Below are 144,179 nucleotides of genomic sequence, written 5' to 3'. Positions count from 1 at the left end.
TCTCTCTCTCACCGCCCCCCCCCCCCCCCTCCCACACCCCTCGTTGCCGCCGCCCACAGAGCAGCAGCACGAAAACCCAGCCGCCGCTGCTTCGGGGTTCTGAAAGATTCTCCATCGCGTCTACCAGATCTACGCCTATTCTACAAAAAGCAAAGTTCCTAAAGCAAATTACCCTTAAGCACCTTGACTGAAAGCGAATCTCGTAAATCACGTCTTTCGAATGGATGCCAATTGCAACGTATATTGTGTGGTCGTTTGCAATTTTTTTAGCATAAGCTTTTGCCATCAATCAATGAACATTTGAGAGCTTCCCATCGACAGCATACTGATAACCTGAGGAAATTTGTGCTTACGTCTCTAGTGCGGTTGGGTCATCCACTCTTTGTATCTGATGGCTACATTACGAGTCCTGTCTTTCTTTTACCATTCTAACGCAGCCCTGACGCTGTGTGTGCTCCCGGACTGAAGCATGCCGCCCCAGAATGAGCGCTTTGACCCTGCACTCGCCAAGACCGGGAGCAATAGCACCGTCGTTGACCTCACAAAAAACAAGAAAATTCCTACGGACACCGAGGACGGTAGCAGCCGCGCTTAGCCTGACCCCCGCTGAGGTGGCCGCTGGGTTCGTGACCCTGCAAAGGTATTCCTTGCTAGACACATATTTGCTTAATTTGTATTGCCGATACGGTCACTTGCGAATGGGTGTTTTTGAATTGTGCGTTGGAGCAGTCAACAGGCTGCCAGTGATACTGCACTGGCTAAATTTCCCACCTACATCTAGCTCATTCCACGCCAAAAAGAGACGCGGCAATTTTTTTTATGTCTGGTGTAGGATGTAGCCTAGTTAAGGGTGTTGTTGTAACACCCTTAAAGCGTTAGCCCTGGGACAGGTTGGCTTACAACACCCTCGAAGACACATTGAACTTAAGGAAAACATTTTTTTTATCTGGTTAGAACAGGCGAAATAAAAAAATGAATATTCGCTAAAAAAAAATCCCTTAATATTTTTGTTGCAAGACGAAGTTTTAGATTTGCAGGCAAAATCAAAATAAACCTTTCGCTAAATTACATACGCATCCAAGTGAATGCTGCGAGCGTAGGTACGCGCGCTGCACGCGCTTGCCTTCATTGTACAAAACGATTCCAAGTGAATAATCAAAATAAAGCGTGTCTGGAACGCGCATGCGAAGAGACATTTGTTGTAGATTTTTGCTTTCGAACAGTTACAGCTGCAGACGCAAGCACGCGCAGCGCGGATACCTACGTTCCCGGCATTCTCTTTGATGCTTGGGTAATTCGGCCAAAAGGTATATTTTACTCCTGTCGGATTATGATGATAGCGTTTCTACCCACCTGCTTACAGTTTGCAGCAGCTGTGCATGGGCGCCGCCATAACCGACCTTTAGTTTTTGTTTCCTCTTATTGCATATACTTCATCATCGCCACAGCAGGGCAGGTTATTGCTATTTTAGGTCGTACTGTGTACTTCTCCATAGCATTGGCCTTTAGGGAGGCTCGTAAACACCGGCTTTAGTGCCTTGCCATCTGGGAGAGACAAGAGAAGGTCAGCAATGGTGGCTGTAATTTGGCGCCTGTGTAAAGCGTCTGTACTTCGTTTCCGTTCAAGTCTACACGCAGCCTGTGCTACAAGCACGAGCATGTGGCACCGAACAGTGCTTCCACTGCATGAAAGCGCGTGCTTTGAAGGGACACTAAAAGTTAGGAGATTCGCGCTTGTAGCATCGGCTGCGTCTGGACCTAAGCTGAAACGATAAAGAGTGTGCGCTCCGATTTCGCTGCACCTCAGACCGCACACTAGTTGGATACAAACGCTATTATAATTATCCCACAGGGGCACACTTTTGGTTTTGCCCACAAATCAAAAAATCAATATTGTAACATAAATTTTTGAAAAACTTTTTTTACAAACATTTCTTTTGAGAAATTGCTGTTCTAACCAAGCAAAACAAAAAAAAAAATTTTTTTCAGGTTCAGTGTGTCTTTAAAGGGATGCTGAACCGAAATCTAGATTCACCAGAAAACGCGGCAAAAGCGTGCAACGGAATGCTACAAACACCAAAACATCACTCATACAACGATATCCCTAACGAATGACCGTATTTTTCAAAAAAGGAGGCGCATTTGACAGAAATGTTGACGTCATGTTTCTCCGAGAAGGAGAGGGAACGGCCTCGCGTCTTCTAAACCTCGCCGCCTTGAGAGAGCGAAGCGAAGAGAGGAGAAACAAGGTATCTTGACGTCACGCGCCTCGTCGGCTTGGTTCAATCTTGACATCTTTTTCCAAAACTTCGGCCGTCCATTTGAGATATCGCCTGATGAGTAGTGTTGTAGGGATTGTAGCGTCCCGCCTACATCTCCTGCATTGCTTTTTCGAAATCCAAAATTCGGTTCACCATCCTTTTAAGGGTGTTATTATATTAACGTGTCCGCAGGGAGGTGCGTGCGTGCCCCAACCTCAAGGTCGGTTTACCTGCTCCTTCTCGCCTTCATATTTTAGGCAGCCAAACTCTGCTCATAAAGCTGGTAATTCAAAGAGAGCACACTCTTATTATACGGGCCATACCGACGCGAGATACACTGGAAGCTGTAGAAGATTGTTTTTGCCATTACGACATCAACGTCGCAAAGCTCACCCATCTTAGAATAATCAAATCCTGCGAAAATCCTTTTCTTCCTCCATGGAACGCAGAGGTGGCAGTAATGGCATTGCTGTGAGGAATTTACTGTAAATTAAATTTTTTTTGTAATTAATAATGTAATCGGTTATTTTTCTAGGCTGGTAATTTAGTAATATAATGAATTATATCGGGCAGTATTTTGAGAAATTTATTTATAACTTTAAAATTACTTCTGTTCAAAATGACACAGTTGGTTTGCAAGTTATAAGAAAAAAGAGAAAAAAACTAAAATGCTTTTACAAACATCTGTAATCCGAAATTAGAGCGCAGCTTATGATTTTGCGATATACTAGTGCTAAATGATTTAAGAAAGAGATATATATGAGTTTAAATACAGAAAACTCTCCTCAGATACTGGCTCTTTGAGTACCAGTCCTCTCCCATCCTTGATTGTTATGAAGAAAGCCTTGTGATCTGAAAAGTGGCAAGATATGTGTTCAAGGTGCTGGACCAAGGTCTGATATTGAAAGACGAAGTCTGTGCGTGTGTTTCGAGTGGTCGTCACAGCAGTGGGAGGAGTTGCGAGGAAGAGCATTGGGGGAGGGTACGGAGAGGAGGAGGGAAGGGTACGAGTAGGAGGGGAGGGTATGGAGGAAGAAGAGGAGGGGGTGAGGCGGAGGAGGAGCGGAGGGTATGGAGGAAGAGGAAGGTTAGGGTGCGGTGGAGGAGGAAGGGAGGTACGGAAGAGGACGAGGGGAGGGTACGGAAGAGGAGGAGGAGAGAGCATGGAGGGGGAGCAGGGAAGGGTGCGGAGGAGGAGGAGGGGAGGGTACGGAGAGCTGGGGGGGAGGGTGTAGAAGAGTAGGAGGGGAAGATACGGAGGAGCAGGGGAACGAAGGAGGAGGAGGACACGAAACAGGAGGAGGGTGCGGAACAGGAGGAGGGTGCGGAAAGTACTCTCTTCCCCTTCCTCCCCTCCGCCTCCGGCGTACCCTCCACTCCTCCTGCAACCCTCCATTCCTCTTCCGGTTACGTCGACGGCGACGCCGACGCCGTCGCCGCAAAACACGCGAAAAATCGCCTCAGAGCTGGGCTCTAAAAAACTTTTTGTATTACGAAATGTCATGAGAGAGCTATCAGAGTAAATAAACGACGTTCCTCTGAGCGCATAGCCTCCTACGAGAAACACAACAGACGCACAAAAGCAGGTGTCGAAGACGAAAGAGATGGAGAAAAGCTTCCGCGTGGAGTCCTCCCTGCAAGACAATGGCTTGCGAACTCCAGGCAGGAGAGATTCACGGCGCGACACCAACACGACGGTACTATACCTCGTTCTTCCCTAGGCTGACACTGCGGGGGGAACTACCAGCTTAAAGGAACCAATCAACCACCTTCCTTTCTTCACCTGACCGTTTCTCTGCTCATGAGTATGAACGAGAGCGTGGTTACGTGGCAAAAGAGGGACGTATTTTTTTTCCAGCATCCACCGCACTGTCAACTCAGGAATGAATGACTTATAGGCAACAACTCAAAGTGCACATCACGAGTGAGATCAGCACGTTTTGAAACCTGAGAAGACGGGATACGCCGATCCTCAGTCTTCTTGCTGTTTCGCCAAGTAAGGTTGAACCTTATTATTCGACCATCATTAACGAGAAACGACCGGAATAAATAGTTAATACCAAATGCCTTATCGAGGCCCCGCGCGTTTCGTGCATGGTTTTGACCTTGGTAAGTAAAGATGCTTTTTGTAATCGGACAGACGGGAAGCGAGTAGGTGCGCCTCTTTGCCTTTCCTTGAGGGGTTTGTTCGGGAATAAGCGAACGAGGAGATTGTGGAAAAGCACACAATTCAGGAAGCTCGCGCCATCCCTTTCCTTAACAGGCGATGCTTCTGCCCAGCAATCATCCAGGTTCCTTGTGCGACAACGCGCAATAGCTTCAACTCTTCGGGTGTTTTGGAACAATACTCCTCGAGAGGAATGCCCGGGAACGCGTCAACTATACTCGGTTATGACTTTTTACTGGCATTTCCAACGACGTCAAGACCGCGCGAACACAGCAGGGATTGGCGCTTACCATGCACGAGCGCACAGGTACCCATAGTTTTGGCTTTGTAGCCAAGAAAAGTCCCTAAATATAGCGCTCCTGGGAGCAAGGGACTAGACTGCGTCTGAGTTGGAATTAAAACGTTTCCCACATGAATTCTTGACTTAAATTATTCACACGGACTATAACTTCTTAAAAACCAGGAGGAGAGAATCATTTCGACCTTTAACTAAGGACCTTCATCGTTGAATGAATACCGAAACTGGTGAGTCACATCTAAAGAAGCTATTTGTCATGTTTAGCACTTCTGTCGTGTGCTTCAGCGGAACGACTGTTCCATAGGTTTAACTTCGAGACGCGGGAGGCTGTTGCGGTGTAAACCGTAACAGCACAGCCTCATGTCGTAATATCTGACTTGTGGTTCATATACTGTAAATAAAATGAGGCATTGAAAAGTAATGTCAAAGTAATTGTGATGTCATGTCATTACTTTTAGTCCATGGTACTTTATAACGTAATTTAATCACATTTTCGCTGGTTTATAAAAGTAATTACTAATGTAATTTAATTACTTTTTGGAGTAATTTTGCCATCTCTGATAGAACGTCATGACAAATGGATGGCGCCAACTCAGCGATTCGACCCAAGCCCGATGGTGACCGTCCTTAGATGCGTTGATTGGTCACAAGGTTCAGCCGAATAATGACGTAGCCCTCACGTCCAGCCTGTGTTGGCGCTCCGGAGCTCGCTGTCATGGCGTCAAAATTCTAGTAAACACAGGCTTGATTATTCCATATAATGTTTGTTCACCCTATCTCCGTGAAGCATTGCACGCTGTCAAGTCTTGTAGCAGCTGCAAAACGATCCGCGTTCAAACGCAACCCACATAGCAATTTTCAGAACGAAATTGGGCTTTAATTTATTTCAGGAAGGTTTATTTCAAAAACTTTCCACAGATGCTATGCACCTTGACTTGCTGGATGGTAATTGTAGCGGCGTTGGTTCTACCAGTACGTAGTTTGATTCTGTGGGGATATCCGCACTTCAGAGTGTACAGCAACGATAAAGAAAATTGTGCGCGTTTGATTTTTAAAAGAAAGAAGACGATTAGTAGTTTGTTTTGTTTGGTAGTTTGTGAGCATCATACTACGACTGACTCTCATACATTGATTGAAGAACAATATGGCATCAGCGTCATGAGCCGGGACATCTCACAAATTACGTAAATATACTGCTCTTTTTTTCCGCGCAATAGTCGTCAGAATTTTTAGGCATCCACAGTAACGTAATATTTGCAATGAATTGCGGCTTGCTGACCCTTCTGCGGAAAGAAAAGCTCTTCCACTAAAAAAAGAAAAGAGTGGATTGGGTGTTTTTTTATTATCGGACTCCAATATTAAACATTTATAAGTGTGTCCAGTAAACGTGAAAGTGCACATTAGTTGATATAAGACCTTGTACATATACCATTACACACTACACAGCATTTTTAAAAGTACGAGGGGAGTTCATAAAGTTCGTATTAAGGGCACCAAAAATTTGAAACAAAAAAACAGGCATCAACATGAGCGCACATGACTTTAGTTTCGGTACAGTATAACCATCGCGTGAGCTTCTCACAAAGTTGTGAGAACCTGTAAGGGCAAAGCGCGGAGCGAAGCTCACGAAAGACGTCCGTCTGCTTCACGACAGTACCCCGGCCCACTGGGCGCAGGCGACGTTGTCCTAGGCGTCCTCCTTACGTTACGAAACTTCGCGTCATCCCCCCAATTCACTTGACCTCCCAGCTTTCCTCCTCTTCCGTCGCATAAAGACTCCTTTGCGTGGTAAGCATTTCAAGTCTGACGAGCGAGTGATTGCTGAAGTGGAGCGATTTCTAAACACTCAAAACGAAGAGTTGTATAAAAATGGGCTCGTGCAGATTGTGCATCGCTGGCAAAAGTGTGTTAATTTGGGTGGTGGATTTGTCGAGAAACGTTAAATCCTACAGTTTCATTGCTTAATTTCTATTTTTTCGTAACCATAATGGGAACTTTATGAGCACCTCTTGTACTGTTCTGGTTTTTGGACAGATAAAAAATATCCTCCTCTTTTCGGTAAAGTTGTAGAACTAATGGCCCTAATGGACATATATTGCTTGTGGAAGCAGAAAATGGTTTTATATTGTATATTAAAGCCTGCATCTTGTTGCCTTTCTTAACGTACGTGTCATTGGAAGCGGTGCTCAAGAATGGCTGCCGCTTCTCACGGTAATTGGGATTTCGGGCAATGGCGGTAACCTCCAGATGAATAACAATTTCAACCTTAAGCCAACAATAGTAGTATATCTGTCATGGGTACTTCAAATGCCTTAAAACGATATGCATCGAAGACCTTCAAAGGCACTAAAGGCGATAAAAATCGGCTTGCCTGCGCATGACGATGGGCAATCGCAGGGAGACTGACCTCCCCCCCCCCCCCCCACACACACACACACACAGTTGCTTTTTACCTGTTTGATTGCCATGTGATTTAGTATGGTGTTAAAAAAACTACCCAATGAATATTTCGATGCAGAGTAACGTATATTTTTAATAAAGTATAAGAACGCAAAAAAACTGTTAAAGTGCAGGCCAGCTGGCGTATGTTGTACTATCGGGGAAAAATGAAATGCGAACAGAGGAGCGCGTGGCTCGCGGTACAGGCTGCGCCGCCTGGAAGTGAGCATAGGAGCGAGGGTGCGTGGCCTACTCCGACGTGTTCATGCCCTTCTCTCTGCTCTCTCCAAGCTTCAGCAGTGCGCCTCTTAGTGCGCTGAAAGCTTTCACCGCTATCTTTGCTGGCTCAGCGCGTGCGGTGCAAAGAAGCTCGCCGCACTCGCCGAGCAGGCAAAGATAGCAGCGACAGCTTTCAGCGCACTGAGAGGCGCACTGCCGAAGCTGGGGGAGGGCCAATCCAGGGCGTGAACACATCGAAGTAGGCCACGCGCCCTCACCCCTAGGTTCACTTCCAGGCGGCGCAGCCTGTACCGCGAGCCACGGGCTCCTCTGTTCGCATTTCATTTTTCCCCGATAGTATATCATGATTGAAACCTGAGACTGTCGTTGGGAAAAACGGAATTATGTGAAGGAGGAAGAAAAAGGGACAGACAACGTTTGCCCCCTTTTAGCGGTTTTCGGGGCCCAAAGGCGCTATGCAATGATGCAACGAGCAACGAAGCATCAGAGTGTACGTGTACGAGTCGCGTTTATACATCGTCACAACGATGATCGCAAAGCTTGATGACGAAATCCTCGAGATCGCATTGCTGACGACGACAACAGTGCGAGTCCCGCAACTTCGCCGTTCACTTTTGCGGAGGAAAAGTTGAAAGCAAAAGACCGATCTCACCAAGCGTTCGGCGCATGCGTGACGCCGCCATAACTTTAGTTCGCAGGAGGTAGGCAGCAGTGCACAAGACAGCTCGTGCCGCCTCATGCTCCACACGCAGAGCTCCAGCGAGGGTGTCGCACGTGCAGAAAGACTAAAGCTCCCTCGATGCATTGCGGCAGCGGTGGCGTAGTCAAACTGGCTGGTGAGATCGGTCTAATGTCCGCTTTTATTCTTGAAACTACACGACCACAAAAAAAGAAAGAAGAAGAAAAATCTTATTAGTATTTTTGTTATACTCCGGTACTGGGTGACGCGAATGCAGCGTAGCGCTTAACGTGCGCCTTTAATTGGCCGGCGAGCAGGAACGCCATATCTCCGACCAATCGGTAGAGAGTTTTGGTGGATCGTAGGGTGCGGAAAGCGGGCTCAGCGGGCGGGTGCGCAGTCTATGCTTCGAAGTCACGGCACGGGCTCCCCCTAGCAAAGCGTAGCTCTAGAATACGATCTACTAAAAGTCCGCAGTATCTTTGTGCGCCGCGCTACGCCGCGTTTAATACGCTGAACGTCGGAGTGTAACGGAGCTTTTGGTGCGGTACTGTTATCTGGGAGTACACTTCAGCCCCACTAGTACCATTTAGCTTGAGTATTTCTACCCAGGGTTGCACGGTCCCTTTAAGAAAGTTTTTTTTTTTGAACGCACATTAAGTGCTTGTCAAAAAGTGTGTAAAGCAGCACGTTTCACGCGCAATTCCAAAAAAGAAAAGAAAGAAAGAACGACACTGTTTCTAAAGAATACGATTTAATCCGAGAGCAGAAATATACAGTCCGTCTGGCTTTAGGTTGAGTGATAAAAAAAAAAGTATTGTGATAATGAATCAACGAGCGCGTCCGCGTAAGCTTTAATGCTTGGTACCACTAGGCAAACAATTAAAAAAAACTCTGCTCGTTAAATGGATTGCAGAGGTCCACCTTAAGAAAGAGAGACACAACGCCCAAGATACCTTATTTACAATAGCTCCAGGGCCGCGCAGGATAGAATATCCGAGACTCAAAGAATAATACTACGCAAGCAGAGATATGAAATAATCATCCCTAAACAAGGGGAACAAAGGGGACAAAGGAAAAACACAAATCTCTAACACAGCTATAGATGACTGGTGCGCGACCGAAAAATTCTGCTCTACCAACTGAGCTCAGTTGCTAGAGCACTCCACTAGAAATGGAGAGGTCCCGGATTCGATACCCGGACAGGGCAGTTTTTTTCGGTCGCGCACCAGTCACCTGTAGCTGTGCTTGGAGATTCGTGTTTGTCCTTTGTCCCCATTGTTCGACTTCTCCAGGGATTATTATGGCCTTTCTTGTCCAGCTCGCTTGCACCTTTGCATTAACTGCATCTTTATCATAGCAGAGATATGTTTTCTCGTCTACCAGCATTATCTTTCCATGTTTTTTTCAAATTAGAAGCCGATTACTGCAGTATTTTTTTCATACATATTGTCATAAATGTGTTGGGTAGTGTAATATATTCCAGAAAACCAAGCAACTTTAGTCGATCGTTTTGATAACAGTGACTACGACACCTGACATGAATGCAATGCAGGCGCAACAGAACCGGCGCCGTATCGGGTGTCGTTATCGAAGTTGTCGGAACGGTCTTTTATAACTCCCTAATAATGTTAAGGCAAAGCGAAGAGGGTGTTGAGCTCTACAGCACCCACAACACATTTCACTCTAAAAAATATTGCGTGGCTGGACACTTGATACCGAAAAACGCTGCGTGAAAATACGCCGCTAGTGAGTCAATGTGCAGAGACGTGATTCTTATAGGATGGTTTCACGTGACGTACTTTCGGTTCGAACCTTCAGTGGACGCCATGTTGATGACCTTTCATCCTGTCTTTCACTGCGCCGGAATTGGTGTTTCCAGATCGTTCTAGTCATTTCGTGTCTTGACCGACGGCGCGAGCCGAGTATAGTCGGGGACGGGGACATTAAAGGGGTTGTGACACGAAAATTAAACGAATACATTATTTTTAAAATGTAATTCTCATAGGCTACTTACTATATACACCAAGTTACGCGATTTTTAGAGCTCTAGAAATTGCAATACTCAATTTACGAATTTTTATCATTTTCATCTGGCGACCAGGCAACACTGCCCAAGTTTGTCACACCATGGTGTCCATAAACCCCGGGACCATAAACGCTCTCTCATTCTAGGTGCCCCCATGATCGCCCAAGCTCTCTTCGCAGCGGTACGATTAAGACCGCTCACGCAACTCGGTATACCCCGAACGCTATTCTCGCTCTCGCCCCCGGCCCGTTGACCTTCCACCCAGCATGCGCGTGCGAGATATTCCCGGACGACGGTGACCACGGCGAGTTCGTCCGTAACTCGCCATCGCTGGAGCTGGTCGCCAGCGGGTTGCAGTCAAAATGAACAGTTTCTAGAATTGCTTGATAAAACTCGCTCTTATCCCTGCTTCGATCAATGTCGAATACTTTGACAAGGCTAGCGATACCGTAGACGTAATCGTCATGGACCGCATGCTGGAAACGGGGAAGGTAAACGAGGAAGCTGAGGCAGCTGAGGCTCGAGACGCCAAAAGAGCCATGTCTGTGACTGCGTGCAAGAAGGCACCGCGCGGGAGGCTGGCTACGTAACCAGCCTCCAGCTCCAACCGGATCCGCCCCTCCGAGGGACCCGCATATAAATCGAATTGCCCACTCAACTATCGCGCCATTTTCAAAACAAGTTTAGCAGGATTATAGGAAGATACAATGGGTTTCAGCAGCATTGTTATCTCAATATTTATTTTTGTTTTGTCATAACACATTTAAAAAAAACATTAACTAATACTGTTTTTTTTGTTTTTTTTTTTTAATTTGTATACCGGTCTTTAATCGGGCCTAGGACGAGGCGGCTATCGAGAAGTCAACCTGCAGTGGCCAAAAAAATTCCGCAGACACTTAAAACCACTTATTTGTAGGAATGCAAAAGCATCCCTACGCGCAGCGCATTCTTGCACGCAGCGCATTCATACAAGCAGCGTGCCATGTCTTCCTTTTTCACACGGCGCTCCGTTCGTGACATCACGCTTCCCCACAGCGCAGGCGCGGCGAACCATGCCGGCTTCACGACGGCTTCCGTCATGAAGCCGTCGTGAAGGTTTTCTGCGCGTTTCTTTGTGTTTTACTTCTGAGGCGCGTCCGCTTTGATCTTCAGCGGCACGTACTTGATGAAGTATTTTTATCACCATCTTTCAGGCACAGCGCCGACGCCTTTGCGAATAATGGGACAAGTAAAGCTTTCGCCTTAATAACCCCGGTAGATGCCGCCAGGACGACTCCGAAAGGAAAAGTTGAAGCTATATTATTTACACAAAAGGAGTAAGTTTCCTCTATTGGGCGAAAAAAGGTGGCGATTTTCTCCTTTCTTAGGGGAGGAACGTTTTCTTCGCGAGCACTAATAGGTGGAAAATTTCCTCCCTTCTTACGGGAAGAAATTTCCTCCCCGTTTTCTAGGAGGAAATTTCGTTCCTTTATATAGCATTATATGATACACGCGAGCTCCTCCTTTAAGGGAAGAAGTATTACTCCCTTTTTTTAGAGTGTAGATTCTTTATGGTCATCTACCTCGACTAAACGCGGGGCGCAGATTGGGCCTCAGAGCTGAGTCAGTGTTCGGTAACGGGAGCCGAGCGCTGCGTCACAAACACAAACAAATAATTGAGTGTTGTTGCCCCGTTGTTTTAGTTTTCAACTTAGCCGCTAGGGGCGCAACAATTGCATCCTTTCCCCAGAAGTCCCTATACGGAGATGAACTGAAGAAAAGTAAGAGCTTAGAGTGTGCGGAGGACGTCAGAGCGGGAGTTCCACTAGGAAGGATAGTAGGTAGACGGAACGGCTATGGCTGCCATTATCACTAGTCGCGATTTCCCCTCCAATCAGCGCTAACAGGAGCGTCGTCTGCTTCTCGTGCAGGGTCTTGCGTTTGAACGCCTGACCCGGCGTTCGGTACCCCCCCCCCCCCCCCCGCCCCTCTAAGCATTTCATTTCATTTATTTCATTTATTAATCCTTAAGGGTCCTCTGTCGAGGACATTACATAAGGAGGGGGCAACACAAGAAATTATACGAGAAATGAAAAAAAACAACAACATAAAAATTACATAACAACGCATACTCATGCAACGTAGCTAAAATTGCACAACAACGCACTCTCATGTAACGTACAAAAAAAAACTTAACTTGGTGTGGAAAAATACGACATGATGGAGCTTTTGAAAACCACAGGGTCAGTTATTGTAATGAGCGATTCTGGAAGACTGTTCCAGTCCACAATTGTTAGTGGGAGAAATGATTTGTTAAAGGCATTACTGGAACCCGATATACGTTGAAAATTGTAAGAGTTATTGAGCCGACGAGATGACCCTGCGGCAGTGCGCAGGAATGAGCTTCGAACAGTGGGATGGTAGTGGTAAAGTTTATGGAGTAAGCAAAGACGTGCAACCTTGCGGCGTACCTCCAGAGTTAGTAAATTTAGGCTCGTTTTCATGGCAGAGACACTGTTTTTATAGTCATAGTTTGATAAAATGTAGCGGGTTGCTCGGTTTTGAATTGCTTCCAGTCGGGTGATTAAGTAATTTTGGTGCGCATTCCATATTGTAGATGCATATTCCAATTTTGGTCGAATGAAGGTTTCGTATGAAAGTTTCCTAAGCTTTGGAGGAGCAGCATTCAAGCAACGCCGGATGTAACCAAGGGTCCTTGCTGTGTCCGAAGAAATTGTGTTAATGTGATTAATCCATGTCATATCGGAAGTTAGTACGACACCGAGATATTTATACCTATCGACTTCTTCAATGATCTCGTCGCCCAGCACATACTGGAAGGAGGAAGGAACTCTTTTACGAGAAAAGTGGATTAATTTGCGTTTAGATTTATTTAGTGGCATCAACCAGGTGTTACACCACTGAGATATATATTTATATATCTTTTAGCATCTTTATACTTCCTCCACAATCGGAGAATAATATTTGAACGAGGCCATTCTTATTACTCTGCGCAAGATAAACACAATTTTTCGTTTCGTGTAGTGTGTTTGCTATGTCACGGTACACGCGCCGAACTGGTAATCGGGGCGCACACTCTGTTATCGTGGCGCACGCTCTTGAGAACCCTCAGCCTTTCCCTCTTCTTTGCCTTCTTTCCATAAGACCCTCAAATACGATAACTGAATAAACAAACGCGTTCTTCTTCTGCCCGGAACTGGCTCGTTCGTGTCTTCTTAGGCACACAACGAAACATTGTGTCAGGAGTGGTCACGCACGGATCCTGCTACAAATCACCGGCTGGCGCACCAGGAGAACCGGCATGGAATTTTTAAAGCCACCGGAGCGCCTGCGGCTGAGTGGGGCCAGCAGAAAGAACTGGCGCCTCTTCAAACAGAAGTTTGAACTATAAGTAACTGCGTCAGCTCCAGGTGGAAAGCCTTACCAGGACCCACGCAGACCGCACTGCTAATAAGTGTAGCTGGCGACGACGCCTTGGAATTCCACTGACTTCACCTTCATTGAGGGTGAGAGCCAGCAGGATTATGCTACCATTATCAAAAAGTTTTACGAGTTCTGCACAAGCAGTTGAACGAAGTGCACGAACGATACCTGTTTCGCCAATGTGTGCAAGCCCAAGGTGAGCCCTCAGAACAGTTCATCAGAGATTTAAGGAAGCTGGCACAGTCGTGCAACTTCAGCACTATGACGGACTCCATGGTACGTGACCAAGTTGTTTTTCGAACGAACAACGCAAAGTCCGCTAAAAACTGCTGCGCGACAACAAGCTGACGTTGGCGAGAGCGGAACAAATGTGCAAGGCGGCTGAGTTGTCGAACGCTCAAAACGAGCTTTGGGCACGCGAACGACAAGTCAGCGCAGTGAAGGCTACACCGAACATCGAACCGTATGCAGCACAGAAATACGGCGGGGCGCAAGAGCGACACGTCAACTTTGCAAGGAAGCGGTAGAGCAACGACCGCTTCCTTAAGGCCACGGTCCCACTGAATGTGGCAGTTTAGGTACTTTTTGGCAGGCCATTACTAATCTCCTTTTAAATACTGTTTTGTGGGATTGATGTCATTCGAAAGGCAATGCAATCCTCTTTCATTTGATATTATGTATGTGTTGGTTTTTATTGTTCATGCGCATTTGTAGCGTTGCGAATATGATGGCACGGACCCTCACTTGCTCCGCTAGTTCATGTTTTATGAATGATCCATAAAAGATAGCACGGTTCCAATATAGCAGTTTCGTTAAGATGATGTCGGAGTAGAATCTAACGATCCACTTTTTTTTTATATTTGCACTACTTTGTTTTTTTCATCCCTCCAAATATTGCCGTAAAAGTGACATTTTTCAGCACAAATATGTTTTTAATGACAAGCGCTAGGGCATTGCAATTAGCTACAGATGTAGTGCTTATAATTGGTAATATGCAGAAAAAAATTTAATGTTGTGTAAAATTTTTTTGTTTAGATATTTTATATCAAACGTAGCACTTTTTTGTGCTTCGAGTAATGGTAGTTCAAATGCCGCTGAAGAAATAATTAAACTATGATAAACTCTTTTATAACATTTAGAGCTACAATGGTTGCCCAAGAGGTGGACGATGGCTTTTTTTTCATTTTCAAAGTCATAACGCTCCAGGAGCCCTTCAAACTTACCTGTTTTTGACGCATATCTGTTTTGGACATTAAACAGATTTATTGGCATTTAATAACATTTATTGTTTGGAATAGATATAGATTGCGATGTATTAAATTTTCACCATGATCTTGCTTTGGTTTCTTAATAGGTGTAGACCTTAGCTAATCTTAAGAACAATTAAAAAGTGTTTGGGTGTTTTGTTGCGCTACTTGGCGGATGGCAGACAAACTGCTGATTTCTAGTGTTCAAAAAATTTCCGAGGGCGGCGTTGCCATCTTTATTATCATCAATCTCCGTGTCTTTTTACCTTCACATTTAAAAAATATATTGGAAGATTTACTATCGATAAATGAATGGTTTAAGTATTGGGTCAGGCTAATAAATTTAAGACAAATAATTACACAAGCGTAGCGTGATATAATGCGTTCATTATTCGATATGATTGAAATCAATAAACAATAAAGACGAAGAGGAAAATAATACACCCGAGTTCACTTTATGCCTGGAGTCACTACATGAGCTTTAAAGTATCGGCACTCAGTTCCCCAAAATTGTTTTGGGCGCCGCCATTTTGGGTCTTGCTCAGAGCGAACGAAATTGCCAATCATCATGATCCAAAAGTACAACTTCCTCAGCATTAGATGCGGTGCTAGGAAGCTGATGCAATATTGAAATGCTCTGTCGCGGGTTTTTAAACATTTGTGAGGGACGGAAAAGCGTTTCCTGTGATTTTAGATAAAGCTCCCTATAACTGGCAACCATGATTTTAAGCCACAATTTTAAGCCAAGTGTCGTTACTCGGAACCGCAAGCTAATTTACTGGCACAAGCGGGAACAATGAAGAAGAGGCAGGTGTCAAAAGGTAGTGGCTTGTGGAATCCACGGGGCTTACGTCATGGCCCCTCCAGGTATTACCAGCCTCTTGAACAAGAGCATGAATAGTGTCATTTAATAAGCTACGCTTCAGAGTAGCGACACTTGGCCTTATTGTGGCTTAAAATCATGGCTGCCAGTTATTTGAAGCTTTATCTGAAATCACAAGAAACGCTTTTCTGTCCTCCACTTTAAACAGTTTTCGACAAAGCAAAGCAACATTACATGAGCTTCCTAACATCGAATCTAATGCTGAGGACGTCGCACTTTAGAATCATGACGATCGGCAGTTGCGCCTGCTCTGCACAAGCAACAAAATGGCGGCGTTTACAACACTGTCGGGGACGAGAGTGCCGATACTCTAAGCGCAGCTCATGTATTGGCTCTAGTTCCCGCGAAACTCCTTTTCCCTGACTGAAACTGAAAGTAAATATGAATAATACACCCTCATTATGGCTTATTTAGTTATAACAAAATACACATAATGAGAGGAGGAAGCGGGCGGGTAGGAGAAACGCGGGTTTTATGTGCGACCGTTCTAACCGTCTCAAAAGAAAGAACGCACGAGCTTGCGCTGCTTTAAAAAAAAAAAAAAAAAAAAAAGGCACCAAAAGAAAAGATGCGGCACGCTGTGTTCTTTGTTATTATGCGTCTAATATTGTTGTGTGTATGTTTATACAGCCGGATGTTAGTCTGCCTTAGTGGGCGTCTGGTGTCTCAGCTGTAGATGAACAATTTAGCCAGTGCGGTAAAGCCGCAAACCTGGGGTCTTTAACGTGCACCACGCAGTAGTGATACACGACCGCACGCCGGTACGATGCTCTTCCAGATCGAAACGGGCAGAAGCAGGGTGGGTTCTGCAGCGCGAGCTTTCGCTCCAAGTGCTCCGAGCTGGTGTGCGCTAGACCATGCACTCGGCCACCGACCCCCCCCCCCCCCCCTTCTTGTGCGTCTAATTTATATACAGGTATAAGTATTTGAAGATGAACGATGGACGTCGATCGTCTCGAGGTAATGTAACGTAATAACAATTTATAAATAATAAACTTGTTGAAGGACTGAACGACTCAATTTTTCAATTCTTGGATTCTAATATGGCGGTAGCCTATTGTACTTACTGTTGATGAAGAGCAATATGAGGTGACGAGGTAATTATTAATTGATGAGGCTCCATAAGGACGACAATATTAGTGGGTGTCGAACCACAACGTACAGTGCCAGACTTGTTTCAAGTATCGTGTACCCAAAGACTTTCTTCACCCGCAACAGTATAAGGTAGAATCAATGAGGATGCTGCTTTACAACTGTACGTTGAACAGGAAAACTGCACTGTGCAGAAGTGCGGCTTGTTCATTAATATGAGGGACGGATTTCTAGCAGCATTCCCTGATTGACTACTTGGAACAAATGGCCTCGTTGACGTAAAGTGTCCCCGTTCCAAAAGATTCTTGAAGCATACTTAGACCGCAAAGGAGTATGAGGCGAAAAATAAGAAAAAGGAGCCTGGTGTGAAATGTCCATATCACCACTATAGCTTCTACTATCAAATACAAGGGCAGTTAAACAATACACAAAGAGAGTTTTGTGATTCAGTTATATTTACACTGAAGGTCATTGATATCCAACGTATTCAGAGAGATGACACCTCCTGGTCAACCAACATAGAGCGTTTTATACTCAAGTTTTACATGGAAGGCCCCACTTCCGCTGAAATTCCTCACGTAGACGAGTTGTCCGACCGATTAAACTGCTATTACTCTCTATCTGGGAATCTCTCGATCTTTGTTCGTAGGCTACAGTAATATGAGATCGAGGGGTGCGGCTCTTCGTCTGCCGAATATTGTTTCGGTGGGTTTTTCTTCGTGTAAGATGAGACCGTCGCGTGCTGCCGGAACAAGAATCTGGCGATTCTTCACTGAACTGCTTCTTCCGTAAGCTTCAAAAGGGCTTTTTTTTGTTTGGCACATCATCTGCTCTGCTTGCCCGTTAGTTGCAGGATGGTATGGTGCACTAATGTTATGCCTCATGCCGGTTTTTTTTTCTTCAAAAACTTGGTTATTTTATTTGAAGCAAAAGTTTGCGCGTTATTAGAGAAAAGTATTTTCGGTAGGGAAAAAGTAGGTAAAAGAGACCGTAGAACGTCAACGAAGTGTTTGGACGTCGTGGCAGGCATCGTGTAAACTTCCAGCCACTTAGAGCACTCATCGCCTATGACTCCGTAGATGGATACGTTTCGCCACCCACCGACTGAATAGTGGATCGTTTTCAGTTACTGTTCATGATGGCGTTGGATTCAAGGAAGACTTCGAGTCTTTCCACAAAGTTAGCCCAGGTGCCAGGACTTTTGTCGAAAGCGGCAAGTGTTCGAAATCTCGACAACGTTGGTAGCCACGTGTTGTGCTTGACACTGGACACTTACCATTCGCTAAAAAGGAACTTGTTCCTTTTTCGTCTGCTTGTTCGTCTGCCATGAGTCGTCCGATATCAAGTCATCGCCGCAACACCATCTCCCGACAAAACTGGTCTTCATTGTTCGCATGTCCATAGTTAGCAATCACATCAACTCATAAATTCCCGAACGCTCATAACTTGCCGTCGCTAAACGCCGTTCATTCATAGAGTCTTCATTGCAAATAAACGTCTTCCTATTTCTTCTGATGGTTTTCCTAAGCTGTACTTGCAACATTATGTGTGTCGGTACTTCCGAAAATATTGCAACGGCGTTTTTTGTTTCCGGGAACTATAATGTAACAACCTTTACAACATCTTCCGGACCCCGTGAAACACAATATTTCGTGACGTTATTTTAGTCGTCATTAAAATGGTGAGGTAAGTACCGTAAATCGCAAAGCAGTTTACTTGACGTCCGCTTCCACTGGTTGAGTCTACTGAGCGTGCATTCCTGCAGAGGAAATTTTCATTGATAGAATATTGACACGTCAATCAACATTTGATTCCTTCTTGGTAAGATTTATTGCGAAAGCCCGTCACAACCGCCGAACCGTATGTCCCTATATCAGAGAACAATTTATACCGAGCCTGACAGTCTCGCATACATCCGTTTGCTGGGCCACGCTACTTGAGCTAGCTAAGCACAGCTGGCAGCGGCGCGAGCAGGGCCACGAGGGGAACGTGATGGTGCTCGAGCCATCCCACTGTGAACCAATGTTTCGGCCACCCCACGGGTGCGTGTCGCCATCTATTGTTTGAACTAACGCCTTGTTCAAGATGGCTGCCGTGGGACCGCAGCCTTAAGTGCCAAAAGTTAAGTGCCAAAAGGGTGGGCGAAGACACGGCCCACGGAACTGCCCAGCGCTCGGACGCACCTGTCGGCGATGCGGGGAAAAAAACATTTCGCGGTAGCTGCAACAATAACAAGCAAGTCTCCGAAATCAAAAGCAGAGAAGATGATTTTGACTGTGTCTTGCGCCAACGCGATATGGTAGTCCAAGCACAAGTGGCATACAAGGTGCTCGAACTTAAGGTAGACACAGGCGCTCAAGTCAATATTGCCGCGCGCGCAGCTGGCCAAGTAGGCAGCGCGCGCGTGGCCTAACGATTATCGCGCTTGCCTCCCACGCGAAAAGCAAGGGTTCGAATCCTGGGAGCAGAGGTCGGCATTTCAGGTCGCCCTCACTCACCCTCACCCTCACAGCCACACTCACCTAAGCCCTTCACTCACCCTCACCCTCACAGCTACACTCACCTTCAGCCCCTCACTCACCCTCACCCTCACAGTCACACTCACCTTCAGCCCTTCCCTCACACACTCACCGCGCTCACGGCCCTCACGCCCCTCACGGCCCTCACGGCCCTCACGGCCCTCAATCACTCATGGCCCTCACGCCACTCACCGCCCTCACGGCCCTCACCGCCCTCACGGCCCTCACGAACTCATAGCCCTCACGCCACTCACCGCCCTCACCGCCCTCACGGCCCTCACCGCCCTCACGGCCCTCACGCCACTCACCACCTTCACGCCACTCACCGCCCTCACGCCACTCACCGCCCTCACGTGCCGCCCTCACACCCCTCACGCCCCTCACGCACTGATGGCCCTCACGCCACTCAAGCCAGCTTCAGATGGGGAAATTTCGCCCAGAAACTTTACGTCGCAACACCAGCAACACGGGTCGCCCGCGATCACACGCGGCAACCAATTGCTGCAATTTGCCATCGTCATCATAAAATTTTATTTTTCTTGCACTATTTAGACACAATTACGCGTTATAAACGTGTTTTTATGCATTTAAATCTCGTTAAGAATACTAATGCACCTTTCTGAAACAGTTTATTTCCAAAAAAACGATCGATTTCAAACCAGAACCAAGTCTTTCGGTGTCATCATCGCCGACACGAGGTATCACGTGAAAATTTTGCGTCCCTGATTGGATGCAGCCGTTTCAAACGCATTCGAATTGCTCCGAGTTGCTTGCTTATTTCGAGCCGGACCCGATCTCAGCAATTCGTGTCGATCTAGGGAAAGCTAGAGAACAACCCGCCATTACCACCAAAATTGCTGAGAAAGATGCTCGATCTGAAGGGGGCCTCACGCACTCACCGCCCACACGCACTCATGGCCCTCACACCACCTCATGTACTCACCGCCCTCACGGCCCTCACGCCTCTCATGCCACTCACTGCCCTCACGCACTCATGGCCCTCACACCCCTCACGCACTCACCGCCCTCACACCACTCACGCACTCATGGCCCTCACGCCACTCACCGCCCTCACGCCCCTCACGCACTCATACCCCTCACCGCCCTCACCGCCCTCACCGCCCTCATGGCCCTCACGGCCCTCACGGCCCTCCCCACCCTCACGGCCCTCACGACCCTCACCGCCCTCACGGCCCTCACGGCCCTCACCGCCCTCACAGCCCTCACGGCCCTCACCGCCCTCACAGCCCTCACGGCCCTCACTCACCCTCACACTCATGAATTTTCCTGGTTCAGAAACTCACTCACCCTCACCTCACCTGTGAAGGTGAGGGTGAGTGAGGGTGAGTGAGGGCCCTCATGAGTGAGGTTTGCCGAGGTATGCCTGGGAGTGACTTGTCTTTTGTTTATTCCTGCAATTTAGTGTTCTGGAGAATTCGAGAATCATGTTGCTTGTTCCAGGCCCGAATGTTCTACGAGTCGAAGTTTCTACGCCGATTATTCCAGAAGACCACTCATGTAGTACATAAGGGGCTCCGCGTGGCGAGCCACAGTCAGTTTCGCCCCAGCGTTCGACTCTGCTGTTACGCCGACTCCGACGCCCGCGACGCTCTCTTATTATCTTATGTACCCTTTTATTTTTGGCACAAGTTCGCCACATTAAACGTTTATTTATTCCTGTTTATTTCTTGTTTATTGGTCACCACCCGTGACAATATTCTGTCGCACTGCATGTACCAAAGATTGCAACCAATTGGATGCCATTGAAGGCCAGCAACTCCGTGCTATGTTTCTACGACAGAGGGGTCATCAAGCACCTTGGAGTGGTGACAACGAAATTCACCATATGGAACAGGTCAGCTGACATTGACTTTTTTGTGGTAAAAAAAAAAAGAACGCGAAGCCATACTTGGGCTTCACGCTGGTGAACTGCTGGGGCTGTTTATACGGTCGGTCAACGCCGTGACGGCAAGCAGCAGCGATCAAGTGGTGAAAGAGTTCCATCAAATCCTCACCGGCACTGGGTGCCTTCAACGGCCATACAAGATGGTGCTGCGGGAGGACGCTGTGCCCGTCGTTCAGATGACCCGACGTTAGTCTCTCGCCTTGCAAGAGCCACTCCGACAAGAACTCGACCGGATGCCGAAGGCAGGCATCATGTCAAAGTAGAGGAACCGACATACCGGGTAAGTCCATTCGTGATTGTAACGAAAATAAAAACTGCGAATTAAGAGTGTGCATGGACACGAGAAATATCAATGAATGCTTGAAGCGCGAACAGAACGATATGCCGCGACGAGAAGGCATCGACGCGGAAATCGCGGGAGCAGTAAATTTCTCCCGTTTTAGACGTTAATTCGGGTTTCCACCAAATACCACTGGACTACGAGACGCCCAGAATTTGCATATTCACGACCCTTTTCGGCCGTTATCGTTTTCTGAGACTGCCAGTCGGAGTCGCGTCGGCCTCGGAAGGTTTCCAGAAGACAATCAGTCGGATATTTGACGTGATAGCGGGTGTACGCGTTCATGTCGATGACCTTTTCAGATGGGCTGCCACAAGACAGGAACACGATGAAAGGCTAAGGGCTGTCCTGAAAGCAGCACGCAATGCCGGTCTCACATTGAACGCTTCGAAGTGCGATATAGCCCTACCAAAAAAAACGGTTTAAAAATAAACCGGAATGAATCCGGAATTTTAATCTGTCATATAGGCCCCTAAGCAAACCGGATTTCTAGAAACCGTAAATGAACCGGAAATACGCAGTCCGGAAACCCAACCGTAATTGGTCGAAGCAGAAGCTGAACCGTATCTGGCCAATCCGTAGAGCTTCACCAGAGTGGGTCTAACCGTATATTAAACCGTATCAGGCAACACCTGAATATAATAGAAATAGTTTAATAGAGTGACACACCCACTGTTTCGCCTTCCGATGTACTGCAGCTGATGCTACAAGCAATCCCTTACAAAAATGTCATACGTATCTAGACTTATAATGAAAATACAGATATTGATATATAAGGAATTGGGCAGACATGACCACATGTGCATAATCAGGCCGTATATGGATATATATAGCCATATCTGCCCAATTCCTTATATACCATATATAGACTGCTTTATATGATCCCGTGTTTCGGCCTGGCCAATAGGGTACCCACCTCATATAAAGCAATTTTCATGTAATGCTCCTTCCAGCATCACACTGAAATTATTGCCATGGGGCAGGTACCATACTTTCAGGTCCAGACATGGGATCATATAATGCATTTCTATTAATATCCACAAAATATACATTTTACTGCTATCCCACACTGCCAAACGTGTGTTTACGTAGATACATCGGCAGAATAGGCCACTGACCAATTTTTACTGGCCTGGTTCGAAATTTGTAATTCCGACAATTATGTATGCTACAAAAATAAAATGCAGGCGATCGCTAGTTAGCAAAACATTGTAACATATCATTCGACGTCTGAAAGTCACAGCCCTTTGGCGGGATTGGTTGTCGAGGGAGCAGATAGATAATATGGTTTGCAGAAAAAAGTTTTATACATAAAAGCGCCGAAATTCCAAACAAGCACTTCCGCCGTTCAAGAAAAAATAATAGTAATATCACACGAACAACCATTAAAATAAACTAAAAATGTAATAGCACACAGACCCCTATTAAAATAAAACAAAAGGAAGGCGACAATTAAGCTGTAAACTATACAAAAGTTCCAAAGTCGTTGATTCTTACTCACAGGGTAAAGTTCTGATTCAACTCTCCGGTCGAGCACAGCAGTTTTGACATGGGCTTGCTTGCTAGCCTCGTCGTTGAAGTCCGTCCTTGCACCGTGCGATGTTCAAAGTCCCCCAGTCGCTCCTCGCTGGCCTTGTTTTTCCGTTCAGTCCCGAAATCATCCCTTGTGACCAACACACACGCACACACACCATTGTTCGCCGGAAGCAAAAGTTCATTACTGCTCCTTGAACACGACGAGGTCACCACCGTTTCCCAGACTGGAAAATGACGAGGGCATCATATTTTTAACTAAAACTTAATAAAAGAAAAATATAAATAAATAATGAACACATAAGTAACAGAAACCCGGACTAAATCATAAGAAAAAAAATGAAACGACGAACACACAAATAAAAGAGAGTAGAAACACAAAGGACGTACACAGAAAGCCACATTTGTTCAATTAACAATGACGTGTAAGTCTGATAAAAAATATTCCTGCTGCGCTAACCATAACCAATATGGTGTGTAAACTATGCGACTTTGAGCAAAGCAGGAATATTTGTGATCATAATCAAATGTCATTGCGAACTCAAAACGTGTGACTGCCTGCCTAGGTGCTTCATATTACTATTTTTCTGAATTCTGTGTTCATTATTGTGGCTGGTCAGGACCAGGCGGAACTTGGTGGTGCTTTTTCCATTCCGACTTTATTTCGGACAGCTTTGTAACCATAGAGAGAAGCACTAGCTTCTCTACATAATCCCACCCCTTCTCCTTGGAGATACCCGCCGTGTATGCTGTAATTGGAAGAAAAAAAACAATAATTAGCATATATACACATTATTAGCTACATTGTTTTGTCATAATTTTTCTAAATAGGCCCCTGGCCTAGGACAACACAAGACCTTTTTTTGGGCGATGTAAAGTTTTGACACAAACAATTTGGCCCGCATTTTGCAGAACATACCCTGTAAAACCTTAAAGTGCACCATTACGATTTCGGCATACTTTACATCACCATTGTGCTTCCTATGTGCATGACATTTAAAAGCCAAATCCGCAAACACTTCACAATAATTGATGCGTATTAAGCAGTGTGCTTTATGTGGGGCCTTTAAGTACAAAGCATCCAAAGTGTGCGTCCGTCTGCATTTGCACAGTATACAGAAGAGGGGAGAATGCGGGCGGACTGCTGTTTTCACTCCTTGCAGCATATAGCTCAAGGATTTTCTAATTTTGCTTATACAGGGCATTTCACCGCACAGAAGGTACAAACACAAGCTTGGAGGTCGCACACGCAGTCTCAAAAAACGATTACATCGCGTGTTTTTTTTTGCACCATAAAACGTTGTGTAATCATAATCATCACATCAATGGGAGTACAAAAAATTGCATTAAAGTTCCCAATAGGGACTGTTTTATACCGCACAGCCACTGTCTATACACAAGTCAACTAGCTCTCCACATACCGCTCAGCACACCACTGCTAGGCTGAATCAGATAAGTGTCACACTTGCCGAGCTTGAAGTACAGTCGTGATCTATACAAAGGTGAACAAGCAATCGTCGACTGCTCAGTACTGGGAGCATCATCCAGCAGCTGACTTGCTCTCCTTTTCAAATGCCTTGCGAACCAAGTGCGGTAAGTCGTCTGATAAGGAGAGAACGTCCCCACACACAGAACTGAGCCGTTGATACTCGCCTGTTTACCTTCATATGGATCAAGTCTCTGTCTGGCCGAAATAGCCAGTGTGTGCGCAGCACAAACGGCTGTATTGAAATCTCAAGAGGATGAAAGTTCAGAACAGGCTTGGTAAGGTTTCACATTGCAAGTATGCCCATGCAAATCTCACTTTCTAGAACATAAAAATGCATTTCAAATTGTCACCCAAGACAAGCTGCTCTTACACAGCTGTATATATAAAGCAGCTTACCCATCAACAACTTTTGCACACTGCCATGGACTGAACCTCGGCCTGGTCGATGCTAGCTTCTGTTCGGCGAGGGCTGCACCTAGTAGAAAGGTGAAAATGTGCCGTAGATTATGTGAAACAAACAAACAAAAGCAATCCTAGCATGCACAATTCGCTAAAGGCACTGACAAATAGAAGTCAGAGGTTGGGTCAATTGTGTTAACGCAATATACTTCAAACGCCTACCATGAGTGCTGGCAAAATATTTGCTGCCTTCAATCTAGATAAGCTTGTAAATTTACATGCCAAATAACAAATATCTTAAAAGCTGAAATATATTTCGATGGAACTACAAAAACCAAAGACTAGCTCTGCAAATATGGTGCTGTCTAGTACACCATAGATGTGTAGAATCGGACTACAAAGTCTGAAGCAAAACAAGTATAGAGTCTGCAGTGTCACTACAACAGAAATGATGGTACTGTGATCTCGTGGAGATCAAAGTTCGGAACAAGTGTGACAGGCTTTGGCATGACAAATATGCCAATGGCATTATTCATTTTTGTATATTCTACGGTGACAGGTGCAGGGGAACAATCACACAACAGATACTCAGAAAGACAAGCACACGCGCTAAACTTATAGCTCTTGTGTATTCGACTACTTCATTCTTCTCTTCAACGTCTGGATTGACTTTCCAGAACGTGATAAGCAGAAGAATTAGCACAAAATACAAGGAAAAAAGCGAAAGACAAGACAAAAGAAGAAAACCCTTACAAATCATCATTCTCTCTCACCGCTATTGTTTAGATAGAAATTGAAGCTCTTTGGTCGACAGCGCTATAGAAGCACTACTTACACACTTGTCCTTCAGATGCTCTATTCTTTGCGCTTTCATTATTTCTCTTGTCAATTGGTCTCAAATCATATCTATTGTGGAACAATTTTCAAAATGTGCTATGCAACCACAATCTTGACAGCAGACTCCCAAATGCTCAGCGATGACTCGGTGGTTATTATAAAAATGTTCCCTTAAACGATCATTCAAACACCTGCCAGTCTGGCCTACATATGTCTTACCACACTACTTATGTAGACCAGACTGGCAGGTGTTTAAATGATCGTTTAAAGGAGCATTTTTATAACACCCACCGAGTCGCCGCTGGACATTTGGGAACCCACTGTCCGGAGTGTGGTTGTGTAGCACATCTTGAAAACTGTTCCGTAATAGTTAAGAGTCGAGACCCATTGCCAAGAGAAATAACGGAAGCACAAAGAATAGAGCATCTGAAGAACAAGTGTGTAAGTAGTCCTTCTATTGCGTTGTCGACCAAAAAGCTCCAATTTCTATCTTGACGATAGTAGTGAGGGAGAGGGATGACTTGTAAGGGCTTCCTATTTTTGTTTTTCCTCCGTTTCTTTTTTTTCTGTTCTTTGCTTCTTTCCTTGTATTTTGTGCTATTCTCCTTATCACACTCTGAAAAGTCAATCTAGACGTTGAAGAGAAGAACGAAGTAGTCGAATACACGAGAGTTGTAAGTTCAGCGCGTGTGCTTGTCTTCCTGAGTATCTGGTGTGCGAATGTTTTTCTGCGCTGTCACCATAGAATATGGTTCATCAACTCGCCCAAGCATCCATTCTATCATTTCTGCAACATTAAAATGACTCTGAAAGTGCGAGCACCTACAGGGTGTATTCACGCAAGTCTTGCAAGTGTTGAGTTGTAGGTACAGTGCCCTGCTTGTGTCCATGTGCGATATATGACCAAATACCACAAAGACTAACACTGCAAACTTCTTCGAAAACCAATGGGCGCGGCGGCGAGCGGTAAAAGTGGTGGTGTTCACCACTCTCACCGTTTGTTTGTGTTCGTGTGTTGCTACTAACAAGCGCACCAATGGAAAGGCTTCAGCCATTATTGAGAACACTAAATAAACAAATACAAAATACAGATACAACACACAGCAATACTGGATGCAATTAGTGACGCACTTCTGTTGCGGTTCTGTGGATATTTTACAGCGTGTAGTTGGTGAGCCATTTCAAAGTTGCGATGAGTTGCTCGCTGTAGGTGAGCAATTTAGCCAGTGCAGCATGACTGCTAGCCTGGAATCTACAACCTGCACCACGCAGTAGTGATACGCATGCCAGTACGATGCTTTCTAGATCGAAATGGGCAGGGGTTCGGACTGAACCCAGGATCCCAGGGTTCTGCAGCGCAAGCTTTCGTTCCACGTGCTCCAAATGGTGTGCGCTTGCCCAGTCGGCCACCGACCCCCCAACGCAAGGCAACGCAATGCACTTCTGTTGTAAACTCAGCATTCCGCTTACGAATGAAATGCGCAGTTTCCCTAAAGGCTTTCATTCCACAGGAGTGGCAACAGAATTGCTACAGGCCAGCCCATAAATGCAGTCTGTGTCAAAAACAATCCTAGCAGCAATAAGTTGCTATTATATTGCTAAATATATAGAGCACCTTACCATGAACAGGCTTGGCAGTCTTCCATGAAGCCAGGACTTCAGCAAGGGAGACTCATTTTGTGTCGTCTCAGGCCACTCACATCAGGATGGCGAAAGTGAATGCCAACATCTAATTGGGAAAGGCTGCAGTAAGTACAAAGATGAAAACACAGATTAGAATATATGATAAAACATATCATGGACCAACTTGAAAAAAGTGCACAAAAAGACAAGGACAAAAAGACAGGAACACGGACGCAGACTGGTGTACATTCGCAAGTCGATTGATTGTACACAAAAGAAAATAAAAGGATGAGAGAAATCAGAAAGGCTGTACTCGGAGAATGTGAGCTTCAGGAACCGGGATGTGAGGCAAAGATGTCAGGTAGATTGTTTTACAGACACTCTAGAACTAGCAACAGCCTTTCCATGTAGTAAAGTTGTGAGTTCATTCTGATTGAACATCTTGAAATATAGTACCCAAAAAACAAGGAATAAAGGCTAGGAATACATACACTACATACGAGTGCAGACTCCCAACACATATAGATTAGAAAAGAAAAAAAAATGCGTTAAAAGCTTTAACAGAAGTTCGAACAGGTCCAAGTGGGCCGTGCTAATTCACCCATATGCATAATACTGTAAAAACAATTTCCTCGGCAGCTCAGGACACCATTGGTTGCCCCATACTACGAATAAGAAAGTCCTAAAATAATTATCTTCTATGTTTTTATAGTATCTGCTAATTATTGACGTTTTTACTAAGGATGACATACACGAGTAGTGTGAGCAGTGCATAGGTATGTGACAATCCATCGTAGATTTTAGAGAGAGATTGAGCTCTCTTTATGTACTAGCCATCTATCTGTTACCTTCACTGACATAAAAATTACGTTTTTTTTTGTTGTTTTTTTTTGTTTTTTTAATCGGCTTTTGCTAACAGGTAAATCAGCACGTTCCACTTGGGCCTGTGCTCGAGCCCTTCCCCATTTATATTTCTCCCTTCTCTGATTTATGCGAGTTCAGTTTGCGCTTGCATGAGGTCAATGTGTTACTTTCCCTGTCTCCTTGATTTTTTTGCGAACTATTTTTCAAGATGTTCAATTAGTACCAGCTCACCACCTTACTACAATCATGCGACAACTAAAAACAATTACAACTTGCATCATTCGCTAAAGGCAATACCAAACGAAAAAACAGGGATTTGGTGAGGTATGTATAACACTATATACTTACACTGAAAAAAATATAGATACCAAAAACTAGCGAGACACTACCTTAATTCAGGACATGCTTGTAAATTTCCCTAGAAGCTTGTAATTAATACTTGATAGCCTCTAAAAAACAGCAGTAGGAAAAGAATAAATGCTTCACCATTTAAAGCAGCCTGAGTGTTTCTGGAGCTGTGAAATTCGTTGCACGTGCGTTGGATCATACAAAACACGTGTACAGCAAATGATATTTAGAGCTCGACATTTCGCGAGGAATAAGTGCCGGCGTCAAAAATTATTTCGCGGGCACAAATTTTTGCGATCGGAAGTGGTATGCTATGCATTAATAACCATGGGGTGAATTCATTGCGGCACGAATTTTAGGCAATTCTTTTCTGATTACGAATCGCGAAAATGAAATCGTTTGCAGACGACTGGGCGGTGGAAGTTACGGGCTTGCTCGATCAATCAATCGCTGCTTTTTGTCGGGTCCAGCTCTCCGCATGCAATGGCGTCGGCGATGGAGGGGCACCGCACCGCGCGCTTCCAGACATTCTAGTTTACCTGTAAACAATACGGCAGAGGGAGGCCTTTGGGGAGGCAATCCTCCCACATCCGCTTTGACCCCTACCCCCGCACCCCCCGTCTCCCAAAGAGTTCCGTCGCTAGTGATGAACCTTGAGTGAGTACAGTCTCTGCATCGGGGAAAAAAAAAGAAAAACAGCCTCGCATAACACCATTCGCGCACAATTAATAATACTGGTAAAAGCAAGCGATCTACAGACAATAACAAGCCTTCTGAACGCAGGAAATAAGCAAGCCCTAACGAACAAAGAAACAAACTTACTTCGGTTCCCGTGCCATGATCTTGGCTGTTGAGCCGATTTGACGAAGTTCCACGTCTCACAGTCGCTTCCGTCTTTTTCGGACATGTTTGAAACTAAGGCAAACTCCACGCATCACGATTAATCGGGAAATTTAACCGTTAGCCGGTCGCGAACGTAAGCATTCAAACGCACACGGCCGATACGGCCGGCAAACCGTGCGAAACATAGGCTGTTGATTCGATGAGATTGTTTTCGTATCTTCAAAATGTTTCAAATAAAAGGATAAGCAAACCGCATTATAAAACTCATAAAAGACACAGCGATAATAAATTATTGCAGACGTCATTATTGCCATAATATTATGAATAAGTCCTGAACACGTAGCATAATATTAAATACGAAACTAAGTGTACAACGGTTCCAAACGAATTCAGCACACATGTATCCTTCCAGAAAACACCTTACGATAAGCGGGCGACTTTAGCCCAGTTTCCCGCGCGCTCCCGTCGAAGGAGGTCGCACGGAAATGAGCTCACACGGAGCAGCGAGTACGGCCGCCCCCGGCCGGGTTTCTTCCGTCATGGCTACCACGTCGACTGAGTACAAGGTCATCCTGCCGCAACTGCCAAAAGGTCAGAACGCTCTCAACACTGTTATTCTGCACGGGGACCCTTCGGCGAGACCGTACCGAATCGAGGACTTCGGGGACGCACTCAAAGGCGTGCTGAACATGGAGGAGATCGCCGGCCTGGGCCCTCTCCAGTTCAATCACGTTTGGATGGTGACCCTCCACAGCGCTGAATCAAGAGACGTTCTGGCCGCCAGGTCGGAACTGGTCGTCAAAGGGAAAAGATGCCTTGTCATAGACCCTAGCGTGAGGGAACTCACCGTGAAGGTGCACTGGGTGCCCATCCCGACACCGGACGAAGTTGTCAAAGAACTGCTTACGCCATTCGGCCGAGTCAAGCACGTCGAGCGTGAAATGTGGAGACGAGAGGGCTTCGGGAACCTGGAAACTACCACCAGGAACGTCACCATGATCCTGGGAGACGGCGTCGGCCCGGACAAGCTGCCGCACCAGGGAAACATCGACGGTACGAAGGTGCTGTTCTCGGTGCCGGGGCGGCCGCCCCTCTGCCTGCGCTGCGAGAGGGTCGGCCACATGCGGCGACAGTGTGTGGCTCCATGGTGCAGAGTGTGTCGTGGGTTCGGTCACGAGCCGGAACAGTGCACGCGATCATACGCGGACATGACCCGCGGCGTCAGGAGGCCCGAGCACTTCGGAGAGCAGCTTGACAATGCCGACATGGAAGAGTTGGAGACACACGCCGTGAGCCTCCCAAATATCGTGGAAAACGTCGACGACCAGCCCTGTGGAGCCAGCGAGGGAGACAAGGCGACCAAGGTTGAAGAGGCGGCGGCAGCGGCCGGAGAGGCTACGGCCTCCCCGGCCCCCGTCGCCATTGAGCCGGAGGAGACAGGGGAGGCGACAAACCCGTCTGTTTCCCCGGCCTTTGTTGACGGAGAGCCGGAATGCGTCGCCGAGCACACGTCGGCCAAGGACAGCGAAGGGTGGCAGCCGGCCCCAACGAAAAGGAAAAACAACAAGAAAAAAGCAACCCAGGCATCGGAGGAAGAGCGGGCGAACAAAATGAAGTTGAGGGGGAAGAAAAACGAAGACCCCTCTCCACCGGACGGAGCCCCCTCTCCCACAGAAGACCCTCTCCCTATTTTTCCTTGAGCTTTCATCCACCCCCCTCCCACGAACCGAACATGAGTCAAGGCCCGCGGAAAAGTATTTTAAAAATTGGAACTCTAAATATGGTCAGCTTGATCGCCTGGAAGCGGAAACAGTGGCTCCTCGATCTACTAAATAGGGAAATGGTAGATATCGCTTTCATTCAAGAGACAAAGTTATCGACGCCAGAGATGGCCAAGTCGTTCGTGCGTGCCTTCGGGCACGATTTTTACTGTATCCACACGCTCACAACGAGGTTTTCTGGGGGAACGGCGGTGCTCGTGCGGAAGCGGGGGGACATCGCCGTTGTGGACCGGGACCTGGGCGACGATGGGCGCTGCGCGACGGCGGACTGCCTCATCGGTGACCAACTAATACGGTTTATCTCGGTGTATGCTCCGAACAGCCTAAGCGAGCGACGGGTTTTCTTCGAGACGATGAGGCACATGTTGGACACCCCTGGGGACATTGTGCTCGGGGGAGATTTCAACTGCGTTCTCAGCTCTACAGACAGGGCCGGTGGTGTTACCGGGAAAGACAGCAGTGCTACTACGCTTCGCGACGTACTACGAGACAACGACCTGGTGGACGTCACTTCTGGGTTCCCGGGATTCATGCCGCGTTACACGAGATGGCAGGGAGGGTCCCACGCAAGGCTAGATCGCCTTTACGTTTCCGGCGGACTTCTTGCAGGGGCTTCCTCTTACAGCGTCAAGATGGTGCCCTTCTCGGATCACGGCCTCGTCACCACCGAGCTGAAAAGCGACGTGGCGACTAAGCGTCGTGGGAGAGGGTCCTGGAAAATGAACATGGCCATCCTAGACAGCCAGGAGTTCTCAGCGAGGGTGCAGCAACGCCTGGAGAACTTTGGGAGGGTGGTGGACGCCTGCACGTGGGAGGCCTTCAAAGAAGAGCTGCGAGAGCTTGCCGAGGCCTTCTCACACACCAGGGCAACCGAGGCCAGGCAGGAAGAGCAGGCTCTGACGGGCACACTCCGCATCATACTCGAGGAAGAGGAGAAGAGGCCTGGCACCTTCGCTGAGGACATTCGATACTGCAAGACACGCCTGCAGGAGATGATGGAGGAAAGGTTGCGGGGCGCCCAGGTGAGGAGCCGAGAGCTAAACCTGGAGGGCGAGACCCAGCCCACTAAGATTTTCCGGACCTTCGAAAGGAAGCGCGCGCAGGCAAACCACATCTCCAATGTGCGGTACGAAGGCCACCTGGTGAGCGGGCAGGAAGAGGTGGCGGCAGCGTTTGAATCGCACTACAAAAGACTTTTTAGTAAACAGGAATGCGATGCCAGTACCCACCACAAGTACCTCCAAGAGCTTGCCGCCGTCCCGGACGATATAAAAGACTTAATAAACGCCCCAATCAGGGAGGCTGAGGTACGGCGAGCCATCAAGAAGCTGTCCGGCAACAAAGCGCCCGGACCGGATGGAATCGGCGCAGAGTTCTACAAAAGGTATGCGGTCCTCCTCTGCCCCATTCTGGTAGAGGTATACCAAGATATCTTTCAGCGAAAGCTTCTCCCTCCGTCCATGAGGGAAAGTCTTACGGTGCTCATCCCGAAAAAGGCAGGCAACAGCTCCGACCCAGCAGTGACGGACTACAGGCCCATCAGTCTTCTCTGTGGGGACTACAAAATTCTTGCCAAAATTTTGGCGAGAAGGTTGGATCTTGGACTTCGGTGCGTGGTGGGCGACCATCAAGCTTACGGTCTACGGGGGCGTTCCATTGCGCAAAACCTCCACGCCATGCGTATCGTCAGGGAGGCAAGTGGTGAGGGACACCAGCCTTTGGCGGTCCTTCAACTCGACATGAGCCAAGCCTTTGACCGGGTGTCCCACGAGTTCCTAAGGGCTGTGCTGAAGAAATGTGAGGTCGGGGACGGAATGTTGGACTGGGTAGGCCTCTGCTACCGAGACATATCGACGAGACTTCTCGTCAATGGCGATGAAGGGCGCTCAATACCGATAGGCCGCTCGGTGCGACAGGGCTGCCCGCTCTCTCCCATACTCTTCGCCCTACAACTGGAGCCCCTCTGCCGGGCCATCATCCGAGACACAACCATACAAGGACTGCAGATGGGCGATCAACACGTGAAGCTCCTGGCTTACGCCGATGATGTGGCTTTGATTTGCACCTCCAAGGCTCAGGTCGAGGCTGCTCTGCAGCACGTCGCGGTGTTCTCCCAAGCGTCTGGAGCAGAGGTCAACCGGCGGAAGTCCATCGGTGCTTGGCTGGGGGATTGGGCCACAACGCCCACAATCTTCGCAGACATCGAATGGAGAACAACGGTTGATAGCTACCTGGGAGCGCCGATTGGAGAACGTGGGCCCACGGTGGAAAAGTGGCGTCAGAAGACCAACGCCATTCAGGCGAAGCTGTCCCCGTGGCTCGGCAGGCGGTTATCGCTCTTTAATAGAGTGTACGTCTGCAACTCTACTTCATATCCAGCGGTACTCTACTGGGCACAAGCTGCCGTGTGTCCCGAGTCAACTGCCAATCGTATTCACCGAAGCTGGGCGAGCTTTATCTGGAGGTCGACGATGGAGAGGACGCGGCGCAGCAACCTCTTCCTCAGTTTAGCGGCCGGAGGTCTGGGCCTCGTGAACGTGGTGCTGAAGCTCCACGTGCAGCGCTTCCTTCTCTTCAGAGACAGGCGGGACCCCCTCTTTTTAAGTGCCCTACATTACCTCGGCTACCCATACCTCGGCAGATGGATGGTCAGTACCACAGGTCGCACCACCAGGGGAGCGGGTCTGCGGTTCTACGCAGAAATCGCCGCCTCAGTGGAGTTCTTCCTGGTCCACTTCTCTTGGGAATACCTACTTGCTGCCAGCCGCAAGACGCTGTACTGGGACACACTCGCCATCGTGCTCCCAGTTCCCCTCTACAGAATGGAGACGGTTCCCCTTTGCGCAGCCGGGCTCTTCAAGCGGGTGCGGAGGTTCCCTGTCCCGGCATCCACTAAGGACTTCTTCGTCCGACTCCACCTCGAGGTGCTGCCTGTGAAGGTGTGGTTGGCCGGGAGGGGTGTTTTCGTCCCCTGGTCTACAAACTGCGACCTGTGTGGCGCGAGTGAGACGATACAGCACGTCTTCGTCGAGTGCTCAAATGCGTATCTCTTCTGGGACGAACTCAGGGTGGCATTTGGGCAGCATTTTGAAATTGAGTGGCCAGTCTTTAAGTATTTGAACCTCGGAGGTACCGACAATTCGGACGTAGCCCCGGCAATTGTCCTGCTGGGTCTGCAGTCCATCTGGTTGGCGCGTACTGCCATGGTGGAATGTCACACCGACGCCAGGCCGACGTGGGACTACTTCACGTCAAGGCTGAGGTGGCTCCTCTCCATTGCCGCGGGGGAGAAATATCACGAAGGAAAGGAATGGCAGCACATAAAAAATAGACTGGAGGCAAAACGACTGAAGGACCAGCGCGCCTGGCAACGGAGGGACAGGAGCGGGGCTAACTACGGTGCCCACACTTCGTGGCCCGTTCGGGGGCTGGCTGCGGCCAGGCAACGAGATTCTTAAAAGCGGAAAAAAGGGGAAGGGGAAGGGAAGGGAAAAAACAACTTTTATTTTATTATTAGTCTGTTAACCGGGACTGACTGTTTGACTGACTGTTTTGTGTTATCTTGCGGTCTGTAGACCAGGACTGACTTTTTCCTCCTCTTTTTTTGCCTCTTTATCTTGATAATAGAATGACTAAACATATGAAAGTGTCCACTCATGTTACGTGTAACTGCAATATGTAAATAAACTTGTTTTTGTTGGAAAAAAAAAAAAAAAAAAAAAGGGCGACTTTAGCCTAGTTTGTTAACGCGCTATTTTGCTGAGCGTGCGGACGGTGGTTCGAATCCCGGAAACGCTCACTCTATTCTTCTTGGGATTTTGTATTAGTTTTTATTATTTCTATTTTTTTCTCGCCTTTTTGTATTAGTTTTTATTATTTAAAATATTTTTTCTCACCTTCTTGTATTGGTTTTTATATTTTTAAATATTTTTTCTCACCTTTCTGTATTAGATTTTATTATTTTAAATATTTTCAATGTTTTTGCAGTCGTCGGCACCGTTCTTTAGGGTAATAATCACGGAGAAGGTGAAAACAAAAAGTGCGAGCCCAAGTTCGAATCGTTGCAAAGCACAAACCGTGGCCCTCTTGTTTTGCCGGGATAATTCATAACCGTAGGCAAACAGTACAAGTCCTTTCAAAGAAGAAAGAAATGTAATAATAATGAGCATATTGCGAGCGAAATGGGAAAATGTGTAAGTGGTAAAACTGCCACAGTAATGCAGCCGAAGTTTGTCTGGAAGCGGCCATCTTCACCCACTGTCGAATCAAAAATACCGTCATTTTAAGGCAGTAATTTAGCTGAGCTCATAGCGCGCTACGTATTAAGCACATCTCTTAATATTCTGACTTCCGGAAAGTAGTATTTAATTTGTTCTGGTAGATCAGTGCTATCCCCCGCGTGCCGCCAGGTTTTATTTATACAGGTTGCGCTCCGCAGTTTTACTTTTTTATTAGTCCTAGACACGTTTTTATTCCTGAGATTCAAGTGCAGCACGGATAATTAAACTAGCTTTCAGAAATGGCATCGTTCAACGGTGTAACAATTATTTTTAGTAGCCTTCAAGGGGTCACATTCACAAACCCGGCAGTGTGAACATCCACAACGCAGTGGTGTTTCTCGCTTTTTTGCGTTAAAAAAAGAAGTTTTTATACTCGCGTTCCTCTGGAACGGTATGTCGTATAACATAAGTTATCAGAGCGACAGATATCGTTTGGCTATGGGAACATTCGAAATATTTCTGTTAGATAATCGTAACTACATCAGAAAGCAGTTGATTCCTGCCTGAAATAGCATATTTTCGCACTCAATTTCGTAGCGTCATAAGCAATAAACACATCTCTTACTTTTCTAGTCCCTGGAAAGTAATGTTTATTATTGTTTTTGTAACCCAAAGCGCGTGCTCAATCATGCCACATTTTTTTTTCTTCATTTTTAGGCTCCGTTATACCGTTTTTATTTTTATCAGGGCCAAACACCTGCGTATACCACCGGACCTTAAGTATAGTACATCAAATTAAACTAGCTTCCTGAAAAAAGTAATGTTCGGCGTTGTAAAATTTATTTTTCGTGGCGTAGGCGGTCATATTCTCAAATCCTCTGCAGCTAATTTTCTTCGCCGTATTGTTTTTTCTTGCGTTTTCGCGATAAAACATGTCAGCCTTGCCATGCTGGGATAAAATACCCTAGCGTCGGCAGTCATTTAGGAAGGATTGATCAACGCAAACATTTCCACTCGCTATCCATGAATTGCCACAGTTTGTCAGAATCTCAGTGACTTGACTTCATAGTGAAAAGGCGAAAAAAATAATACGATGCCGGTCAGTAAATGGATCTTCCATGACGGGGCTCGCCAGCTTGAACAGCAAGGCGCCGATGCCGGCCAGTCATTGAACTTCCATGTAAATACTGGCCATCAAAGGGCATATTAGCTTTCACTTCACAAAATAATTTTAATTTTCGTGATTGTTTTCTGTTCAGATAAATTCCTTGATCACGGTTAATATGAAACATACACTTAACGCCAATGTCAAACCTGTCACATTGTTTTTTTCTTTCTGTGTTCTCTCAAAATCGTCACTAGCGACGTTTCAGACTAAATGAATACCAGGTTTTCTTTTCCGCCAGCTCTGCATGACAGTCAATTTACCTCGTTTCTTCATACTGGCTACTGCATGTCAGGAACATTGCTGGTTTTGATAGAACCGAATTGGATGGACATCTGAGAATTCTAACTTATTAGTTATTACACTGAAGGCGACACGTACTGACACATGTAGCGATGTAGGAGTGTGATAGATTTAGAAATAGACTTTTTTTATTATAAGCACGACCACTGATTCCAACCAAGTATCCTTAATCCTAAAGTTAGATTGAACGGAAATTGTATTACCAGATGCACCACTCGCTGAAAGTAACTCTGTCAAATTGCCACAATATTTCAAGATCCGTCCTCCAAGTCATACCTGAGAAAAACATTTTTTTTTTTTATTTTTCGGTTAATATTGGTTTAAACCAGTTACCGGTAAATACTTTACGGTTACGCCCACGGTTACGTTTTAGAGCGCAGCTCTTAGGGGCCCGTTCCCGGCTTGAGCGGCGTCGGCGTAACCAAGGTCATCCCAAGGTCACTTGACCCCAAGGTCACGTGACCCCAAGGTCACGTGACCCCAAGGTCACCCCAAGGTCACATGGCCCCTCCCCCAGGGTCACGTGACCCCCAAGGTCACGTGGCTCCCTAAGTCACGTGACCCCCGGGGTCATGTGACCCCGATGACGTCATCAGTGACGTCACTGATGACGTCACCGGCATCCGCATCGTCAGCGTCATCATCACTGATGACGTCATCAGTGACATCACTGATGACGTCACCGGCATCCGCATCGTCATCATCACTGATGACGTCACCGGCATCCGCATCGTCATTGTCATCATCACTGATGACGTCATCAGTGACGTCACTGATGACGTCACCGGCATCCGCATGGTCATTGTCATCATCACTGATGACGTCACCGGCATTCGCATCGTCATTGTCATCATCACTGATGACGTCATCAGTGACGTCACTGATGACGTCACCGGCATCCGCATCGTCATCATCGCTGATGACGTCATCAGTGACGTCACTGATGACGTCACCGGCATCCGCATCGTCATCATCACTGATGACGTCACCGGCATCGTCATTGCCATCATCACTGATGACGTCATCAGTGACGTCACTGATGACGTCATCGGTATCCGCATTGTCATCGTTACTGATGACGTCATCGGCATCGTCACGTGACCCCCTAGGTCACGTGACCCCCACCCAAGGTCACTTGACCCCCCCCCCCAGTACCTTTCCCTCCTCCTCCTCAAGAGCTGGGCTCTAACTCGGCGTTACAGGGAGTTGTAAACGGCTTTCACTTTTTTTTTAATTTCAAATAAAAATTTCGTTAATGTTACGGTTACTGAAAATTTTCGTTCCTAAATGGTTTTCGGTTACGGTTTAAATCCCTGCTTTGCGTACCTATATTGATAAAAAAAAAACTGAAATTGCCTGCATGTGCTCCATAATAGAATGTTCAGCATGCAGGCATAAACAAGGAGACCGCAGGAAAGCTGTCAAAGATACTGAAATGACACTTTCCGATTGTGTGTACATCTAGGTGTGGCATCGAATTAGTTCTTGTTTTTGTTTGTTTTTATGTGGAGAAAATTATATAAAAAAGGTTATTTGACAGTTATCAGGCAATTACTTAAAAATAATTAAAAAACAACAAAACGTAGTTTAAGCATAATAATGAACAAGTATTGCAGAATGCATAAAAATGCTAGATGGAATCACATGGCGATGACTTGCACAAAAATCGCCGTGATGTCGCCTTTTTGGCGATATCAACTGGCTGTCTTCTGAGGTCTGAGCTTTGATCGACGCAGCAGCCCGTACATACGGTATCGGGATGGATTGTTTGCCACTTGATATTTCAACCGTACGCTTGAAAGTCTTCGGCATCAGGTGGCTGATCCGATTTTCTTTCGAACAAGGTATGGCAATGTATGGTTTGTGCAAAGCGGATATTTTCAGTCTAGACTTTGTCCAATTTGCCTTTTAACCGAATTTGACAAGGAATGGTTTGTTCGAACCGCATATTGTGTGTCTGGAATTCCTTCAATTGTACTTTGAACCGGACTCCAAAAATCACGGTTTGTTCGAACCAATTAGGAAAATCACGGTTTGTGTGAACCGGAATTTGACTGTCTGGAATTCCTCCAATTTGACTTTGAAGCGGATTGGGAAAATCACGGTTTGTGCGAACTGGAATCTGTCTGTCCGGAATTCCTCCAATTTGACTTCGAACCGGATTAGGAAATTCACGGTTAGAGCGAACCGGAATTTGCCTGTCCGGAATTCCTCCACTTTGACTTTGAACCGGATTAGGAAAATCACGGTATGAGCGAACCGGAATTCGCCTCTCCGGAATTCCTCCAATTTGACTTTGAACCGGATTTGAAAATTCACGGTTTGTGCGAACCGGAAGCCGCCTCTCCGGTGTGACTCCGGTTTGATCGTAGTCCGGATTTCACTTTCCGGACTGATTTCAAACCGTTATTTTTGCTAGGGAGAGATGACCAAAATTTCCTTTCTGTGGGACATAATCTCCGAGGAGGGCGTCCGTCCAAATCCCGCCACCGTGAGTTCCGTGCTTGACATACCAGCACCCACCGACAAGCTAGGAGTGCAGAGAATGCTAGGCGTTGTTAATTACTTCGGAAGTTTCTGCCACCGCTTGTTGAAAAAAAAAGTGAAAGCCGTTTACAAATGCCTGTAACGCCGAATTGGAGCGCAGCTCTTGAGGAGGAGGAGTGAAGGGTACTGAGGGGAGGGTAGACCCCTCCTCCTCCTCCCCTCATTCTTTAATATGCTCGGGGGGGGGGGGGTCAGGTGACCTCGGGGGGGGGGGGTGTCACGTGACTTCGGAGAGGGGGGTCACGTGACCTCGGGGAGGCGTGACATGGGGGTCACGTGACCTTGGATGTCACATGGGGGTCACCTCAAGGTCACGTGACCCCCACGTGACCTCAGGGGGTCACGTGACCTTGGGGGTCACGTGACCTGGAGGGGTCACGTGACCTCAGAGGGGTCGCGTGACCTGGGGGGTCACGTGGGGGTCACCTTGGGGTCATGTGACCTTGAGATGACCTTGGGAGGGGTCACGTGACCTCGGGGGTCACGTGACCTTGGGGAGGAGACCACGTGACCTCGGAGGTCACGTGACCTCAGAGGGGTCACGTGACGGGGTCACGTGACATTGGGGTCACGTGACCTTGAGATGACCTTGGGAGGGGTCACGTGACCTTGGGGGTCACGTGATCCCAAGATGACCCCACGTGACCCCCAAGGTCACGTGACCTTGGGGGTCACGTGACCTTGAGATGACCTTCAGGGGGTCACGTGACCTTGAGATGACCTTGGGAGGGGTCACGTGACCTGGAGGGGTCACGTGACCTGGGGGTCACGTGACCTGGGGGGTCACGTGACCTTGAGATGACCTTGGTCACGCCGACGGCGACGGCGACGCCGACGGCGACGCCGACGCCGCTCAAGCCGCGAACCGGCCCCTAAGAGCTGCGCTCTAAAACACAACTGATGCGCCAGCTAATAAAGAAAGACTCGGTGTTCGAGTGGAGCGAAAATCACGGAAAGGAATGGAACAAGCATTGCAAGTGTCTCAGCATGCAGCCTGTGTTGGCCATTTTCGATCCCAGAAGAAACACCAAAATAACATCGGATGGTTCTCAAAACGGCATAGGGTCAGCTCTTATGCAGCGGAACGGGGAAGCATGGAAACCAGTTGCTGATGCCTCACGTGTAGTACCAGAGACACAGGGAAGATACTAGCATAGTGAAAAAGAACCAATGGCGGCTGTATATGGATGCGAAAAATTCTATCACTTCTTGTATGCGCGAAAGGTGATTCTCTAAACTGATCACCGCCCGCTGGTAGCAACGCCACGAGGAGCGGTTTTTCCTTCGTTTGTTCAAATGCGATTTCCGGCTCCAGTTTATTCCAGGAAACAGCTGGTGCTGGCGGACATGCTGTCACGAGCTCCAGTCAGCAGTCCACACACGGACGAAACCAACGAGGACGTGAAAGCACATGCGATCAGGATTGCGCGCTCACTCGTCATTGAAGCGACTCGGGTACGGTTATCGCGAGAAACGAATAACGACAGTTATTTGAAGAGCGTCATGGAATGTCTAAAAGCCAACAGTGTGGTAAAGGGACAGCTTAGGCCCTTCTCACAGGAATCACCAGTGGTGAACAATGTGTTGTTTAAAGGTTGCAAAGCTGTGATACCAACCAGCATGCGTCCTGAAATACTACGGAAAATACATATGGGAACCTAGAGCCTAACAAGTGCAAATGATGAGCACGGGGTGTCGTCATTTTGGCCTGGTCTTAATGCAGATATTGCAGAAAGTACGCTTACAAGCAGCTTAGTGAGCCTTTCATGATACGTTCTGTTCGTGAGTACGCGTGGTACAGAGTCGGTGTCGACCTTTTTGGGTATGCCAGGAGTTCGTACCTGTGCGCATTCGATGCATTATCAACCTTCCCAGAAGCAGAATTGCTGCGCGAGACATCAACCGCTACAGTCATTGATAAACTAAGTGCGATGTTCGCAAGGTACGGCATCCCAATAAAAGTGTACTGATGGGGAGCCACTTTCACGAGCTTTGCGAAGAACTACGATTTTAAACACACCACTTCCAGCCCTAGGTTTCCTCGCTCGAACGGCCTGGCGGAAAAGGGGGTGCAGGTGGTTAAAATAATTCTTAAGAAAACTATTAAAGGAAAAAACGATTTCTGGCTTGGACTGGCTCAGTTACAGGTCCATTCCTTTGGAAGACAGCAAGTCCCCAGGCGAGCTGCTTCGAGGCCTACAACTGCGGACGCCAATATCAGACTTCAAGGAAACACCACGCACAGTGGTAGAAAAGTTTCATCAGGCGCAGCCGACGAAGAGGCATCTTCCACCTTTCCAAGAAGGACAAGTGGTCCGCATCAAGGGCGACATATGGGAAATCAAGGCGAAGGAAGTCAATAGCACGCGGTCTATATCTTATCAGGTCGCCACAAAAAATATCAACGTTCTACGACGTAATCGCCAACATCTGACATGAACGAAAGAACAATCGTTCCGAAGAATACTTGTCGGATGAACAAAACGCAAACGACGAGACACCGGAACAACTTCAACAACCCTCAGGTTGCGTGACCACGACACCACCAGTGCTGCGAAGGTCCACAAAGCCGTTTCGATGGCTCCGAGGCGAAAGCACCGGCCTACGGATCCCCATGCGGCGGGTTCGAATCCCGGCCGAGGTGCCCACAATCTGACGGACACTTATTGCGGACAAGGCGCCGTGTAGCCGAGCTTTCGGTTGCACGTCAAAAGATCTCCAGGCGGTCCAAATTAATCTTCAGTCCTCCGCTGGGGCGTGCCCGATGCGCGTCGTTGGTTTGGCACGTAAAAACTTCCAAATTTGAATTTGACAACGTCTACACGCCACAGAAGACCTCTAGAGCGGCTAGGCTACGGCGTAAACTTTGTTCAAGGCTCATGAAAAGTGTTTCGTCACCGAATGTCGAACTACTACGCTGTCGATATGCTGTACTTTCTTTTTTTTTTTTTGTTTAAAGAAAGGAAGATGTATCCTATTTTCTATGTCACGGTACACGGAGCCGGTTTTCGGGGTGCGCTCTCTTATCGTGGCGCACACTCTGTAGCAACTTCAGTCTTTCGTTCAGCTTCACCTTCTTTCCATACCACCCTACAAATACGATAACTGAATAAAAACGAAAAAAACGTGTTCTTAATCTGCCCAGAACTGGCGCGCTCGTGTCTTCCATAGAAACACAGCGAAAACAGACTTCAGTCTATTTGTACACAGATAACGTACAGAAATAACTACGCCATGCTTGCGTACGTGGTTTCAAATCGTTCGTGCTTAGTTTTGGGCTCATTATTTATAAGTTTGGGTTCAAATTAGGTTTCGTTGGGTTTTAATAGGTTACGTTACGTCATGTTACGTAACGTAGGGCTAGGTTACGTTAAGTTAGGTTAGGTTAGACTTTGTTTGTTAGGATACGCTATGTGAGTTTTGGACAGACTTATTCCGCTCAATCCTAGGCCATAGTCTATGTGCAGGATTTTCATCGTTACAAGCGAAAGAGAGTGCACCACAGCACACGCTACGTACGTTTCCACCCGATCCGATTTGGCCGTAGTGGAACGTTTCTTTGTCGTCGACAAGTTCGAGCCGTTGGCAACTTGGCTGTCGGACTCGGCCCCAGAGGGGGAAGATGGCGAAGTGGAGGTTGCGTAGGTAACCTTATCCGTCGTGGAGGGAGCGGCCGTGGTTGTCACAGGAGCCTTCGATTCCTCCAACTTTGCCGTCGTCGACGGTGCCGCCGTCGATTCTGTCATCTTGACAGTGGTGAATGCTGTCGTTGCCTCCGACGTTGGTACCTGCGACGCGGTCGTACTTTTCGTTGTCCCTGAACTCAAGTCAGCAGCTTCCGTGGACGCCCTACTAGAAGTTGCTTCCTGGAAAGAGACAAATATCTATGTTCTGAAACCTGCGTACTGTACAACGTCACTACTGACCGTTTTAGTTATACCGTTGCCGTAAGGTGAAATGTTATGCAATTTTCACACTCGCTACTTCAGCGGACGGTAATGTTGCTGCAGTGGACGTTCATCCGAAGTTGTTTGGTTTCTCAGCAGACGACAGCCGGTTCCGGCGGCTGGTTCTTGCATTTTGCGCGGTGACACGAACGCACCCGTGACGTGCTGCCACGCGCCTCGCTCCGACATTCTTACTGGGTCGCAGGAGCCGTAACCTCCACAGCTCACCAAGTTATCGTCAAACTGAGTGTAGACTAAGTTGCCTGCTGGTGAAAGTAGCTTTGCCAGCATCATATATTATGCATAAAACCGAGTATACTTTGAGAAAACAAATAAAGCCGTTCAGCCTTTCCACTGAATGTGCTTGTTAATTAGTAAAACCTGGTTTTGTGGGCTTATTACATTTCAGCATGTAGGAACCCTTCGCGCGGCCGCCTCCTTCGGGCCCCGTTTCCCCTGCTTCCCCCTTGCTCCCTCGGCCGTTCTTCCTGGGCCCCCCTCCCCGCTCTCCCGGATTCTCGACGAGTGAGCGTTATCAGCTTGCGTGTCACCCCCTTTCGGGGATCGCGGAGGTGGCACGTGGACAGGTCGTAAAGGTGCACGTGATTGGCCAGGGGTGAAACTACAAGTTCCTTGCACTGACGTCATATCGCATACTTTGAACACCAAGTAAAAGGAGGAGAGGGAAGCTGTATTTGTAAGAATTTAGAGTTACAGGTAAATCTTCTATAATATTCTGGGAGGACAATAGCGACGCCTGTGCCAATCCGGGAAGCACAAAGGAGAATCCTAATAAAAGGGGAGCTCCTCCATCTCCTTTTCTCTGGAGGGCATCGGAAACGGATGCGATGCTTCGCGAACGGTTTTTGAAACATGCTACGTATTGTACTTCGGGAGCATCGGCTTCGCAGCCATTCAAAGGGAAAAGGATTCGGGACGACGAGGTAGCGTCTTGCATCGTCAGTAAGCTAACGGTTCGTGTTTACCCGCTTAATTTAGCGGGGAAACATGAAGAAAATTAGTTTCACTGCTATATTTAGCGGGAAAATTGACGTCACGTGACATACGTACCAACTCAATTTCTCACTAAATTTAGCGGGGCGGTTACACCGATGGCGACGCCGACACCGCTTAACTCGGAAAAGGGTGCCTAAGAGCTGCGATCTAAAATCTATTATTTGATTAACTCGCTTTCCGATCGCACTTCGTCATATTGTCACACGTCATACATATAACCAAATTTCATTTGTCTTTCAGTCTTCAAAATGCGCTATTGATTAATTGGTCCAAATACCTGGAATAACTTCGCTTTAAGGATGTTAAGAATAGTTAACCAATTACATGAGACTCGTGCAATAAAGATAAATTAACTAGTGTCTTGGCGAGTACATATGACTTTGCTTGCACGACCGAAACGGGCCCATATATCATTATCAGGGCCTATATTTGCACGCGTATATGGCATTATATGGCCGTATTTACGTATTTATATGGCCACATCTGGCAGTATTTGCCCACTTATATAGCAAAATATGGCCGTATTTGCTCCCAAATATTGTGGAATATGGCCGTATTTGACTGCTTATATTATCATATATGCCGTATATAAAATATATCAGGGCCATATCTGACATTTTCGTACGGGCATGCACAGCGGCAAGAACAGATCCTCTGACAAAGTGCAAACTCTGCGGCGCAGCACTGGGGACTGCATGGAGACCATGTCACGAAACCTGTTTTAAAACTCATAAGTTCACGTTTGCTTTACGAATCGCGATATTTCTTATCATATTCAATTCAATTTTTGGCTGGTTCGCCTGCCCTTTTCCACCCTTCGCATACTCATTCTCGTGTTTCCTCTTCAGATGGCGAATAAAGTTCGATGATGTTCGCCGACTGCACCGTGTATAGTTTTGTTGCACAACTTTCAGCGTGCAGCTTGTTTATTTTCGTTGCGACTAATGTAGAAAAATGTCTTCTACGATGCCATGACTCGACCTGTATTTATCTTATCTTCTCGTACGAATTGTGATGTTCCTCTTCGCGCTGATTGACTGGCGGTTTCAGGCAGCAGACGGTACCAACCGATTCATTCTTCTACATGGGTGTCGATTTTTCGTGTTTTGGCACCGGCAGTCAGCGTTGACAAAGCTCTTCACATCAAGATACAATAAACGGGGTAATACCGCGCAGTCCGAAGTGACATTCCCCGTGTTTCCTCAACAACGCCGTACAACTGACTTGTCACCGCCTCAGACAGGGTCCAGGCCAAGGAGCACAAATGCAGACCGGACAGCCGAGACGCGCGGAAGCCAGAACCTCAGTGGCAGCTAGCACCCAGCTCTCCTTCTCAGTTGCCCTCACAGCAACGGTCGCGCCTCGTCTGTCGCGGGACGGTCTTTCTGCAGGTCTAGTCAGTTTGGTCACACCAAGAGCGGTGACGATAGTTTAGTCCACCTTACGATGGACCTCGACAGACAGCACGAGAGTCATCGAAACCAATCCAGTGCCTTCTGAGTGTCACGTGACCCTGCAGTCCCGCTCACGGTGCTGGATTGCCTAGGGTGACTCTCAGCGTCCGGAGCAGTCCATCGCAAGGTGAAACGAAGTGTGCAGAGACTAAAGTCAAAGGATATGAGCGGGAATCCGCTAGCTTGCTTGTAACCCCAACCCACTAAAACATGATATTGTCACGGGTGGTGACCAAAAAAAAAAACAAACAGGAAATAAATAGGAAGAAATAAACGTTTAACGTGGCAAACTTGTACCAAAAATAAAGGAGTACAAAAGATAATAACAAAGCGTCGCGGGCGTCGAAGTCGGCGTAGCAGCACAGTCGAACGCTGGTGCGAAACTGACTCCTGCTTGCCAGGCGGAGCCGCTTTTGTACACGCATTGGCTTCTGGAGCATTCGATGTAGAAGGTTCGACGCGTAGAACATTCTAACCTCCAATCAGCTAGACGGTCCTCGAATTCACCAGAACATCACATTACAGTGTAAACAAAAATGCGCAGCCGCGGCCAGGAATCGAACCCTGGCCCTTCGCGTGGGAGGCAAGCGCGATAACCGTTAGGCTACGGCCGCGCTGCCTACTTAGCGCGCGGCATTACTCCCCCCTTAAAAAGTGCATCGTCCCGATGCAACACAAAACAAAACAAAGCACATAAAAAGAACAGCAAACAAAAGAGTCATTTGAAACACACAAGATCCACAGTCCTATCGAGCGTAGTACGGCTTCAGGCGCACGACGTGGACGACTTCAGGTCGTGGTGGGCGGCGTGATGATGTTCTTGTTCCGTCGGGCATCACCTCGTAGTTCAGCTCGCCGAGGCGACGAAGTACCTTGTTGGTCCAAAGTACCGTTTCAGCAGTTCCTCACTGAGGCCGCGGCGACGGATGGGCGTCCACACCCACACCCTGTCTCCGGGCTGGAAGTGAACGCCCCTGCGAAGAAGGTTGTAGCGGCCCGCGTCGACGCGTTGCTGGTCTTGAATCATGAGTCGGGCGAGCTGGCAGGCTCCTTCAGCGCGTTGAGCAACCGCCTGGGCGTCGTCGCTCTCATTGTCAGATGGCTCATGCGGCAGCATTGCGTCCAGCATGGTCGTTACAATCCGACCATGTACTAGCTGGAAAGGGGTGAATCCAGTAGTCTCCTGAACCGCCGTATTGTAGGCGAACATGACGCAGGGCAACACCTCGTCCCACGTCTTCTGCTCTACGTCGACGTACATAGAGATCATATCGGCGATTGTCTTGTTGAGTCGCTCGGTCAGCCCGTTGGTCTGCGGGTGGTATGCAGTGGTTCGACGATGGCCGGTGCCACTGAGACGAAAGATCTCTTGCGTCAGCTGGGCCATGAACGAAGATCCACGGTCTGTGATGAAGACTTCAGGGGCGCCGTGCCGGAGGACAATGGACTCAATGAAAAACTTGGCGACTTCAACAGCCGTGCCTGCTGGAAGGGCTTTCGTCTCGGCGTACCGTGTGAGATAATCGGTGGCGACGATAATCCAGCGGTTTCCTGACGTTGACGATGGGGAAGGGCCAAGTAAATCCATTTCGATCTGCTGGAACGGCATAGACGGGGGAGAAATCGGATGCAGAAGTCCTGACGGCTTCGTTGGCGGTTTCTTGCGTCGCTGACACTCGTGGCATGATCGAATGTATAGGTGAACGGTCTTCGGTAGCCTCGGCCAGTAGTACTTTTCTCGAATCCTGGCGAGCGTCCTGCTGTAGCCAAGGTGTCCAGCCGTTGGGTCGTCATGGCATCCTTGAAATCTTTCGTCTCGAAGGCTGGCAGGAACAACCAACAGCCATGCTGTGTTGCTGTTGACGAAGTTCTCCTTGTACAGCACCCCTCGCCGCATGGACAATGTATGCAGGATTCTTAAGAAAGCACGCGGAACCGAACTCGCTTGTCCCTCTAAGTGCTCGATGAGCGCTCGCAGTTCAGGGTCGTCTCGTTGGAGTGCTGCCATGTCGCTGACGTCCAAAGCGCCGAGGAAACACTCATCGTCGTCGTCTTCGATACAGGCAGAACCGGCCCCGACAGGAGCTCTTGACAGGCAGTCGGCGTCATGGTGCTTCCGGCCGGACTTGTACACAACGGTCATGTCGAACTCCTGCAGTCGTAGGCTCCACCGGGTGAGGCGTCCGGAGGGTCTTTCAGATTCGCGAGCCAGCAGAGCGAGTGATGGTCCGTGACCACGCGAAAAAGACTTCCATACAGATATGGGCGAAACTTTGTTATTGCCCAGACGACGCGTAGAATGTTCTACGCGTCGAACCTTCTACATTGAATCCTCAAGAAGCCAACGCGTGCACAAAAGCGGCTCCGCCTGGCAAGCAGGAGTCAGTTTCGCACCAGCGTTCGACTGTGCTGCTGCGCCGACTTCGACGCCCGCGACGCTCTGTTATTATCTTTTGTACTCCTTTATTTTTGGCACAAGTTCGCCACATTAAACGTTTATTTCTTCCTATTTATTTCCTGTTTCTTTTTTTGGTCACCACCCGTGACATTTTGGTGGAGGTGCGGGGTACCGCATGCCCGTGCAACGTTCCCCTCCAAGGGCCTGCAGTGCAAGTCCGATCCCGAGCCCCCGAGGACCCAACGAAGAGAGGACCGAGACCCGATCAAGTCGCCGCAACCTCGGCCTACCCCCGGAACTTGGACCACTGCCGGACAGGACAAAGAAGGGGTCGAAGCCGACGATGAGCACCACGTCGCAGCCACACGGAACGCCACCGACGTCCATTGTCTACGTGCAGGCGCCACCAAGGACGCCACCGAATTTCAGTGGAAATTTTCATGAAGATGTGGACGACTGGTTGGGCCAGTACGAACGCGTCGCACGGTTCAACGGATGGGCTCCTGAGCAGAGCCTGCAAAATGTATACTTCGCTCTGGAAGGCGCTGCACGCACCTGGTTCGAGAACCACGAAGCGTCAATTTCGTCGTGGCAAGACTTCTAGGCGGAGCTTCGACGTACTTTTGCCAGCCATCAGCGACGTCAACGGGCCGAAGAACTTCTTCAAGCAAGAAGCCAAGGGCCAAACGAGAGCGTCACAAGTTTCGTCGAGGACGTTCTCCGCCTCATGAACCGCGCCGACCCAAACACTCCTGACGAGAAAAAGCTGCGGTTCCTGATGCGAGGGGTGAAAGAGACCATCTTCGGAGGCCTTGTGCGGAACCCGCCTACCACCGTCCAAGACTTCATCACGGAGGCAACAAACATCGAACCCTGGCCCTTCGCGTGGGAGGCAAGCGCGATAACCGTTAGGCTACGGCCGCGCTGCCTACTTGGCGCGCGGCAATATAACACAGAAAACAAGCATCGGAACAAGGACCAAGTAAAAGGCGGGCTTACACTACAAATGCAGTATAAAAAACAATCCTCGGAGCAAAGCGCAAGAGGAGAAGAGGGAAGTGAATCTCGCTTGGTTTTAATGCCGAAGCAAACCCACATTTCGCACTTGAAAGAAGTGCGCCCGAATGAACGTGGAAGGCAGCAGGGTTGGCTGCCTGCTAAGCAACGCTCCTCGATCTATAAGAAAACAATACCTGATCATCTTTCGGCGGCGCCCGAGTCAACGAGTTATCAGAGCTCTGCGAGTTATGAGTCGCTTCCGCTCCCGGATCTCAGTCTGTGCGCGCGCGTGCATTCTACAAACTGTCGCAACAACAACTAAAGAAGCATGACAAGAAGTACGTTGAGGAGTTGTGCATGGCGGTTTCTTTCTTTGCCGCTCCCTTTTCTTTTGCTTGGTGCATTGGTCTCTTGTTTCGCTCTCGTACAACGCCATCGAAGCCCGACGCCTACGCGTCCGTGAAAGGCGCCACGTTACCCCCCTTTCCCCCTTTGGTCTTTAATTTGACGCTTGTTTTTTGTATTTCATTTTTTTTTTTGCGTATATGTTTGTTAGGGCTCCACGCGGGCTAGCAGTGTCCCGCTTATTTTATTTCTGAGCCACTGACTCGCTGACTGGCTCGGTTCAGCTGACCGTAAACACTAAAAAAAAAAAAAGAAGAACCGTGCCCATTCCATTCCCATTCCATTCCGGGCAAAAGGCGCCTAATTCCATTCCCATTCCTTTCCCCTGAACGTTGCCGCCATCCACTCCCATTCCATTCCGGGGTCGTGAAAATGCGGAATGATTCCGGTAATCATTCCAACTCCGGAATGGCAACTCCGCAACACTGGTAGTGACCGGCGCAACCGGCGTTTCAATCGCGAGGCTAGGCAAGCGCCTTCTTTTTGATGCTCTTCGTCGTCTTTATCTTGGAATCTTCGAAATGCATCAATCAGATGGCGGAGGAATCCTAAGGGGCGCAAAGTGTCTCGACCTTGTGAGCTCAGCAAATTTTAACACGGCTAGAATAAACAAAAGGCTCGCGGTCGCCGCTACAGCACGGCCGCCAATACCGACGCCGATGTTTGTTTACCCCCGGCCTCCCCCGACATGTGCGAGGGCAGAGGTTAGTCGGAATCGTCATCAACCTCCTCCCCGCCTTCGCGCCTCCTTTCCCACGCACAGAAGACGAAAATGAGCCCGCTTGCGAGGCGTATCCTATCACATCCTGGGTTGCGGAGTTGCCACTCCGGAATCGGAAGGATTCCGGAATCATTTCGCATTTTCGCGTCCCCGGAACGGAATGGGATGGAATGCCGGCAGAGCTCGGAAAAATGGAAGAGGAATTGAATTGCATACCTCTTGCCCAGAAAGGAGTGGGAATGGAATGGACTCGGACCTTATGGGAGCTGAGTCGATTATCATCTAGGACCTACGGGCTGATGGCGCAATTCACTAGTGCATGGTAAGTGGCTTTTGAAACGGCATCATTGCGCTGGAGGTGGCTGGCGGCTTGATTGTCTCACTGACATATGGTCATTCGAGGATGAAAATGGCGCGACCTCAGTGACGCTACCAAAACTAAATAGTTATAGACACACAAGGTGCTGTTCCTGGCGCCGCGAGACGCGACAAAGCTGCTGATGTGATCCTGCGCTTTCAGCATGTAGCTTTTAACCAGGGTGTCGAACCGAACCCGAACTGAAAGCCGGAGACAAACCGTTATTTTAGCTGAACCGGAACAAAACTGTCACCCAAATCAAACATTTGATATCGAACCCGAACCGGAACAGAACCGTAATTTCATGTGGAAATTACCGGTTCATTGGAAACGGTTGGGCGCAATAAATTATGACCCGCGCCTTCTTGCGGGTGGTGGCGCTAAGTCAATTAAAACTTCGTGACGGCGGCATCAGTGGCTCCGTTTTGATTAAACAAACGTCAGCGACGACACGAAGTGACAAATAATGAAACAAAACGCCATATTTGACGTCTATGTGCAGCACGAATGGACTTTGAGAAAGCGTGCACTTCTCTACTTTGGTTTCACGTTATCATAGATTCCAAAAAACGCTACGAGCCGCCGGAGCCAATCCGTAGATCGGAGGGCGTCACGTGTACTTCCGGTTTGGCGGAGCGACGCGGAGAGCGCGAAGTAAGGAGACAAGCTATTGCCTTTAAACTATGGATTGACTCGCGTAGGGTGGCGTCCATCGCAGTGAAACGGAGCAGGCCTATGCCGAAATACTAAATACTAAAGAGCTATTCTTTGTGTGCGGGCGTGTGTTTTCTTTTCTTGCTGCTGAGTGATATTGCTCGAGGAAAGAGAAAGCGAGCATAAACATCAAAATAAAAACAAAACGTTGACGGCTGTCGGCGCGTTTGTTCCGCTGTGGCGAAATATAGACGCGTCTAGAGTCACTAAATAAGCTACGCTTTCAGAGTACCGCATTTCTTTTCTTTGGCATTTTGCCGACAACACAGTCGCTCTATTCAACAATATTCTCGTTCGCTGCGGCATCATTGGACAGCGGCAGTCACGTGAGTCGCTAACATCATCATCGCGTTTTTTTTTTAACGCCACTATCTTGGGTCCAGCGATCCGCTGTCTGCTGCTGTTTTACTCTTTACTGCGCGCGCACGCTGAAGTCCGTCGCTCAGCATGCACTTTTTCCTTCTTACGTCGAGATACGAACAACACGACCTTGATTCGCTGCCACAGTTGCGGCTACGGCAGATGGCGCAGGCGGCGACTACAGTTCGACTTGGCTCAGCTACAGTCACTCCTCCATCTGTGTGTGGACCCAAGATGGCGGCGCCTGACGCTCTTTAGACGCGTAGTTTGGGAGTTTCGGTACTCTGAAAGCGTAGCTTTATTTAGTGACTCTAGACGCGCCAAGAAACGAAGTCGCAACGAGCGCGACACCGAGACGCCGGTCGCCAGTCACACAATGCCATAAACGCTGCCTTAAAAAAAAAAATAAAAAAAAAAAAAATTTCGCTTTTTCTTTGGAAACAGCAAATTGCCCTTCGTATTTTTTGTCCTTTTTTGTTTTGTTTTAATAGTCTTTTGATAGGCCTTCATTGTTTTTTCCTCTTCAATTCAATCGTTCGACCAAGACGTGCCCCAGGCTATAGCAGCCCGGCTGTACTGGCTAAATTTCTCATCTACCCTGCGTAACAATTGTCTCTGTGCATGCTGGCTGATTTACTTCGCCTGTGAGTACTGTACTTTCGTAGTTTCCAAGCACCTTGTAACGGCCTCTCTCCCCTCCTCCCTACGCTTATGGTCAAGAGGTCCAACGCGTCAAGATATCCAACGTGTCAAGGGATCCAATAGTCACGTGACAGCCGAGTCAAGAGGTCCAGCGCGCCAAGAGATCGAATATGGGTCAAGAGGTCCAACGAGTCAAGAGGTCCAACGCGTCAAGAGATCCAAATTTGGGTCGAGAGGTCCAACGAGTCAGGAGATCCAACGTTGGATCTCTCGACTTTGGACCTTTTGACTCGCTATGCGATCGATTCCGAGGGGGGGGGGGGGGGGGAATAAAATCAAAGCAAAACGCTACCAATCGCGCAATATTGGGGAGCTTATGTAGACCGTCTTATAGCCCCCTTAACGGTACCCGATAAGCAAACAATGCACGCGGAAAGGTGCCGGAAGAATATGAGGTATCGTTATCCGTCTTATCGGGACGGTCTACTAAAACTCCCTACTGGTAGCCTGAATCAAAAACATAAACAAACAAGGAAACGGGATTTTATTTGTTTATATTTCATGTTTGGGGCACTAGTGCTCCCGCTAAAAGATACTTTTAAAAGCCACGCTTTAGCGGCCGTGCCTTAATTTGCTTCTGCTGCACGCAACTTCTGACATTGTGTATAGTTCTCGGTCGCGTTTGATTGTGCTGCCACGCCGATATCGACGCCCGTGACACCAGTTATTATTCCCTTCTGTTCATTTCTTCAGTTATTTGCCACATACTCTCCTGTCATTCGTGCCAATATTTTAGCGGTAAGTGGTTGTCGCATTTAGATTTACAGGATGGAAAATTCTTCAGCTTACTTTCGATGAATTACTGTAACCTATGAAAATAATCTGTCAGTCCCTTTTGTCGATCATAGGATTCCAATGGCTATCAATGGCTGCTAGTGATTATCACTGGCTGCTTCAAATATTTCGGTGCTTTTGGAAAACACGGGTTTTACATCGCTGTTGGTGTCAACTGGATATATACGATCAGTCACAATTTTCAGGTTTTTGAGCGTTAATTATTAAGTTGGGGCAGTGTTTGGCAACATATTCTGGGCATGTGTTAGGTCACTGTCTACATTTACACGGCATTATTAGATACACTTTTGAACCACAAACGACTTCGGGAGGAGAAGTGTCTGCATTCTCGGACACAATTTCCTTTTTTTTTTTTTTTCAGCATTACCTTTTTAATTTTTCTATAAATTGAGGCTTGGCCCAGATACATGACACACCACAGCGATATTGTCACGATTGAAAAAATGATTACGCCGCGACTTAAGTGGAGAAACTAAACCTCTAATTGGGGTGAACTTTTGCTTAAAAGGAAATTGAAAAAGGCTAGCGTCGCAGGCGTCGATGGCGGTGAAGCAGCAGGGTCGAACGTGGGGCGAGACTGACTCCGGCTCGCCACGCGGAGCCCTTATGTATCGCGTGGGCTTCTGGAACAATCGGTGTAGGAAGTTCGTCGCCTTGAACGTTCTAACCTCGAATAAGCAACAGAGTTCTCGAATTTACCAGAACGCGACATTACAGAAACAACGGAAAGGTGTATCGGCGGCCAGACATCGAACCTGAACTTTTTGCGTGGAAGCCAAGCACGATAGCTGTTATGCCACAAGCGCACTGCTTACTTGGCCAGCTGCGCGCGCGGCTTTATATGCTGCTAGCTGGAGTTTAACTCTGACCATGATAGAAATCCCCCAAATATGCTTTTGTAGCGTGAGCTACACTGGCCGAGGTTGAGCAGTTTCGCGTGGCTCGCATAATGAGCCGTGCTCCGTGCAGCGCAAGCGCGAGCAGCAGTGACGTCACACGGCGCATAGCTTGTGCGTCGGAGACGCCGGAGACGCCGCCGCCGAGCGCGCCTCGCCGGTCTGCGCATGCGCGAGGAGCAGTGAAACACGGCGCACAGCTGGCGCGCCGGAGCCGCCGTCGCCGCGCGCTCCGCCGCCACCACGCGCGCCTCGCCGGTCTGCCCATTCCAGAAGAGTAACGTCATAGCCGCGGCAGACGCACTGGCGCCGCCGCGTGCCCAGCTGTCCACCTCCGTTGCGCAGTAGCCAAGTCTGACGCTGCACCGGAGTCGCTTGATAGCGCCTCTCATTTTGTGCCCATAAGCTCACGCTACGTCTATCCTGGCATAGCCGAGCTAAGCCACCGGAATTTTTTTGTCGCCCCTTGTTCTGAAGAGTATACAAAGAGGTTCCTAAGCATATAACTGAATGAAAGAATAGTATTTTTCTGGGGTTGAACCTCAGCAGTGTTCGTGGAAAACGATATCATGGGAATGTTACAAATAAGCCTTCTTTTGGTTTGGACCCGCGCCACAACGACGGTTCCTTTAAAGGGACACTGAAGTCAATTCTGAGAGCGTCCTATTGTGGTGACAACACGATCTAGATGCTCTAAGCATCCTAACAAACCCGAAATCACAATCGTGCGGAGCGTATTTCCTGGTTGAAAGTGTGTTCAAAGATCACGACCCGCCCTTTTTGGGAAGAATTTTCTTCCGAATGAAGTGGTCGACGAAGGGCGCTTGTCGGCGAGCGGCAAGCGATGGCTTCGCCCGCAGAGAAAAAGAGGAGTCTTATCCAAATATGTACCTATCCGACTCTTTTCGAAACAAGTTATAACAAAAGCATCCAGAATCTGCGCGTATTGTAGGGCTTTTATTGGTCCGGACAATGTAGTCTGCGAGTGAAGAGTCCACATGTTTTTCAATTGCCCTGAGATGAATAGCGGTTTTGTAATATAGGACTTGGTATATGCGGAAATTAACACATTTGAAACAATATAAGATAAAAAACAACCTTTTTTCAAAAATGTCTTCAGTGCCCCTTTAAGTTGAAAGTTTGCCCACTTTGTGGGCGCGAGTTGGAGTGTCCCCGAGATTTTTCTATTCTTGCCTTTTCTGTTAGTATCAGTTCGCGTTCAGGAAAGGAGGTGATCGCCTCATCGTCTTTTGTGTTCGTAGTGGTTACGGGGCATAGTGTAAAGGCCGGTTCCGCGGTATAAAGCGCTTGGTCCGCTTGCATTTTTTGTAAAATGATCAGTATAATCCCCTTACACTGGTACTTGCGCCGTCTCAAGTGACTATTTTTTCTCATATAACCTACAGCGCATACAAGAAAACGAATACACGAACAGAAAAGAGACACATGAAATGACAAGGACGGCGCTGACTTTCTTTGTTCCCCCTGCGATAGGGGGAACAAAGAAAGTCACTTTAGACGGCGCAATAAACATTCCGTGAAAAAAAAAAAGAACTTTTGCACCATTTTAGAATTTTCCGAGACCAAACGCAACATGCGCATCAGACCTGCATTGCGAGTTAAAGGGCTACGGAAACAAAAAAATGAAATATTCAAATTTCGTTCGAAAATGAGTCAAGCATGACGGATAATAACCGTAAATGATAATCGACCGTTTGTATTTTGAGCGACTGGCTATATTTTTCGTTCCAAACGGTGCACTCGAGCAAGCGCTCGAAGAGAAGCGAACGGAGAGCGCGATGCGTCATGGGATGTCCGGCGCAAACAAAAACAGAAAAAAAAAAAAAGAGATTCCCCGCATTCGTGACGTAGCAAGGCTGGCGTGGTTATGAGATTTGCCGTTGGTGGCGTTGTCAACGTTACAACCGAGCCGTTCGGAGTACTCGTGGGGTGACGAGCGTGAGGCTGGCCCAAGGAGCACGTAGTTTCTAAAGCACTGTCAGCTTAGGGGTGAACGAAGTGGGGAAAGAAACTTTTGTAAAATTTTTGAGCGAAGGGCTAATCTTCTAGGGGGAGAATGGCTGTGTCTGGGTACACAAACGAAGGTTTGGTACAATGCGCGATTTGTGAGTTGAGGAAAGCTATGAAGGAAAATGTTGAATTTCAAAGAGCGGCGCTGTTTCGATGGAACTTGCTACGTCATGACTACGTAGCAAGTTTCACAAAGTTGCTAGATTACCTCCCAAATAGGCTCCACATGCATCCACCAGGTGCACGTTGGAAGATCGTTTAATTTGCCTTAAATTGGTTTTCTTGTGCCTCTCAACGAAAGACAGGTATCTTTGAGGTTATGGTGCAACATGCAATACATTAAAGCTAAAAAATGAGCGCTGGAATTTCGTTTCCGTACCCCTTTAAAGCATTGCATGAGGCAAGGTCAGGGAGGCCGACGCAAAGCGGACATGAAGACACTTCAGCGCAAAACACATGCGCGTCAAAACTGTCCGATCCGACGTGCGAACTGCTGGAACGACCTTCGGCGGCGAAAGTTTTCGTAGCACCGGAGAGCGTCGAAAACCCTCTCCTCCGAACGTCGTTCCGGCAGTTCGTACGTCGGATCGGACAGTTTTGACGCGCATATGTTTCGCGCTTTAGCCCGTGCTTTTTTCCCTTTCCCTCCTCTTTCTTTTTTTTCCCGTATTTTTCTTTTCTATAAATAACTCCTTCCCCTCTCCTCCCCCTTCGAATAATCGATCGCATGGCGAGTCCAGAGGTCCAACGAGCCAAGAGATCAAACGAGTCAAGCGGTCCAATATTGGATCTCTTGACTCGTTGAACCTCTCGAACCGGAACCTCCCCCCTACCCCACCCTCCCCCTGCCCATCTCGAGGCAACTCCAAAAAACTGACCATTTTCGGTTAAAACAGAATCCTAGAGAATGGATTCGGCTTACTTTTATCGGTTTAAACCCAAAACTCCGAACCCTAGGTGTAATCCACTACATCTCGTTCATGTAGGTCGCACAGGTTTCCCCTTCTTGAAAACTTCAGTGCGAGTGGTGAAATAGGAAATCAAAGAAGTAATGAGCTTTCCACATTCAGGCGCATGAGGCTGTTGCTGTGTAGACAAGATTCGAGTCCGGGTACATATATTGGAAATAAAATGAGCATGAATTACTACTGCCTTAAGGTATTGAAAAGTAATGTCAAAGTAATTGTAATGTGATGTTATTACTTTTAGCCTGCGGTAATTTGTAATACAATTTATTACATTTTTGCAGTTTTCAGAAAAGTAATTAGTAATGTATTTTTTTTTACTTCTTGAAAGTAATTTTACCATCTTTGTATTTAGGGAACTATTTCCTCCCCATAGGACAGGTTGCACCATATATACATATGGGGTGTGAGGTGAGATTGACAGTGCAACCGTAACAATGTTGCGAACGAAGAAGGGAGAGCAGAAGCGGGGATCGAACCCGCAACGTTCGCCCATTCGGGGTGATGCCTTAACCGAGGATACAATCCCGGCCACCGGTTTCGGCGGACTCAATCTGCATGGGCCTTAAATCAACAATGTCTGTCCTCTACCCAGTTAAGCGAATTCGAAACTAACTGTGACTTTGATGCAATAAATATAATAAGCACTCTCTTCCCCTTTTCGTTCGCAAAAAAAATAAATAAATGAACATATATATATATACATATACATATATATATATATATAAAACTGAGAAGAAAAAAACCCTTAGTGAAAAACAGCAACAACGGACGATTTAATCTTCGACGTTTCGGCCGGAGTCCGGCCTTCGTCAGGAAGGCCGGACTCCGGCCGAAACGTCGAAGATTAAATCGTCCGTTGTTGCTGTTTTTCACTAAGGGTTTTTTTCTTCTCAGTTTTATACCCACGCCTTCGGCCTCCCGCTACCATGCCCGTTATATATATATATATATATATATATATATATATATATATATATATATATATATATATATATATATATATATATATATATATATATATATATATATATATATATATATATATAACAAAACGTCAACGCTGTAGATTAGTTAGGACTCATGAGATAGCATAATTCGAAATTTTAATCCGTATAGATGCGAGAATTAGTAGAACCGGCAGGTAGCCTAGGCCATCGCCCATTCAGTGACCTCATCCAGGTCCAGTCACTCCTGAAGCTCAGCGACATATGCTTAAGAAAACGCTGCGGAACAACTGTTTTAATAATAACTAAAGCCTGAAGAGATGAGGGAGCAAAACAGAAAGCTCGAATCAGAAATATTATTTTATGCTCATGAAAAAACGATCTAACTAATACGACGATAATTTTATGAGTATGAAGAGAGAGATTTGGCTTAAAATAACTTCACGGAGAGGACTCTTTGCTGTTTTCCAAGCTTACAGCAAACAACTTTATAGCTGTTTAATCGGAAGGTTTCACCGGTATTAAACAAATGAGACACACTCTCCCCGTCAGCAGCGTTGTCGTATGCCAGACATAAAACGGTGCATAGAGCCGCGCATTGCATCGCCGCAGTCGCCTTGGGGCAGCAAAGACTCGCCCTTTGGGGCTGGCGACAGGAGTCGCAGCTGCGTCAGAGCGTCCTTGTGCGAGGTCAGCAATGCTACTGCAGCCGAAGATGTGCGTCGAGATACGCAGAGCCTGAAATAGCAGCAGCGGGCCCACGCGACTTGACAACACCCCGGCTCTTGATGACACGAGAGACATCTGGATTTGCTTTGTTTCGCAAAAGCATTCGGCGACCGTGACTCAGTGCTCGGGGAAATGAAAGAAAAAGAAGCATCCTATTCAGGTACAAGGCTTCAATCGGTTTCCATAGAAAGGTCACCGCGCGAGGCCTGCCATATCTCGGTTATGTCATCTGCTCCACTGTACGAACGTCTTGTCATGGGAACATACCTGGTGCGCTTTGTTCACATTAAGCGGATTGTGTGCTGGGAGCTACGCGATCGCAGGGCCAATCAACCGGCTTCCTTTCTTCACCTGACCCTGGACTCTGCGCAAGGGAAAGGGCGGGACTGTGATCACGTTGCAAAATGCAGACGTATGATTGGTTCATAGAACACGTGGTTTCCACCGGACAGTCAGCTTAGGGCTGAACGGATCATAGGTTTTCTGGCAAGCTAACATACGTGTGGCTGTGAGAATGTTTCTGTTTGACGTGCCTGAAAACGAAAACTATGACGCGTGTGTCGGCGCTTTTACCAAAATTTGCCCTCGCTTTGACCTGAAGACCCCTTGGAGTGTGATTCGTCCAATCTGCCTCGACGTTAAAGGATGCTGAACCAAACATTTCAGTGTTTATAAGAGCGGCGCACTATCTTTCGTTGAGTCAGCCGCCGCCGGTGTGCGCGAGCGCACGCTACGAAATTGACCTCATCATATATTTTATTCGAGCTCATTAAGCGTGAATGGAAAATATGATGACGTCGATTTTGTTGAGCGTGCTCGCACACACCAGGGGCTGCTGACTCATCAAAAAAAAAATAGTGCGCCGCTTATTATAGACACTGAAATGTTTGGGTTGAGCATCCCTTTAACGTGCAAGTTCTTGCACAATACAGGGGCGGATCTTAGCCTGCCCTTTATGGCAGGCTACTTGCTTTTATGGGTCAAATATAACGCGCCATTGCGAAGCCTTTAATTGCCATGGCGGGGCAATGTCTAGAATTTACTTGTTCCTCCGGGCCATGACTGCCACGTGGCTTTGAAAGTAAGAATCGACAACTGAACGCCGGAATAGGCTTCGTGCTTCTCTCATTGATTGCTCTGCCTTTTATTCACCCTGACGTTTTTATTAACGAGAGAAACAAACGAACATAAAAAGCGAGGCTTAACTTTTTGTTATTTCGTGTTGGACCCATGAGTGCATGCGAGCAGCATTTCTCTGGAAGATACATCAGAACATGAGGTTTAAACAGTAACGGACTCGTTCCTTTCTCCAAAACAGTAACATGTAACGTACTTACGTTACTTTTTTCAAGTAAGGGGTAACGTAGCTACGTTACCCGTTACTTCTTCCCAAGACTTAAAGATAAAAATGCCACCTTAATTTTTTTGTGTATTTAGTCGCCAAGTCATGTGGGTTTTTGAGTTTTTTGCGCTTTTCTTTGCGTCTTTTTGGTGAGTATTTAGGTGATGCTATAAAAAGATAAATTAATTACGTTCCGTGTCTGCATGAACAAAATGTTTCTTGAAATATGGCGCTTATGCATACCTGTACCGTCAAAACAGTGAAACATGTTCATTCATAATTAAACAAAGTAACGCAAAAGTAACTTCCGTTACTTTTTATCGGCAGCGGGAACGGTTACGCGTTCCCTTTTGTATTAAGGTAACGAGCGTAGGTCGGTATCGCGTCCATTTTATTTGCAAGTGACGAGTAACGTACTTCGTAACTTTGTTTCGATAACACCTACAGCACTGGTCAGAACTGCCGTGTGGTCCTTGAGTCTGTGTGAGGAAGCGGTAGAGAGAAAGAGAGAGAGGGGGTGCTTTTTGATGTCATGCCGGGGGCCGCATGAAACTGCCTGGCGGGCCGCACGCGGCCCGCGTGCCATGGGTTGTCGATCCCTGCTTTAGGGGTTCAAAATAAATCCATACCCAAAATATCATATCAAACCGACGCCGCATTCCCGATTAAAACCAATATTAAAAATGTTCTACCGGCTGGTTTAGCGGACCGACAGCGGGTGGGCAACGCTGGCATAGCTGAGCTAGTGCAGCAACACTTAACAATAACGTAGGTTTTGTCCTATGCTCTCGTAAGGACGCCGCAGACGCTTCGTTTCCCGTGGCTTTCTGCGATTCTGCTGACAACAAGAGGTTCTTACCGCGATATCTTGTGTTCTCCTATTCTTATTTGCATCCTGGAAGTTCATTTAACTTCAGCATAGCTTTTGCGACCGCGCGGAAGAGATAGAAGCGGTGCTGCTCGCTCACGCGCGTTTCGTGGAGCCAGAGAGCGCGACTTGTCGTGCTGTGAGTTGCCCCAACAATCCGGTGCGCAACCCTGAGATGCGGTTCCACCAGTTCTCAAGAGACCGGAAAAGGCTCAAGGCGTGGGTCGCTGCCGTTCGCCGGGTAGACTTCGGAAGACCGTGGACTCCGAGCTCCAACGGGAAGCTCTACTCCAAGCACATTACGTCAGACACCTACACACAGGTTCTGCTTCTGCCGAGTGCTGACTATTGCGGGTTTCTCTACGAAACACGCGCCCCTTTGTCCTTTCTTCATATGTGGTGCCCTCGCTGTTCGCGTACCGTCCGCCGGCTACTCCAGCTCCGACGGTTGCTCCAGCACGAGCGGTCAGTCGCAGTAGGTCGCAGCAAACCTAACTAGCGTACATATAAAGGCACCTTAGTTTTAACAATTTAGACCGCTTGCGGATACCATCTGTCCATCAGCCTCATTTTTTTTTCTTGGTCTGCGCGCAAGGAACAAGTAGTCACGCTGCGGCGGCACTGACCGCGTTATATTTGTAGCAGTCGGATTCGTTTTTCGATCGGAAAGTTTATAAATACACAGGAAAACTTTCTACATTTGGTGCATATTTACGAAGTGCAGCGGAAAAATGAGAAAACGCGCAACTTACCTTCTGTTTTGAAACTCCACGTGCGACTCAGTCGGCCGCGTCGGTGACTTGGCTTAGGAGCGCGGGACGAGATCTACGTCATCCCGTCGACGCGCAGCAGATTATCAGTGTTGCCAATCTGCTTGCGCCGGTAGTTCTGGTTTCGCCGTGCCGATGAAACGAAACTTGAACACGCGATATCTACGAAACTATACACACTACCGAAAAACAAGTTATATCTTGTGATTCAGGGTCGCCGACTTCGACTAAACAGATCGTAACCCAAGAATAGTAAAAATTGAGTAAAGTTACCCTTTAATATTTAATTCTCAAAAAAAGTCAAAACATTTTGCTTCTTTCTTCCTGCAAAAGTAATCCACCTGCAAACATCGTTTTTTTTTTGTATTCAAATATAAAACAGAGGATATCTAGGTATATTTCGGACTGTTATTTTTACATGGTTGCTGAGCTACAAACGTCAAGAAAAGAAAATTACAAAAAAAAAAACGGTAACATGAACGGCAAAAAAAAAAAAAGTGTGTGTGTGTGTTTGTGTGGAGGGCGAGGCCCGGGGGGGGGGGGGGGGGGGGGGGGAGGAGGGCACTTCAACTAATTGAATTTACTTGCTACTTCAGACTGGGAGCGTAAGTTGCGTATGACTGAATAATCAGTGTTGTACTGCACGGTGTTCCAAGGAACGGCGCTCCTGGAACGGATTCCTTTTAGGAGGAACGAACGAACGCCGCCGTTCCATTTTGCATCGGTGAAACTGGAACGGGAACTCGTTCCATTTTTATTGGAACGGAGAAAAGAACGGCGTTCCTTTTTTTTTCGTCCAGTGGGGTAATTTGTATTTTATTTCTAAGCGGGGGAATTCTAAAGGTATAAAAAAATATCTTTGCGAAGTGCAGGATCTCGTTAACGTTTTGCTTACTCATCACATGGTTTATTTTGTGATGCCCTCACTTAGTAACAGTCGGGTGAAGGATAGCTTGTGGACATTTGTATATTTTTTTTAGTACCCGAGCCTGCGGTATAAAAAGCAAAATTTTAGTCGAAGCAAGAAACAAAACAAAAAAGAGGATCTCAAACTCAGCCGTTTTTTTATTTATTATTATTTTTTTTTTTTTTTGCTTCCACGAGTCCTTTTACATTCAGAAATATGAGGCCGACTACAGCCATCACTAAACTTCCACAAAGAGACCTAGAGTAACAACAAAACTACAGGTTACCTGACCTCAAACGCATTCTTGTATCCCGAGTATTGGTCACTTAAAATATACATAAAATTATTTTTTTTTCTTCTCCCTTCTCCCCCCCTTCAAACTAAGCAACGAATACAGCCATGACGAAGGACTTGTACTTTTCAAGACGGACCTTCCAAAAGCCCTACCCTCTTCTTCACTTGCTCGTCCTGCAGAGAGCAACATCGAGAAGCAACAGTTGTTAAGTTCGAACAAGGGTCTTGATTTTTGATTAGATTGAAACGTGGGAGGTTATTGTAAAACTCTCGTGCAATCTGGAGTAACAGTCCATTTGGCTCGTCTGAATCGCCCACCACAAGATATGGTTGAAAGCTGCGATTTTTAAAGGTTAAAAGGTTAAATTTGTAAACAAGTGGAACCCTGTTTCCGCTTGTCTTCTCCTGGTGCCCTTCCATCATTGCATTCAAATTCGTATATTCAAATTTGTATGTTGCCACTTGATGGGAAAGATAAAAAAGAAAACTTGGCTTGATCTAACTAATTTTGGTAGTCCCCAAGATACGAACGCAATGTAAATGTAACGATCCGTTTCATTTTTTCAACTGTAACGGGAACGCGTTCCAAAAATCACAAGGAACGAGGAACGAGCTTTTGTTCCATTTTTTCATGAACGACGTGTACAACACTGCCCTTAGCTTTGGCTTCATTGCCAAGAAAATTTCCCAGATATAGTGCTCCTGGAAGCAAAGGACAAGACTCTGTCAGAGTTGGAAAGGAAACGTCTCCCACCTGACTTCTTGACTTAAATTATTGACACGGACTATAACTTCTTAAAAATCAGAAAGAGAGAATCATATCAACCTTTGACTAAGGACCTCCACTTTTGAGTGAACAGCGAAGCCGGTGAGTCGACTGTCTTTGAGTCACATCTAAAGAAGCTATTCATCGTGTTTAACACCTCTGTCGTGTGCGTCAGCGGAACGCCTGTTCGATATATTTAACTTCGAGGCGCGTGAGGCTGTTGCGGTGTAAACCGTAGCAGCGTCATGTCGTAGTATCTGAGTTGTGGTTCATTTACTGTAAATAAAATGAGGCATTGTAAAAGTAATGTCAAAGTAATTGTAATGTCATGCCATTACTTTTAGTCCGCGGTACTTTGTAACGTAACGTAATCACATTTTCGCCGTTTTTATAAAAATAATTACTCGTGTAATTTTGCCATCTCTGATGGAACGTCAGGACAGACGGATGTCGTCAGAATTCTAGTGGACACAGGCTTGGTCTTTCTATGTGGTGTTTGTTCGCCCTATCTCCGTGAAGCATTGCATGCACGTCAGGTCTTATATAGCAGCTGCAAAACGCTCCCAGCTAAAACGCAACCCACATAGCAATTTTCAGAACGAAATTGGGCTTTAATTTATTTCAGGAAGGTTTATTTCCAAAACATTCCACAGATGCTATGCACCTTGAGTTGCAGGATAATTATTGTAGCGGCGCTGTTTCTACCAGTACGTAGTCTGATTCTGTGGCGGTACCCGCACTTCAGAGTGTACAGCAATGATAAAGAAAATTGTGCGCGTTTGATTTTTAAAAGAAAGAAGACTATTAGTACTTTGTTTTGTTTGTAGTTTGTGAACATCTTCTACGACTGACTCCCATACATTAATGCAAGATCAATGAGGCATCCTCGTCATGAGCCGGGACATCTCACAAATTGCGTAAATATGCTGGTCTTATTTTCCGCACGGTGCTCGTCGCAACCTTTAGGCATCCAAAGTAACGTAATATTCGCAATGAATTGCTGCTTGCTGACCCTTCTGCGGAAAGGAAGGCTCTTCCACTAGAAAAAGAAAAGAGTGGATCGGGTATTTTTCTTTATTTTATTGGGCTCAAGTAGTAAACATTTTTGAGTGTGTCCAGTAAACATGAAAGTGCATATTAGTTGACGTAAGAGCTTGTACATATACCAATACACACGACACAGTGTTTTTAAAAGTACGAGGGGCGTTCATAAAGTTCGTATTAATTGCACCAAAATCTAAAGAAAAAAAAGAAAAACAGGCATCAACATCACTCTACTTTCGGTACAGGATAACCATCGCGTGAGCTTCTGATAAAGTAGCGAGAAGCTGTCAGGACAAAGCGCGAAGCGAAGGTCACGAAAGACGTCCGTCTGCTTCATGACAGTACCCCGGCCCACTGGGCGCAGGCGACGTTGTCCCATGCGTCCTCCTTACGTTACGAAATTTTGCGTCATCCCCCCGATTCACTTGACCTCCCAGCTTTCTTTTTCTTCCCTCGCATAAAGGCTCCTTTGCGTAAAAAGCAATTCAAGGGTGACGCGCGAGTGGTTGCTGATGTGGAGCGATTTCTAAACACTCAAAACGAGGAGTTCTATAAAAATGGTTTCCGGCAGGTTGTTCATCGCTCGCAAAAGTGTGTTAAATTTGGTGACGAATGTGTAAAGAAACGTTAAATCCTACCAGTTTCATTGCTTAATTTCTATTTTTTAGTAACCATAATACGAACTTTATTAGCGCCTCTTGTACTGTCCTGGTTTCTGTACAAATAATAAATATCCTCCTCTTTTCGGTAAGGTTGTGCGATGGCCCAAATGGAAACATATATTGTTTGTGGAAGCAGGAAGTGGTTTCTTATTTTATATTAAAGCCTGTATCTTGTTGCCGCTCTTAACATACATGTCATTAGAAGCAGTGCTGGGGAACGGCTGCCGCTTCTCACTGTACGCATTTCGGGCAATGGCGGTTAACCTCCATAAAAATAACAATTTCAACCTTAATCCAAAAATAATAGTATATTTGTCATGGGTACTTCAAATGCCTTAAAAGTTAAAACCATATGCATCAAAGACCTTCAAAGGCCCTAAAGACGATAAAAATCGGCGAACCTGCGCACGCCGATGGCCACTCGCAGGGAGACTGACCCCCCAGCCCCCCCCCCCCCCCCCCCCCCTTCGGCCCCCCACACACGCACACACAGTTTTTTTTGTTTGTTTGTTTGTTTGCCAGGTGCTTTAATATGATGTTCGTAAACTACCCAATCAATATTTTGATACACAGTAACCCATATTTTTAATAAAGTAAAAGCACGCAACTGCTGGAAACCAAACCGGAAACATGCGCACGAAGGCTCGGAGGAAAGCGTTGCCGGAAGTCACGTGGCTTCCGGCAACGTTGACACCCTTATCCAGTATTTTTATTTTTTAGTTCCACCGCTTTTTGACTGTATGAAGCACACGACGACCACGAGGACGTTGCTTCAACGGGCTGTCGTGCGAATGTGTCGTACTTACATCTTTTTCCCTCGCCGTTCTGCACTTGAAGATCGATTGGTCGGTACCACGAACCACAGTTTCCAAAGTAGCGGTCCGTCGCAACGTTGGTCCGTCGCGCGCCTCCATCACGTCGTCCAGCGTGCGCTAGATACCTCCATATTGAGAATGACTTATAAGTCTACATTCCGTGATATGTCGCACAATTATTTTTTTTTTCGATCAACGTGTTTGCAATCTTAAACAAACAAAACAAAAAGGAAACTCGATTTCTTTTTTTTTTTTTGAATGTGTATTTAAGACGACCCACGACTACGAGTATATTTGGTATGCATCAGTTCGAAGCGCACGTGACCGTGGAAAAGAGAAAGAGAGAGCGCCTGAAACCGGCCAATTCTCGACCGCCAGCTTTCGGGCGGGAAAAATACGAATTTCGAGCCGCAAGCTGCGTTCTGGGCAGTCGGAATGTCATAGGTTATGTTCGAGTCAAACCTCGGCACGCATGAGTGCCCTGTCAGTGTCCCTTTAAAGCTGCAATCACGTGGCTCACAACTTCATAAAAAAATTAAAAAAAAAAAAACGCCGTACTGAATATAATGACAGAATTTTCTGAGTACACGTCTCAGCCACGATGGAAACTTCTTCACTTCATAAATATATGCATGCTTCTAACATGGCCTGCGAAAAAAATCGGCCTGGTCCGGGTATCGAGCCCGGGACCTCTCCATTTTCAGTGGAGAGCTCTACCAACTGAGCTCAGTTGGTCACATTTCTTAAGATCCTAAATACGCGATTATAAATATACAATGCGCTATACTTATTCCGAATATTCCGCCACTATCACTGAGCACACTTTAGTTGTAAATAATTTTGCTCAATGTGCGGCAGGGCTAACGCTGATTCCTGTACTTCCTCCATTCTCATACGTATCCTGTACGCCGAGGCTGAGAATAGACGACGTGTGATACAAAATAAACTGCAGATGTCGTGGTTCACATAGAGATGGCATGCGACGAAGTGTAAATGTCAGCATCAGGCGACACCTTCCACAATAACTCGAGAAACGCGGTGAAACTCGACGCAGAACACAAATGCAACGCCTTCGCCAAGGCGCGGAGGGGGAGTGGAGCGACGAGTTGAAGCCACCTGATGGCGGGTGTGTCATGTTATTCCAAGATGGCAGCGCCCATGCGACAGAGGCTGAAAGGTCTATAATGGCAACCAAAAGTCGTAATATCCGGTTTTTTTTTTCTGTTGTTTTTTCATAACCTTTATTATTTTACACTTTTCTAAGACGAGATTTTGAATGTCACTTGCTTCGAATGACGTTTCAGCGATTGGCCAATCAGTATACACGCCCCACCCCTGGCGCAGCGCGTACTCATGCGCCACGAACCTCGAGCTGGGTCGCATATTATATAAATACCATTCGATGGAACTGACATCAATTTAACCTCCCATGGGACAGGGGCGACTGCCATATTTGTGTTTCTCGGGAGAGCATTAATGCTAATTACTTCTCTTTCTCAGTTTGCACCCCCCCCCCCCACCCTAAACGGCACTTTTGTGCAAGAAATAAGTAACATGAACAGTAAAATTCCAGATCGACGTCGTTTCGTTACTCTTTCTATTGGCGACGTGCTTGGCCAAGAGCGTCACTGTGGTCCGCCTTTCACGATGGTCCAAGCGCTTACTATGAAGACTCTAGTATAATAAATTCTGCTGGGCGCAAAGAACAGTAACTATTCGACTCATATTTGACTGTCACCCTTGACAACAATGGCCTATCCGCCCTGCTTCTTACGCACAATATCGAAATTTCGGTCACAAATATTAATTTTTGCCGTAAAATCACCGAAACCTATCATCAACAACTGGCACAGTGTAGCCAAAGTTGTGGCGGTGGCGCCCTCTCGTGTTTTTACGAATAACGTAATCACCCATATTTGCCCCCATGCTCGTGATCCTGGGTTACCATCTGTATGGTGTGTTTCGAGAGTACGAAAGAAATAGTTTTAGGCATTTTTGGCGCGTTCACTCGCATGTTTGTGTTTTTCATTCGCGGACATCTCGGTTGACGTACAAATGACGTTCCAGAAGTACAGGCGCAGCAGATGGCGTTGGCAGAAGAGAGTTGCAGCTACCCGTACTTGATGCGTGGAAGCGTGTTCGACATTCGTGGGTGCGTAGCTTTGACAAGCTTGAAAACGCATGTGCTTGATTAGACGAGCAGAAACGTAAAAGTCGCCAAGTGCGCCTGGCCTCTAAACATACCAACACATCTCTGAAATAGTATCCTAAATATTAGGCCAAAGCAACTTTTTGTCGGGAAGTTATCGCATTTTAAATTTTGGTTCTCTCCATGTTTTTCAAACTGAAAGTCTCGACTTGCAACAACGAAAAGGTTACGCCAGCGGCAAGCTGGGGTTTACTCTTCGGACGGTACGATTGGTTCCCAGCTTATCACAAGCAGTTCCATGGTGTCAAATGAGTGCTCTGGAAGCTCGCTCCAGCACCCGCGCAGCAGCACGAAACAAATGCTCGGAATAGTCCATTTTAAACACTGCCGGCTCGACTGGCGTGTCTGCTTGCCACTGACGTAGCGGTACTTAGAAGCGCAGGCTGAACGTTCCGCAAAGCCCTATACGTTGGTTTTTGGAGGTGTACTTCCATACCAAACGGAAAATAAAAGTCGAGGTGATTTGAATCATTATACAAATAAATATATAAATTATTGTGGTGTTATTTATTTAAATTGGGTAATTGTTGTGAAAATAATCTAGAAAGCTTTTTTTATCGGTTTAGCGCGGAAGCATCTACATGGTTACTGCTATCGATGAGCTTGCAGTTGAACCCGAAATTGAAATATTACTTTATTAAGAGCCGGTATCTTTTTCCTCTTTGGCAGCCTCCAAAAGGATCTTCCGAACAACGGCATCTTCGAGCATGAACGTGTCGTAGAGGACCTTCGCTTGCCTGCCTCCAGGGCCGCATTCGTCAAGAAGCCACCAGCGGTCATTCAGGAGACTGGCGGAGGAGATGGAGAGCTTCGGAACGAACCATTGCCTGTGGACGTCTTGCGCCTCAGCGAATCCTCGTGCTTGCTAGATGTTCCACCTGAGGAGTCGTGTTCCGCATTCCTGTATCAGGTGTTCCCTACGTTCATGCTTGCTGGGGCCGGCATGGTTGCTGCGGGACTGCTGCTTGACATTGTGCAGGTAACCTTCCCTTTCTTCATCGGTGTTCAAGAAATTGTCTCAATATTAATGTCGTCGTAAGGCAAGTCCAAACAGGATACTTCAAAGCGCGTGAAGCGAAATAACACAGGCATATGAAGTGAAAGTTTGTGTCCGCCCGTCCGTCTTCTGTTTCGACACGAACCAGGCAAACATCACGGCTTTCCTCCTCGCTGCCTCTGCTTTTTAGTGACGTTGGTGCTCGTCAGGGTGTGCCTGTTCAACTACCCTGCCCGCGTCCCGCCGCCACCGTCGCCATGGGAGGAAGGTCGAAAGCGCCCGGCCGTTCATGTTCGGCTCGCGCGAAGACGCTTCGCCTCATTCCCCTCGTGTCTTTCCCTCCCTTTTTTAGGAAGCTCAGACAACACTTTATGGAAAACAAGGCCGTAGCGCTGATAGAGATGTCTTCATCAGCGAAAGCCAACGCTGAGCGCAGATTGGACACGACCATTGCCTCAGCGTTCGGCTCAAACTTGACTCAAAGTTGAGCACTGACGTAGCACTCGTTCCCAATCTGTGTCCAGCGTTGGCCTTCGCTGGTGACGACAAAATGTCAGCACTACGGCGTCGCGTCTTCTAGGCGGTGTTGGCTCACACTTGAACAGTAGCGGAGGCCTTGTTGATAACCAGCTGAGCGTGTGAGTGGCTGTCCGGACCCACTTGATAAGCACGCTCCAGATCTCCGTCAAGGACAGAAACAAAAACAAAACTAAGCAAAAAACAAAATCTGAAGTTCAAAGCAGCAGTACGACAGCTGCCTTGAATTCTTTGAAGGACCCTGGAATCAATCATGATCTTATGTGTTTTCTTCTGATTTCCGTCTCCTATGGTGCCCGCGAAGCTTAGGCCTACAAGATAAGCCTAAACCACTATTCAAAAATGACTGCACATCAACTAATTTTTACGACTCCCAGAAACTGAGACATACAGAATTTTTAACCTGTTTAATTGATAGCAACCTGTTAGCATAGACACTATAGACCAGCGGTTCTTAACCATTGATGTTTCGCGGACCCCTTTCGGATCAGCGGAGATGATGGAGGACCCCGTTCGGGGTGAGGGGAGGGAGAAGTTATAGGTTAATTATAATATGAATTGAATAAATGGATTTCAGTAAGGGCTAGTGTAAAGTAGACCTTTCTTATTAACATGCACACGAGGAAACTCGCCCAAAAACTGAAACATTTCTTCTCGACCTGGAAAAAAAACTTTTATTGCCGTGCTTGACAGATTAACGCGGACCCCTAGAATGCCTTCGCGGACCCCGGAGGGTCCGCGGACCCCCATTTGAGAACCACTGCTTTAGACTATTCTACTCATGGCCCTCTGGACGCTTCCATTCTTGTCCACTGGGCTGTGGCATGCGTTCTGGACATGCGCAGTACCTCGATTTTACGGAATATTTGACACCGCGCAGGCGTCGGCAGAACAGTAACTCGGCCTTTTCCGCCTCAGTGGTTATCAGCGGAAAGCCTTATACATGGAACGTTGAGCCTTTGCACGCAGACGGAAAGGATGATAATAACAATGCTAAGTGGTAAATATTACCTCTCGGCGTCGATTGAAATTTGTAACCCGATTATTCGCCAGCCTTTCATTGTATAATTAGATTAAATGATCGATTAATCTATCTCGTTCATCTCTATGCATACAAATTTTTTAATCAAGATTACACTTTTTTTTGGCTTTTGTTTAATACATGATTGGGGGGGGGGGGGGGGGGGGGGAGCGCCGCAATGTAAGATTTTGATTATGAACCAACCTCGATGTATAGCTGGGGACAATTCAAAAACACTCTCACCATTTATTACTTCAACTGCATGCAAAGAGGTTCGTTGATATTCTTCGGCAAGAGTGACCCGACCTCCTTTGATACTTCACGATACTCTCTGATGATCTAAACTGACACTGGAACGGCATTGAAGTGGCCGGGGCGCGTGTAACTTTCTGCACTTGTCTGGAGTTAAAAATATCGTTTCTACAGTTTATTTTAGGTTAAAATTTTACCAAAAGTCTCTCCTTCATACACGTGTACTCGCCCACGTCTGTGTGGTGAAAGCGCTTATATTTTACCGTCTTTGGGTTCGTAAAAATTTTACAGATTATCCGGTTAATATTAATTAATCGCGATTAAAACATCCACCGGTTAATCGGTAGGTTAATCGATCAATTTCCCAGCCCTAGTAAGCAGTATTACAAAAAAAATGTTACCGTTGATTCCTTTTTTTTTATTATTTTATTGTTATTTTATCGACTGGGAAGCAGGTTAAATACAGTAAACAAAATTTATGATGTAAACTTATACCTGAAAAGAAGAGCAAATATCTCAACGACGAGATACAGACAGACTCGCTTAGCTTGGTTGACTGTAGCATTTTGCAGTGTTTCACAGTTCGGAAACTTTCGAACTCAAAATAATGTTTCTCTTTCGTGATCACTGTAGAACCTTCTTGAATAAGCTACCGATAACAACCTCAAACTACCTCACATTATCCTGGCAGTGCCAGAAGAACGTGAGGCTGTCATGCTGCCAGCTAGGCTAGGCAAACATTTGTTTTTCGTGTACTATTTTAGTGCAGGCTACGCGAAAGGGGGCGGTAATAGGACCTTTCTTCACCCCGAACTGTATGGCTCTGTAGTGTATGTACTTGCATGCTCACATACATTTAGAGGGAGTTTTGCGCAGGTCTTGCTCAGGTCATGTGCCTGCGTGGGTCGCCAAGCTTTTGTCGAGAGTGCACTCTCCACAAAAACCGGGGGGACGCTTGAAGTGGTACGTAAACAAAATTCTGGAGCTCATTTCTTTGCTTTATTATGACGTAGGTAGCAGTACAACTTCAGAAACATCTTTTTTTTTTTTTTTGTAAACTGCAAGAAAGCATATTTTTAGTTGAATTAAATAATAATAAAAAAAAGCCTGGTTGTGGGTTAGGAAGCTTCAATGGAATGTCGTGACGGCATCGGCCTCCGACGTTCGCGACACTATGTGAGTGCGCTTACTAGTACAGATTACCTAGGCCAGAACGTAGTACCGAGAGTTTGATAAAGAAAACCAAAGCACAGTTGACCACCTTGGGTTCACTGCGCCAGTCAGTGGCTTCCACCAACGTTAATAAATTACCTCAGTTCTGGAACTCGCGCGGAAGAAGGTGCCCCACTTCACTCACTTCAGTGCGCCTCCCGTCGTTCAAAGAGCCATCTAGATTTTCGTTTGCAAACTGCGTGTTCCATGGAGCACCATAAAGCACGGTGGAACGCCATCTAGACGCTGCACTTAGAAATGTACGTATTCCATAGAATACACTGCCGTTACCATAACAGCCGTCCGGCGCGTCGAACGACGGGAGGCGAGTTGTGGTGAGTGAGGCGGGTGCTGCTCGTGCATGCAGCGTCTATGATCAGTTTCATAAGTGAGCTAATCTAATAACGTTGGCTTCCACTCGTTCTTTGACGTCACTGCACGTCAGGGGCTGACTAACTATCTTTTTCAACAAGGCGCGCGCTGCTTTTGATGTCGTTCTCGCCGAGGAAGGCCGACCTCGAAGTGACCCGGGTTGACGTCGCAGAGCTGTGTCGGTATTCGTTTTTGAGCGCGGTAGTTTCTGTGTGACGATTCATGGGCTAACGCGTCTCAGCTCGGAGCGTGGAGCGAAAGCTTGGGCTACAGAACCTCCTGCGTTCGATTCCCATCCCCTGCCCGTTTCGATCTCGATGAGTTTCGTACCGGCACGCGTTCGTGTAATCATTACTGCGTGATGCACGTTAAAACCCCAGGTTACCGGTTGTACTGCGCTGGATAATTTTTTCATCTACAGCTAAGAGGAAAGTCACCTGCTGAGGCGTACTAGCATCAAAGCTGTATAAACACACAAGCAACACAATTAAGAGCGAGCCCGCTCCTGCCACGCGTGCGGTGGGCTCTAAAAGTTTAGAAAACCTTAGCCGGCTCGCAGTGATGTCGTCCTGTTTAAAGAGCAGCGAGCTCGCGTCCGAAACCGACATTGCCGATGTCGCTATATCGGCCAAGTTGCGCAGCAGACGACCCACTACGTGTTTTCATAGTGGGTGCGGCTCCGCTATCTCCCGGTGATATGCTACAGCCCTTGGGCACTCTGACTGAGCGAGGTGGTAACGTGTAGACGTCAGCAAGTGTCATCGCTCATAACTACGGTACGCTTGGCCATAAGGAGGCCGATGACGTCGCCGGCGTGTCGCGGGCGCGACGGGTTTACTCGAGAGGCGAACCGCGCTCTTCGATGGCTGATAGTAAAAGTGCTCGCCAGACTCGAACATTTAGAACGAAAAATACAGCCATCCGTTTGAGGTACAAGAATGCGATTGTCATTGGCAGATAGAGTTGGTCATGTTTCACTTTTTTCTGAACGTGAGAGGTATATTTTAAGTTTCTATTCAGTACCCCTTTAAGCTTCGCCTTTAAGAGTGGAACGCGATTGCGTCATAAGGTTCCGTTCGCAAAGGCTGCTCAGATAAACCCGCGTTCGTTCCCCAGCCATGCAAGCGTATGCCCGCAGCGTCACGTGTCACGTGATTTCAAACATGGCTTGGACGTCATCACCCTATCGACCCACTAAATTTAGCGGGAACTGTTTCGCTAAACTTTCCGAAAAATTTAGCGGGATATGTTATACTACATTCGGCGTGAAATTTTTGCTCTAAATTTGTCAGAAAAATATTCGGGTTAATTTGGCGGGGAAAGTTTTTGCTAATTTTGGCGGGCAAAATTTTCGCTCAATTTAGCGGAAACTTTTTTCCGCCAAGTTTGGCGGGTCGATAAGGTCATGACGTTACAGCCAAGTGTAATGTCACACGTGGCTGCATGCGCTGCATCATGAACTTTTTGGTCCCGCCGACGCCGGATTTTCTTCGACACGAGTTCCTAAACGTGATCGCGTTAAAATATGGCGGCTGAAAGCAGTTCATGCCGTGCCATATGTCAGCTCAACGCACAACGCTCGGGATAAAGCAGGCCAGCATTGGCGTCAAAATGGTTTGCACCGAATTTTATCCACTACGCGTTCAAAACCTGGGCAGTGTGTTGGCACAAGCGAGCTTCCAGAGGCTTAGCCCTTTTTGGGGAAGCAATGGAAGTACTACTTACTGTGCTTCCACCGCGCAAATCAACGTCCTTGAACGCCCAACGTCTCGGTCATGTCGGGGCCTTGAGCGGCTACTTTCGGTTTTGTCGGCCGCACCCCAAACAAAACTTTGAAGCGTGGATATCTTTAAAACTACGCACAATAACCAGAAAAAAATTACACCTTGCAATTCAGGGACGCTGACTGCGCTAAAAACAGTCAAAATCCCAAAATCAAAACTACAGACCGGAGTTGCCCTTTATTTATTTATTTATTTATTTATTATACCCTCAGGGCCGAAGCATTACAGAGGGGGTGGGCAACGGAAGTGCAAAAAACGCTGAAAATGGTTAGTCCGGCACAGATCATGAATAGTAACTTGTTAAAGCTTCTTTAAAGAGGACAAAATCGCCAATGGACACAATGGGTGAGGGAAGGCCGTTCCAATCACGAGATGTTTTTGGGATGAAAGATTTGAAAAAAGAATTTGAAATGGAAGTGGGAATACCAACTTTGCAGCAGTGATCGAGGCGAGAGGATACGTAGATGGGAGCACTGATTAGTTGTTCTTTCAAGAGTGAATTGGCATAGTAAATTTTATGGAATAAACAGAGACGGGAGATAGTGCGACGAGTGGAAAGAGGGGGCAGTGAGAGACTAGCTTTCATGGATGTGACGCTTGATGTACGATGGTAGTTTGATAATATAAAACGTGCTGACCGGTTTTGGATGGCTTCAAGCGCTGATATGAGGCTTTCTGTACCGGGATCCCAGACCGAGCATGCATATTCAAGTTTTGGTCGCACCAGTGTTTTATAAAGTAGTAATTTTAATGATGATGGAGCTAGAGAAAAGTTACGTCTTAAATATCCAAGCATGCGGTTACTGTTATTAACGATATATTCGGTGTGAGTTTTCCATGATAGGTCAGAAGAGATATGAACACCTAGATATTTGTAAGTTGATACGTTTTCAAGGATGTTATTTGATAGGAAGTAGTTAGGACAGAGTGCTGCTTTCCGAGAAATCCTCGTTGTCTTACACTTCATAGTGTTTAGTTTCATGTGCCAAGCATCACACCAGGAAGAAATTGCATTTAAATCAGATTGAATTATGTGTACGTCAGAGTCATTAGTAATTTCACGGTAAACAACGCAATCATCCGCAAATACGCTTATGGAGGAGGAAATGCTAGTAGGTAGGTCATTTATATATACTAAGAATAAGAGGGGGCCTAGGACAGAACCCTGTGGTACACCGGACTTAACGAGGGACGATGACGAGTTTTTGTTATTGACAGTTACAAATTGCGATCTGTTAGTGAGGAAACACTCTAACCAAGATAAGATATACGGATCAATACTGAGTAGGCTAAGCTTGTATAGTGGTAGTTTATGTGTTACCATATCGAAAGCCTTTGCAAAGTCCAGAAAGATGCAGTCAGTCTGAGATCCACGGTCCAGAGCCGAGTGGAGGTTGTGGGTGAAAACTAAAAGCTGAGTATCGCACGAGAAAGATTTGCGGAATCCATGTTGAAAAGGGCTAAAGAAGGAGTTGCACTCCAGGAAACGCGAGAGCTGTGAAGAAATTATGTGCTCCATGATTTTGCAGGGTACGCTAGTAAGAGATATTGGCCTGTAATTGAAAGGGGAGAAACGGTCACCAGCTTTGTGAATTGGAACAACCTTCCCTACCTTCCAGTCCTCGGGTAAGACGCCATGATCAAGTGATTGTTGAAACAAAGATGACAAGATGATTGAGGAGTACATTTTGGTATTTTTTAGAAATTTCGCGTTTATCTCGTCGACACCTGATGCCGACGACAGCTTGAGGTTTTCAATAATTTTAACAATACCGAGTGGATCAAACACAATTGGTAACATGGGCAAAAAATCAGAAGATGGTAGTACGGGATGGTTCGCACCTAAGAAATCACTAAAGACACTGATGAAACTTTCGTTGAAAGTCATAGCGCAATCTTCACCAGAAATCACCTCTCCGCCTGAATTTTTAAGTTGTATTAAATGTTTGTCGGCAGGGTTGACTAAGTTCCAAAACTGTTTTGGATTGTTAGTGAGCATTGAGGGTAATTTTATGCTGAAGAAGTTATATTTAGTTTCATCGACGGCCAATTTGTATACTTCAGCTGCCGAATGGTACGCGGCCCAGCAATCGGGAGACATTGATGATTTAGCTGCTCGAAACAAGCGCTTTTTCTTATTAGACAGCCTTTTAAAGTCGTATTATACCAAGGTGATTTCGAGTTTGATTTGACAACACGACAGGGAATGTAGTTGGTGATCAATGAAGTAATTTTATCTTTGAACAGACACCAATTGCCTTCAACCGATCGTTCTGAAAAATTCTGCATATAAGAGCCCATGAATGTACATAGCTCGCGGTTTATGGATTCAAAGTCGGCTCTGGCGTAATCACGGATGTGTTTGACGCAATCAGCAGGATTGTTCTTAGGACTTTTCAGGAAAAAATGCAAGGCTAAATGGTCGCTAAGACCTGGAAGATAAGAGATCGGCTCTACGAGGTCCTTAGACGTAGTTAAAATAAGATCAAGAACGTTGGATGCTGAGGACGTAATTCTCGTGGGCTCGGTTACTAATTGCGAAAGATTAAAATCTGCACAGAGATTTAGGAAATCGTTGCTTTCAGAAGAAGCATGGATACTTTAAATGGATACTACAACGAAATTTCGGCGCTCATTTTTTGGTCTATATGTGTTCAAAAGAGCAGTATCACATCGAACATACCAATATCTTGTTAAAAAAGTCTCGAAAAGGAATTTTAAAACGAATTAAACGATTAGCAAAGAGCACCTGGTGAATGTCGCTAACGCCTCGTTTGTAATGCTCGTCTAGGAACCTTGACAGCTAGTGACGGCGGTTGTCTCGTCTCCGGCCACGACGAGAGAAGGGGGGAAGGAGGAAATCCCCTCTTCCCGAGAATCCCTTTTGTGTGTCGCAGAAGTCGCTATTGTCCCCCTAGAAGATTATAGAAGATTAACCCGTCACTCAAAATTCGTACAAAAGCAGCCGCTTCGGTGGCTGGAACGACTAGGCCATCCTCTCGACGTCAGTCTCGCCGTAGCTTTGCTCGTCTTGAGACGACCTACGTCACGATTGCGTTGGATGTCACGTGCTCTAAGCTGGACCTTCTCCGAGCGCTTGCCAGAGTGGGCCGTTTATAACGAAAAATACAGCCACTAGGATCAAAATACAAACGTGCGATTATCATTTACGGATATTGTGGATCATATTCAACCTATTTTTGAACACGACGGGAATATTTCGAATTTCGTTGAAGTATTCCTTTAACCCGGATAGCGAAAAGTCATACCCCCAGTACTCTACATTACAGTACTTCTGCAGCAAGAAGAATACAACTGGCGCCCTGTTGCGTAGCCGTCGTGGCATTTTACAGAAGTTGTAACGGGTTACTCACAGAAAGATAAAGAGGCATTGGTTCTAGTCGGTCGTTGGCTGAGAAAAATTCCACCAGTTTGTCTATTGTATGAAAGTAACACTCGACCCTGATCATCAGCCACTCATATCTCTCTGTAAGAAATCCATAGGCGAGATACCACCACGTCCCCAGATATTTTTTTTTTTATTTCTTTACTAAAATACGATTTCACGATACAGCACGTTCCAGACAAGAAACTGTTAGCTGCAGTCATGCTGTCAAAAGCACCCGTCAATGAAGGGTCGAAAGACGCCACTGCTGACATCGATTCATGCAACCAGTGTCCTTTGGGACTCAGTGTCAGCTGCGACCTTGACGAGGTTGACCGAGAAAGCCGGAGAAGATACGGTATTGCTACAGGTAATTCTGGCAGTTGCCAAGAACTTGCCCTTCAAAAAAGTTTTCAAGTCATTAGAGTCGTATTCAACGGTAATACAAGAAATTATGTTAAAAGGAAACAGTGTCGTAGTAACACAAAACATGCGTACGGAAATGCTGGAACGTTTGCATGACGGAGATCAAGGAATGACAAAAAGTAAAGCTAAAGAATGCAGACTTATCTTTTGGCTGGGCTAAATGCAGACATAATTTTGACGACAAGCAGCTACTCAGCTTGCCGACGTTAAGCTTACGCACAAGCAAGTGAATGCGAGACAACCCAGAACTTCCAAGAAGCCGTGTGGGAACTGATGTATTTGAGTTTGCGGGAAAGTCGTATTTAATTGCGTTTGATGCATACTCCAATTATCCGAAAGCCGAAAGATTAGAGAACCGTATAGCCAGAACGTTGATTGAGAAGCTCAAAGCTATATTTGCTATACACGGGCTGCCGTTGGTACTTACTTCTGAAAATGGTCAGCAGAACTCATCACACGAATTCAAAGCGTTCGCGTCTTTCAATTACCTCGAACACATGGCCTCCAAACACAGATTCCCACTCTTGAACAGTCTAGCTAAAAATAGGGTGCCTCAATGTCCTTCTGTTTAGGGTGATGCCATCGTTTGTAGTACCCGATGCCGACAGCACGCGCTCACGGGTAAAATACAAAGAAATTGCAGGAAACAAAATGTCGCCGTAGCACAGTCAGCGCCACGAGCGCGTGCAGGGACACGCTCTTTCACGCGCTTCAGAACAAAAAATAAAAATAAGCGTTCGAAACAAAATGGCCAGATGTCATCACCCCAAGCAAAGCGCACATGAAGGCACCCTAGCTAAAAAGGGTGTTCAAATTGTAAAACAGAATTTTAAGAAGGCCAGTTCTGCTGGTGAGGGCAAGTGGCTTCTGCTCCTAAAATATAGATCAACACCTCTTGAGCATGATCGCTCACCGAGCGAAATACTTACGAACTGAAATTTAAGATAAAGGTCGCCCAACTTCACTTGTATGGAAAAACACGTAAGAAAGAAACATTAACAGCTAAGCAGCGCATATCTTTTGTGTGAACTTCACCCTGGCGACATTGTAAGGATGAAGAATGCTGGAACATCTGAGCAAAAAGCGAAGGTAATTCGCAAGGTTGCACCGAGTTCTTTTCGAGTCTAAACAGAGAACAATCATACATTTCGCAGGAACAGGCAGCAACTGCATTACGGACGCAAGAGAATTTTGAACTAGATACAGACGCCACGGATAGCGAAATTGATGACTTTTTTGATTCGAACCCAGCGCAACACATATTCTGCCAGCCCGACACCACCAGAACTACAAATGCAGCACCTGGAGCTTCTAGTGCTACACCCAGTTCACAGGACATCCCAATAAAATCTTCCAGACAACGCAGGCCGCAAACTAGGCTGCCGTACGACGAAAACTTTGAATAGATCGTCTAAGTTTCAATTTTTTTTTGCTTTGTTTCGGCGTGTGTAGTGCGTGTTATCTTTAACGTGTTTTCTTTACAATTTTCTGGGCAGTGTTTTAGTGTTACTTTTTATGTGGATACGTATACCAGTTTTTTTTTCTCCTTTCTCAAAAAAAAAAGATTTATTGTATAACAGTCTGGCAACCATATGCTCCCTCATCTATAATGACGTGACACCGATAAATATAGGAACTATTGCTGTCAACGGGGGGGGGGGGGGGGGGGGGGACATGTTGGTCGTGCCTCTCCTTCTCGTTTGGTACAAGTATTGGGTGTTGTAGTCTCAAGTGGAAATACTGCTCCGGGGAAAAAAACGTACAGAACATGAAGGGAAATTAGGTCATGCCTTATCAAGGGAGGTCTGGTATCATCATTCTTAATACTACTTTTTATGCAGGTTCAGTTTCATCCTGTAAGTATGTCCTCATCATTTGCTACTAGATGCTTATCTTTGTGGCAATAATGCTCTAATTGACAGTAAAACTGTTTATAAAAACGTGGTGCCCATCACCTTAAAATATCAATGGGCTTGACTACATTGTCTAGCCACCTTCGATCGCAGTACACCATGTAAACTGCGATTTTTTGGCACTTTTTTTTCTCCCACGCAATCATTCCATCTGTTTACCTGAGTATGTATATTCTATTCCTCGAACATGCTTCGATCTCGGCATGATTAACTATGGCATCCAGAGTGTGCTTTATTCTGCTCAAGGCCATCTTTCTTACCCCTTCTTAAACTACGTCGCCCAAATCCTGACGACGTGAACTGATTTTGCAGTCCTGGCAAGTCTTCATCGATGTTTCCCAACTCTTCGTTCTGGTGCCTGCACTGCTGGGTCTCAAAGGAAACCTGGAGATGACTCTGGCCTCGAGGCTATCAACACAGGTGCGTGAAGTCTAGCGTTTATTTCAGTCACCAAGGTATCCGCACTAGAATAAGTGGCGCATACTGTCAAGCCAGAAGAACGCCAAGGAAGTACTGAAAAAAGTGTTGAGATAGAGAAATCCGTCCATTTTCTCCGTAATGTTTGCAACTCCCAGGCGTTGATTCTATCTAGTTCACACTTTCTCGGTCTTAGGGACAAAAAAGTTTTTATTTACAGATATGTTGCCGGTGTGCAAAATCAAAACGCAAACTAGAATTAGAAAAAAAAAAAGACTAGCACTGCCTTATCCTTATGTGACCTTTTTTTTCGTAAAATTTTAGGCCCACCTAGGAAAAATGGATTCTCTGATGGAAGTCCTCAACATCACCTGCGGTAACATGGCCTTGCTTCAGGTAACATACCCACAAAAACTATACGGCCACAGCACAAATGAGTGGGGTATCGCAACCAGCCGCCATCTACAAGTGTTGGGCGACAACGGTTCTGGCACTTGTTTAAACGCAGAGAAGGGAAATTATTGATTGTACCAATTTTCAGTAGCCCACTCGTGGATGATCCCTTGCTTTCTTATTTAGTGCACTAACAGCTTCTTTAGGAAGGTACCGTCCCGCACATGTATGCGGTAATCTCAGTCGTAGGTTTGTGCTCACAGGTGGTTTCATGCAAGGTATGGCCTTGCATGAAACCATCAGGTGACAACGGGATATGTCGTTTGAGATGAGGAGTTCGCTTGTCCCTTGCGTGTCTTCTTCTTTACACATATAGTTCTTGCAATTGTGCCGATGACCATACGATTTAAGAAGGATGTTGTCTCCCCAGGGTAAGCCGCAAGCCAAACAACCATTGGTACCATGGCATACCAGGTGAAATGACGGCCAGTTGAAACAAAAAAAAAAAAACTAAATTTCAACCCTCGCGTTTTTTTTTTCGTTTTATGCGTGATTGCGTCTATGTGGCTGTTCAGTGTAACTTCTACAGTCCTTATTATTAAGTAGCTTTTGTTGTTTAATTCAGTGGTTCTCAAATGGGGTTCCGCGGACCCTTTGGGGTCCGAGAAGGCATTGTAGGGGTCCGCGAGGCCCTGCCTCATCAGTCAAGCCCGGTAATAAAAATTGCCTTTTTTCAGATTGAGAAGAAACATTCCAATTTTCGGGAAAGATCTCTCGTGTGAGTGTCAATGAGAGAAGTCTACTTCACACTAGCCCTTAGTTATATCCAAATATTAAATCATTATCATAATTAACCTATACCTTTTCCTTCCTTCCGTCATGAACCGGGTCCTCCAACATCTGCGCCAATCCACAAGGGGTCCGCGAAACATCAATGGTTGAGAACCACTGGTTTAAAAGGATACTGAACCAAGGAATTTAGTGTCCATAATAAGTGGCGCACGTTCTTTCCACGAGCCAGCAGCCGCCGGTGTGCGCGAGCACACGCAACAAAAATGACGTCAAAGGCCTCCATTCGCGGTTGAGATGACAGTGAAATGTATGGGCTTCGGGCCAAAGGAGAATAAAGACAAGTTTTTCATCTACACAGTAGTGTATGGCGTAAAAGGTAAGCAATTAATTTGTCTAACAAGCACGTAGCTTTCACTTGTAGAGATGAAAAGCCTGGCTTTATTCTCCTTTGGCCCGAAGGCCATGCATTTCACTGTCCTCTTAAGGGCGAATGGAGGTCTTTGACGTCATTTTCGCTGCGTGTGCTCGCGCACACCGGCTGCTGCTGGCTCGTGGAAAGAACGTGCGCCACTTATTACGGGTACTAAATTCTTTGGTTCAGTTTAAGTGTTCAGTATATCTTTGTTTCTGGGTTCCTCCGAGCAGTTTTAAATCGTTTTTTCCCCCGACCTGCTTCGTAGTGCCAGTCCTTGGTGGTGGGTGCCATGGCCTCGCTGTATGCTATCGTCACTTCCCTGGTTGTTTTTTCCGAAGACATTTCGCTGAGGCATGGGATTCTCGTCCTGAGTAGCGCCGTAATCACTGTGTCGGTGGCGAGCTTTATCTTGGGTAAGTGCTCGAAAACATGTTAGTCCAAAATAAGGGCTGTGGATCCGTAGTACTCTGCTGCAGATTACGTCGGAATTGCTTGTCTTTTCTGACGGTTACGTGCCGTGGATTAAATTGCGCCGAACCACATAGAGGGTGAATAAGCATATCAAATGTCGGGCTCGGTCATACTACGTTGCCTTTTCTGTTCATCTAAGTTTTCTTCAGTTCGCTTCTTGCACTTGTGCAGCATTGTGAAGGTTGCGACACATTCAGTGAGCGCCTCTCGCCCCACCCGCGCATGCATTCTTTAAGGAGATGACAACGGCACGCGTACCTCACTCTCCCGCTCATTCGCATGTGTTTCAATGTGACGACCGGAATATTTTAGGGGAGTTGCTTACAGGACTGCTACCACATTTAACAATATATCGTGTGATAGGAAACAAATTATAGCGGGGCGAAGGATTACAGATTTGTAAGAGACCCATAGCAAAGATATGCCTGTTATGGTTTTCATCCCGAAATATACGAAAGAAAACTGAGACTTTCTTCATGAAACTGCTCCTAGATGGCTATGCCAATGATCATATTTAACGCAGAATGTGTTTACGGGCTGTATTTCGGGCGAAAGGTGTCGCACTCGAGTGTTACGAAAAACCGTTTCGCACATCTGGAACAAGACAACATAAAGCACACGGACACTATAGGGGTAATGCATAAGCATCGAAAAGAATGCATTTTTAATTATGATTAATCTTACGTATTCATATTAAGGTTAATTAATTGTAAAACGCGATATATACCAAGTGGCTCAGTGGAAACCCAACACACGACCGTGCGATCCGCAGCTCAACGCCTTTTGTCGACGTCACGAGAGATGAAACAAAGCACGAACAGCAGAGCCAAGTATGACGCACGGGAGCCTGCGTGAACAGGTGACCGTTGGCGCTCACAGCTAGCTCTCGATTGACAAAGCCTAGCTCCACACGTGACGTCATCAAAATGAGACTACGAAAGCGGCGCGTCTGCGACCGCCGTCGCTTGTGTTCCTCTGCTGTTTATCCTCCGCCTAAACCCGGCTGCAACGATCGCCAGACGCGACCATGAAATGGCATTCTAGCGTTCTATTCTGCACAAACCACGGTTTAATACAAGCGTCTGTCGATGTGCGTTAAAAAGCGACCGAAAGAACTAAAACAAAAATATAGTTTTTTTCAGTTTTTATTTTTTTTTTTCTTGCATAGCGCGTCCGCGAGAAAAGTGGGTGAGCGTCATGACGAACGATTAAAACGCCAACTAAAAATATTCCCTTCAGCAAGCCAGGTGCACTGCTCAAAATTGGAGAGGTAAGTGCGTTCCGAAGCGAAATGACGGAAACATACCTGAACAAACCTGATGCGAGACGAACTCGATGCATAAATTCAGCATCAAAACACGAAAATTAGCAAACCAATTTAGATCGAGCTAAATAGTTGGCGTGGGACGCTAGGTTTACGCCAGTCCCGCTACGAAAGCCAACATCCGCACAGTGCTTCCGAAGTACTTGCGACAGTTGTTTCTTGCAAACTACATCGGTATCTCCCGCTTAACACCTCGACGAACGCAAAGCGACTCGACTCGACTTATAAAAATACAGAATGGAAATTTGGGTTTTGCAAAATAAGGCCACACAAGCGTTAAACGGGACGCTACGAACTCCAAAACCTTACTCATACATCGATATCCAAACGCCTGGCCGTATTTTTAGAAAAGAAGGGTGCGATCAAGCGAGGACCCTGACGTCACCATTTTCCTGGAAAAGTTGAGAATGAAAGGAAGCTGCTTTTCCCCTCCTCGCTTCGGTTCACCAGCTTGACGGGACGAAGCGAGGAGGAGAGGGAATGAAAATCGTGACGTCACATGTCTCGTCGGCCACGTTCAGTTGCACATTTATTTTCCAAAAATATGGCCATCCGTTAGTGATATCGCTGTATGAGTGGTGGTTTTGCGTTCTGCAACATCCTGCCTATCGCTCCAGCACTGTTTTGTGAGCTCGAAATTTCAGTTCAGTATCCCTTTAAGAAATCAAGGTGCCACGTGCCCCCCCCCCCCCCCCCCCCCCCGAAGGGGGCATATCCCGAGTATTTACCACGAGACTTCATTCTACTTCGTTCAACAGCGTTATACACAGGACCTTCAGCTCTAAATACTCCTCGAGCGGGTTAAAAAGTTACAATCGAGAGAGCACGTTCGATTGCACTCTCGACGTTGTGCTTTTGCTCCGTGACGACGGAGAGGCTGGTCGCCGAAGCACCGATATACCAAATTCGCAAAGACAGCAGATGGCTGTCTTCGCTGTCTCAGCGAGTTTACACGACAGTAGATGGCGGAAACTGCACCTCTCAACCCAGAGGGAAAACCCTCGAGCAGGGATGGGCAAAATACATGCAAATATGTATCAAAATACAAATACAAAATACTTCGTCAAAAATGTATTTAATTACAAATCTGATTACATTTCCAAAAAAGCATTTAAGTACAAGATACAAATACAACCAAATGTATTTGGTCTCCTCCAAATACTTTTCCGAATACATTCCCTCAAAATTTGCGTCAGCGACTTCAGGGCACCTGCAACGGGTTTCTGGGTATCCCATTTTTATTTTGCATCGCACACTCGGGAGTCAGTGTGCGAGGCTCTAATAACGTAATAGAAATAAAATCACAAAAAATGTAATCAGCTTGGACGTAATAGGTGAAAAAAGTACAGAGCTTCAAGCAGCTTTTTTTGTCGATTATATTTTGATATAAACCAACAAAAAACCAAGACGACCAAGACGCGAAGCACTAGCTAGAGAATTTGTTATTGTTACAGCTCGCACCAGTTACGAAACTCTGGACGACCCGCGCATTTAGAATGTTCCAGACAAAAATATAGATGGAAATCAGGCTGGGAAGCATCACAAGTTGTCACGGGCACTTATTTAGCCAGTCTGCCTGTGAACCTCGATTTGGTCCCTATTTTTGCCCTGGTCTAGCACCGTAATAACCAAGTCACTATACGCTTGTGCTTGATTGAGAGACACTGCATTCGGTGCAGAACGTAGTTTTCTTCCTGCTCTGGACAGTGTCAATAAATTTGAGGGATGTATTTTCGCTCACAAAATTGTATTTAATTACAATTGTATTTGAAATACCCACGTTTTATTGTTTAAATACACACGTCAAATACATTACCCAATTTGTAATTAAATACAAATGCAGAATACACAAAGCATTTGAAATACGTATTTCAAATACTTGTATTTGAAATACTGCCCATCCCTGTCCTCGAAAATGCGTGCTTTTAGCCGTTCCATCTACGCAAAAGCTTTTCGGCAACAAGGCCATGGGACTTTTGCGGAGTAAGATGTACTCGAAGTATTTCAGGAACCCCTGAAAACGCTTCATTAAAGCATACACCTAACAGACTCCACTCCCAAATAGACTTAAACTTGTATTCGTCCTTCTGATAAACCCGGTGAGAACAAGGGAGTGTCGTCTGTGCAACGCCTCTGGAACCACCCAAAGCTCTCAGTAACCAAGCGTAGCCTTCCATGACGCACGAATAATACACCACGCACGACACATTATGTGGTCCCCCGGTTTACCAGAATGATAACGGCCAGTTTTTTTTTTTTTTTTTCTGTTGTCGCTTTAGTGTTTGTCTTATTTTACAGTCACAACTTGATACTTTTGGAATTTTTTTTTTTTTTTTGCATTGCTGACGTTTGCGAGGAAAAACAAAGTGTGCGTAGAGGCGCGTCTGTGCACACACAAGGTATGGGCACTGCGCGTGCGCAGAAACCAGATTCGACTGTGGCGAAGCTTCTGCGAATGCGCAGAGCCGACGGTAGTGTCACCAACCATGGTGTGACGTCAGAGAGTGGAGTTGGTTTATATTGTATATGCGCAGTATGGATTCAGAGAATACACAGGAACTTGTGATCGTCTATATTTTTAGTACTATGTTAATAAAACGAACAACGGGAAATACCTATTTGTTTTATTCATAGACTTTACTAGGGCTGTTGAAACAATCGACCATTGCACATTAGTAAAAATATATTATATACTATTTATTTGGGTGAGAACACAATATTTGTTCCGGAATTCTCTTTGAAATCGGTTCCAGGTAGTATAACTAGGCTTAGAATACACCAGAAACGTTAAACCTGTAGCGGCTTAGTCTGATACAAATAATAAGTCGGTAACATACGATGCGCTTGCTGCGCGCCCCATCACAAGCGCTGCTTACTCGGGATACGAGTATAAGAACGTCTACCGATCTCGACAGTGACAGACCATAGCCTCCTCTATCACTGACAAAGCCTGGCAGATCGCCACGAGGCGTGGCCACCGAAAGTGAAAAGGTAGAGCCGCAGACAAGGGGCCAGAGCCATTTATACTGAGAGAGTTTAGACAATGGGCGGAGCAGGTTGCCGGCTAGAACCAGCGGACTTCGCGAAAACACAAAATGGCTTTGCTTCTTCGTATTCTTAATTCCTGATAATCGCATAGAGTTTCTATGAGTCAGAGCCCCGAAATAGCGGACGGCAGTTGTCATCCCCAGGTTTTCAGACTACGCTGCTGTAGCTGCCAGGCTGTCAACATCGTCTTAAGAAGGCCAAACTCTCCAGTATAAACGGCTCTGCCAGGGGCATGAACGGGCAACTCGCTGCGGCGAGACGCCGAAACACACTTGTCCCGAGCGATGGAATGTCCGCTCGTGCTTCTCGCTTTCCTCGGGCTACACCTTCTTTTCTCGTCGGCTCTGAAAACCATGTTTCGGGTCCTCGCCGCAGCAAAAGCTCTGCGCTGGCGTCCAGGTTCCCCGAGAAATGCTTTGTGCTACCAGATCCTCGCGCTCCAAATCTGCGACCGGGCGCTCTATGGCTACGTCGTTGAACTGCCAGACTTCGTTACTGGGTTCTACAGCGTGTGCTTCCGTCGCGTGCGCTTCGAGCTGCGGTGCGTTAGCAGACTGAGTATAAGGAGTATTCACTGGACGCCATATTTGTGAGTGCTGTTTAGAGCGGATGCTCAGAACGAGCTCACATTAATAGGCTGCTAAGACCGGCAATCTTGAGGGTGCGGAATGCACGTTACAAAAGAACTGTGGAAGCTCGCCAGCAGCACGCGCTCAGCAGTCGCGCACACAGCTATGGCCGCCAGTGAATACTTCCTATAGAGAAGGCTATGGACAGACATATTCATCTTTCACAATAAATTAGTTATCCCACAAAGTGGAAACAAAAAGAACCGTACGGTAGTCTAAAAGGGTCGATAATTGGACTAGTTGGTAATTAAGTATCTAAACGGTATTCACGAAACACGTAAAGAGAAGAGAGAAGATACAGGAAAGAGCGCTTCTCACAACTATGTTTACTGAGATGAAGAGAAGGAAGAACATCTTAAAAAATTCATCACCCCAAAAAAGGCAAAAGGCCTCCAATCTAACAAAACTGATGTCGAAAAAACAAGACCAGTGGAAATCCCGTATCTCCACAAGACCTCACACAATTTAAAAAGAAACGTAGCAAGTCGTTATGGGGACCGAGTTGGTTTTCCGGCACCGCAAAAAATGAGCCAAATTTGGCCAAGAGACAACTCACTAGCCGAAGGTGCTGCAAAACACAAGTGCACTAAGAAACATGCCAAGCCTTTCCTTCCGTGCACTTCAGGCGTGGTGTATAACTTACCACTCTCGTTTGGCATCCGCTACGTCGGTCAAACAGGCCGATGCCTTAATGATAGACTACGCTAACATGATTACTCTCCGAGAGTCACAGTAAGAGGACATCTTGCAACAGATTGTAAAGAGTGCACATACAGTCCGTTATTCGGGGAAACGAGCATCCTAGTGAGGCACAAAGACAAATTGACTCGCGACGTACTGGAAGTTTACCACATCCCATCTGAAGATATGGAATGCATTAGTGTTGAATCTGTTGCACTAACAAACAAGGAAGTAGATTTCTTAGAAGGCTCCGCATGAACTACGGTTGCCGCGAGACATCCGGCAAGGAAAGCAAATTGTTGTGTGTATGTTTATACAGCCGGAAGTTAGTCTGCCTCAGTGGGCGTCTGGTGTCTCAGCTGTAGATGAGTAATTTAGCCATTACGGTAAAACCGCTAGCCTGGGGTCTTTAACGTGCACCAATAAAGACCCCGCACAAGCCAAGATTGATGCAATTTTAAATTAAAAAAAAAGAAAAAAAGAAAAGGGGATCGGTGGCCGAGTGAGCTAAAGCGCACACCAGCTCGGAGCATGTGGAGTGAAAGCTCGCGCTGCAGAACCCAGGATCCTGGGCTCAATCTCCACCCCTGCCCGTTTCGATCTGGATGAGCATCGTACTGGCGTGCAATCGTGTATCACTACTGCGTGATGCACGTTAAAGACCCTATAGGCTAGCGGTTGTACTGCACTGGCTAAATTGATCATCTACAGCTGGGAGACTCGTCACTCGTTGAGGCAGACCGAGTTCTAGGCTGTATAAACATACATACAACCCAATCGTGACGGCCAACAACGGGTCTGGTGTTTTGAACAAAGGATCTGGTGTCTGAACCATGTGTCCGCGAGGGAACACCCTTCCATTTATTTTTCATCTTTCTTTTTCATCGTTCACTTCATTGGGGGTGATAGATTTTTACGATGTTCTTCCTTCTCTTCATCTCAGTAAATATAGTTTGAGTAGCGTTCTTTCCTGTATCTTCTTTCTTCTCTCTACGTGTGCGCTACTACCGTTTAGACGTACAATACTCGCCCATTACTTTTCAATTTCAATGCTAACGAAACGACGCAGATAAAGTTAAGGAGCAAGCTATTTCAATTTGCAGATGACACAGTAGTTGTGCTTAACTTTATTTCACTTCATTTCAATTTATTTCGCCAAAGAACGGAGGCGGGAAGGGGAGGTGGGTGGACAAGGAAGGTAGAGGGAGCTGATGTCGCAACTTGACGAGGGCTTCGCCTCCCATTACAGTTGAGCATTGGAACAGGACAGCGTCGAAATCAAATTGCGAAGTTCAAAGTATAAGTATCTTGCACAACATAAGAGTTCTTTAAAAGAATAAAAAACACATCTAATAAAAATGATACGTATATCTGTTTTTATCTCGCTTTAATATTTACTTTTTTATTCAAGAACGGTATTACTAGCCACGAGGAACTCTTAGGTCTTTTTTTTTTACAGCGGAGCTGTTAAGGGCGAGTTCCCCCAGGATCGTGCCCCGCCAGATTAGAAATGATGACACCGAACTCTGGACAGCTACCGCTATCTATGAGCGACGGCGGCAACCAGACAACTGGTGCCGCCGTCGCTCATAGATGGCGGCAACCTTTCTTCGGAGGAAGAAGAGCGGGAGCGGAACGAGCGGCGATGTGCGCAGCAGCGCAAATAGTTCCGCAACCGCCGCGAAGCCGCTATCGCCTAAAGTTCCACTGTGTCGAGCGCTTCAGATTTCCTTGCGAAAGAAGAGCAGATCGCTCGCCTGGAAAGCCACCGCCGAGAACAGAAGCTACAGCTCCTCTGCTCTTCCCTCTTCACCAGGGTGGAAAGGCTGAACGTTTCTTGAATATAAGAAAGGTCTATTGAAAGCTAATGCGGCCTTCAATTATATTCAACAAAAAAGAAACATGGTGATCGAATTGTTGCTTGGCGTGATTGGTTCTTTTTTGTGTGTTTTCCGAGTGTTTTTCCTCAACCTTCGATCTGAGCTCAGACTCTTTGGGTTTAGGTGCACCTTCTCCTTTTGTAACAGAGAGAAAAATTAAAGTAATATATTTTGTTTGCCTTTAATATATTTCTTAAAGAGTGGGCATGTGCGTAAGTCTCGCGGGTTCCTCTGAAAGTTTTCAAACATGAGAAGAATTCTTTTCTGGAGGACTATCATTTTGCTAGAGTTCGTCTTGGTTGTTGTTCCCAACACTAAAACCGTATTTGTTCCTGTAATAGGCGCACTTCTTATGAAGAACGCCCACTTGCCTGCAGAACACACACACAACCATTCATCGTGTTCTGCTTAAACAAACAGAGCGAATAGCGAGGTCCAGATTACAATTCTTCGTAAAAATGCGATCGGAGCAAATCACATTTTTGCATGATGACGTTATCTCTGTCCCGTAAATCGCTGCCATTCTTCTGCCGGTCGTGGTGATTCGCTATCCCCCTGCTTCACGGAAAAGCAGACGCACAGGCTTTGTTCACAAGCAGCGCGGCTATTACTCGAGCAAATATGGTACGCCATATGACATTCTTGAGTAGCATGAACAATAATGTAGTACTTTTTTTAACCAACTTGCGAGTATTTTATGAATTTTATATATACATCCAATTGCTTTTGATAATTTAGAGCAGAGTTTGTGTATATGCGTCGACCAGTTAAACTCTTCATTAAACCATATGCCTAGGAATTTTTGCTCCTTAACCCGTTCGAAAGACATTCCGTCAGAGTTGGGACGTATGGAAAGTTACCCTTGCTCGTTGATTGGACGCGAAACCATACTTTGAGTTTTTTTAGCATTACGCTGTAGTTTGTTGCGCCTTAACAAGCTAGATCAGTGGTTCTCAATCACTGATGTTCCGCGGACCCCTTGTAGATCGGCGGAGATGATGGAGGACCCCGTTCGTGGTGAGAGGAGAGGAAAGTTATAGGTTAACTATAAGAATGATATAAAAAATGGATATAATTAAGGGCTAGTGTGAAGTAGACATCTCTTATTGACATATACACAGGAAACTCACCCCAATATTGGAACGTTTATTCTCAATATTTAAAAAAAGGCAACTTTTATTGCCGGGAGGCAGGTCTTCGCAGACCGTTAGGATGCCTTCGCGGACCCCAAAAGGTCCGCGGACCCCCACTGGAGAACTACTGAGCTAGATAATCCAACCAGGCATCTATATTTTATTGTTTCTAGTGTACCTAAAGCAATGGTTTCATTCGCGTACATGATTAATTTTGTGGAGAATTGTATCGTTGTTATGTCATCAGCGTAGACTAGAAGTAATAAAGGACGTAGAATTGACACTTGTAGTACCCTGCGTTGTACTTCTAGCATATCAGAGGCTTTGCTCATGTGCGGATATTGAAATCGATTCTTCAAATAACGTTCAAAAAGCTTTAAGGCAACGCCGTGTACAGCATGATATTGAACTCTAACCAATAAAATATTTTTCTGTATCGTATCGAAGGCCTTCGTAAAGTTAAGAAAGAAACCTAGTGTGAAATTTCTTGTTGGTTTTCTAAATGATATTATGTTTTATGTGGAGTAGTGATTGTTCTCAGAATTTGTTTTTTGAAAACTATATTGTGTCTTTTTATTATATTACATGTTTGCAGAAAACACCTATAATCTAGCGGAAATTACATTTTCAAATATTTTGGAAAAAAATGGCTGTACCGGTATTGGTCTATAATTGTACAAGGTATTTTTTTTCACTGCCTTCATGTTTTGGAAAAAGTCTTGCCAGTCTTAATTAGTTGGGAAATATTCCTGTCTGCACTATGACGTTTGCAATATGAAAGATAATGTGGTAGAACGTATATAAAGCGTGGATTACTGCGATTGAAATAATTTAGTCAATAGGTTGATGCAACCTTTTTTTTCGGTCAATCCTTTACATTCGATCGGCTTAGTCAAAATTAATCAAATGCTCTATTCCGTTCATGACAAAACTTCCTGCATTATCATTTTGTTATACTCACCGCATTCTTCGATTAATATATCCATTAATCAATTATTGCTTTGATCGTGATACGCTATTTAACCTGTTAATCGGTTAAATTTTAAACAGCAAAACAAAGTGAATATTCAACGCTTTAACCACGCAGACGTGGACGATTACACTTGTATGAAGGTAAACCTTAGGTAAAATTTTGACCTGAAGTAAACTGTAGAGGCATGTTTTGTACCTCCAAACTAGTGAAGAAGGTTATACGTGTCCCAGCCACCTCAACGCCGTGCGAGTGTCCGTTTAGCGCACTAGAGACTTTTGTGAACAATCGAGGGAGTTCTCTATTGCCGGAGTACATAAACGAACCTTTTTGCTTCTGCGACCGAAGGAATAATTTGTGAGTGTGGGTGCCTTTTGGCTGTCCTCAACTACACACTTCAAGGTTGACTTAAGATTCCAAATTGTACACTGCGCCGTCTATCACATATTCAGGAAAAGTGAAATTGCAATTTTAAGTTTATTAAAACTTTTACGCGTGAAAATGAACGGAACCGAGCATTCCATAAAAATAATCGATTAAAGGGCGGTGATTAATCGGGTGAACATTTTTATTCGACGCCCAGCCCTAGTTATCGACGGTCGGGAGCCCGCACTGGAGGCGGGACAAGCCGAGCTCCTCCCTGCCCTTTTCGTGCTGTCTGGGACTACCGTTTGAATCGCAGGCAGCATCATGGTCAGCGTGGTGGTGTTGTCCAAGTTTTGCCGCGTGAACCCAGACAACGTGTCCATTTCGATCGCCGCTGCTCTCGGGGACGTTGTCACCGTGGGACTCCTAGCCTGTGTCAGCGCCGCCATCTTCCACCTCCTCGGTGAGTGCACAAAGGATGCAGTATATGACCATGAGGGTCTGTGCTCAGAAGTTTGTTTGTTTGTTTGTTTGTTTGTTTATTGGAACTTTGGACAAGACAGCATTGTCATGGTGCTGAGGCAAAAAGTGACAATAAGTAACCTGACCAGGCCCCCAGCACCAGGCTACACTTGCAGCAGATGCGGCAGGCAGACGACTGGTACTGTACTTCAGTTAACCATAAACAAAAAACAAAAATACACAAATAGAAAGTAGATCACTACACTACATATGATCTTGCAATGAAAAATAAACAAGCAACAGTATACAACAAAAATATATGACCTAGATTACTACAAATACATCTGTTCACATAATTTAGAAGACAACAATATTATGCGGGAAGTAGAAAATATGTTTTTGATTGTTTTCTGACGGTCAAGAGTTTTGAATTATGATCGATTACATCGATTAAGCCAGGATGGAGGTTGCGAAGGTTAGTAACCTGCCAAGATAGTAATTGCGCACCGTACTTTGCTTTAGTTCTGATTTTTATAAAGTTTATGTTTCTGAAACTGTAGTGTGCATCAGTATTCGTATATGTAGAAAGGAATAGTTCACGGTCAGTTTTAGCTTGGGGGAATATAACCTCAGACAATCGTTGAATATACAGTGCCTCAATATTCAGTATACGATGCTGTTCAAAGCATTGGGATGTATGATCGCGGCTTGATAGGTTTTAAATGAACCGTATACTTTTTTTCTGCATTAAGCACAAACTAGTCATATTACATCTGGATGTAACCTCCCAGACAAGTAAACAGTAGTGCAGTCGCGAATGAACAGTAGTGAAGTAGAGCTGACGCTTTAGCCATATTGCTAGTAAGGCACGAAATCGATTCAGCATACCAATATACTGTGCAATGTTACGCTTCACAAAATTTACATGACATGTCCAGCGGAGGTTTTCATGAAAATGTATGCCTAAGAATTTGTATTCGTTAACCCTTTCTAGTGACCGTGACTGAAATACTATTTTGGTAGTAAGGTTTACTGGTCCAATGATTGAAGAAAACCAATAAATTTTGTTTTGTTAACATCTAGAAGTAGTTGATTCGCATCAAGCCACTTCAATAAGTTTACTAGTTTAAGCAATACTAGTAAAGTAAAAATGACGTGATTAGGGTCCAATGTAATTGGTTTAGATTTAAAGTAAAAAAAAACGAAGTAAAGGAGTGGCCATCAATACACCTTTTTTTCAAAATCCCATCAAACAACATTGGCGGTCGCCATTTCTTGGGTAGATAAAGCGTGTGATTCGATCCGAGTCGTCGCCAGACGCTGACGCAGTGCTCGTGTCCAGTACAGACACAGAGTGTGTGCCCAAACAATGAGGGACTCAAATAATTGTTGCACACACCACAAAATGGCGCGTACTTTTGAAAAGGGCCTATTGTTCGTGGTTAATCATGTTTATGCTGGTACAAATTTTGCCACATACTTCCGCATTTACCGGCATAGAACATGGCTCATGAGGAGGCAGCTATAAAATTCGTGTCGGAGAGATCGACATTCATTCTGCACAAAATACGTCTAGTCGGCCATGGAAACGAAAGAAAAAAATGGGTAGCCTACAGCAGAGGTAATTTCGTCTATTGCTAGAGAAAATGTGATTTACAGTATAACTACTTAGTGCGCAAAATCCGCTGTTCGCAGTCTCGACGCCATGCAGGCCCAGAAGCACGCTCGTCAGCGAAGCTGATGGACAGGGAAGAGAGGAGGTGGGTGGGATCGATGCCCGAGTATGCTAAAGCACCGCAGCTCAAAGCGCGTGCGGCGGAAGCTCCGCTGCAGAACCCAGTAACGTAGCCTCCTCTATACTCACAAAGCCTGTTGGTTCGACGACGGAGACATAGGCCGCTTACACTAGCGAGAAAACGCGCGCGGCGCGCCGATAAATCGGTTGAGCGGGAAGATAAAGGGCTTGTCTCTGCACGCGCTCCTGGCACTGACTGTGCTACGGGGACTTTTTGTTACTTCCTGCGATCGGCATGCCACGCGCGTTTTCTCGCTAGTGTGGGCGGCCCTTTAGAGTGCCCGGTCGCAGATTTGGAGCGCGAGAATCTGGTAGCACAAAGCATTTCTCGGGGAACGGGGACATCAGCGCACAGCTTTTGCAGCGGCGAGGTCCCTTCAAACCCGACGAGGAAAGCGGTAGCGCGAGAGTAACGCGAGGAGCACGCGCGGACATTCTATCGCTCAGGCGCACGGCCGGACTGGAAGCGCGCGCTCTCTTTCTCTTCTTACGGCCTTTACAATATTGGCAATCGCCACGTCCTGCCGCAATTCGTGGGAGGCGCTGTCACCTCACCCCTGGTAGGGAGCCTTCATAACCCCTGAGCTACCCTTTGCCGTTTGCACAGAGCGCGTCTGACAGTGTATCTCAGCGCTGTCGCAACTTGCGGCCGAGATTTTTATAGCCTTTGACACCTGATTCTTACGTTTAGACCCTCAGCCACTGTCTAATGCGCTTCTGATAAGCCCAAAACGGTGATTATTTGACGCACATCTCCGAGAGATTCGGGAGTAAAAAGTAGTAAGTAGAGACAGCGAATGCAATTGCGAAAAACCTATACTCGTCTTTACCTCCAGGACTTCTGTTGCAACTCCAGAACCGGAGGAGACGGACCCCGTCGACGTGGAGGAACTTTAAATGATAAATAATTCGTACACTCTCGTGAAATGTAAGCAGGCCCAATATATCTATTGCCGTGATCTGCATCATCATTTCACAGGCCGCACATGAAGTCGGTCAGCTGCTCTAGACGAGGGTGTAGTAGTCGTGCTTCCTCGGGGGCTTGTGCACATATCCAACTGATTTTTCGTTTCTGTCCGTGACCGTCTCTGCATGGTTAATCAGAAGTATTCTGAGGAACTTGTTGCAAATTAAACCAGCCAAGCGCTTTGAGTGACTGTTATCAATGCTTTAAGCAACTTAGGATTGGCGCGTCTTCAAAATAGGGTGCAATGAGTAGTTGCAGAACTTCGTGCACATTTGTACGCAGAAGGTGCTTAGCAGCCTTTAAAAAAAAAAAAAGCAACAATGTTGTCTAGAAGTGCGAGGAACCTAGGATTTGGATAACGAAGTCCGCTTTTATCCTGGCCTTGCAATAAGACGAACAGAGGATCACTTCTGTTACTCGTAGTCAACAGCATAACACAGGCGGCGCACCCAAACTCACTAATGAGTTTCACCAGGTAGCCACCGACGTACACCAGACGAGAGTATGTCACGGATGGAGATGGGCAAGGCTCTTTCAGTTTTTTCAGGTCAGTGGTAACCGAGTCGGGCACAGCCGCTGCCAGCTGCTCAGAATCAGTGTCTGACGTCTGTATTTGCTTAAAAGGGCCTTTTCTTTGACAATGTGATCAAGGGCTGTTGTGACAGCCCTTGCATGACTTAAATCGGAGCGAAGTTCAATAAACGGTTGCCAAAACAACAACCTACGAAGCTCGAACACGAGCGCAAAGCAGGGACTCTCCGAGTGAAGTGAAGTGGGGTGAGGTGGTTGCGCCCCTGGTGGCAAGCGAGTGAATTACATACGGAAAAAAAAATGCCATTGACTCCCGGGCGATTGCAAAAGCCGTAAGAAGAGAAAGACAGCGCGCGCACTTCAAGTCCTGCCGTGTCGGGAGAAGTGTATCTTTGCGTCTCGCCGCAGCGGGGCGCCCGTCACGTGGCTCTACTCCCATCCGTTGTCTGCCGCTCTACCTTTTTCAATTTCGGCGGCCACTTCTCGTGGCGATCTGCCAGGCTTTGTCAGTATAGAGAAGGCTATGCCAGTAATCCTGTGTTCAATCCATGCTCCCGCCCGTTTCGACCCGGATGAGTTCGGATCGGCATGTGGACATACATCATAACTGCAGAAGCACTGCTACGCCAGGCTAACGGTGGCACTAGAATGGCTTCAATGGCTACGCCAGCGGTCGTACTACAATGACTCAGGGAAAATCATTCAGGAAAGCCAGAAAGCAACGAAAGCCCTTCGAGTAGTTCTGCACGACGCAGGCCTTCTGAACAAGCTCTGAAACTAAAACGCACCATTACGACATTACCGGCATGTCCTTGACCATGTAACTGGCCTGTCTAAGAACGTGTGAGCGAACGTTTGCTTCTTTGTTGATGTGGTATGCTCTAATATTTCATTTCATGCTAGGTTTTATCGTGTTTATTTAGCAGTTATGTGTGTTTCTTTATCACGAAGTAGACGACCAGTACCAACTCTTCTTTCGTGTCTTGTTTTATTTTTTTCCTCCACAAAGAAAAATACAAACCCGCCTAAAAGCGGAGTCACTAGCCGTCCACGGCGGCTGACTAATTACACTCAAATCTCTAAGAGAATTAAAGTTTTAGAGGCATCAACTTTTACAAGTCACTGTTCGCAGCCATACAGGTAGCTCACTTTTGGTGCGCATGTCAGTTGTAAGCATCTTTGCAGTGTCTTGTAGTTCAAGACGGAGGAGGAAGGGCGGAGTATTGGTGAATTGTCTCCTTCCTTTCCCGTTCCCCGAAATACTCTCTCGAAGAAAATAAAGAAAATGAAAGACCTGCAACTGCTCAATCATAATATAAAAAAAAAAAAAAAAACACATCCCGAGCTAGCTATTTTCACAATCGAGGAAACGTTTGGTCGGTGGTTTCTCTATTTGGAAGCCTTTCTTTTATAACCCCTTATCGTGCAGTTTATAATTTCTTCTTGAAAGGTAGGTTTGTACAGTAAAGAAAATTCGCAGTTCGCCGTATTGGGTGGTGCAACCTTTGAACTGCTTCGGCTCGTTTTACAGCGTCAGTTGTACTGGGCTTGCTGTACTGGTCGAGCGCCGTGTTACAGAAAACGAACGAAGCGTGCACGCATTTATCGCAGGCTTTAGCGCCGGGAGAGGGCGAGTACAGCCAGATCAGCAGTATTTCTCGCCTTTTTGCATATAACACTCGCGGTTGAGGCGCAGCGCATTTAAACCAGCACCAGCTTGTTTTTCCTGGTTTGGCCAGTCTCGATTGCGATGGGGGTCATGTGATCGTATTCCTCGCCACCTGCTCCCTCTCCTCCTTCCGTTGCCCGTTCCTTCGGTCGTGCCTCGGTGCTCTAAACTTTGACGCGCAAGAATGGGGCGGCCCCAGCATACGCCCGAGCAAACAGCTGCTGGACGGCGTAAACGCGCCCGTGAGAGTGAACGTCGTCGACGTAGAGGCGTCGGCGGTCTCACCTTGGGTGTTAGGATGGAACGCATTCGACGCCAAGATCATGCTTTACGTGAACGTAAAGCGGCATATAAAAGAGAACGTTACCGACCGAAGAATGGAAAAGCTGGCGTTACCGAGCAATTTGTGCAGCGCGTTCGCGGAACATGTTTGGTGATAGCCGTTGTCTGTGTGATCGGTTGCGGTTTACGCGAGATACCACGCGACGCAACGTCACCGGAATGGACCTTTTCCGAGAAGCGTTCTGCGCACGCGCAGGCGCCCAATGCCCAGCGGCGCAAGTCGGCACGAGAAATCGAAGAAATTCGGAAAGAAGCTGTGGATCAGCAAATAGAACACATAATTGCAGCATATATATAATTCTGTTACACAAAAAAAAATAAGGTGGACGGAAAGAAAAACGCGACGTTTGGGTGGACGCCACGGATGCCCCTCTTTAAAGTCGCGTTGGTCGTGCGACCAGTCAACAGCTCCGTAGGAAAAAAGTACCTAGAAGGGCGGTTGTATCTCTAATCGCCGTACTTACCAGCTGTGCAACTTGTGCCTTTACCGGAATCACAAGTTCTCCACGCCTTCACCGCCTCTTTTTATAGAGTACGGTCAATCCCGCCTCTCGCGGCCGTGCCCATCGTCACCCAACTTTTGAGAATCCACCTGATTATGCGAAAGTTTCCTATTTTGCGATTGGCCGTCCATCGATGGGGCGGGGCGCCGGGGATGTAGAACACCGTCGTTCGGCTCAAAATCGGCTCCGGTGGCCCGATTTCGGTCCGAAACGGGTTCAAAAACCCTCTCCCCTGGCGGGAACGCCGCCCGGCTCTATACATGGGTTGCACCGACGTCACATCGCGTACTTTTGACCACCATATAAGAGGGAAGAGGGAAGCTGCCTTTGTAAGAATTTTGAGTGACGGGTTAATGTTCTATAATCTTCTGGGAGGAGAATGGCGACGTCTGTGAAAATCGCGGAGACACAAAAGAGGATCCTGGTAAGAGGGGAGCTCCTCCTTTCCCTCTTCTCTGGTGGCTATCGGAGCACTCTTTGGATGTCGTCACGTGCAAGCCATGTATTGCCGGGACGGGGTAACAACCGGCTGCGTAAATGAGGCATTATGTTTCTGATTGTCTCCCGCCACACCCGCCCGCCGCCGACGCCATCGTTGCTCGCTGCTTGCTAGGTTACTTTTCTGGGGTAACATGTGCACGTTACCCCAAAAAAGTAACTAAATACCTTTACTCGTTACCCCCAAAAAGTAACTAAATCCGTTACTCGTTAACGATTCTCAAAAGGAACGCGTGAGTTACCTCAAAAGTAACGAGTTGCTTTTCACGTTACTTTGACGACCGAATGCACCACTGTTTTTGTTTCATGGCTTATTGTTTTCTTTTTAGTAGTCCTTGCACTTAAGCAGTAGCTGCCTCTCGAAATTTCATCAGTTACATTTCCCCGCTTCCTTGAGAATACATCTCCGGCGACGCTGAAGAGTCGTTCTACAAACGCGCTCGAGGGAACGGCTGTGTTGTGCTTCAGGAAGACCCAATGAATCTTCGGGAACTGCGCCTTCATTGAGAACAGCGGGTATGGGTTCTGTTCCTTCCCGTGTTAGCAACCTCCGGGTTTACATTCGGTCCGTACCCGGTTCTAGAAGGTTCAACCAACGAACCTTATTTTGTTCGCTGGCTGAGGGACATTCCCAGTTGTAGAGTTCAGTACAGCAACGTTTATCGCTGGACACGTCAGTCGAACTGTTCGACTCAAGTGTTCAGCGATATACGTTACTGTACTGTCATGCTGTTTAGTTGTTTTTCGGGTTGCCATCTGCCTTTGTCGGAATAGACGCATACTCAGATTAGAATAAAAACAAGACTGTATAAACAGTGTTGTACAAATTACTCCTCAAAATTAACGAGATACCGTTCCTCGTTACTTGGCCTTAAAAGTAACTATGTACGTTACTTGTTTCTTTTCTAGAAAAGATACTAAATACGTTACTCGTTACCGAAAATAGTTACTAGGTAGAAGTAACTCGTTCCTAGTAATGCGCTACGTACATGTCTGCTAGGTTACGATGTTTTTCGCGGGTTCCCACTGGTTCTCCCTACGAAGCTGATCACGAGGTATGCGAGTCACTAGGTGCGTACCTTCGTACTACTCGCGTGGCTCACGTGCCGTCGCGCACGCGCCGCAGCGCAGAGAGTGAAGAAACTGGTAGCGTACCTCCCATTCTCGATTTGTAGCGCAGGTCACTTCCTCAATTTTTAGTTCCTGCAGCCACCGCCTGGTGCCATCGGTATGTGGAAATGGTCCAGTTAATCACGACGCAATATCATCCAAATGTCGCACAAGCTGACGCTGTCCATTTGCATCACGTCACGTGATCATCCACGGATTTTTTTTTTCCGATATTATTTTGAGGGCGACGAAACTGACAGACCTTGTGCGTCCGTCCGGGACCACATTCGTAGCTAAATTTAGGAAGAAAATGTATCGGCTAAATTTAGCCGAACGCGTTTGCCCGCTGAATTTACCAGAAAACCCTGAATTTGCGACGAATTGCCATAATATTACGTTATGTGACCGACCCCACGTCGCATAACGTACCATCACGTAACGCTATGAACACTCGTAACACTGACGTCATATCTCGGTGTGACTTCACGTGTGTACGTTACACTCACGTGATCCCTGTGACGTTATAGTCACGTGATTTGTGTGACCTTAGAGTCACATGATCTGTGTGACGTTATAGTCACGTGACGTGTATGATGTTACAGTCACGGGACGTATGTCACATCACTGTCGCGAAACGTTAAAAGACGTCAGGTTTTCTTTGTTAAAGCCTTATTGTTTCTTTATTGTTCCGCTCTGAAACCTGTGAAAAAATGGGGAGCAATGCTTCGTCGAAAACTAACAGAGGGAGAGCCCACGGAACTGGACGGGTTACTGACCGTTTACGTCAGTTTAGTCAGGGCTGCAACTATCGCAAGATGAGAAGTGGAAAGAAATAAAAGCCGTTTACAACTCCCTGTAATGTCGGATTGGAGCGCAGCTCTTGAGGAGGACGGTGGAAGGGTACTGAGGTATATGTGACTCCCTGAGGTCACGCAACCTCAGGGGGAGGGGGTTCACGTGACCTCAGGGGGATACGTGAGGGGAACTGTCATAACCCTCGTGACTCTCGTGAGAGTAACCTTTGTGACCCGAAGGAAAAATCCATCAATGTAACCCTGTTTGGCAGTCAATGTTTTCTAGTGAACCGCTGACTGTGCCTGACTGTACGTCAAGCATGTCTCATTGGCCAACAAGTTACTCTGACCGACAGTCAAACTCCAGTCAGACTCCACTTGTCGGCTTTCTGATGGTTTCCTGGTGGCAGTCGGCCGCCGTGAAATGCCATCAAGATGTCTTGGTGGCGATTCTGATTGTACATCGATTGTCTCTGACTGTACGTCAAAAAGCTTTGACGTGCAGACAGACGTACGGTCAAAGCACGTAAAGTTCGTTCGGATACCACTATTTCGTCAAATCTATGAATACGAAAAATAATATATGCACACGAAAACGATTTCGGGACGTGAGCCCACAAAACCGCTGATGTTAGAGATATGACACGCAGCCGACCGACAACCTTGATCAGAAGCCCGCCGAAATGTCGAACACGCCACTTCGCTTCGCCCATAGAGGCCTCGCCGAGCTTTCATGAACGATCGCTCTCGACTCGTTTTGTTTGCCCGCTTGCTCCAACCTGTCGATCCTGCCCGGGCTCTACAATGTCTTATGTTTTAGTAGAATTTCTACTCGACAAGACCCAGCCTCTTGTGAGTTCCGACGATGTAAGGGACTTTAGCGGTGTAGCTGAAGACGACAAGGTGTACCGGGTCTACTGGGCCGGAGACGCGCGAACAAAAGGATCGTTCTACGACGCGAAACTACTCTATATGGCAGGTGAGTAGAACTGAAGTACGGCGAGTGATGTACGAGTGCTTTGCATAACACGCTGAAGGCTTAACTGCATTTGCAGCCGAAGCATCTCGTATAAAACGAATGGTCAAATCGAGTTTTCAAAGCGATGGCCTAGCTTGGAGAAAGAAGAATTAAGACGCCGTTTCGAACGGCTGCGTTTTCATGTTCTCCGCCCAAGAAAACAAATCGGCCTCTGACCGAGGTACTACGTCTACTGCCGCTGCTGCTACCGTTTCCCCGATGGATGACTACCGAGTGCTGATGCCACGTCTACCTACTGGTAACCTCGTTCTTAATTCAGTATTCCTGCATGGAGATCTCGCTGCTCGACCCTACCGAGCTCCGGACTTTCGAGATGCCCTCAGTGGCATAATTGACTGAAAGGACATCATAGCCATGGGACAATACCAAATGTCGCATGTCTGGATGGTCGTATGTGCGACTTCCCTCGCGAAAAGCAAGCTCGTCGCCTGCGAAGAGCTAAAGGTGAAAGGCCGGAAATGCCTCGTCGTAGATCCAGAATCAAAAGTGAAACTCAGGCTTCTGTGGCTACCCCCACATATGGAAAACCGGAGAGTTTCTGAAGCGCTGGAACCCTATGGTACCGTGCGGTCTATCGTACGAGAGAAGTGGAAATGCGAAGGAATGGAAGATATAGCCCATACAAAAATGGTCTATGGTCGGCTATAGAAAATCCTTTGTATGGCCGGCTATAGCAAATTGGCCCAATTAGCTATAGCCGTTTCTATGGCTGTCTATAGCTTTCGCTATGGTCTCCCCTATAGTTGTCTATAGCTTTTTCAATGGAAATTTCGCTATCGAATTCGGTATGGTTTAGTCTATGGGTCTCTTTAAAAAGGATGCTATAGCCGCCTATGGCTTTTCTTTTGGTTCCTTTAGCCGCCTACAGCATTTTGTATGGTCTGCTATAGAGATCTATAAGGCTTACTTTATGGATCTTTTTAGACACCGTGCTATAGCTGCCTATGGCTTTTCCTACGGTTTCTTTAGCCGTCTATTGCCCTTTGTATGGTCCACTATAGCTCATTCTATAGCTCGCCTTATGGTTCTCTATACCCATCGTGCTACAGCTTTCTAAAGCATTTCATATGGTCTCTTTAGCCGCCTATAGCATACTGTATGGTTTGCTATAGATATCTCTATGGCTTACTCTATGGATCTTTTTAGACACCGTGCTATAGCTGCCTATGGCTTTTCTTACGGTTTCTTTAGCCGCCTATTGCCCTTTGTATGGTCCGCTATAGCTCATTCTATAGCTCGTCTTATGGTTCTCTATACCCATCGTGCTACAGCTTTCTATAGCATTTCATATGGTCCCTTTAGCCGCCTATAGCATATTGTATGGTTTGCTATAGAGATCTCTATGGCTTACTTTATGGATCTTTTTAGACACCGTGCTATAGCTGCCTATGGCTTTTCCTACGGTTTCTTTAGCCGTCTATTGCCCTTTGTATGGTCCGCTATAGCTCATTCTATAGCTCGTCTTATGGTTCTCTATACCCATCGTGCTACAGCTTTCTATAGCATTTCATATGGTCCCTTTAGCCGCCTATAGCATATTGTATGGTTTGCTATAGAGATCTCTATGGCTTACTCTATGGATCTTTTTAGACACCGTGCTATAGCTGCCTATGGCTTTTCCTACGGTTTCTTTAGCCGTCTATTGCCCTTTGTATGGTCCGCTATAGCTCATTCTATAGCTCGTCTTATGGTTCTCTATACCCATCGTGCTACAGCTTTCTATAGCATTTCATATGGTCCCTTTAGCCGCCTATAGCATATTGTATGGTTTACTATAGAGATCTCTATGGCTTACTCTATGGATCTTTTTAGACACCGTGCTATAGCTGCCTATGGCTTTTCCTACGGTTTCTTTAGCCGTCTATTGCCCTTTGTATGGTCCGCTATAGCTCATTCTAAAGTTCGTCTTATGGTTCTCTATACCCACCGTGCTACAGCTGCCTATAGAATTTTTTATGGTTCCTTTAGCCACCTATAGCATCTTGTATGGTGTGCTGTAGAAATCTCTATGCCTTACTCTATGGATCTTTTTAGACACCGTGCAATAGCTGCCTATGGCTTTTTCTATGATTTCTTTTGCTGCCTATTGCTCTCTGTATGGTTTGCTATAGCTTCTTCTATATCTCGTCTTATGAGTCTCTTTACCATCGTGCCATAGCTGCCTGTAGCTTTTCTTTTTACCGCAATCGTATGAAATGTGAAACAAATTATTTGTTGTCACTGGACATCTTTAAAAAAAACCTTGAGAGACGTGCCGAACTTCATAGCCCCATTTAAAACAAAGAGCTAACATTTCAACAAAACAACAACAAAAGACAAATGCACTCACGCAGGTGTTTGCAAAAGCACAGGTAAACAGACACAAGGTATTGTTTTCAAATTTCCTAGAAGTTTATTACACACAGCCCATTCTGTAGACAAGCACACACTAAGCAATCTCTACTATGTGAAGAGGTACTACTGAGCTGTTATACAACTGAGAATATTGTAAAGCAAACAAGAACCAAAGGCAATTCCTGGGTAGTGTCTAGTCCCCCGGCAGCCGGCCGAATTTCCCCCCCCCCCCCCCCCCCTTCCCCCCGAAATTCTAATGCCAGTCGCCACTCATTGGCGCTGCAATCAGTTTATCAAAAGACGTTTCATCGAGATCGTTTCATCAACACGTGACGTTTATAAACAACTCAAAATATGTTGTTTTTTTTTAATGATTTGCCAAGAAGTGGCGTGAACGGGTGGGCTGAGTCGGTGAGCACGCGCCTCAGGAATACAGGCGCGACGAAATGTCCCTGCAGCGTGCAATTCGCGTAACGAGTGCCGACTAAACGTGTGTCCATGAAGCGTCTATCCACGAAAAGGTGTCCATGAAACGTCTTTTCACAAAACGCAGAGAGAATAAGAATGTCAGTATTCTAACTACAATTTTCACATGATTTCAGAGAGCTAATGGCAGGCGACTGCGGTAGAATTACGGGGAAATTATTCTCCCAGCTGTCAGAAGATAGGCACTGCCAGGAGATAGACACTACAGAACGGTCAATTGTCGCCGAGAAGGTTGCAGCGCACTTACGTTCAAAATACTGGACTTGAAAGATGTAATCCGAAATATACGTCGACACGGGCACTGCAGACCAACCACTCAAACACAAAACCGAGAAGGAAGGGATCCGTGAAGATTCACCACGATGTAGCACAAGCTGTCATTTGCCGAACCGAACACTGAACGGACCACAAGAATGTCTTGGGCTTCTTTGAAGAAATCGCTTGTTGCCGACATACGGGTAGGACTTTTCGATCGGGATACCTTTTAACATAGAAGCGAAATCCACAGCAGCCCCGCGGGCCGCACGACACGCGAAACTAGGTCCGCAAGCAGCCTCATTCCGAGATTGGCAGCGGCTATTACGTCATCCGTCAAACCACGTGATCACGCTCCTTCCGTTACATGCGCACAGAGAGCGGAGTGAAGCGATAAAAAGTCTACGGTTGATTGGTTTGCCGAGTCCGCACCTTCTTAGGGAGAGAGAGAAAACAGAAAAATTGAAAAGCAGAGCTCCTTCAAGGCCAGAACGGGGGTGCGATCACAAAGACTAATCCTCAGGGGCATACCAACAATGAGCACAGCGAGAGAATGTGTCACTTATATCCTGTTGACAGTTCGAGCCAAGGTTGATAGTGCAGTGAATGCTATGTGTGGCTTTGGGCTTAAGGCAGGTGCCGTGTCCAGCGTTATCACCAGCTTCGAGACAGTTGTCACGGGACCCTAACCGGAGACATGATTGGCCTCAAACACGCATAGCGTCTACTCTGCTGTCACTACCGAGTGAACAGGACAGCTCCATGAAGGCCCCCCAGCTTTTGGACTTCTTTCTAAAGCTGCACTTCCCAGAAGTGACCCAAAACGAGGCATGTTTGAAGATATCATATTTTACGCCTTTTAGCCCACATTCTAATTCAAAATGAATAATTAACTGCGAATACTTTCTCTTTGCGCAGGATGTCCACAAACAAATAAATAAATAAATAAATATATATATATATATATATATATATATATATATATATATATATATATATATATATATATATATATATATATATATATATATATATATATATATATATATATATATATATATATATATATACCGTATTTGCACGAATATAACGCGAGTTTTTTTTCGAAATTACGTGCTCCAAAACGCACCTCGCGTTATATTCGGAATCGAGTTCAGCCACGAGGCGCGCGAGTCTGGAGAAAGCCAGAGGAGAAAGTCATCCCTCTGGCTCAATGCAAAAGATCCAATGGAAAAAGAAGTGGGGGTGTGGAGGGGCATTTTCTAGCCGTGGGGCCACGTTAAGGGGCGAATAGAAAACATAAAAAAGCATTTTTATCGCTTTTGTGTTTTTACAACGCGCGCACGCCGCACGCGCGCGCGCCATGCGGGAATCGGCCAATTCGAGCCAAGCCAAGCCGGGCCAAGTCAAGTCAACACAAGCCAAGCCAAGACCACCGACCGCATTTACGCAATCGTGCAACACGAGGCATTTGTTTACGAACAGGGATCAGAACAAGAAGTGTGATCGTGTATCGGGTTCAGCAGTCTTTTTTTCTGCCTGCGCATTGTTTAGTTTCTGCTCCAGAGTGGTCTGGTGTTTGTGTGTTGCTGCTTCTGCTTCCGCGCCTTGTTTGGATTGTGGGCTGCCGAGGAGCTCCCACGGAAGAAAAAAGAACTACCAGACAAAGCAGGTGCCGTGCTGCTGCATACCTGCGTAGTCGCCAAGTAGATTGTAAACGGAAGGACCTGAACAGTGAGGATGAGTGCAGTCAAAACATAAACTATTTCTTCTGTTTCCATTGACTTTTCACTTCTGCTATGCCCCCGAGTGCGAGAAATTGACGCGGCATCGGTTCGCGTTATAATAGTAATAATATTTTTTTTCTTTTTGGGCGCATCAAAAACTGCCCTCGCGTTATATTCGTGGTCGCGTTATATTCGTGCAAATACGGTATATATATATATATATATATATATATATATATATATATATATATATATATATATATATATATTTTTTTTTTTTTTTTTTTTTTTTTTACCAAGCACTTTTGAATTATGTGTACACTGTTAGGTTCGCATTATTAAACGTCAATTTTGGGAATTTTTGCATCGTTGTGGCATCTATGATTGTGTGGTTTAAGAAATTTGTGCCGTAACACGTTTTTCATCCGTGAGTTCAGTCTATATCACTGCCATCAATTACAATCTCTGAGCAGCATGATGACTTATGATGGGGATGTGTGCTCCAAGAAGCTCCAATGAGTTTAATGTCTCATAATTTAAAGAAAAAGAAGAAAAATTAGCCACAGCGCTTGCTGATTTGTTGAATTCGCAGAATAGAAAGATATTAGGACGCACCTAGGGTAGCGCGTGCCTAATGATATTAATTTTTTTTTCGGCTGTTATTTTTTGTATATTTCGCCGTTCTCGACATGGGCTTGACGGACATTGCACCGCTGCTTACGCCCCTGCCGGGGTAAGCTTTTTTGTTGTTACGACACTCTATCACGCTATAGGCGCGTCGATTTAACGCTCATGAGGCCTCGAGAGAACTGTGAATTGTTTAGTCAGAGCAACGACGCAGCAATCGCGAAATGAGAGACGACTGCGTGGGACTCTCGAGCGTGGGACTCTGGAGCAGCGTTAACTTGCTGGTGATGCATGGCGCTGCTTTGTCGTTGAGATTCTTTGTCCTGCGAACGCCGGCGAAAACGGTCCAGTGCTCGGCGTACCCTAGGCAGCAGCGCCTGTCAGCGACCGCCCGCGCAGCATCGTAACCTTTCTGGAGCCTACTGGCAGTCTGCGAGCGCCGACGATTTATCGTTGCGACTTGAACGGAAGCATTTTATGAACTCCTGCGGCAAACATGAAACACCGCGAACATGAACTCCCGCGAACATAATCCCCGCGACGGCGAACCGCCGGCGCTCGCAGACGGTGGGTTCCGGTGCTGTGCGAACGGTTGTTGGAGGACGCTGCGTAGCGTATACGCCGGGCACTGGAACGGCTTCGAAGCCATTCGAAGGGCAAAGGATTCGCGACGACCAAGTAGTGTCTTGCATCTTCAGTAAGCTAACGGTGCTCGAGAGTCCCAAGCTTACATTTCCACAGAGCGAGCGCGGCCGGCCAGATCGAGGCGCAGTCAGCACTCGCTTCGCGATTGCTACGTCGTTGCTCTGCCTACACCGATGACATGTGCACCGGCATTCAAAACCGCCCTCTCGAGACTTTATACGAGTCCAATAGACGGCTTTATAGCGCGATAAACCGTCGTGACAGGAGTAAAGCTCACCTCTGTAGTGGTGTAAGCAGCGTTCTTGACGCCGCGTCGAGAACGACGAAATATACACAAAAAAAACAAACAAAAAAACATTAAATATATTTAACACAGCATGCAGGCAGAAAGAAATACAAACATGGCAGGGACACGGACAACGTAGAAGGCGCGCTACGAAATACATATGCTTACAAAATACACTGGAAACGACAGATAATTAGAGCTAAAAAACGGAAGATTGAGATGACGTCAACGCCGAAATAAGGCAATGCGCAGGGAAAGCAGCCGGCAAAACTGCTAAGGACGCTTTTGTGATCGCGGGCGTATAACCTCGGCGACGTACGCCCCGTTAACCTGGCTGAAGAAAATTCTCGCCCCGATCGAGCGCATGAATGACTCTCTTCCACTTTCGTACATCTGCAGAAAAAAAAAAAAAAAAAAAAAAAAAAAAAGAGAGGGTCGCGGGCCTATGGCCTCAGCAAACCAGTGAGCCGACTAAAAAAATTGGATGGTCGCGAGTCTATAGCTCGGGAGACATACATCACTCTATAGCCGGCTAAAGTACATTGTAAGGTCGGAGGCTATAGCATTGGTGACATAGAACACTTTTGAGTCGGCTAAAGAAAATTCAATGGTCGCGATTCTATAGATTTATGGACATACACCACTCTATAGTCGGCTAAAGCACATTGAATGATCGGAGGCCTATAGCTTTGGTGACATAAAACGCTATAGAGACGGCTAAAGAAAGTTCGATGGTCGCGAGTCTATAGATTTAAGGACATACACCACTCTATAGCCGGCTAAAGAACATTGAAAGGTCAAAGGCCTATAGCTTTGGTGACATAAAACGCTATAGAGTAGGCTAAAGATCATTCAATGGTCGCGATTCTATAGATTTAGGGACATACACCACTCTATAGCCGGCTAAAGCACATTCAATAGTCGCGAATCTATAGCATCAAGGACATACATATTTCTACAGCTCGCTAAAGAATATCGAATAGTCGCGAGTCTATAGCTGCGTAGTCATAAATTATTCTATAGCCAGGTATAGAAATCGGAATGGTCGAGTTTCTAAAGCTTTGAAGACATACATTTTCCTATAGGTGGCTATAGCGTGTTTTATGGTTTCTAATGGCTGACCATAGAGGGCCATAGAAGGTGATAGCTCACCATAGGATTTTCTATAGACGTCCAAAGATCATTTTTGTATGGGAGATACCCTCAACAGAGAGGTGCAACTGACACTTCGAGACGACGTAAGCGTGAGCAAGATACCTTACCTACTGACTATTTATGGGTGCCAGAGCTTGCTACTGATCCCCGGACGACCTCCTTTGTGTCTACGATGCAACCGCGTGGGCCACATCCGCCGCCACTGCCGGACTCCGAGGTGCACGAAGTGCCAAAGGTACGGACACAGCCTTGCTGACTGCGTCCTCACCTACGCCGACAGGCTTAGGATCGGAACAGCAGACGACTCAACCACAGAACACCTGATGGAGCACGACGCCAGCTGCCAGCTGTTTACTAGCAGTACATGAGTGGAGCACATGAGAGTGGGCATGGAAACAGTCGGAGAATGACGTCGTCTAACCCTGTCTACATCGTTGTGCAGATCCTGGCTTCCCTGACTATGTCGTGGACAGGACCATCGTCATACCCTCGAGCCTTCACCGCACCATCGGTGATAACGCAAGGGGCGTTTTTCAACCTGACACGCTCTGGCGGCGGCACTTTCAATGTTTCCGCCGAGTGGCCGCAGCGAGTCCTCGTGCCCTTCGCGCAAGCCGCCGCATCGACATCACCATTCATGGACGGTTTTCCTACAAGATCGGGAAGCACCTACAGTTCCGTCAGTGGGCATGGAAACAGTCGGAGAATGACGTCGTCTAACCCTGTCTACATCGTTGTGCAGGTTGGTTCCATTCCGTCATTACATGCTAAGAAAACCAACAATGTCTTTTATTTTTCGTTTTCATGCCCCAGTGTTTGTTCTTAACTGCTTGTAGAGTGTATTGGCGTTTTAAAACTGCTACTAATTCTTTCTGGCGATGTAGAGACTAACCCCGGCCCTATGACAGAATCCCAAGCCAAGCAGTTCGCAGAAATGTTTAAGATGATGCAAGATTTGAATGACCGTTCTTTGAGGGCGGAGCAAGGGCAGAAAAGTTTAATTAATACTGTAAAAGAGATAAAAGAAAACCAGCAAGTCATTGAAGCAAAAATTAACGCTATTGGAACTAGACTTTCTCTTGTTGAAACAAAAGTATCCGCACTTGAGCTTGCCAACAATGAAATTCGCGCGAAGCAGTGTCTTGCTGAAAGCACTAACTTCGCCAATCGGCTTGATGATCTGGAAGATCGGTCGCGCCGAAATAATTTAGTTATCTACGGAATTCCACACGTTCAATCAGAAACTTGGGCTGAAAGTGAAAAAAAGTGCTTGACATTGTCTCCCATATCCTTGATACTCAGGCTCCTCCCGACTGCATTGAACGCGCGCACCGAATTGGGCCCTTCGTCGCTAATAAATGTCGGCCAGTAATAGTAAAGTTTTCTTCATTTAAAGACAAGGATAAAATATTTTTCTCACGGTTCAAACTAAAAGGAAGCGCCACGTACCTGAGTGAAGACTTTTCACCAGCAACGCGTCTTGCCAGAAGGAAACTAATCGAATTTGGGAAAACAAAAAAATGCGTATTTCAGTTGCGGTATAATAAACTATTTATTAACAGGCAGTGCTACATGTATAACTCTTCAAATGATACTATCTTCGAGCTGAGTAATGGCGCTAAGGCGCGTGCGGCAAAAGATACAGTGCCAGTCTCTTCTAACAATTCGCGGGCATCTACATCATCATAGCAGGTCGTGAGGGGCGATGGTTCACGCCACGGTGCAAAACAGGTGTCCGTAGTTTTTACTAATATAAGAAGTGTCATACGTCACCGAGATAATCTGTGCTCTGTCATTGATTCCTGCTGCGCTGACATCGTGATTTTAACTGAGACTTGGCTTTCCTCCAGGGTAAAGAATTCTGAAATATTTTGCTGCGAAAAGCGCTTCAACATTTATCGTTCTGATAGGGGTGATAGAACTGGAGGAGGTGTATTAATCGCAGTTGCCGCTCACATTGAATCGTTTTGTTTACGCTTGACTAGCGATTTAGAAATCTTGTTCATTTGCTTGTGTTTGAATAATCAAAAACTTGTGTTAGGTGTATGTTACCGAGCACCTTCCTGTAATAATTCTTTTGTGAACAACCTTCATGATGCAATCAACTCTATACTGGTCCGCTTTCCTTCCGTTCCTATCGTCCTTCTTGGCGACTTCAATTATCCGAATATTGTGTGGAATGATTTACATACCCATTGTCACCCGTTTTTGACTGACGCAGCCGAGTTCATAAATCTTTGCAATGATTTCAGTTTTACCCAGCTAGTTTCTCTTCCTACCAGAAGCACTCCAACCGCATCCAACATCTTGGATCTAGTACTAACAACATCACCTACTTTAATTTCTTCCATCAGCAACATGGAGGGTCTCAGTGATCATTCTATAATACATTTCTTCCTTAATGTTCCTGCTGGAAGCTCGCCTACGAGTCTCAAGCAAATACGTGACTATGGTAAAGGTGACTACGCGGCTATCAATAATGAACTTTGTGGGTTTCTTGATTCTTTCTTATTGCGCTTTTCTGAGCGTTCTGTTGACGAAAACTGGCAATTATTTAAATCGGAAGTAGTGCGTCTCACTAACAAGTTCATACCGTTACGGAATCTCTCCGTATCTTCAAAAGCGCCTTGGTTTAACGTTGCGCTAAAAAGGCTTTCTAACAAGAAAAAGAGGAAGTTTAGAACGGCTAAGTTTTCAAATAATGACATTAAATGGTCCGATTATTACAATGCTTCTAATATCTACAAAATGGCAGTTCAGAACGCGAAGGCTCATTTCTTTTCTGTAACTCTGCCATCCATGCTTACTAATAACCCTAGGCAGTTCTGGAATGTGGTCAATTGCAATGAAAAACCCTCGGTATCTTTTTTTAGCGACGTTGGTGAACCAGTGTCGCTTAGTGACTGTGCGTCTATTTTAAATTCTGGGTGATTTCAGATAAGATCGACCAAAGGATGGCTAGTCGACATTTTCAAATCAACTGATGTTTTTATATGTTATTGTCTAGTGTCTGGTATGAACGAATCCAAACTTAGTTTTGACTAGAAAAAATACTTGGGGACAGGAAAAATCGTAAGGCATGAGGTGGTGGACAGTTGCATTAACGCGCACTGATGGAGGGGGCCCGTTTGAGAGTGAATAACTAAAGCGATAACATTAGGAGAACTCTAATACGTTTTAGGCGCAAACTATGGGTATAGCTTGCTTGTAATATAAAGTAATCATATTTATTTAAAATTTATTTATTTTTCTAAAAATTGACAAACATGCCTGCTCGAACGACAAATGGCAAACTTTGGAGGTCTGTATCTCATGAAATAATTTAATCATTATGATATAATTTGCAGATATTATTCTACTAATATATAGCTAATATTTAAAAAATAACTAAGGTATCTGTGTGATACAATAGTTAGGATATATTTAGTCAAACATGAAAAAAAAATCAAACAAAGAAAAATTCCGATGCGAATAAAAAAAAAACACCCTCGATTTTTTTTAAATTTAGGTAACCTGTTATACTCTATTTCGGCATTCATTTCCATTAAAAACATGTTGCATCATTTTATTGAGAAAGAAGATACAACTCCCCAAAGTAGGGTCCTTTTTCAAAGCCTACACTTAGCAGTGTTTTATACAAGAACTGACTCTGAGTTCCAGTTTCATGAAACCAACACACATCTTTTATATATTTTTATTCAGATGAGGCCAATGATAACTAAAGAAATCGGTGACACACTTAAATTAAGGAGAAACTACTGTGTACAAAGAGGTATCATATTACGGACTAGTAATCCGAGAAAAGATCATGCAGCCATCGGCCACTAGGAACTTTGTTTACTTTATTCTCCTGCGACACTATATGCTATTCCCTCTTCCGCTCTACCTTCATCTCTCTCTCTCTCTCATATATATCCCTGATATATATCCAGAACAAAAACATGTTCAAGCATTTCCTTTCTGCGTGGTAGTGTTCTGTGGCTAACAAAAATCATTTCCTCGCTAAGCTCACGATTATGGCAAAATAGTTGCCGGAAACCGCAGACGACACTCGTCGCTAGTTCTGGCAAAACGGCCGATACAATCTTTTTTTCGCATTTCCCCGCTCGCTGTCAAGGACAAGGGGGTTCGCTTCAACCAGCAAAACATGGCCGCCGACGCCTGTTTACTGAGCAGTCATGCCTGTCGCCATCTCACTCGCTGGCGTCACGGGCGATAATATCAGGCACAAAGGGGCACACCAACCGGCAGCATTATCCCCAAATACTCGAGCCTCGCGTAAATACATAGAGTGTAAACGCTGTCCCCATGTTATCGTAGTAAGACCGCCCCTCCCCCCCTCCCCCAACGGGAGACTGCAGTACGCGACGGCGTACTAACACAACGGCGACGATATCGACATCGCGCGCTCCGAATTTTCCCATAGTTCTACTCCACGGGCATTTCTCGAAACGCTTGATATTGTGTACGCCCGCCTGGAAGGATTTCAGGCGCGTAGTTAAGATAAGGCGGTTCTCCGCGGCAAAAGAAAGCAATTTCACAAAAGCTTAAAAGCGGCGGCGACGCGTGTGCGGTGAACGCTTGTAGTTTTGGTGTAGACAGGGTGGGTGTGTTCTCGTTGTTGACACCAGCCGGCGATAAGGCACTGCAGGCGGTAGCTCAGTACAGCAAGGGCTAATCCGAGTGACCATCAACGTAACCCCACCGCCAACCCCTCGCGAACCGGTCGCCGACGTGGCTCAGGCTGTGTCATGAACCACGTGGTAGAAGCTCGGGTGCTTTCATATCAGCGCGTGGAGGGACGACAGTGCGATTCCGGAGAGTCTTTTTCGAAGGCCGCTGACCACAATTTTTTGTCTGGAGACTTTCCCTCTTTCTTCCTTTGACGTGGATCAAGCTTTGCCGACAGCCTCAGTTGTGACCTCTCTTTTCAAATGTACGTTTGCAGTGAGTGAGCTCCTCAGCCTCGGACTTGTCACTTGTGCACCCAGTAGTTCTTTCACTTGGCAATTATATGCCATCAGTTGGGGTTTAATTTCTATTATTTATGTATGCATTATGAAGACGTCCTGGAGCTCCGAACGAGTGTTTTGTGCAGATTACTTTTGCAAACACAAAAAGACTATACCAAAGCAGCAGAATTTTCGAAGTGTTGGCGAGTTGGACCTAAACTCGTTGAAGCAAATTCTTCCGCCTGACTGTTCCACCGAAGTGAGTGCGACGGACTACCTGTGGTACCATTGCTTCATACACATCACTAAGGAGATCTCGATGCGAAGCTCAGAGCAGTGCCCTGACATATTTGTGCCAGCTGAAAAAGCAATTGAAGATCTAAATCGCAGCATACTACCTACAGATGTGTCGCCGCTGAGACAACCAAGCGTCGTAAGAAGTCGGGACAGGCCTGCCTATGTCAAGAGAAAGCAGACAGAACTGGAGCAGGTTGCTGTCAAGAATATACGCTCAAGGCTACGTATTGCGTACGACAGGGACGCACCATCGGAGTCGTCCGAACCAACATGCTCCACATGCACTGAGTGGGTGGACAGCTTTCGGCAGGCCTTTGAAACCGCCACCTCTCTCCGGGAACGTTGTCAACTGCTTACACTCCTGCCGTCAACACTGACGAAGAATGAGGTTCAAAAGATGATTCCACAGGCCTCAATGTACCTCATCAGTAAATCCCGAAAACTCAAGGAAAAGCATGGCGTGTGGTATGAGCCGGATCCTTACACGAGGTGCAAGGTGAGCCCTGAGAACCTGTCTGCTGCCCTAGAGTACTTCACGAAAGACGAGCTACAATGTTCGCGCCAAAGTCCCAACCAGAAGGACGTCATCTCTGTCATGCTCAACGGAGAGAAAACGTTCGTGCCAAAGCGCTTCATGACACGCTCAATACGAGAGGCCTTCCGTATATACAAAGACAAGCATCCCGATTCCGGCGTTGGGCTAACGAAATTTTATTCGTTGCGCCCTAGATGGGTCCAATGTATTCCACACCAGGAAGTGTGCGTTTGTGTGCGCTGCGCCAATTATTATCTTTGTATTGCCGCTCTAGAGAACGTTACAGGCTCAACATTCAACACTGGTGAAATGAACTCGGCATTTCTGTGCGACCCAGCAACAGAACTGTGCCTTCAAGGAGACTGTGATCACTGCCCAAAAGGCCAGTTTCTTACACTCCAGGAACTTGATATCCCGGAGGATCAAGAGATTGTGCTTGCAACATGGGAGTCTGGCGACCTTGTGAAAAAAACTTTGGAACCTGAGACTTTCCTAAAAGTCATCCAAGTGACGGTTGGAAGTTGGTTACTTCACAACCATATCCGGCAAACGCAAGGTAAAGCGATCTACGATGAAAAACAGTGCATGCAACGCGGGAGCATTGTCTTTCATTTTGGCTTTGCTGAAAACTGGACCATCGTGCTTCCTGACGAAGTGCAAGCATATCACTGAAAAAAAAAAAGTTTCGATATTTACATGCGTAGTGACGACCAGAAAATCTACAAACAGCTTTGCCATCATCAGTGAGGACCTCTGTCACGACGCCGCTCACGCTTGCTTGGCTCTAGAAAAAGTGAAGGAGTGGGTTGAAGACAACGTTGCGGTATACTCGTACGAGACGTACGTAAGTGACGGCGCCGCCAGTCATTTCAAGAATCGCTACCAGCTTCACCAATTTGCAAAGGACGATTGCCCACAAGCCCAGTGGTTATTTTCTGCATCTGGACATGGGAAAAATGCATGTGACGGAGTTGGCGGACTCGTGAAGCACCAGGCCACGCTGAACAACATGAGAGAACGTTCAGTAAGCGCAATTCAGACGGCCAGGACAATGGTGAGCGTTCTATCAAAGAAACTGAAAGGCGTGCATCTTGTATATCTGGACGAAAATGAGGTTATTCGGTATCGTGAACAAAAAAAAGAAGAGTGGCTGACGGTGCGCGCCTTCCCTGGCATTCAGTCTTGGCACGCGTGGCGGCTCAGCAAGTCATCAACAGAAGGGACCTGTGACGTATATGTAGCACGGACGTTCGGATCTGCTTGGAAGCAACTTTATTAAATGGGTACAGCGAGGAAAACCTTAGCGTAAAGTGCCGAATTTGATTTCCCAAGGACTGCTCATTTTGAATGCAGGGACATCTTATTTATCACATTTTTCTTCAGTAGGTTAAATAACCTACTGTTTTTGTTGGTGGTTACTAATAATTTTTATCTGATCACTATAAAAAAAATCCCAAAATGTTATCCTCGAGCAGGATAAAATATATCGGCTTGCCACGATTCATTCATACACCGAGAGCATCGAAGCTGCTCCAGTTAGGCACTATGGCATCCGTCACCTGAAATTGTTTGTAATCGTAAATACACAGCCAACCTAAATATCTTACTATTATATCTTTGTTTTTGTGTGGAAGTAAAGTTATTTATTTTACTCTAGATGTAAAATATACCGGAAGGTACAACTTCACACTGCATCATCTTTTCTCAAATCATTAGTCTCTAATATGATACCACTTTGTACGCTTATGTAAAATGCTGTATATAGTTTCTCCTCCCTTTTACTGTGTGACCGATCGCTCTTTTTATCAATGACCTAATCTGAATAAATGTATATAAAAGATTTGTGCAAGTTTCATGAAACTGGAACTCAGAGTCACTTCTTGTACAGGACACTGCTAAGTGTAGGCTTTGAAAAAGGACCCTACTTTGGGGAGTTGTTTTTTCTTTCACAGTGCAATAATGCAACATGTTTTTAATAGAAATGAATGCCGAAATAGAGTATAACAGGGTATCCAAATTTAAAAAAAATCGAAGGTGGTGTTTTTTTTTTATTCGCATTGGAATTTTTCTTTGTTTGATTTTTTCCCCATGTTTGCCTAAATATATTGTGACTATTGTGTCACTCAGATACCTTATTTATTTTTTCAATAATAGCCATATATTAGTAAAATAATGTCTGCAAGTTATGTAATAATGATTAAATTATTTCATGAGATACAGATTTCCAATTTTTGCCATTTGTCGTTCGAGCAGGCATGTTTGGCAATTTTTAGAAAACTAAATAAATTTTTAATAAATAATATTACTTTATATTACAAGCAAGTTGTACCCATAGTTTGTTTGTAAAACGTTTTAAAATTCTCCTAATTTTAATGTTTTAATTATTCACTTTCAAACTTGCCCCCTCCATCAGTGCGCGTTATTGCAACTGTCCACCTCTCCCTGCCTTACGATTTTTCTTGTCTCCAAATTTTTTTTCTGGTCAAAACTAAGTGTGGATTCGTTTATACCAGACACTAGACAATGTCATATAAAAACATCAGTTGATTTAAAAATGTCGACCAGCCACCCTTTGGTCGATCTTATCTGAAATCATCCTTCTACATTTGTCGCCTCATTTTCCCATGACCATTCATCGACTGTGCCACTGCTTTTGCAAAATGATTTTTCACCCATGCTTCCGATTATATTCGACGTTGCCGGCATTATTCACCTAGTCGATAATCTAAAAATGTCTTGTTCTGCAGGAATTTGATGATATAAACTCGAAGTTCCTAAAAAACACCAAGGAATATTCGTCCATTATACTATTTAAACTCTTCGAGCAATCTCTTAGTGTTGGTGTTCTACCCGGCGACTGGAAGGTGGGAAAGGTTGTGCCTGTGCATAAGACTGGTGATAAGCATATTCCTCTCAATTATCGTCCGATATCTCTAACAAGTATTTCATGCAAAATTTTAGAACATATAATCTTCTCACATCTTGTAAATTTTTTAGAATCGAACAACTTCTTTTCTCCCGCGCAACACGGGTTTCGTAAGTCCTTTTCATGTGAAACACAGTTACTAACTTTCACACATGATCTTCATCGCATTCTTGATCGTAGTTCGAAGGCCGACTGTATTTTCCTGGACTTTTCGAAAGCCTTTGATAAGGTTTCACATAGGCTTCTACTTCACAAATTAAGCAAACTTAATATTGACGCTAACGTACTTTCCTGGATTCATGCCTTTTTAACTAACCGGTCCCAATTTGTTTTTGTAAATGACACTTCATCGTCTTTATTTTCTGTAACATCCGGGGTTCCCCAAGGTTCTGTGTTGGGACCTCTGCTTTTTCTTATATTTATAAATGACCTACCCGCCAGTGTCTCGTCCTCAATCAGCTTATTCGCCGACGACTGTGTAACATACCGTGAAGTAACTAATAATTTAGATGTCATTTCTGTTCAGTCAGACATTAACAGTGTGTTAGAATGGTGTAACATTAGATGATTAATTGCTTCAACATTATTCCCAGCACAAGAATAACAAAATCAATAAACTTTTTACAATATGTCCACAAAACGTATAAATTAATAAACGCTGTTCTCACTACAACAACCCAAAGACGGAATCCGAGTCAGACAGCTGAAGTCTGTGTCTTTTTAGAGCAACGCGTGACGCATAGTACTTTATATTGCATCCAGTGTTTGACTGTTTGTCTATCTTGATAACGATGTCAGAATTTTTCATATGCTAAAGTGAAACGAAAAACGATACCTTTCTGAAAAGACTATTATGTTTAAACGGCGTTTTTTTTTTTTTTTTTTGTGATCGTGGCATTAAATAGGGGCATACATTGCCCTGATTTGTATTAATAATAATAATAATAATAATAACATTTAGATATTTTAATATGCAATTTTTCAAGCACTAATATAATTTGTTGCTTATGATCTAATTTCAAACGCGTGAACAAGGATGACAATCGAAAGTGTGCTAATTATCATCACTAGTGCCAATCGCAGCATTTTTAATTACCAAGCGATAAAATAAAAGTAGTCTAAAATGAATGAACATATTTTGGCTAATGTGAGGAATCCATGTAAAATTACATTAATTGTGGGTGAAGCATATTTTGTACCAAAGTCACGACTTTTGAATATCGGCAAAAGTTCCAAAGTCGCCGCTGATATTCTTCCAAACCAAATGCCCCAAAATTTTATAACGTCTAGTTACTTTCATTTTTACGCGCCGTCGTTTTGCCAATCTCAACCTTTAAAGTTCGAAGGAACGCCTACCTGCTTGCACGTCAGCTCATAGCAGCACGTTGCGTTGGCCTTGGAAGCCGGTGAAACAGTTGTGAGTTTTAGTATTGCGTATACGAGCGAACGGAAGTGCTGTGTTTGCGTTAGCACGTGCGCGGAGCCAGAATTGCGGTCTTGGATTGGCGCATGGCGTATAGGCGCACGCACAACTGGGGGCACGCAACTATAACGCAAACGCACAGCGCTTTCGTTTGCTTCTATACGCAATACTAAAACTCTCCAGTACACAGCAAGTTTTACACCCTTAAGGGTGTAAATCAATTCGTCCCTCGACGAACCCCCCAGGGTGTTCAGGCAAGCACCCTTCATAATGGGTGCTTGCTAAACACCCTTGGCATGGAATGGGCGCCCGCTGGGGTGGCCCAGTGGATGCTGGGTTACTCCAGCAAATCCCGCGCCGGGAGAGTATCACGCGACGTTTTGGTTATGTGGACTTCAAGATCACATGACGCTCTCTCGACGCTCGATTGGCTGGTAGCGTCCGCCGCGCTCGGACGAAGGGTGAAATGAAGTATTGGCTCCAGTGAAAATTTTATAGGAATGTGTCCAGTACACATAACTTGTAAATTGTACAAAAATCATATAAAGTATTGCATATTCGTGTATTATTATTATATGAATTACAACTTATGCTTACTGAACACATTTACACTTTTTTCACTTAGGGGATTGCCAAATCACCACATACGAGGCACGTGATAAAGAAATATTGAGTCACACTGAACACAACTCACTTCATTAAGTAATACAAAATATCCACTTGCAACTGCAAGCCACATCACAACCCCGAGGGTAAATGGGTAGTGCTACGGCGCCGCCCTTTCTCGAACTCTAAATGAGCAAACAGTGGCCCCAAGCATCGTAATGCACGGCTGAACCATTGTAAGCATCATGGGTTGCCACAAACGAAGCATGTGGAACTTTTCTGTTTGGAAATCAAGTGACGTGTTCTGTTTGTCTTAAAGTATTGCAGGAAACACACTTTGCTCATCACTTGTCTCCTTATGCGCATCTGTTTACTAATTGGAAGCAGGGTAAAGCGGGATGGTCCAGCCCTTGACTGAACCACAGCAGTATTTCAGTAAGTGAAGCTCACTATGACATCAATTAGAATGTGTTAAATCGAACATTTATTGAACCCTAAGCGACAAAAGAAAAATACACTGTATGCCATTTCCTGAAATAGAGAATGCGATCTGTAAACATGTAGTGAAAAATATCACAGAATGAACGTGCACTCTACGGCAAAAAAGCAAATGTTTCAGTAGAAGACGCTATTCTCTTCCTCACGTACAAGGAAAATTATAAAGTTCAGGAAGACGATTATGGATGAGGAACTTATACAGCTAAATTCTAAGCACCTCGCCTACAGGAGGTCAGCATAAGTTATCGCAGAAAGTGCCCAACAATTAAAGAGAAAAAAAGAAAACATTCCTCCATAAAACCTTCCACCATTCATTCTGTAAGCAAAGTAAAAATGAACCTGATAATACTGGCGAAAAAATCGCATTATAATCTTTTAAAACGGCCAACTAAACATCTCTTCAACCACATACCTGTTTGCAAACTTTTGTTCAAAAACTTAATTACGACTGTCCCTAAAAAGGTATCGCTCAAACCAAAAAAAAAAAAAAAAAAAAGCCTCTTCAGAGCAATTAGCGTGTTGGAGGCCTTGCATTCGTACTGAATGCTGAACAGCCAAAATACTGCCAACAACACGCACAACCCCTCTTCTGCATTAAAAACGGAGAACAAGCGCTTACGATCCACAACAAGGCGAGAAAAGTCTGCATCGTCCAGCTCTTGCTTGGTGTAGAGGACACATGGTGCCGGTGGGATGTTCTCGTCCTGCGTTGGGTAAAAGAGAAAAGCACAAGATATTTTAATGGAGGAGGCCAAAACATGTTTCCTCTTGTCAACTGCTATTATCAGCAAAAGCGTCGTCGGAGGAGCGCCGTTGGACGGTGCCCGGGACATGCCCACGGCAGAGCCGTATATGGGGAGAGTTTCGTCAGTCTATTAGCATCTTCGATCAACTCGCACCGGAATCGCCCTGAAACCAGCACAGTGCACAGCGCTCCTCGGTCGTGCAGCGCGATGTCGGTGCAACATCGAGGACAAACTGCGCCGCGCCGGTGCACCGCGGCGAGCTCCACCTTGCGTCACTTCGCGTTTTGTTCGTTTATTTTGCGTAGGTCAGCGCACGGTGCCCGTCTGCTGTCAATTTCTTCTATTTTTTTACTCGCGGATTTGACGGTCCCACAGAAATAAACATCGTGGACGTGATTGTCGATGGGGTCACGAAGGGGGTGACAATTCCACATGTATATGTTGGCCATCATTATTAGTTCAAGAAAACGAAACACCAGATAATAGCCGTACCTCGCTGTCATCGAAACGCCTCGCGCCGCTTTCCACGGAGTTCGTGCTTTTCGGGCACTCCTTGCCACCGCAGCAATCGCCAGTAATCGCGGCGATGGTGAGAAGCTCGTCGTCTCGCCGTCAGAAGACCCGAGGAAATCATCTAGTGCAGCTGCGAGGCGTGTTCGTTTTTGCAAGATCGCCATCTCGATAGCCTGCGCGTCTGCTACTCCCGCCATCTTCTCGATTCCCGCTCCTGGCCGCAATGCCTGATGGGACTGCCCCCCGGCGCATGGCCGATTTTCTTGGTGCGCGTTGGGGCAACGAAAAGCCGCACCGGGAGGGTGCGCTTCGTTGATCGAGGACGTACGGTGCGCACTGGTGCACTTGATCGAAGATGAAGGGGCGCACCTCAGTGCCCCGGTGCGCACCGGTGCGGATGATCGAGGATGCTATATGATCTCGCCGCCGTAACGCTCTCCTCCCAAGTGAGCCAATCAGCAGGCGGCGTAGAGCGAGAGGCATGAGCGCATGCGCATGAACTCGCAGCTGCTCCCACCTGAGTGGGGAGGGCCGCCATCTTCGATCATTCTCCCGGCGGAATGCGTGGGATCGGCATCTAAATCTCGATTATTGTCTTTTATATCGCTGGCTCTGGCAAGAAAATGACATTCTGTTATTCCTCGGTGGATTAAAAAGCTCATAAATGAAGATTTCTCGGCGTATGGCCCCAAACTTTTATTCAGGCGAAAAAGAAGTCGGCCCGTAGCAGACGACGCGTAGCCTCAGCAGTGCTCTTCTCCGACCAGTCTCCGACAGCATTGCTAAAAAATGGCGGTCGTCTCCTCTCTGCTCTCTTCTTTCTCTCTCGCTCCTTCGGCGCTTCCTCCCTTTTATTTACTTTTCTCCCCTCCGGCGCCTTCGTCGCCACTCCCACTGGCCAAACTCTCCCAATATAGGGCTCTGGCCCACGGTCCCGCCGCACGGGAATCCTCACACTGCGGAGCGAGCCACAGGTTTTGAAGAAGATACGCTCTTTTCAAATAACGAAATAACACAGGACAGAAGCATAGTTAAAATGAAGCATAGCTTTGCAAGCACACGGTACACGACAAAGTTTCAAACAGCAGCCCACTTCGCAGAAACAAAATGAAGTTGCTCACCGGCGTTTGCAGGAGTCGTCCATGCTGTCCTGAACTTACGGGCGTTGGCAAGACGCCGGTAGCTTCTCCCAGCTCTCAGTCATTGCTTGCTATTCTTGAACACGCTGTCCATAAGGAAGATATCTCAAATATCCGCTAAAACGTCTGTAACGTAAAAAAGGGAGACTCCCGAAGCCTATGGAACTCCAACGGCCATTCAAAGGCAGCCCAACGGAAGCTGATTGTAATAGCGATTGTCTTGCGCAGTCTTCAAGAGCCTCTTTTCCTTTTTTATTTTTTTTTAATGTTTTAGAACGATACTAAGCAAATATATTAGCAACAATAATGATGTAAAAAAAACTACAAAAAGTTAGTAAATCTTAGGTTTTACTTAAACTTTAGGTTGTTTCTTTTTTTGTGTGTAAAACCGAAACTAACTCAAGCAACGTTTCCTTTGTCATATTTGTTTGCGTGCGCGTGTGTGCGTGCATGCGCGTGTGTGTGTGCGCGCGCTTGTAAATGCGTCCGCGCGCATGCGTGTGTGCGTCTGTGCTTGTGCGTACGTGTGCGTCTGCGCGCGGGCATGCGTTTGCGCGTGTGCATACGTGTGTACGTATGTGAGCGCGCGTGTGTGTGTGTCTGCACGCCCGCAAGCGTTTGTTTGTGCGTTCTATTGAACTGCGCCAGCAAGAAGTACAATTGGATGTCCCTGGACATTGTTAAAAACAATACCTTATTAGTAATTATTATTGAAACATTGCCTTGAGTCTTTAGACTCAGGTCCATAGAATTTTCTATAATTGGGTAAAGAAAATGTATTGGTTCCCAGTCCTTAGACTGTGGATCATAGAATTGTCTATAGGCGGGAAAAGAAAATTGATTGTATCCCAGTCCTTAGACACAGGGCCCTAAACTTTTCTATAGCTGGCTGTAGCTGTTTTTATTAATTTCTAAGGCCGACCACACAGGGCTACAGGGAGTGATCGCCTGCCATTGAATTTTCCATAGACGACCATATACCATTTTTGTATGGGATGTCTCGGACTGGCTTATTATGAATTCTGCCTCTTTAAACAAAAGGTGAAGCAATATTGCGCGAATATAAGAAATATAGAAATAAGTTAAATGCAGATATTAAGAAAGCTCGTAAGTTTTATTATGGGTATAAATTCTCCTTAATCTATAATGATCCCCAAAAAATTTGGAATAGCCTGTGAAGCCTTATCACTCGGCCACATGATATACTACCTAACGAGCTATTAATTGATGGCGTTTTGTATTCTAATTCCTCAATGGCTAATAAATTTAACACACACTTCTTAAATTCCAAACCTTTTCCGCTGCATCCTCACCTGGTAGTAGTATTGATATTTACATGCCCTCGATTGGATCTGCAAGCTCAATTTTTCTTAGCCCTGTAACGAAGGAGGAGATAATTCATTTACTATTTACTTTAAAAAATAACACAGCAGCTGGAGCCGACGACCTAGAGGCTATAGACCTTTTCATTTTAGTAGTTGCCCCACCGGTGGATAGAGGGCGCTGATGCACACAGCGCCATTAGGTTGCTTCAATTTGGTTGGTTTCGGTTTCAATGTGAACGCGGCTATGTTGCTGTTTTACTTTCTTTTTGCGTAATTTTGTGATACTATTATTTTCCTTGTGGCACACAACCAATGAAACAGTGGTATACTGAGCCACTTTGAGGACGACGAGGTGTATTTTAGCCTAAATTGCGGGCTTTTTTATACCAACTCTTTTGATGTATCTGATTATGGTCGGTTGCGAAACGCCCCACTGATGTACAGGGAAGATTACCGGCCTCTACGGCCGTGTCAGATGACCACCAGTTTTCAGAAAAAGACACTAATGCAGACCCTAACACGTGAATTTTGAAGAAGCATATCAACAGCTTGATTAGCAATGAGCTGAATCAGCCAGAACAGATGAACTCGCGAGTTTACTACTCACTGTTTGCTTTTTGTGGGCACCCAACCTTCAGTGAACTTCGCAACCTAAAAACGTATCGTGTAATGACGCAGATAATTGATATAAACAAGTAGTATCCTCTCGGCCTTTTTTTTTTTTTTAATTCAGTACTAGAGCATGTTTTGACAGGCCGAGTAGGAAATTTCTTATATTATCAACCCTGCTAAAGTACTCATAAGCAGCATTTCGCGATATTGATCCTTGGAAATAAATTATTTTTATATGAACATTTGCTTACTCGAGGTGTGATATAAGTGACAGGCCCGTCCAATTAAATCTGGCATTTGTCTTCCGTAAAATTGGCTAAATAAAATTAAAGGCTGCAGGAGGAGAAATACCTCGGAAAGTTTGGCTGAATTCTAGCTTTAGGCAACACTTCAAAGACCTGTGTGAACAAATATTTATTTGTTTAAACAGATTCGCTTTGTAAATTTTGGCGTTGCGAGCCACAAAAAGTAAAGCTCTATTCGCCATCGACAATCCTGGACTAAGTGTGATGCAAACGGTTTCATTTTTTTTTTTCGGCGTTAAATATTGCGGATTTTAGATACTGGAAAAAAAATTAAAATAGCGTACGCAAAAAAAAAAAAAAAAAGCGTCGTCATTATTGCGCATATCCCGAACCCAAACCGCGTTTTGGATTAGCAGATAGAAACGACGTTATTTCTTTGTGCACGCTATTCCAAAACTCGCTACTGTTGTCGTGGCAGTTTCTTACGGGGGAAGTCCCAACAACTAAATATAATTAATAAATCACTTAAATGCATGACTGTCGAAATGGGAGCGAGCACAGTATACATTTTTCTTAAACTTCATAAGTAAACCGACCAATCGAACGACTACGTCGAAAAAAAAAAGATTGAGAACCTCATACACATATGCAGGTTTGCTATTATTATTATGAACAAACAAATCACCTGATGTTGACGTAGCAGTACTTCTAGCCTCAGCTAATATACAAGTCAAACGTTTGTTGTCTATCTCCTCCCCCGCGTTTCCTGCCATAATCAAAAGAAACTGTTTTCGATATATTATGAATACAAAGAACGATACTTTCAGGAAATACAGATAGTCTCCTTGCGCTGATTATTCTTGACGCCTTCCGATCCTAGATGCGCGATATAAATATACGTGTTTCTTACTGAGAATGTTCCGCCGCTATTAGTAAACAAACCTCAGTTGTCATAAGGACCTTTGAACCCTCGTGATGTCTTAGTCGTCAAGTAGACGTATCGGGCTACAGTTTTCGAAGTAAGGCAAGAAAGCACGGCGAAACGCGACGAAAAACACGATTACATTTGACCAATACCACGCATCCGCCAAGGTGCGGAGGGGAGAGCGGAGCAGCAACTTGAAGCAACCTAATGGCTGCCGCGTCACGTGATTTCAAGATGGCAGTGCCCATTCGGAGGAGGATGAAAAGGTCTATACCGATCAGAGCAGCATCTCATTTTCTAAGTCGTCCCCTGGCACATATTTGCAACACTTCAATACTGACTGACATATTTCCAGAAAAAATTAAACTAGCCCGAGTGTGTGTAATACATAAAGGGGGCCCACATAACAATATAAATAATTATAGAACAATTTCGGTGCTGCCTTTATTTTCTAACGTCCTAGAGCAAGTTGTAAATGTTCGACTTTCAAAATACTTGATAGAAAGGAAAATAATTGTAAAAGAACAATACGTTTTCCAGAAAAATAAGTCGACAGAAAAGGCATTGTTACTTATTAAGGATAAACTGATAAGTAGTTCTAAAAATCAACTATACACTTTAGGAATCTTCTGGGACTTTCGCAAAACTTTTTATTCAATTACACATTATTTTATTAAAGTTATCATATTATGGTATGAGGGGAATAACTTGGGATTTAATTCGCAGCTATTTATCTGACAAGTCACAATATATAAAAAAAAAAATTTGAATCAAAGCAAGAAAAAATAAGTTATGGCGTACCTCAAGGATCAGTTCTAAGGCAATTACTGTTCCTTATTTATATTAATGATATAATAAATATACCTAAACTCCAGACATTATACTTTACGCAGACGATACTAATGTGTTTTTTTACGGATAAAGATATAAGTGTAACCGAGGGTGCATCAAATGAGTGGATGCGCGAGCTTCAACTCTGGCTGAGCTCCAACCAACTAGAACTAAACATTAACAAAACAAAATACATTATTGTTAAACCTAGTCTTAAGCAACTAAGTAGTACTTTTAAAATAACTTTTAAAAACATGAAGCTGGAGCGGGTGACCTCCCTAAAATTTCTAGGCGTTTTCTTCAAAGAAACAATAAGCTGGACCCACCATATAAACCATGCCCGTTCTATAATACCTCGATCCACAGGCATCATATACAAACTAAAAGATCTCCTCCCTAGTTGGCAAAATTTCAGTTGTACTACAGTCTAATACAATCGCACCTACATTACTGCTTATTATTCTGGGGAACCACCACTATAACCAATCTAGATAGGTTACTAGGCATTCAGAAAAAAGCAGTTCGCTGTATCGCAAGTGCTCACTTCACCAATTATTCAGCTCCGTACTTCAAAAAATATAAAATTTTTGATATAAAAATGCTGTATACGCTAAAATTAGCCATGGAAATATATTATTACTACAACAATCAGCAAAATAGATTTTGTGAAACTTATCATACTAAGACAACCCAATATGATCTGCGGAATGACACTTACATAAAACCCAAAATACGGACAAACTATGTCTCACAAGCATTATCCTGCAAAATACCAGAAATCTTAAATGGACACCCCTGTGTGAATTAATGTCGAGAGTTGGGCTAGTTGGTATTCGTTGATCATAATGTAAAAAGAGCGCAAACGAGGGATCGGTGTGTGAGTGAGGCCTCAATAACGCTTTCACAAAAATAATTTGAATTTATGCGCGAGAGGGTGAAAGTTGGCCACGCGGTGATGTGATTGCGCTGATAGGGGAAGGGGCTGACACGTACATGTCTGAGTGAGAGTGCTGATTTGGGGGTCTTCCTGGTGTGCGTGTGTTTATCTTATTTTCTTCTTTTTCCTCTTTTCAAGTAATAAAGTTTCAGTTGCGAGTCAGCGCTTGTCGCGTCTGCGTGTTTCTTCTCCTTCGTCCGCGTTTGTTTGCGCTGTTTTTACATTATGACCCTTGTGTGGTTGAAATATTAAAATCTCCTACTTCATTACCTAGATTTGAAAATACCAACAAACATTACCTTTTGGACGCCTCTGAATAGTTCTGTATATGTGTATGAATTCATGTATATATGAATGGTATGTATTTTGTATTCTGTATTTGCATTTGTAGTTTTGTGAAAAGCGTCTAGCCCTACGCATCCGTTATATTTCTGTGTATTCAAGTTAAACTTGACTGTAAAACATGTTTCCCTGTTTAATGTGCATATGTTAATCACATTTTTATATGCTTGCAACCGGTTGGCATGTTTTTGTTATTACCATTTCCTTTTTTCTGCTGTCCGATGTATAAGGGTGGGGGGCATTGTAAGGTAAAGTCTGTTTACCCTTTGCCCACTCGCCCGTGACTCAAGAAGTCCAAATAAAGGTTATTATCTGTGTGACTTATTGTGCATGTCACCATATTATAAAATGAATATTTTACACAAGTTGACATGGTCATGTGACAGGTTCTAGCAGCATGTCATGAATATTTGTCAAACATTTTTACTATATTTTGATTTCTAGCTGTGTTGTCAGATATAAACTCGAGACTATCTGATTTTCTTACTGGACACTTCCATCAATAAATATTTGTAAAAAATGCTAGTATTGAGCATTTCTCCCTGGTTTCCGATTTCTGAGCATGGAGTGATTTGTAAGAAAATTAAATGGTGACCTCATATCTAAAGTTTTGTTTGCAAACATAAAAATTGTATGCAAAAGAGCCACATTATTATCAGCTATTTGCATGAATTACAACAGTCATTATAAAAAAACTAGACTGGTGACAACCGTTGCTTTTCAAGCAGAAATCTAACCTGTACATTATGGAGAGAGACATATATATAAGATTTACAAAACCATTTCATATTATTTATTTAGCACCCTTTTCCACACCTTCTTACACCCTTCACTAAATTGAGGGTGTAACACGAAACACCACCTCTTTCGGTAAAATTATGAGGGTGTATTACTAGATTTTAGGGTCTCAAAAGGGGTGTAACCGAGGCTGTGAGTTGCTACAACACCCCTTTTACACCCTTAAAGGTGTAAACTCTTTTACTGTGTAAGGTACAACCCTATACCGGCTGCACCACTATTTTGGGACAGTGAAGAGTGTTGTTCGCTTTCGAAAATGACATTTCGCGAGCCATGATCGTGCGCAGTTCCGCCGCGCCCGCTGAACAGGAGAATCGGGGGACCCTCACTAGAGCGCTTCCCGTTACCGCCGCGGGAGGGCGAGCAACGAGCTGGAGACGTGAATAGTGAAGGACAGCTCCAAAGATGTGTTCGAATTGAGTCTCGTCGTTATGAATTGCGCTTCGTCCAATTCAGATCCGTGGCTTTCGCTTCTGGTGTCCGGGCCGCTGCTGCTCCTGGTACCTCTGTGGGCGTACGTGGCGTACAAGAACCAAAACACCCGAGACGTGCTTTCCTCCGGATGGGTGCCCATAATCTGCGCCATGCTAATATCAAGGTAGGCTACTGACTTTTATTGAGTGATTTGAAGATACGCGCTAAGTCATTTATTAGGTTGCAATTCATTTGTCCAATATTAAAGAAAAAGAACTACTGTGACAACTCAAATTGTTGTGGGTGTTTCGTTCTAATGGAGCGCGGGTTTTGCTTAGTCATTTGTGACTTCACGAGAAAAGGTATTCAAATGCTATCTGCCGTTTAAAAAACCTTCAGTTAGCTTTTCTGTCGGAAAATGTTGTTTCATATATTTTGTTAAATTTTTAATTTCTTGGAAATAAATAAACGTAGCTATCGAGGTGTGTCGCTCTTGAAGTCATACTTAAACCACGTTAGAGAGGGGAGGAGGACACGTATCGGTGTCGTTCAGCGTTCTTTATGGTGGTACCATTTACAAATTGGAGTTTGGGCGGTGCGGTCCTAGTATAGGTTATGAAAATATATTTCTTTACGAAATTGTATCACCAATGTGTTTTTTGTTCCCCCGAGGATAACGTTTGTAATTGTGTCGCACTTGCAGTTACGAAAGACAAACTGTGGTAACAAATGCACACGATAAATACCACGTTGTACCAGGCGCGACATCCCATAGCTCCGCGGGCCAACCAGAAAAGACAGTAACAACGACGAGTTTTATCACATCAGCGCGTCAGACGCCCTGGTAGAGGAACATTTCCGCATCGCGGAGGAATAGTGGTGTGCGGTAATGAGCTTGTTAAAGGAGCTTCTTCTAGCGCAATCTTAATTTATATTTGAATATAGAGTAATCCAGGTTCCCTCTCTCCGCTTTCTTCATAAAACCGCATCCATGTGCGACGGCAAGAATGGTGTTCTTGTCGGTGGTAGTTGGATTGCGCCAAAATTTGAGTTCACAAGATATTTTAGCCTATGCAATGTTCACTCATGGCGAGTTGCACATTTTAGAGTTTATTTTCTCGTCCTTTTTACTAATTTTTTTTTCTTTCAAAAAGCGAATTTAAGTTATGTTTAATATATAGCTCGAAGGACAGGCAATGGAGACGGAGACGGGACTAGCGCTATATGCGTTCATTATGCTACACCATCTAGCTCACTTTAATGTTTTATAGAAGTTTCGCGTCTCTGTCGTATTGCATGAAGCACAATGATTTTTGTTTGTTTTTTCGCAGCTTGAGCGGGAACATTTTGGATGTCGCCATCAAAAAGTTCACAAGCATGGCAGCTTTCCAGCCGCTCATGAACGGTACAAACATTCTCCTTCCTGTCCTTGTCTATAATTCAAATATGTTCATGTTGATACCACGCTTCCGCTACAGCATTAAGCATGCGGTTTTTTGCCCTTTCCGTTTCTTGTGTCGCAATTTCTCTCATTCAATGCCCCTTCTCCCAGAAAGTGTTTCATTTTCTTTTTAGTAGCGAAAAGTCCGATGATCCTTGCTCACACTTCCTGAATAGCAAGGCCGTGGTGCTGAATTTCCGACGTCCCCGACAGGAGGCCGACGCGGGTCGCTGATTGGACACGAGGGCTGCACCAGCGTTCGGCTGGCACTCGGGTCCAATCAGTGAGAACCCAAGTCCCAACCGAATGTTGGCGCAGCACTCGTGTCAGATATGCGCCCCGCGGCGACCCCCGGTAGGTGATGTAGAAGTTTTACTACAGCAGCCAGGCTATGTAGACAGTAGGTGTTGAGAGCCTGAAAGCACGCAGAGCCTTGCCATAATTTCCTCATCTTTTTTTTTTTTTTTTTTTTGCTCGTTGGGAGCGGCAAAACACGCGATGCGAAAGTGTGGATAAAGAATATCATGCGCGTTTTCACACAGCCAGTTTTGCGCCTGCTGAATGGTAGCTTTAGCGCACCTCCCAAACGCTTCATATATTTGTTTTTATTTGCTGATTGAATAGTTTTTGATGACGCTCAGCAAGTTTCTAATTGCAACCATATTTTTGTTTTATTATTGAAGAAAATAATTAACACATTTAGTTAATTCTTTCAATCACTGTGACACTTAGCCCCCTTGTGCGTCCCCGTGGCCGTATAACTATAACCTACACGGGTTATAGTTATGCGGTGTAGCTTTTACAGATTTTCTAAAACAAATTAGTAAAATCTAAAAAACACCCTTTGTATCCTTGAAGAGACACCTGAGGCCTAATCTCTTAATCTAGACGTCGGGAGCAAGGGACGGGGACCTCGTCGCCCGCTCCGATTGGTCGACGGCGCGACGCTGTCCAATCGCAGCAGGCGGCTCCTGGGTCCCGCCGTGTAGATTAGGGGCCCTAAGTCAATTTCAAGTGTGTAGCCGACGTTTGATCTCTACTATAGTTGCATCTTTCTGGCGCTACTAGTGCAGTTCTGCGGCGGACACAGGTTCTGCAATGTCAAGATTTAATGAAACACGCCACATAAATGTAGGCCCGGTGTCGAGTCTCACTAGTGATGAAAAACAGATTAAAAATGAAAGCCGTTTACAATTAATTCCCTGTAACGCCGGTTAGAGCGCAGCTCTTGAAGAGGAGGATGGAAGCGTACTGAGCGATAGGTGACTCCCTGAGGTCACATGACTTCACGGGGGGGGGGGGGGTTCGTGTGACGTCAGAAGGGGCACATGACTTCGGGAGAGGGGGGTCACGTGACCTCAGGTGGTCACGTGGCGTCAGGGGGGTAACGTGACCTCAAGGAGTCACGTGGCCTCAGGCGGTCACGTGACCTCAGGGGGTCACGTGGCCTGAGGGGGGTCACGTGACCTCGCGGTTATGCTGACGGCGACGCCGCTCAAGGGAAACGGGCCCCTAAAAGCTGCGCTCTAAAACGGCTGCGTGACACGCTAGTTGTGGAGGTGAGTATATGTACAGTGTGGAAGCAATTTTGGCTAACGCTCATGCTCTTTTCGCGGCTCTGAGAAGGGCTTCGGTCGTGCGTATAGTCATAGAGAAACCTGGATTCACATTCTGGCGCGCGTCCTCTGCTGCCACAGAATGTTCCACAACAGTGACTTGAAGTTTCTTCGCAGCAGAGTGGTTATTTTTGCCGAATAACTAGCATAATCAAGAATAACATCTGTTTCCTGACAAATATTGTTATTGACAAATTGCGACACTCGGAAACTATTGGAAACCAAAAAGTGCCAATGTGGGACACGGATACGGGAGACAGATTTAGAGTGCTCGACTGCGTTCCGTTCCAGTCCTGCACAGCGTTTCCGGTTCAGTCGGTTGCCTCTAAGTTGAATATACCTACCTTTTGGGCTAAAATTCTGTGTATTTTTAGATAAGAACTTAACCAGTGTTTTCTGTGAATCTTGACAAATGTAACTTAAAAAAATAGGCATCTTTAAAAAAAACAGCAATGAAGTAACAAAATAGGCACGGCGAGATTAGAAAAAACAAAAAAATATATTCTAGTAGCACATTGCAAATTGTCATGCGTATCATCAAAATCTTACTGCTGAGTGTGCTCCTATACCTTGCCGAGTTACCTCTAAGGTTATGAACTTACGATATACCATACGTTAGAGATGCGACATATTTTTTCCCGAAGCTTACATGATTACCGCCGCAATATACGGCGAGAAACTGAAGGAGAGAAGGAGATGAGAGCGCGCGGAGACGTCAGACTGCCAAGCCCTGATTGTAATGATTAGTGGGTCGACGCCGAAGCTAGCTGCCTTTGTCTCCACGGCCCTTGACAAATACGTTCGAATAGAGGCAACAAACGACACCACAGGAGCCAAGCAGTCGCCCGAATGTCGCGATCCCGGCGATTGTTCGCAGAAGTTGCCGTAAAAAGTGACAGCGAACACGAGTGTTGTTGTCGTCGCACCCTCCCAACTCTTGGTCTCCGAAGCATTCGTAGACTGTCAAGCTTGAGAGCGACCTGCAGCTGGACAGGCGTCTGCCGAACGTATACCTTCGTCGCTGTTTCTCCGCCAAGGTCAAGACACAGTTCTGACGTAGTCAGGCGGAAATCGAGAGACCATGCAGTTTTGAGGGTGCGGCCAGTCGGAGATGTGTTACGAGGCACCGTAGTAGAAAGCCTCGAAGATTCGATTGTCTCGCTTCAGGTGTGGGCGGCAACCTGGCAGCCGTGCATGCCAGCCGTATGTCAACGTTGCTGCACCGGCAGAAGTCGGTCGAGGTGGAGGTGCCGAACGGAGGCTCCTCCGTCAGTCTCTCTGACGGTACGGGTGAGTTGAGGAATTCTCACCGTCGTTATGAAGAATGCACTTCTTTTTTACAGCCGGGCATATAACAAAGAAAAAGGGGCGGATATCTTTTTACGGGTAGTTTCTAGCTATTCTTCGACACCTAAAGCCGCTGTAAACACAAAAGTAACGAGATTCCCCATGGCCCATCCTCTCTCCCCCTGGCGTCACAACACCATTTCTGAGCGAACGCACCGACGAAGAGGAGCACTTTAAACGCGACGAATCGCGTTATTTTTATGTATACGGGGGTGGTATGTTCACCTACTTCGGCAGGGGTATGTGTAGACACTACCATCATAGAAAACGGTGTTATAGTTTTTTCTTTCTTTTTAGAATATACCTTTTTTTTTTGGGGGGGGGGGGGGGAGGCGAGAAGGGAAGAGTAAGTAAGCACGGCGTCTTATATGTTCACACGCCCCTGTGGCGCGAGTACAATTATTCGTAATTAATTTTATTTGTAATTTGACCTCTACGTGGGTAACCTTCTTTTTAAACCAATGTCTTCGCACCTCCTCTACGAATTTTGGCATGAAACAGCAGCATACCAGTTACGTGCAATGTACAACGGAAACGTGTACACTCGTAAGGAGAGCCAAGACAGAAGCTGCACACGTTGTTGACGTTGTTTGATAGGCAACCCATCTCTGCTTCTGGGACTTAGCGGAATGTCCGTTTCACATTAAGTTCGAGCGCAGCTTTCGATACGACCCGATAAAGCCAACCAATGACAATAATAACCATAAATCAGTCAAGCAGCTCCAAACTCAACCGGTCAAACCAATCCCGCAAAGTAAATACGTCGTGATCCTGTGTTGTCTTTTTTTTTTCTTTGTGCGTGATTAATTTATCCGGTGGAAACAATCATACAAAAATAACCAGCGCCTTTGCGATGCACTTTTGGTACTGCGTGCTTCACTCGATCAGACTGTAGCGACGGTTACGCTCGGACTTAGTGTGAAACAGAGTTTGGCTCAGGGCGGTGAGCAGGAGGCGCCTCGGTCGGCTGCTAGTCAGCGCGGCTGGTGGCCGAGATGGGCAACTTTGGGAAGGCTTAACCGCCGAAAGATTGGACTCGAGCTCTGTGTCAGAGGTCGGCAGGGCACTCGGACATTCGACCTCGAGATCGGGTTCAGTGATTGCGGCTGGGGGCCGTCTCAGAGTTTCAAAAATCGCGCACAGGATGGCGCCACCTGTCGAACCAAACTTTATTGCCCGGGGGGGGGGGGGGGGGGGGGGGGGTAGAGTGTGTACCGCGTTTTACTTCGCAGAGCATAGACGTCCACGTCATCTGATCTTTCGCATGAAACAAAAGTCCCCAGACGCTTTGTGTACAGTGAACCTTTTTCTGAGAATTGTTCTACGCGTGCACGAACTCACTGGAGGCAGCTGGGAAGCAGCTCTAGCGAACATCTTTGCTAATTGTATGAGAACCATCCCGATTTTAGTGCCCTTAGCGGGGCGTTACGAGAGACTTCGTACGTCGCGAGCGTCATGATGCATTTCTATGGACGGGTGATCGAGTGGCAAGCGACCGAGACCTCCGCTTCTTCCGCGCGTCATGCGATGAGTGACGCTGAATAGGTTATTTATGGGAAAAGAGACATTTTTTTATGTCAAGTGACCAGTTGCGTAGGGAGAAAAGCAGGGCGAACCCGTCGAGCCTGCGAGAGAGCGTCCGCGTGCACACCTCTTTTCAGAAATGTCACCTAAGAAAGACAGTCCCTAAAGTACTTCAAACTTGTTTGTCCCCAGAGCTGGTCACGAGACTGCCTCCACAAGGCAGTTGAGAGTTGAAACTCATCTGCTATGTACCGATTTTATTAAAAATGTTAATTAATTTAGAATATTCTATGTCATTTAAAGGCCTCGGCCAGGTACATTATTCTCATCATGCACCGATTCGCCCAAATACACACCCTGGTGCAGGCACATACCAGACCACCACAGTAACTTTGCATTCGTGTTTGTACGCTTTACTTTCAATATGCAACCCGTTAACTATCCTTTACGCTTGTTTTGCAGTTGGCGAAACTAGTAGTCGCAGTGGATATGTGCTGGTTGCGCTGGTAGTGCCCGGTCACCTGGTATTCATGAACCTCGTATCGCTCGCCAAGAATGGCACCCTGATCACCAACGTAGTCTTCATCACGCTCTTCTGCATGGCCGCTCTCTTTCAGGTATAGATTCATTGTGTTGCAAAAAGACTCCAGTACTATCTTCACTCTGTCAATCTTTGTTCGAGTATATTGTGCTCGACTTTCCGAAGTCGCAATTGAAGGTCAAGCTTCTCATTTCGAAACAGTCATCGTGTAACTAACATTCGACAACAACCCTGTGAAACTTATTCGTTGCAGTGTTGCGCCTCTGTTGAAAAGAGTGAAAGAGATAGCCGTATACAAAACACTTCATTGGGGAATACATCTTATACCCGTGCCACACGGGCAACCGAATGCCCTTTACAACGAATCACATTTGTGTGATCGGCGAATCAGCTCGCAATCTGTCGCGCGTGGAATGCGCCACGCCCGGAGTGTCGCGCACTGATTGGCCGTCCGCCCAAATGTCATTCGTTGTAAATGGCATTCGAGTTGCCCGTGTCGCACGGGTATTACTCCGCGAAAATCTAGTGGCCTTGGCGCCGACAGCTTTTGTCTGGTTGGAACGGATGGACACGTGCAGCCTCGTTTTTTTTTTCTTCCGAATAGGTCTCAGGTAGCGCGCCAGAGAGACACCTAGAGGCCCGTTAACACACTCGCGTTTGACTTCAACCGACATTGACACAACTGGCGTTTAAGCGTCTTATCCCGACTTACGACCAGTTGCGCTGCTGCGGCGCCGGTAGTGAGCCGTAATGAAAGGTTGAAAAACTTGTTTTTTGCCTCTCCGGAAGGAGTGCAGTGTGTGAACAGGCCTTTACGTTTGCTGACGACCGAGTTCTTGTAATTTCTTACGAAGAGAAAAGAAACTGGCATGCCGGCGTTATCTATGAGGTGACCCCCGAACTGCACTTCGCTAGAGGGAAGGGTTTGCTGTATTTGCGAGATCGAATGTAGACGTAATATTTATGAGAAATAATCGTTTATAACATTGTCAAAAAAAAAACACTCTTAGAAGCCAAGAAAGAAGAAAGAAGGCGCAAAAAAAATTAAGAAATATACGAAAATCCAATTTGTTCCACGAATCCCCGCTAGATGGCGCCATTGTATTCTCTCTTCGTAAGAATTTTTAAGATGTTCTAAGGTCTTAGCCGTAAGCAGTCGCGAGTGAGTGAACCAGCCCTAACTCCTGCACAAGCTTGGCAATCTTCGGGGATCTTTTGGTCCAAGGCGTTAGTTAGTGCCAGAGTTTTCTTTGCCGCTTCTCTGGTTTTCCCTCTGGCTCACCACATAATCGCCAAAGTGCCTCACTTGAGCCAAAGATGCCACAAATGAACCTAAGAACCAGCAGTGAGGCCTAAATCCGGCACTTATTTGGCAGTTTAGGACCATATTTGCCGCATGAAAACCGAACACCCAAAAGTGAACAATAACTATGTTACGTGTTTAGTAATTTAGTCCCAAAGATGCCAGACGACAGCCAAACTACCCCCCGGGGGAGCATAACGTTGGCAGTTGTTCGGCGAATTAGGTTCAAGATACCAGACTCTATACTTCGTTTCAGCTTCCATCCGAGCGCAGCCAAGGGCTGAGGGACGGTTCGCCACTTCGAGAAGAGCATTCCTACGCACCACAAAGTAGTCCGCAAAAGTAATAATTTTATAAATAACCGTTTTGTACCTAAACATTGCACAATATTCCAGATTTATATTGCAGAGAATGATTTGTAACTCAAAGGATTAAATATCTGAAGTTTATGTTTTTATTAATATATGTAAATGCATGTGGTTTGGTGAAAACACACACATCCTCTGGCAACACGGCTGCAGCGCTCGGTTTTCTGCGTGATTTCGTTCCCGTAACGGCCGAATCATGTGCTTCGCTGCTTTCCCCACCGGGTCGCTTCAGAACGACCTTTCGCAAAGACACGTTTGGGCGTCAGGCGTGAGAAGTCGTGATGAATATCTACTTTCGAATTCGGCAGGAGACTCAGGCCGCGTCGTACCGCGAATGCGTTGTAAACTAGAAAAGCGTCCGGGCCACTATACAATTCCCTAATACGCGGCGAAATCAGTGCACCCATTTACCTGCCAATCACATTGAACGTTGAGAAGCTGGGGGAAAGGACTGCGTTTCGAGCCACGGTATATCCAGACAATACAAGGAAACAACCACGGCCGGGTCATCGGGCACCTTGCAATGTGTACTTACATCTTGAAACTATGGCGAAATGGTGGAAAGCTCGGACACAGACGCCAGCGGCCACCCTACGTACTCACATCCCCTCTGACTAAATTTCAGAACGTGAAAAGACACTTTTTAAACCTGTAGCAGACGATACCGTTGATACACCAGTAGCAGACGAAATCCTCGGCGAGCACGGGCGGCGCGTACGACCAGCAGCGCAGCGGAGTGATACAAAAGTGCAGGCGAGATCTCGTGACCTATTGCCGGCGTGGGATTGGCTCCAGCCACACGTAGCTTTGGCTGCGCTCGGACGGAAGCTGAAACAAAGTATAGCAAAAGAAGGTCAAGTTTGGTTTTATATTGGCTTATTCGGGATTTTCAAAACACTGCATTCCAAGAAAAAGGAAGAAAAAACTGCTGGCACTAAGAACTGTGTTTGTTGGGCCTTTACGTTTGCTTATGAACATGTATCGTCGTGGAAGCCCTTCGAGACAGCGGAAAAATCCATCTTTGCTGTCTTGGAGAATCCGGTATCTTGATGCGCCGATGGCAGCCCTCTTCCTTGTCGCACGTGTGAAGACGTTGACAGCGCGATGTCCATTCTTTCTCCGTACTCGGTATATCAACGCCGCTCGGCGAGGATTTCGTTCTGTCGGCGCACAGTCTATTATGCAAACGAATGGAGTAGGGCGTATTCCACTATTAAATATTTTATGTAAATATTTTGTGCAAATATTTTGTGAATTTTGTAAAGAATTGTACTGCTTACCTGAAAGTATTTAAGGTCTGTGGATTTGTCAAGCTGCGCTTCCGCTGCTTTTTTTCTACAGTTCCTTCATCTGTACGTCTACAGGGTGAAAGTGAAACTGATTTGGTTTGAAAGTATTTACGATATACCTAAACAAAGAAACGGAGCAGAGAGCGGTAGAGCTTCCGAGCAATATCAATCACTTGCACTTTCCTCAAGGAAGCCACAGCGGTACATGCGGCGCATTAATGGATCACTCTTATTGAATAAACAACGGACACGAACGCACACCTCAATGGCAGGAGAATGGTAAGACAGGCGGCAACAAGCCTCCGAAGGTTCGGTGCTTAGGATAACAAGCTCTAAAAATGTAACAAATAACACAATATAGTATCGAAAGATAATAAATACTTCACTCTTTTTCAGCGCCTAAACTCGAGCTGCCTCAGCTCTAATTTAGCCCTCTGACCCCCCTCCCCCCCCCCCCCCCCCCCCATGTCAATTTTGTTAAAATTCACTTAGCGCGGGATATTACCAGCCATTCTGGACGGTACAGTATATGAATTCTGAACACTCAAGCAGACAGGGTGGAGCTTCTTCAAAAACAAATGCCTTGTAGAGAACCAGTCTCAACAAGCATGTCATCGTTGGGCGCTGATGATGAGGACAGGGTCTTTCGTAAAATGGCATGGCGCTCCGGGCTAATAGTTTCGCTGAGATGCATGTCAAGTTCACAATATTTAGAGCGTGGCGCCGGACTGACACCGGAGTTATTTGTATATAACATTTGTAACCACTACAAGAACCAGTGGAGCTCATTTTGGTTTTCTGCATTTTAGTAGGGACTACATTATAATTATAGCAGAGGATATGTAGGCACAACTGATATCAAGGACGTTTAATTACTGCAGGATCCGGCATGACGTGATGCTCAGCGACGCCAAAGAAATAACTCGAGTACAGACTGCCCTGCGCACCTATGGACGCTGCTCTTATCATCGCTCTCGGTCGGCTACGTTAGGCTTAACTACATCTACTTCGTGTCTGCAGTTTGCTTCGTCTGCCCGCTGTCGTGGCTCTTACGGCTGCCATCATCGATGTGTCGCGAGAAACTTCGTATTTAGCGAGCGGCATGACACGCCATTGGCGCACCCAAAGAAGTTTGGTCACAGCATGACGGTAGACATCGAAGCTTTGGAAGCGTTCGCACGTGCACGTAGGGCTTTGAATCTAACTTGTTCGACACCGATTCAGCCGCCGCCTCGATGAAAATATGGAAAAAACAACCTCTTTGCCACGACAATGCCATGGCAACGGGGTTGTTTGCCCTATATTTACATGGCGGCGCGGCGCCCATTAACTGGGTTTCCTACTGGCCGAGAGACCTAGGGCACATTTCGTGGCCAAGCCTACTTCCATTACACTTCGCTCTATATATAAAGAATACCGACGCCAACTTCTGTCCATTATAACCACCTGGCCTAATGTGGCCTTTTCAGGTGATCGCGCTGCTCCCTACAACTAACGTCATCGTGCGCGCCCTCTGGCGGCACAAGGTGGACCCCGACTCCTCCGCCATTCCCTACGTCACTGCCCTTGGAGACCTGCTGGGCACCGGTCTGCTCACCCTCGTTTTTTGGGCCATATCCCAGCTCGGCACCGAGATTTGAAGACCCATGCTCAACACCTTCGAGATTCTTGTTTGCAATAGACGTTGCTCAAAAGTCAGCGCCACCTAGTGGCAGAATAAAAAGCTCCAATATGTTCGCTCTGATGGCGCTAATGAATGAACAAGCTCTTCTAAATCAAGCACCCTCGACATCGTGAATCGAAGGCGATGTACAAGGACCAAGTTAGACAGCATTTCCTGCTTTTGGCGTTAAGCTTTCGAGCTCGCTGTTCCTAGTGTGAAGGAGCTGCGTAATATCGCCATTAGAGGAGTTCGGTTTTGACTTGAGACAGAGTGTATTAACGTACTTTTGAAAATGGTCTATTCTTCCACTTTGCACTTGGTTGCGGAGGGTCCTAAAATCGCAACCTACGCCTTCCCTCAGGCCTTTGCACTTCTTCAGGCCTCCGTCGAGCTCAGCGTTCTCGGTCTGCCTCAGCACAGAGCCCGCTTACGTGCGACAATCTATTTTAAACTGAATTGGTACATAATTATACACCAGTTAAAGTTTTTCCACTAAATTTAACGGTGAAGCGCTGCCCGGTAAATTTCCCGGGGAAAGTGAATTAGAGTATAACTGTGTACCCATTTAGGGGCTTCCTCGCAAAATTCACACAATCTTATGGTTGGGTGACCCAAAAAATGTTGTCGCATTAAAAAAAGAACACACAAAGTGTCCTACACACGCGTAACGTATTCACGTGACCTATCTGTCCCACCGCCTCTAGCAATCGTTTAGCGGTAATAATCTAAAGATCAGCTCATTCCAGTTGGACTGCATAAAACCTCGCACTATTCATTATGAAAAAAAAATATATTCATGCCAAAATCCAGCTTTTTTTTTTCAAGACGGATCGTTGTAGAGTTTTTAGTTTTTTTTAATATTCGACAAGTAAACTTGGATTACTTTCCACGTGCATAAGTTATATCTCTGGATGGTTATATATTTTGTGGAATTCGTTTATTTAGCTATCTATAGTATTGTGTTTCACTTGAATAGATACAATAAAGGTTACAATTTCGACAACTAAAGAAATCTTTTACCTGCGGAATGGCGTTTTGCTGCAAATAGTGAGAGCGTGCAAACGAACTCTGTTAGCGATGTAAACAGTGGGTCCATGGCGGCGTCCATGCATACACTGTACTGTTTACATCGCTAACAAAGTTCCTTTTAGACTACGTATTTATAATCAGCTGAACGGCCTAGTTTTTACTATAGTGCTTCTTGTCTTTCTTGTAGAGTTAACTGAAAAGTATGAATACATTAAGCAGACTCAACTATAATGCGAACATATTTCCGAAGAAAAATCGTACCCCAAAGACCTACTTCTTTTAAAAAAAATCTAGTCGTATTCAATTAAAACTAAAACATGATCCTTACATAAAAACGATAAAGGCGATAATTATTTACAAAATTTATAAAAATAGGCTTCACGATTTTTATCCTTTTCGTTGCTTTGGAAATGGTCTCAAACTTTGCATTCAAAAACCGTAGTAGGTATTGTCAAGCTGAAGCTTACTGCGGTGCCTTCTGCGCAGTACGCAGTAAACCAAATTTTGCGGTCGATTTAAAGAGCCTGGCCTCTCCTTGAATCACCCTGTACTTCGCGGTGCTTTTTGTTAGGGAATTTTACTACTGTTGGCTTGGCCAGGTCTAGAACATTAAGCTAAAACTTATGTCGAAGCTTCGTCCGCAATAAAAGTGTCATTTCCAAAGAAAAATATATTTTGGAGCAACGTTAATTGCGGACATGTATAGGGATACAACACGTATGCCTGGACTACTATACTGAGCATGAAAAATATTGTGTAGACGCGAAGGTAACGATGCCACATCGTACTCCTGGTCTTTTATTGCGCACTCTCCAACGATACAAAGTCCCATTCTGCGGCGCAGTCTAAAGCGTCTGTGCTGGATTTGCTGTAGTCATGGCCACTCTGTTTGGGGTGTGGAAATAAATAAACCTTTGTTCTATTCACTTTCTAAATATAAAGTATCTCTTGCCAAAGTGTGCTTACCGCTGCCACAACGAATGACTATGTCATATCAATGCAAACTTAGTGAGCACAGGGGCAGGATACTACTTCGCTTAGATTCAGTGTTCTCCCGTATATGCAAATACAGGCTAGTGAGCGTAGTTTCAGATTGTTTCCTCTATTTTCAGATTGTTTCCTCTACGTACATACGATTACGTCTGCTGACTGAGCAACTGATGTTGGCAAGCACCCGAGAGCCGCCCTTCTCGTTTATTAAACTACAAAAAAAGAAAAAAGAAGCGCAGTTGAAGTGTAAATAGTGCTGTAGTACTCCGCTTTAAAAAGTCAAAATTTTGTTTAATGATTACATCGATGATTTGACTATTCGCTAACTATTTTAATTCTGTGGAACTGTTTGAACCGTGTTTTGAGTTTACATTGTCAACTCCCTTAGATATTGTTTTAGAGCGCAGCTCTTAGGCGCCCGTTTCCGGCTTGAGCGGCGTTGCCGTCGCCGTCGGCGTCGGCGTTGCCGTCGGCGTAACCGCGCGGTGCATTATGGATAAATTTTCCCGCTAAATCTAGCAAAAAAATTTCCCCGCTAAATCAATCTAGCGGAAAAATTTCCCGCTAAATTTAGCGAAAAAGTTTCTCCGTTAAATCTAGCTGGAAATTTTCTCCGCTAAATTTAGCGGAAAATTTTCCCCACTAAATCTAGCGGAAAAATTTCCCCGCTAAATCTAGCGGAAAATTTTTCCCACTAAATTTAGCAGAAAAATTTTCCCGGTAAATCTAGCGAAAAATTTCCCCGCTAAATCTAGCGGAAAAACTTCCCCG

At 45.8% G+C, this 144,179-nt stretch overlaps 1 protein-coding gene across 1 annotated transcript; it reads left to right on the top strand.

Annotated features, from left to right (window-relative positions):
- The first annotated feature begins 69,429 nt into the window (after positions 1 to 69,429).
- Positions 69,430 to 141,468, top strand: LOC120838682 (solute carrier family 41 member 1). The gene is made up of 10 exons (XM_040208705.3): positions 69,430 to 69,569; positions 80,802 to 80,909; positions 81,231 to 81,302; positions 82,772 to 82,919; positions 93,325 to 93,471; positions 130,340 to 130,481; positions 131,629 to 131,702; positions 134,522 to 134,644; positions 136,688 to 136,842; positions 141,196 to 141,468. Exons 1-10 carry the CDS (start codon positions 69,516 to 69,518, stop codon positions 141,364 to 141,366), a joined length of 1,194 nt encoding a protein of 397 aa, XP_040064639.3. The 5' UTR covers positions 69,430 to 69,515; the 3' UTR covers positions 141,367 to 141,468.
- The last annotated feature ends 2,711 nt before the right edge of the window (positions 141,469 to 144,179 follow it).

This window comes from Ixodes scapularis, unplaced genomic scaffold (assembly GCF_016920785.2).
Source record: "Ixodes scapularis isolate PalLabHiFi unplaced genomic scaffold, ASM1692078v2 PGA_scaffold2__306_contigs__length_199485367, whole genome shotgun sequence".
In the NCBI taxonomy this organism is placed as follows: domain Eukaryota; kingdom Metazoa; phylum Arthropoda; class Arachnida; order Ixodida; family Ixodidae; genus Ixodes; species Ixodes scapularis.
This window is presented reverse-complemented; position numbering and strand designations above follow the sequence as displayed.

What these genes read in the sequence shown, in the direction of transcription:
- LOC120838682 (XM_040208705.3), top strand. Translation starts at nt 69,516, where the DNA reads ATGCTTGCTGGGGCCGGCATGGTTGCTGCGGGACTGCTGCTTGACATT. An exon ending in TGCTGCTTGACATTGTGCAG is followed by an intron (nt 69,570 to 80,801) that starts GTAACCTTCCCT and finishes CTGATTTTGCAG; the next exon opens with TCCTGGCAAGTCTTCATCGA. An exon ending in CCTCGAGGCTATCAACACAG is followed by an intron (nt 80,910 to 81,230) that starts GTGCGTGAAGTC and finishes GTAAAATTTTAG; the next exon opens with GCCCACCTAGGAAAAATGGA.